Raw genomic sequence first — 127,356 nt, forward strand, 5'->3', positions numbered from 1 at the left:
ACACAATGGGGGTCCTTGGAGCCTGCTGGTAGAGCAGCCCCACATGCAGCACACGCAGTGTACACAGCCCTAGCCTTGGCAGCCTTGCGTTTTGCGGATGACATGTTGCTGCCTCCTCAGAGCGATCTGGGAATACAGCCAGGAAGCGACCTCACAGTGCAAGAAATAAGAAAATATATATATATACACACTGAGGCACTAGAGGGGCCAGCTAAAAAGCCGCTTACCGCCCGCTTAAGAGCGGGTGAGTGGTCTTCCAAAGCCCCCTAGTCCAGGTCTCCCAGAGCCTTGCGTCCTTCCTCCAGCCAGACATGCATGTAATGGCTGCCGGCGTCCTGAGAGAGGAGGGGGGGCGGGCCCTGGGCGTTCCTGACTAAGAGCGGGAAGCCTGCTTCCCTCTGTGCCTAGTGAGAGGGCTGGAGCATGTAAATCAGGCTCCAGCCCTCGTCGCTGCCGTGAAACAGCGTCTCTCCCCTACCCTGATTGACAGGGTGGGGGCGGGAACGAATCGGAGCTGCCGGCGTCCTAGGCCGCAAAAGCCGGGGACTAGATTTATAAACGCCACCGCCGTAAAAGCGCGGTCGGCGTGTCCCCGGCGAACTAAAAGTCACAGCAGCGCCGCCGGTCCAGCGGGGGTCGGCGCTGCGTTCCCACACACAGAAAAGTCCCTCAGTTAAACTGTAGGAACACTAGCTCTAGCGTTACGGTCCCCGGCGCACTACAACACCCAGCCAGCCCGGAGTGTGTCTGTGCCTGCCGGGGACACAGAGTACCTGTATGCTGCAGGGCCATGTCCTTGATGGTACTCCTGCTCGGCATCCACCAGGTGCTATGGGTCTGTGGATGGAGCCCGGCGTCAGAGCTTTGAGGCCGGCAGGATCCCACTTCCACAGAGCCCTACAAGGGGATGTGGAAGGAAAACAGCATGTGGGGCTCCAGCCTCTGTACCAGCAATAGGTACCTCAACCTTACAACACCATCCAGGGGTGAGAAGGGAGCATGCTGGGGGCCCTATATGGGCCCACTTTTCTTCCATCCGAAATAGTCAGCAGCTACTGCTGACTAAAATCTGTGGAGCTATGCGTGGATGTCTGACCTCCTTCGCACAAAGCTTGAAAACTGGAGTACCCGTGATACCACGGGGGGGTATAGCCAGAAGGGGAGGGGCCTTGCACTTTTTAGTGTAGTGCTTTGTGTGGCCTCCGGAGGGCAGTAGCTATACCCCAATCGTCTGGGTCTCCCAATAGAGCGCTGAAGAAATAAACCACCGTTGCTTCACCTCAGCGTGTGTACATTTGAATCCATCCACCCTGGAGCGCTCTGGTGTTGTCTGCCCCATCTAGTGGAAACGAAGGTAAGACTCCTCACACTACCCAACTACCTGCCTTCAATCGCCTCTAACTGGGGACAGAACGAGGGATTATAGAGAAAATATGATATAGAGGCACAGAGTCTCTACACAGATAATATTCAGGCTTTTTATTTCTGTAACTGGTGTAAAACCTTACAATGAAATAATAAAAGAAATATCAACCTTTACCAAAGAATAAAAATGTACAAAAAATATCCGGCTATCCGTTATACAGAAGATTATACTGTCCTACAAGGCCCTGCGATACCAGGAAGCCACAGTCACCTCCCACCGGAAAAGCTAGAGATATGAAGGAGTTACATGGAATTACACTATAGGTCCAATATAGGAGAACGTCCACAATACTAATCCATGGGGCACACTGGCCGCAATCATCTGTCTCCAGGAGGAACGTCAGGAGCGGGCCATGTTCTGAGCTTTGTTCACCCAGATTTTGGCTCTTACATCTCCAGGCAGTATGGAGTTACCCTTCTAATCCAGCACCAATCTCTTCTCAAGATAACTGTCGGGACAGTCTCTTTTATGGGCAGTCAGTCTCTTCCACCAGGGAAAGTAACAGAAGAAATCTCCCCTCTGTAACCTGGTGGAGCTCAGAGTTCAGGAGATTTCCATTGCTTTCCCACTAGACACTACTCAGTGACATGGTTTTTGCTCACTACCTCGGGAAATGGCACCGACACTCCCTCTGCGACTGACACAGGTCCTCTCTCTGGGACTGACACAAGCCCTCCTTCTACGACTGACACAGGGTCTCCCTCTGTGAATGACACACGCCCTCCTTCTATGACTGACATATGCCATCCTTCTACAACTGACACAGGCCCTCCCACTGTGACTGACACACGCCCTCCCTCTGTGACTGACACACGCCCTCCCTCTGTGACTGACACACGCCCTCCCTCTGTGACTGACACACGCCCACCCTCTGTGACTGACACACGCCCTCCCTCTGTGACTGACACACGCCCTCCCTCTGTGACTGACACATGCCCTCCCTCTGTGACTGACACACGCCCTCCCTCTGTGACTGACACACGCCCTCCCTCTGTGACTGACACACGCCCTCCCTCTGTGACTGACACACGCCCTCCCTCTGTGACTGACACACGCCCTCCCTCTGTGACTGACACACGCCCTCCCTCTGTGACTGACACACGCTCTCCCTCTGTGACTGACACACGCCCTCCCTCTGTGACTGACACACGCCCTCCCTCTGTGACTGACACATGCCCTCCTTCTACGACTGACACAGGGTCTCCCTCTGTGACTGACAGACGCCCTCCTTCTATGACTGACACACGCCCTCCCTCTGTGACTGACACACGCCCTCCCTCTGTGACTGACACATGCCCTCCTTCTACGACTGACACAGGGTCTCCCTCTGTGACTGACAGACGCCCTCCTTCTACGACTGACACACGCCCTCCCTCTGTGACTGACACATGCCCTCCTTCTACGACTGACACAGGGTCTCCCTCTGTGACTGACAGACGCCCTCCTTCTACGACTGACACACGCCCTCCCTCTGTGACTGACACATGCCCTCCTTCTACGACTGACACACGCCCTCCCCCTGCGACTGACCTAGGCCCTCCCTCTGTGACTGACTTGGCCCTCCCTCTGCGACTGACCTAGGCCCTCCCTCTGTGACTGACTTGGCCCTCCCTCTGTGACTGACTTGGCCCTCCCTCTGCGACTGACCTAGGCCCTCCCTCTGTGACTGACTTGGCCCTCCCTCTGCGACTGACCTAGGCCCTCCCTCTGTGACTGACTTGGCCCTCCCTCTGCGACTGACTTAGGCCCTCCCTCTGCGACTGACACACGCCCTCCCTCTGCGACTGACCTAGGCCCTCCCTCTGTGACTGACTTGGCCCTCCCTCTGCGACTGACCTAGGCCCTCCCTCTGTGACTGACCTAGGCCCTCCCTCTGCGACTGACCTAGGCCCTCCCTCTGTGACTGACTTGGCCCTCCCTCTGCGACTGACCTAGGCCCTCCCTCTGTGACTGACTTGGCCCTCCCTCTGCGACTGACTTAGGCCCTCCTTCTACGACTGACACACGCCCTCCCTCTGCGACTGACCTAGGCCCTCCCTCTGTGACTGACTTGGCCCTCCCTCTGCGACTGACCTAGGCCCTCCCTCTGTGACTGACTTGGCCCTCCCTCTGCGACTGACCTAGGCCCTCCCTCTGTGACTGACTTGGCCCTCCCTCTGCGACTGACCTAGGCCCTCCCTCTGCGACTGACCTAGGCCCTCCCTCTGTGACTGACTTGGCCCTCCCTCTGCGACTGACCTAGGCCCTCCCTCTGTGACTGACTTGGCCCTCCCTCTGCGAATGACCTAGGCCCTCCCTCTGTGACTGACCTAGGCCCTCCCTCTGTGACTGACCTAGGCCCTCCCTCTGTGACTGACCTAGGCCCTCCCTCTGCGACTGACCTAGGCCCTCCCTCTGTGACTGACCTAGGCCCTCCCTCTGTGACTGACCTAGGCCCTCCCTCTGTGACTGACCTAGCCCCTCAGTATCTGACACAGGCCCTCCCTCTGCGACTGACCTAGGCCCTCCCTCTGTGACTGACTTGGCCCTCCCTCTGCGACTGACTTAGGCCCTCCCTCTGCGACTGACCTAGCCCCTCAGTGTCTGACACACGCCCTCCCTCTGCGACTCACACAGGACCTCTGCTACTAATATAGGCCTTCTGTGGCTGACACAGGTTCTTGGCGACTGACACTGGCCCTCTATGTCTGACACTGGCCCTCTATGTCTGACAGAGGCCCTCTGCAAGTGATTCAGAACCCTCTGCCACTGACACAGGCCCTCTATGGCTGACACAGGCCCTCTATGGCTGGCACAGTCCCTCTGCGTCTGACACAGGCCCAGTCTCTCTTAGGCTTAGGGGACAGACACGTACACAGCATATATACAACATTTTGCAGGAAAATGAGCAGATAAGTAAAATACAGACAAGCGCACCGAGCTGTGATTCTGCTCAGCTAAATAAAGTAACAAACCCGCTGACATGACAGGATAGTGACCGGTCGTCTGTCTCTGATACGACGACTGCATTCACTCCACCATGTAGCATCCAGAATTACACAGGATAAAATCATGGCAGCGTCCACCATCACCACTTACACATAGGAAAACAGCGGGGTGGAGAGATGCTGCACACCTCAACACTGTGACATCAAAGAGGAAGAGTGGTGGAAGGACGGAGATCACCGGGCGGGGACGTCACTGATCTGGAAATGGTGGATACATGTAGCTAGATTGTGCTGGTATTTCTGCCGTACGAGGCGCAGACTCCGGACTGAATCCATCCAGAGGTTTTATCATTAGTTTCCATTCTCATCATTTGCAGATCAGTGAGGTCTCATCCGGTGATCTCCGTCCTTCCACCACTTTCCCTTTTTGGTGTTGGATCTCAATGTTGAGGCGTGTCGATGTTCCTTATATCATGTTGAGATCTCATCCTTTAGACTTTGGGTTTCTTTTTCAGTTTCTTCATTCTTCCTTCCATCTTTATTGTTGACTGTTTCGTCCCCCGTTGGTGCAGGTATAAACAAGCCTTTGTGAGATTCCGGAGCTCCTGGAGGGTCTGATGCTCGGCCTGTAATAAGACATGGGGGGTCATCACGGTCTCGGAGGCCACTGTGCTTCTCATACAGTCCCCGTGATGAGGCCGTACACTGAGACACGGTCACCAGCATTACGCCGTACGTCATTAATGAATTACAAGTCTGCTTCACCAGCCCCTTATCGTTATACTTCAAGGAATATCAAGGAAGGTGCAAAAAGGACAAAAACACCTGACAAATGTGACCTCATACTTCTTACACAATTTGAGTAAATAGTCAGTATTCACCATCCCGAATACTGGTCCTGATGTCACTGTACACACATCGATGATCAATAGGATAAAAGGAAGGTAAAAAAATCCAAAAATAATGCAAAAGCTGGGGGCGTGGCCAGTGCTGAGGTGTTGTGTGTGACATCAGTGATGACTAATTGTGATGTCATCATGAGGGAGTGTCTTATTACAAGCAATGAGAAGATCTGGGTTTTGTGGCAGACAAGGGATGTCATAAATCATGGTCCTTAAAGATAGCACCACTCATAGGGCCAAACCCTACAGTAGTGTGTATGTGTACAGTATGTGTATGGTAACAAACAGAAAATGATCGAGAGCTTTTGAAATGACCCACCTGGGGCCTCCATGACCCTGGATGAGACACTCAGGAGGCTGCAGCCTCAACAAGTCACAGACAAAATAACATTTATGAAACCTGACACTGATATCTAGGTACTGATATTTTTTTTACCCAGGGTCTATAATGTGGCCTAAACACTAATATGGCCATGTCTATTCTCAACACCAGGTGAAGTGTATTAGGCACCAGCTCATCACTTTGGCAGCAGATGAGACATTACAAATCTATTTTTTATGACGGATCCTCCCACTGTACTCACACTTCACCCAGAGGATCCTCAGGGGCAGGACCACAGCAAGTAGGATGACGAAGCCAATCACCAGGTGCAGGAGTGTCTGCAGTATCTGCTCCTTCCTCAAGCCACACAGATCAGAGGCTGCAAGAAACACAAAGAGAAACTAGGAGACTCAATCATCATGGACGTAACGGGGAGACAATGTACAATCAGAAACTTCACCGCCGGGAACATGAAGTTGAGACAACATAAAATCTGAGACTCTAGTGCTGGGGGTGTGACATAGAGATAACTTACAATCAGAGGTTGTAACGCTGGGGACGTAATACAATAATAGACTCCGCAGTCGGGGACGTAATATGTAGACAGCGTACAATCAGAGACTCCACCGGGGGGCACATAACATGGACAAGATAAACAATCAGAAACTCCACCACATGGGACGTAGCTTGGAGACATAGTAAAATCAGAGACTCCAACGCCGGGAATGTGAAGTTGAGACAATATACAATCTGAGACTCCACCACTGGGTACGTGACATGGAGACACTGCCCAATCAGAGACTCCACCTCAGGGGGCATAATGTGAACACAACTTTCTATCAGAGAGTCCAACACCGGGGGTATAATGTGGAGATGACATATAGTCAGGGACTCCACCACCGAGGGTGTAATGTGGGGACGACGTACAATCAGAAACTCCACCCCGGGGGGCATAACGTGGGCACAACTTACAATCAGAGCCTCCTCCATCAGGGATGTAACGTGGAGATGCCATACAATCAGAGACTCCACCACGGGGGCCGTAACGTGGGCACAACTTACAATCAGAGCCTCTACCATCAGGGATGTAACATGGAAATGCCATACAATCAGAGACTCCACCACTGGGGAAGTCATTTGGGCCTAAGAACGCAATATTCAGCACTGACTGACCACCAGCAATCGATATAACAGGACCTTGGTATTTGGTGAAGCTTCATATCCCCCAGGCTGTAGAGAGCACTCACCTCCTTCTATATACAGGCGTATATACTGTATATAAATCGCCGGCACAAGTAGTATATCAGCCACAAGTAGAGTGTCTTCCATAGCCATGATGATCAATGCATGCAGATGAAGACCTGTAATATACAGAGGGTAATGATAGAGGAAACACCCAGAGTGTAACACAGCCTGCATCCTATATTATATATGCACACAATATATGCATTTGTGGCTCCATTCCCTGCAGACTGGGAGCCCTGACACCTCATCTACTCTCCCGTTACGATACTGGCGGAGCTCTACTGGAATCCAATGACTGGAAGAGCATGAGTGGGACACAGCATGTAGAAGAGAAAGTTCTTGGAAGACGTACTATCTGGAGAGGAGTGTGAACAGTTCGGGTAAGACAGTTCTCAGGAGCTGGAGACTAGACTGACGGTAGTGAGTGAGCGTTCCATATGGTCTTCAGAAGGCCCAAAACAAAAACAAGATGGCGTCCACAGGTTCAACATCGGCCATCTTAGTAAAGAGCAACTGCAGATACACAACAGCGTCCTCCAGTGGTATGAAGTGGAAATGCAGAACAATTTATCAACGTAAATAATAGCGGCCACTAGTGGTCAGTCCACAGCAGTATGACAGATTCCTGACGTTACTGCCCCCTTACACCAGTGGCCTCTGGACGCTGCTTGACTTGGTCTATCTGGATATCTTTGGTGAAACTCTAAAGGGGGCTTTACACGCTGCGACATCGCTAGCGATTGATAGCGATATCCAGCGCGATAGCACCCGCCCCAACGTTCGTGCGACATTTGGTGCTCGCTGCCGTAGCGAACATTAGCGCTACGGCAGCGTCACACGAACATACCTTTACAGCGATGTCGCTGTGACCGCCGAACAATCCCTCCCTCAAGGGGGAGGTGCGTACGGCATCATAGCGACGTCACTGCGGCGTCACTAAGTAGCCGGCCAATAGAAGCGGAGGGGCGGAGATGAGCGGGACGTAATATCCCGCCCACCTCCTTCCTTCCGCATTGCCGGTGGACGGAGGTAAGGAGATGTTCGTCGTTCCTGCGGTGTCACACACAGCAATGTATGGAGCTGCAGGAACAACAAACAACATCGTACCTGTGGCAGCAGCGATATTAAGGAAAGGAGCGACGTGTCAACGAGCAACGATTTTGAATGATTTTGCGATCATTGATCGTCGCTCCTTGGTGTCACACGCTGCGATGTTGCTACCAGCGCCGGATGTGCGTCACTAACGACGTGACTCCGATAATATATCAGTAGCGATGTCACAGCGTGTAAAGTACCCTTAAGCAGTCGTGGAGCATTGGTATTTTCTACAGGTTCCCGGGAATTATCCTCAGGGCAGTGTCTTTGCCATTTTATTCATTACTACAACCTGTTTCTGAATATTCTGGAGCCCAGGATCTCTTCAGCCATGTAATGTTCTAGTCCATCCACTTCAATAGGACCAGGGGGAGGAAAGTGACGCCCTGGAAGAAGATTTGGGAGAACCTGGTTCAGTAATGAGACATGGAACGCAGGATGTATCTTCATTGTCCTGAGAAGACGAAGATGAAAACCTTCTGAACTAACGTTAGCGTCTAGTCACCTCGAAATGACCTCCAACTCATCGAGCCGAGCATCACGAGCATCAGTAAGGAGTGTTTCCCGGCCACTACTTCATGTGTCAGTAACAGAACGATACCCAGCACTTTCCATCCGTCAGTAGAGACGTGAGCAGGGTGTGCGCTGGATGAAGAATCCACCATACCTGTCACTGAACGGTGGGAAGATGGGCCAGAGCCGCGCCTTGGATATGTCACTGAAGAATCTGCTCAGACGGCTTCACCACCTCATTGTTTACATCTTGTACAATATTCTGTAGATCCTGGGCAGCTTGTCCAAAAATGTGAAGGTCACGGGACGTCTGATATTCACACGCTGTGTATTATGTCTCCAGTTTGGTTACACGAACCTCTAAATTTGTTCCCTGGGCGGATTCCACAGTAAAGCTTGAGTCTCCTGTTACCATACTGGTGGACCATGGCTGAAATCCAACGGCCGGAGAAGCACGAGCGAAAACTGCAAGGAGGTACTACAGTCCTTGGAAGAAATACTTGTAATAAAAGGAAGAATCCGGAGAGGAGTGGGCACAGTCTGGGGTAAGACAGATCTCAGGAGCTTGAGACTGGAGCTAGACGGAAGGTCAGACACAATACTCAAGTAATAAGAAGGCCCAAACAGGAAACAAGATGGCCTCCACAGGTCCAACATCGACCATTTTAGTAAAGAAGAAGAGCCTCCAGTGGTGAAAAGTGGAAATGCAGCAGAATTTATCAACGTGCATAATAGCGGCCACTAGTGGTCAATCTGTGGAAGGATGCCCCATGTACGCAGCCTGACATTATCCTGCACCTCCGCAGTGACAGCTACTTATGGTGGGAACATGGTGATTATTATGTATGAGCCGCTCTCCTCTATGGGGGCAGTTCTGACGGAGGATACAGATATATTAATATTATGTTGTACATAACCGAAATAATCCAGACAGAACAATCCGGATAAACTCACCGCACAGGATATAAACCCATAAAGCTCGGACCATAAGAACAACAAAGAGGACGATGATCTCCCCGATCATAAATGGCTGATAATTGGAAAGATGGGACACTGCAAAAAAAACAAAACAATATGTGACGAAAGTTCACCCCTGTGTATATAAGCCACGCCCATTTACATAGGCCACACCCCTTTATATAAGCCCCACCCCTTTATAAAATCCACATACGCCACACCCCTTTAAATAGGCCACACTCCTTTATATAGGCCACACCCATTTATGTAATCAACACTACCTTTATTTGAACCACACCCATTTGGTAAACCACAGCCTTTTATATAAGCCACACCCCCTGGACCCATCCAGTGGTCATACTGGGGTTGGATTTGGCACCCTCAGTACTGTGCATGTAGCCACCGTATTGTACGGCCATATGGGCACATACTATAGGCAGGTGGTACTATATTTGCAGTGTCCGCAGAGAGACAGCATCTCGGGATAATTTTTGGACATTGTTTGGAACGTACTTACTAAATGCAATGATGGAGAAGGCAATGAGCTCCATGCCGGTGCCACCTATGCACTTGATATAGAGGAGGACGTTCTGTAGACGAGCAGCATTTCCGGGCTCTGTAAGACATGATGGCAGGTCACTGACAGACAGGCGGGAACCCACCGCAGCTCATGTTCTGGTCAGTCTGGGGTTATGCTGGTGCCAGGACATGGTTTGGCTGCAGACCTATAGGGGCTATAGGGGGCTACTGAGGGCAGAAACAGGGTCACCCCTTAGTACAGCCCCCATATAGGATCAACCACCCTCAATAGGGTCCCATAATACACTGCAGGATCACTACCCCCATCATTATGTGCCACAATGCCCCAACACTGCCCCCAAAATACCTTTATCAGAGGATCCCCGGGGTAGACACAATGAACACCCCTCTCAATCACTTCCTAGACAGGGGCTCAATAACTAGAATGGAGGGCTCCACACTCCGTCTTCGGGCTCATTGTGCTGGTACTTACTGATTGTAACCAGTAGACATAGGAGATGAAAGACGTAGATGAAGCCCCCGATACAGCTGATAAAGAAGAACGGGGACCCTCCGCTCATTCCTGAGGAGACAAGTGATGGATGGTCATCTCTATAGAGGAGAGACGGATGTTATACACAGGACGGCACATTATAAGGAGAATACAATGTAGAGGAAGAGGAAATATGGAAGGTTGGAAGCCAAAAACTCAAGCCAGTGACATAATGAGCCTCCGAGACTGAACCTTGTCCTGGAGACTCTGTCGTGGCTAATGACGGCTGAAACCGCTCAGATCTGTGTATTGTGAGGACAGAAGACAGTGAAGGAAAAGTATAAGGCTCAGGGATCGGATAGGACGTTACTCTCGGGGATAAACTCCATCTCCTGCGAGTCCTTCTGGCTGACGAGGTTCTTCACTGTACACGTGTAGATGCCCCAGTATTGGGGGTCCGTGCCATCAACAAACAGGTGGTTATCACTCCCGATCCATGACGTGTTCCACTTTATCTCTTCTCCATTTAGTCGGAAGGTCGTATTGGAGGAGTCGCTAATCCCGGCATCACACAAGAGAGAAAAGCGGCAAGTTACATTGTCCTCATCTTGTCTTCTCAAGACCGGATCTTCCACAGGATCTGAGGAGAGAAGATGAAAAGAAATGATCGCAATCACAGGAGTGGACAAGAAATACAGGAGTATACAGGAGATACAGGAGTACACAGGAGTATACAGGAGACACAGGAGTACACAGGACACACAGGAGTATACTAGAGACACAGGAGTATACAGGAATATACTGGAGACACAGGAGTATACTGGAGACACAAGAGTATACAGGACAACACAGGAGACACAGGAGTATAAAGGAGTCATAGGAGTACACAGGAGACAGGAGTATACAGGATTACATGGGAGATACAGGAGTATACAGGACACAAAGAAGTATACCGGAGACAAAGGATTATGCAGGAGACACAGGAGTATGCAGTATTACATAGGAAACACAGGAGTATACAGGATAGAGAGGAGTATACAGGAGTACACAAGAGTATACAGGAGTATACTGGATACACAGGAGTATACAGGACTACACAGGAGACACAGGAGTACACAGTAGTATACAGGAGTACACAGGAGACACAGGAGTACACAGTAGTATACAGGAGTACACAGAATACACAGGAGTACACGGGAGTATTCTGGAGACACAGGAATATACTAGAGATACAGGAGTATAAGGGAGATACAGTTGAATGCTGGAGACACAAATGTATACAAGGGTTGACACCTTGAAATTGTTAAAAAAATGAATTATTTCTCCTCAAACAATTATTGTAGTTACACGTTTTGTATTTCTCATTTTTTTTTTCCTTTGTGTATGTAATGCTCGGGGTGTGAACTGCAGTGGACCCACTGGGCCGCAGCACATGGTACACCTGAGGGGTGTGACTTTGGTGCACACCGGGTATGCACTAGTCTCTGATGGTGAGGGTGGACTTGGCTGCCGGTAGCCACCAGGTGCCACTCACAGAGACTTGGTGACATGACAGTGGACCCCAGGGGTATGGACACTGACAGTCTCAGATATGATGGATGCAGCAGGCTCGGCCTGTATGGATTGATGCACAGGAGCAGTCAGTACAACAGGCTTGGCCAGTGTGGAACGATGCAACAAGAGAAGCCAGTACAGCAGGTTCAGCTGGTATGGAATAGCAGGATCGGCCGGTACTATGAAACAGACAGGTAAAAGCAACACAGCAGCAGCACATAGGTAACGGACCAAAACAACTAACAACGCGTCTCTAAGCTTACTCATAAGCTGAAAGGCGCTCACAAGATAGAGTTTGCACACCTAAAGGGCCAGCGTGCCCTAAGTGTGCTCCAGGAGGCCTGTACAGTGCGTGCAGGTCCTGGCAGTCAACGGCCATGACCGGGGACAAAGCAGCCACCACTGAGTAGCTGGGAGGGTGAGTGAGCCGACATCCACACCGGAGTTGGGGGGCAGGATAGTGATAGTGCCTTTTCCAGGAATTTCTTAAGGAGAAGAGGGGCATTAATATTCTCCTTGGGCTCCCATGATCTCTCCTCAGGGCCAATACCCTTCCAATCCACCAAGAAGATAGTTTTACCCTTTACCCTTTTATGTCTTTGTGGCAAGGATGTCTTATTCTGGCCTCCCCTGGCTCTGAGGATGTTCATTCAATTGTTTACATTTGTTTAAAAAAAGCAGATCACAGACGGCACAAAACTAAAGTCATTTCAAATAGCAACTTTCTTGCTTTAAGAAACACTAAAAAATCATAAAAACATAATGAGCAGCCAGTAACGGTTACTTTTCAAGACCAAACCGGGGCAAAAATTATGAAATCACTCAATTATGAGGAACAAATTATGGAATCACTCAATTATGAGGAAAAAAATTATGGAATCACCCTGTAAATATTCATTACCAAAACTAACACCTGCATCAAATAAGAACTGCTCGTCAGTCTGCATCTAAAAAGGAGTGATCACACCTTGGAGAGCTGTTGCACCAAGTGGACTGACATGAATCATGGCTCCAACATGAGAGATGTCAATTGAAACAAAGGAGAGGATTATCAAACTCTTAAAAGAGGGTAAATCATCACGCAATGTTGCAAAAGATGTTGGTTGTTCACAGTCAGCTGTGTCTAAAATCTAGGCCAAATACAAACAACATGGGAAGGTTGTAAAAAGGTAAACATACTGGTAGACCAAGGAAGACATCAAAGCGTCAAGACTGGAAACTTAAAGCAATATGTCTCCAAAACAGGAAATGCACAACAAAACAAATGAGGAACGAATGGGAGGAAACTGGAGTCAATGTCTGTGACCGAACTGTAAGAAACCGCCTAAAGGAAACGGGATTTACATACAGAAAAGCTAAACAATAAAAAGATGATTGCCTGAAGAGAACATGTAAATTTCCACAGTCATTGATCATATGGGGCTGCATATCAGGTAAAGGCACGGGGGAGATGGCTGTCATTACATCTTCAATAAATGCCCAAGTTTACATTAAAATTTTGGACACTTTTCTTATCCTATCAATTGAAAGGATGTTTGGGGATGATGAAATAATTCATCAAGATGATAATGCCTCCTGCCATAGAGCAGAAACTGGGAAAACATTCCTTGAAAGAAGACAGATAAGGTCAATGTCATGGCCTGCAAATAGTCCGGATCTCAATCCAATTGAAAATCTTTGGTGGAGGGGGCGTGGCCTGAGCAGCATGTGAGGAAGACCTGTGTAGAGACAGCTCCTGCAAAAAACTCCTGTATAATCCTGTCCAGCTGGGGTTAAAGTTTGTTTTACTGCTTTCCTGGAGTGGTGACCTCTCCTAGACTGAGGGGGCTTCAAAGACCTGAGTGATATGACCAGAACTCGGGCTGATAAGAAGCGCGGGACACAGGCCACACTCATGGACGCTGGAGCTTCATGTGGGGGCAGGGCGTCTGATGCAATAGCTCGCCTCAGCAAGTTTGCACGAGATCAGCCTGAGATACCTGAAGCTGTTAAGCAGTGTGACCTCAGCGTGGAGGAGATCCCAGGACAAGAACTGATGGAGGAGGAAGAGCAGCAGGGAGCTGTGAGTATGTTGGCTGCTGCCAGTAATGTGGAGAAGGGGGACAACCTTAGAGCTGCAGATGAAAACACAGATCCTGGGAGAGCAGAGCCCACCCTCAGTGATGTGCTTGCAGCAGTAAATACCTGCAACAATATGCTAGCCACTTTGAACATACAGATGGGAGGAATTAAAATGGACATTTCATCTATCAGGCACGAGTTGCAGGGGGTCAATGTACGGGTGGGGGCCCTGGAAGACCGGGTCAGTGCCACAGAGGATAAGCTTCCCCCTCTGACTCGGGACCTTGGCAGAGCAATCCACAATATCTCATTGCTTAGGGCTAAGGTGGACGATCTAGAAAACAGATCCCGCAGAAGCAATCTCCGACTGGTCGGGGTCCCAGAAAAGGCAGAAGGCAATAATCCAGTAGCTTTTTTTGAAATGTGGCTCCCCAAGACTTTGGGTATGGATCTGTTTTCTCCTTTCTTCACTATTGAGCGGGCACATAGGGTCCCCACTAGACCCCCACCACCAGGGGCACCCCCTCGTCCTATCCTCCTCAAGCTACTGCACTTCAGGGACAGGGACACTGCGCTCCGCAGAGCCCGGGAGATTAAGGATCTGGCTATTGATGGCCATAAGGTCTCACTGTACCCGGATTTTTCCACTGAAATCCAGCAGAGGAGAGCGCAATTTATTGATGTAAAAAAACGCCTGAGGCAGCTGCAGATCTCTTACTCAATGCTATACCCTACCAGGCTGCGAGTGGTGGCGGATGGTGGGACAAAGTTTTTTGACACTCCAAAGGATGCAGCCGCATGGCTCGATACCAATGAAAAAGGACTGCGCAGAAATCACCGCTGAGGATTATTGCGGATCCCTTGCTGTTGGACTTGCTGAGGTGAACGTGCTATGTTTCCCGGCTGGAACACTTATGGACGGTTGGCAGGAGCCACCCAGATAGGTTACTATGCAGTTGATGACTGTTCAGGAATTTAAACCGTTATGTGCTCTTAGGGTTATGTTTAGCCCCACTTCTCTCTGTTTGAGAGGAATGTCCTGGTTTACTGTGTATGTTTTTATGTTGTTTGACCTTTTTGTTTTATGCACCTGTTTGGTCTATGCTCATCTATGGGAACTGCTGCAGATGGGTCCGGAGGTCCCCGCTTGCTGCCCCCTGCTGTTACATATGTGTACTCACCCTTATGGCGAAGGAGGTTAATATAGTGGCCTGGAATGTGCGAGGATTGGGTGAAGCCACTAAAAGATGTGCAGTTTTTCTGTTTCTACAGCAGCTTAAGCCAGACATAATATTCTTATCAGAAACGCACTTGGTGAAGGAGCGGCTCCACTTGCTCCACAAAAAATGGATAGCCCATGAGTACCACTCTGTATATACCACACATTCCAGGGGGGTGAGTGTCTTAGTACACAGGACAGTGCCGTTTGAGTGTCTTAAAGCTTCTGTGGATCAGGAGGGTAGATTTGTATGTCTTTACTGTGTCCTTCATAATGTGCGCTGTGTTCTAGTTGCAATTTATATTCCGCCGCCATACACAGGGGAACCATTGAAACGTATCCTCAATTTTGTTGCTTCCCTCCCTGAGGTCCCCACCCTATTAGTAGGAGACTATAATAATTACTTGCACCCGTATTGGGATAAGTTACATACAGGGAATATCTCAGTGGGGGCGGCAGCTACATCCCTTGCCAGACTGATGGAGGAGGTGGGATATGTAGATATTTGGCGTATTAGGAACCCGCAGGTCCGGCAGTATTCATGCTATTCTAGTTCTCATCATTCACTGTCCCGGATTGACCTGGCCATTGGAAATGCTCAGCTGCTGCCTTGTGTAGCTTCAGTCACGTACCTGGCCAGGGGGGTGTCTGACCACTCCCCACTACAGGTCCGTCTAAGGCTTGGGGACCCAGACCGGCTGGCGGGGATACCTTGGCGGCTCAACCCTTTTTGGATACAACTGATAGGGGGCACTCTGACTGACACTATACGGGAATATTTTGTGACAAATGACGGTACGGCATCTAAACATATAGTGTGGGACGCAATGAAGGCGTATGTTCGTGGGACATATATTAGGGAAATTTGCACCCGAAAGGCGAAAACAAGAGAGCGCACTAAGTATCTGACGGACACTTTAGGTGATGCAGAACGACTTCTTATATCTAACCCTACAGATGATGCCAAGCGGGACTTAGAGAGGGCACAGAGAGCTCTGAGAGACCATATGACTTCCTTGGCCACTAACAAACGCTTTTTCCTTAAGCAGCGGTACTTTACGGAGGGGGAGAGTGTGGGACATCTCTTGGCTACAATTGCTAGGGCGCAGGAGGGATTGACCTATATCACCAAATTGAAACTTGACACTGGAGAGGAGGTGAGGGACAGCGGGAGGATTGTGGAGGTCATGCAACAGTATTACACCCAATTATACTCCTCTAAATCGCATTATGGGGATGAGGAACTGCGGGGCTTTGTGGAGGAGATCACTCTCCCCAGTCTGTCAGATAGTGAGAGAGAATCCCTGAATAGAGATATAGACCTGGAGGAGCTGGAGGAGGCGCTCGGTCAAATCCAAAATGAAAAGGCCCCAGGTGCGGACGGACTCCCGGGGGAATTCTACAAATTATATACCCATCTGCTGCTGCCAAGACTCTTGGATGTGTTCAGAGATGCTGAGGAGAAGGGATCCCTCCCTGCATCCATGAGGGAGGCTATTATTGTTCTGATTTTAAAACCCGGGAAAGATCCGACCGCGCCTGACTCCTATCGCCCAATCTCGCTGCTTACATTAGATATTAAATTAATCGCTAAAATTCTAGCTAACAGGTTGTCCCGGGTGATCACGTCAGTGATCCACGAGGATCAGACTGGATTCATCCCCAATAAATCTACTTCCATTAATTTGCGACGTTTATTCCTGGGGATACAGCTAAGTTCTGAGGGGAGAAACAAGGAGAGAGCAGTCCTGTCATTAGATGCGGCCAAAGCCTTTGACAGTATTGAATGGAATTTCCTATGGGTAGTTTTGGAGAAATTGGGTCTTGGCTCCAGATTTATTGGCTGGGTCAAATTGTTATATGCCTCTCCGCGGGCCAGGATTCGAGTTAATCGTTGTACCTCCTCGTCTTTTAATTTGGCCAGGGGCACGAGACAGGGCTGTCCTCTCTCTCCATTACTATTTGCAGCGGCAATTGAGCCATTGGCAGCTATGAATCCAAGAGAACACAGTCCTGCACCACCCATACACGCCTATCACACCTGGGATCACTGGAGGGTAAGGAATATAGCACCAGACGTCCTTGTTGGAAGCCGGATCAGCGTGCAGGTCCAAACAGCAAAAGTCAGTTCAGTTCATCAATACAGAAGAAGAATAAGACCGCACCAATGCTGATGTCTTTTTCCGGATAATCTTTATTCCATAAACTCGGTTAAAAGGTGTTGTAAAATCAGCGGGTGGAGGAGACCTGGATGCTGCCCCTCACTATGGACGACGGCCGTTTCGCCTGTGATTAGGCTTCCACGGGTCCACCATTGGCAGCTATGCTTCGTGCATCCGCTGGCGTAAAGGGGTTTGAGATAGGCGGTCTGGAGCATAAGGTTTCCCTCTATGCGGACGATTTGTTGCTGTATCTCAGGGAGGTGGGGACATCGGTGGGCCCAGCAATAAATATTATTATAGAATTTGGTAGGCGCTCGGGACTCCTAATAAACTGGAAGAAATCGGCCCTGCTCCCTATAGATCCACCCCCATCTAATTTTAGTACTCTGGGGCTGCCAATTCCGACGGTGGATAAATTTAAATACCTGGGGATTGTGGTTAGTGCCCGACCGCGTGATTACTACTCTCAAAATCTGGAACCAGTGTTGGCTCAGTTTAGGAACAAGATAGATGCCTGGTGTCGACTCCCACTGTCCCTTATTGGCCGTGCTAATCTACTTAAAATGGTACTGATGCCCAAACTTCTGTATCTTCTCCACAACGCCCCAATATGGATCCACTGGAAATTTTTCCGTAAAATCAACACTTTGTTTCGGGAACTCTTGTGGCAAAAGCAGCAGGCTAGAATCCGCCTTGAGACCCTGCAGAGAGGGAAGGAGGATGGGGGTCTGGCAGTCCCCAACCCGTGGGTTTATTATGTTGCGGCACAGATGCAGCACTTCAGGGGGTGGGGAAAGGATGACGCTGGGGGCAAATTGGTGAGGGGCCTTGCAGAATGGGGACACCCAGTGGCTTTTTTGGATGCAGGATTCTCACCCAGAGGAGGAACATTATATCCAACATTATCATTGATGTACAAGGTGTGGGATAGAGGGAAGCAGTTGCTGGGAATATCAGGAATGACTGAGTACTGGCCCTTATGGCATAATCGTGGACTGGCGGAGCTGCAGAGACTCCCGGGTTGGAGAATGTGGGTGAGCAGGGGGGTGCATCAGGTGTCTCAGATTCTTCAGAATAATATACTTAAAAGATTTGACCAGCTTCAAGCTGAGTTTGGGATACCGCACAGTTCCTTTTACCAATACCTGCAGCTCCGTCATGCCTATGAGACACAGACACGTCGTATGGACATTAGGATAGAGCGGAATCACACTCTTACTGAATTGTTGACATCTGACCGCTCCTATGGTATTATTTCTAGGTTGTATACAGCGATGTTATCTAGACACCTCGACAAATTCCCTTTGCAGGCTAGAGAGAAGTGGGAGAGGGACCTAGGCCCTATGACAGAGGAACAGTGGGGTGAGGTCCTGTCTCAGACTCCAAGCCTTGCTGTATCTGAAGGCCAACGACTGTCACAGCTATTCCTGTTACATAGAGTATATAGGACACCTAGTCTACTGCATAAGATGGGAGTTAGGATGGATGATCTGTGTCCTAGGTGCGGACAGGAGGGTGCGAATCTGATGCATATGATGTGGTCCTGTGGGAACATTGAAGATTACTGGAGGGCAGTACTAGATTTGGTTAGACAAGTTTTCAATATCCGTCTACAGCCAAGACCTATTATATGTATCCTGGGTCTACTGGAGGGGGGGGTGGACTTGAGCTCGCCGGTAATGGTCGGTATTACACGTCTCTTGTACCAGGCTAGGAAACTGTTGGCCTACCACTGGTTAGACCCAGCGCCTCCGGTCATCGGGGATTTTAGGGAAAGAGTAAACGCTATACTTCGACTGGAGAGAGGAATATACCTTAAAAGAAATGCATTGAAAAAGTTCTATAAGATCTGGGGGGCATGGTTGGATACCCCAGGCCTTCCCTCCTCGGCGTTACTGCAGGACAGTGCGAGCGACCAGGTCCTTCTCCTTCTGACCGGTTAACAAATTTCCTCAAATAGGGTGATATGCGTACTGCTGGAAGGTGTGTGCATGTATATGTGTGTGCATGTATATGTGTGTGCATGTATATGTGTGTGCATGTATATGTGTGTGCGTGCGTGCGTGCGTGTATGTATATGTGTATATATATATAATGTCATAATGATGCTGGGTAAGCTATACTATGGAGAATATATTGGGAAATAATATGCACTTTGAGACCCATATTGAAATGAGACGTGGACTGCGGGTGCATTGTTTATTATGTTATTTGTGTGGTTTTTCTTATTGACTAAAGGTTTTTTCCCTTTCTGTGATATTTCTATGGAGGGAATTATTTTATGTGTTGTATAATTTTGATGTTAAATAAAAATGAACCTGATTTAAAAAAAAGAAAATCTTTGGTGGAAGTTGAAGAAAATGGTCCATGACAAGGCTGCAACCTGCAAAGCTGATCCGGTAACAGCAATCAGAGAAAGCTGGAGGCAAATTGATGAAAAGACTGTTTGTCACTCATTAAGTCCATGCCACAGAGACTGCAAGCTGTAATAAAAGCCAGAGGTGGTGCAACAACATACTAGTGATGTATTACAGGAGGGTTCTTTTGTTTGTTTGTTTTTCATGATTCCATAATTTTTTCCTCATAATTGAGTAATTCCATAATTTTCACCCTGTGTGGTCTTGAAAAGTAACCGTTACTGGCTGCACATTATGTTTTCATGATTTTTTTAGTGTTTCTTAAAGGGAAGGTGTCGCGTTTTTTTATTTTTGTATTGAAAATAGTGATTATGAAATCAAGTATTTTTAATACAAAATTAAAATCGCAGCTTATTTAGTTTTTATTTAATTCTAATTTTACTGGAGGCACTGGGGGCTGCCATGCTGGATTTGCTGTGTGTGTAACGACAGTTACTCACTGCTTTATGGCAGCCCTTGTGCATTGCCAGTCGGAATCCGACCTCTAGCCTTATTACAGTAGAGCTCCCTGCTGTGAAATGGACGCGCCCCCTGGGCTGTCCAGATCACAGCAGAGCGAGGAGATCAGAGCCATCTCTCTGCAGCTCACAGTGGTCATGCTGTGTGCTAAACTTTTCCCCCTGTCACCCGTTCGGCCCGTGGGGAGTAGTGTAGCGCCCCTCCCCCCCGCCGCCGATGCTTCCGTCTCTGATAATACCCCCACACTCTTCCCCCATGGTCTGTCACCTGTTGGCCTGTGTTTGAGTAGTGTACGGCCCCCCTCCCTCCCCGGCCGCAGCGAGCGTGCTTATGCTTGTGTGTGTGTGTGTCGCAGAGCATTTTGCGTGTGTGCTGGCAGAGCAATGTGTGTGCGTGCTTGTGTGTGTGTGTCGCAGAGCATTTTGTGTGTGTGCTGGCAGAGCAATATGTGTGCGTGCTTGTGTGTGTGTGTCGCAGAGCATTTTTTTGAGTGTGTGCTGGCAGAGCAATGTGTGTGCGTGCTTGTGTGTGTGTGTCGCAGAGCATTTTGCATGTGTGCTGGCAGAGCAATGTGTGTGCGTGCTTGTGTGTGTGTGCTGGCAGAGCAATGTGTGTGCGTGCTTGTGTGTGTGTGTGTCGCAGAGCATTTTTTTGCGTGTGTGCTGGCAGAGCAATGTGTGTGCGTGCTTGTGTGTGTGTGCTGGCAGAGCAATGTGTGTGCGTGCTTGTGTGTTTGTGTGTGTGTCAGAGCATTTTGTGTGTGTGCTGGCAGAGCAATGTGTGTGCGTGCTTGTGTGTGTGTGTGGCAGAACATTTTTTTGCATGTGTGCTGGCAGAGCAATGTGTGTGCGTGCTGTGATGTGTGTGTGTCAGAGCATTTTGTGTGTGTGCTTGTGTGTGTGTCGCAGAGCATTTTTTTGCGTGTGTGCTGGCAGAGCAATGTGTGTGCGTGCTTGTGTGTCGCAGATCATTTTGTGTGTGTGCTGGCAGAGCAATGTGTGTGCATGCTTGTGTGTGTGTGGCAGAGCATTTTGTGTGTGTGCTGGCAGAGTAATGTGCGTGCGTGCTTGTGTGTGTGGCAGAGCATTTTGTGCGTGCATGTTGCAGAGAATTGTGGGTGAGCGTGCAGCAGAGCATTGCTCTGCTCTACCCAGCCCCCGCTACTGCTGCCGCCCCTCCCCCCCACCGTTAACGTCTCTAATGACACCCCCTCCCTCCCCTCTACCCAGCCCCAGTGTGTGTGTGTGTGTGTGCGCGCACCATTGCATGTGTGTGCCACTGCATGTGAGTACCTGTTTGTGTACTGGTGATACTGTCTGCAGGGTTGTGTATCTAATCCTATTCTGTGTGATACTGTCTGCTGAGCTGTGTATCTAATCATGTCCGGTGTGATACTGTCTGCTGAGCCGTGTATCTAATCCTATCCTGTGTGATACTGTCTGCTGAGCTGTGTATCTAATCCTATCCTGTGTGATATTGTCTACTGAGCAGTGTATCTAATCCTATCCTGTGATACTGTCTACTGAGCCGTGTATCTAATCCTATCCTGTGTGATACTGTCTGCTGAGCTGTGTATCTAATCCTATCCTGTGTGATACTGTCTACTGAGCAGTGTATCTAATCCTATCCTGTGATACTGTCTGCTGAGTCGTGTATCTAATCCTATCCTGTGTGATACTGTGTGCTGAGCCGTGTATCTAATCCTGTCCTGTGTGATACTGTCTGCAGGGCTGTGTATCTAATCCTATCCTGTGTGATACTGTCTGCTGAGCTGTGTATCTAATCCTATCCTGTGTGATACTCCTGATGTCCTTGGTGACACTTTAGACATTTCTGGTCACCAACAAAATGGCTGTGCATTGTGTCCCTACACTTCATTCTCTCTTATCTGTTGTAAACACTCAGATTAGGAGGGGGAGGCGTGCCATCACAAAGAGCAGACTCAGCCCACTTTACTGCAGGCTGTAATGTGAGCTTTTTCTACAGTGGGATTTCTGTAGGATTTCAGAAGCTGCTCCCCCTAGTGTTTAACAGTGGAAAATATCAAACTTTTTACATTTTTTTTAATATTTTGCACAATTAAAAACAAATAATATTTAAACAAAACATTTAAACATCATTACTTTAAATTTTTTCAGTTATTGAATTATTTTTTTTTTTTGACGATACCTTCCCTTTAAAGCCAGAAACTTGCCATTTGAAATGACTTTAGTTTTGTGCTGTCTCTGATCTACTTTTTTTAAACAAAAGTAAACAACTGAATGAACATCCTCAGAGCCAGGTGATTCCATAATTTTTGCCAGGATTTGTAGAAGAGAGCCATACCTTGTATTTAGGCTGGAACAACGGAGGATCCAGGCGTCTCTTATCCACATACCTCTTCATTCAGATGGAGGACTGCTCCAGAGAGGACTTGGCTCCACCCAGATCTTCGAGAAACTCTTGATGAGAGCATCGACTGGAGGGTTGCCAGAGGTCATAACCACAGTAGAAGGGATTTTGGGCTGCTGTCCATACACTATATGGAATGGGGAGTTACAGGAGGACTCACTCACGTGATTATTGTAGGAGACTTTCACCTATAGAAAAAGCTTGACCCAATCGTTGCTGTGTTTGTTGACGAAGTGCAGCAAGACATTCATCAGGATCTTGTTAACTCACTCCAGTTGACTGTTGGACTGTGGATGGTAGGTCAATAAGAAGTCCAAGGTGACATCCAATAGCTCACAGGTGGACTTCCAGAACCGAGATGTGAACTGGACGCCTCTGTAGGACACAATGTGGAAAGGTGGGTCATGCAGGCCAAAGATGTGCTGGATAAAGTGCTCAGCAGACACTGGGCAGAAAGCGGAGTGAAATGGGCCATCTTAGAGAACCTGTCCACTACTACCCAAATGATAAAGCTCCCAAAGGACTTCTGCAGGTCGGCCATAAAGTCCATCGATATGTGCTGCCAAGGAGTGGAGGGCACTGGTAGAGGAAGCAGTCACTAAGCAAGAAGCTTTTTAAGGGTCTTGTTACAGGCAGAGACAAACTCCATTTAGTTTTGATGCAGCGTTGGCCGCCATTACTGCAGAGAGATAAGCAGAGTGGTCTTCTTCTGACTGGCATGAACGAACAACTTAGAGGAATAACCCCACTAAAGAACACACCTTCTGTCTGCTTCCACGATGAATATCTTTCCGGGAGGTACTTGAGACACACTTACCAGAGATACCATTTGCACCATGGAGGGCTCGATAATGCGTTGAGGCTCTATCTCCTGGTCGGCAGACAGAAAGGACGTGGAAAGAGTGTCCTCCTTGACGTTCTTTCCGTCCAAATGAAAATGTTAACTAAAAATCAAAGCGTGCGAAGAAAAGTGACCATCGGACCTCTGAGCTGACTGAAGGTGGGCCAAGTTTTTCTTGTCAGTGTAGATTACCACTGGATGCACTACCCCTTTAGCAGGTATAGCCACTCCTCCAGAGCCCTGATGATTGCCAACAGTTCTCGTTCTCCAATAGAGTAGATGCAGTCAGGAGCAGAGAAGGCCCTGGAAAAGAAGCCGCAGGTTACCATCTTAACGGTAGCAGACTTCTGAGTGAGAAGCACACCGGCTCCAGAGGATGAAGCATCCACTTCCAGGAAAAAATGCTTGTTAATTTTCAAGTCTATGCAGCCCCAGAGCCAAAGTATGGGCGTGATCGAGGAAGTTAAATGTACTTTGGCTTCAAGAGTCCATATCTTGGGATTTGCCCCCTTGCAGGTCAAGGCCAAGATGGGGAGAATCCAGAAAGAATATTGTGGGAGGAATTGGCAGTAGCAATTGGCAAAGCCAAGGTACAACTGAATCACGTTAACTACATCTGGACGAGGTTACTTCAGGACCGCCAACATCTTCTCTGGATCCATCTCCAAGCAGGTGTCAGAGATTAAGGGAAGACTGTTCAAAGAGGCACTTCTCGATTTTTGCGAAAAAGTGATTCTCTCCTAGTCTTTGTAGAACCTGGCGAACATTCCTCCAGTGTGTGGCAGATCGTAAGAAAACACTAAAATGTCAACCAGGTATGCCACCACGCATAAACAGAGAATATTGCGGAATATATAATTGACAAATTCCTGAAAGACCGCTTGTCACAAACCACCGGGGGGGTCACTCAGAAATCCCCCGCGCTGGCTACCAGTACGTCACAATCGGGGGGTAACAAGTGGGGGTCACCCCTCCTTTATACCTCCCGACCGACAGACAGAGCACGTGACGCGCTCTCTAGCGCCCCTCTTATAGTCAGGCCAATTATGGAATTGCCCGACAATAAGCAAGGAGGCCGCTATACTACTTATGCCGATTATTGAAGGGTCCCCAGTGAGAGTAGGGTATATATTCCCCCGACCTCCGCGGGCGGAATATATAAAACCTCCCCGGATCTCACTGGCCTCCCCACAATAATCCTTGGCACAACTCGCTGCCACCAACCGCTTCACGGTAACTATTAGCCGAACACACAGACGTGGGATTCAAGATCGAGATAACAGAACAGCCCAAGATTAATTATATAATTTAATCAGCCTAAAGCCACACTAGAAACTACAATATATACAATAGGGAATCTACAGAATATACATATGTCAGAGTACGGTTACAGATAAAGCATGGTTTACAAACAGGTATGCAATTCAATCAGTTACATTGTGCGTCTGGCCACAGGGGGGCGCTGTAGACCAGGTTTCCAGGAACTCCCACAGATGTTTCCTACACGTGACCCCCAGCGAAAGAACACTGGAAAATGGCCGAAGTAGGGTTATCAACCTGGGCAAATCCAGGTCCCCTCCTACCTTAGTGACCTCAGAGGGAGCACTGCTCCACCCCTGGCTGGAGTTATGGACAAAATCCACAACATGGAATATGGCCATAACTTGGCCTGGGAGCGTCGTAGGCGGACGCCAACGCTCTCATTGTGACAGCTATGAATTTAGCTACAGAATGAGAGGACTCGTGACTTGTCTACTAGTTCCACATTGGCTGATATCACGCCTGGGGTATTTCCCAAGCTCCCGCTCCCCTAAAAAAGGGTGTGCCAGCATCGTCCGCATGCGGAGACACCATTTTTATGGTTGCCATATTTATCGGAAATATGGCTTGCGAGATATGAACCATTTTTTACTGGAGTCGTTCTGTCTGGATACTTCCAAGCTTGCTAATGAGATAGCAGCTCCTACCACAGGGTCACGGCAGGGAGTCATCCTGTGTCCATTGTTCCCACATCACCTAATTTCCATATCATAGGAGATGGCCATGGGATGTGACACCTTCACAGATGCTGGACATTGAGGACAAGAAGGGAGGGGGGCACTGCCAGGGAGTGATGAGCGATTATGACTGGAAGTCATAATTCATCTTCATATCCCGGGATTTGCCTCACACCTCCCCCCTTTTGAGGGCGCTAGGGGGCAGCACACTCCGGTGTTCCCCCGTGCGCCCGTCCGCGACCTCTCCTTGTCGGGACAGCCCGTCTGCGTTACCGTGGTCACGGCCCCTTTTGTGGCGAATGGTGAAGTTGTATTGCTGGAGCGCAAGGCTCCATCGCAACAATCGCCCATTCGTCCCAGAGACGGTGTGCAACCAGCTGAGGGGATTGTGGTCCGTCTCCACGATGAAGTGGCGCCCGTATAGATAGGGTTGCAGACGCTGCAGGGCCCACACTATGGCCAGGCACTCCTTCTCCATCGTGGAATAGGCCACTTCCCTTGGTAACAGCTTCCTGCTCAGGTACAAGACTGGGTGCTCTTGGCTCGCAGAGTCCACCTGGCTGAGTACCGCACCGAGGCCGAAGTCACTGGCGTCGGTCTGTACTACAAACGGCCGCGTGAAGTCGGCTGCCTGTAGCACGGGCGGGCTGGACAGGGCGTCCTTTAGGGCCCGGAAGGCTGTCTCGCAGTCCACTGTCCAATCGACTGCAGAGGGCAGCTTCTTCTTGGTGAGGTCCGTCAAGGGCTTTGCCAGGCTACTATAGCATGGAACAAACCTCCTATAGTACCCAGCGGTCCCCAAGAAGGACATCACCTGCTTCTTGGTCCTGGGGGTGGGCCAGGATGCGATGGCTTCCACTTTCTCAGGCTCGGGCTTCAGTGTTCTCCCGCCTACCCGGTGACCGAGGTACTGGACCTCACTCATGGCCAGCTGACACTTTCCCGGCTTGATGGTCAAACCTGCCTGGTGGAGCCGCCTGAGCACCTGTGCTAGATGCTCTAGGTGGTCCTCCCAGGTGGGACTGAAGACGGCAATGTCATCCAGGTACGCGGCCGCGTACCCTTCAAGTCCCTTGAGCAGGGTGTTGACCATCCGCTGGAAAATGGCAGGGGCATTCCTCATCCCGAATGGCATCACCGTGGAATCGTACAGTCCAAATGGGGTAATAAAGGCAGAGCGTTCCCTGGCCTTGCGAGTCAGGGGGATCTGCCAATATCCCCGGCTCAGATCCATGATGGTCAGGTACTGAGCCCCGGCCAACTGATCGAGCAGGTCATCGATGCGTGGCATTGGGTACGCATCGGCGACCGTGACAGCATTGAGCCCCCTGTAGTCCACGCAGAACCGAGTGGTTCGGTCCTTCTTAGGGACGAGGACTACAGGCGAGGCCCAAGCGCTGTTGGATGCCTGGATCACCCCCAGCTTCAGCATCTCGTCAATCTCCTGGCGCATGTGTTGCTGCACCTCCAGGGAGACCCGATATGCTGAACGCCGGATCGGGGGATGATCCCCAGTGTCCACGTGATGGACAGCCAAGTCAGTCCTTCCGGGCTGGTTGGTAAACAACCCCCGGAAGGGGTGTAGGGTGGCCCACAGCTGGGACCGTTGGTCCTCCAAGAGCTGGTGGCCAACCTCCACATCCTCAATGGATCCGCCTGCCCTAACCTGGGCTAGCATATCCAAGAGGGTTTCCGCTTCTCCCTCCTCGGGCAGGTTGCACACGGGGAGCGCACATGCCTCCCGCTCATGATGTGCCTTCATCATGTTCACATGGAAGGGCTTCCGCCTTCCACGGGCAGGGTCCAGGGTGACCAGGTACGTCACAGGGTTGAGCTGCTGGTACACGAGGTATGGGCCTTCCCAGGCTGCCTGAAGCTTGTCCTGTGGTACGGGGACCAGTACCCACACCTTTTGACCCGCTTGGTAGGTCCTCTCACAAGCGTTCTGGTCGTACCACCGCTTCTGATCGGCCTGGGCTTGAGCCATATTGTCGTGTACCAGTTGCGTCAAGGCCTGCATTTTGTCCCGGAAGCGCATGACATACTCGATAACCGACACTCCAGGGGTGGCCAAATCCCCTTCCCAAGCCTCTTTCACCAGAGCCAGGGGGCCCCGCACACGTCGCCCGTACAGGAGCTCAAACGGTGAGAATCCTGTTGAGGCCTGTGGAACCTCCCGGTAAGCAAATAACAGGTGTGGGAGATACCGCTCCCAGTCACGCCCATGGGAGTCGACCAACATCTTAAGCATCTGCTTTAAGGTGCCATTAAACCGCTCGCACAGGCCATTAGTCTGTGGATGGTACGGGCTGGCCACCAGATGTCGCACCTGGACTTGCTTACAGAGGGCCTCCATCAGCTGGGACATGAATTGGGTCCCCCGGTCAGTGAGCATTTCCTGGGGAAAACCCACTCGGGAGAAAATCTCCAGCAATGCGGTGGCCACCTTGTCAGCCCGAATGGACGACAAGGCCACTGCTTCCGGGTACCGGGTGGCATAGTCCACTACCGTCAGTATGAAGCGTTTCCCGGAGCTGCTGGGGATGGCCAGCGGGCCGACCAGATCCACAGCCACCCTCCTGAAAGGCTCATCGATGATTGGCAGAGATACCAGTGGGGCTTTGGGGTGTGGCCCCGCCTTCCCCACTCTCTGACAGGTTTCACACGAACGGCAGTAGGCAGCCACATCGGCCCCCATTTTTGGCCAGTAGAAATGCTGGTTTAACCTGGCCTTGGTCTTAGCGATCCCTAGGTGTCCGGCCATCGGAATCTCATGTGCGATCCGCAACAACTCCGTCCGGAACGGATAGGGTACCACCAACTGTCGGTCCCTGGGCCACGCCTCCGGTGAACCCTGCTGGACCGTGGCCCGGTACAGCCGTCCTTGGTCCCAGACCACTCGCTCCGGGTCCGAGTCCGAGGGAGGCTGTGCCGCCTGCTCCTTAAGAGCTTTCAGGCTGTCGTCAGCTTCTAACGCTGCCTGAAACCCCTGACTAGATGTGGCCAGAATCGACGAGACTGTCACATCTTCGGTCAGTACCCCGGGACCTGTGTCCTGGCCTCCACCTGACTCGGCTGCCACTTGGTCAGAAGGGGAAGAGCTATCGGACCTCCGGGAGGCCCCTTGGCTTCCAGCACTCCCACTGCGGGTGACAGCGGCCACAGCCGCTGCGACCGTGGGTCGTGCCTGCTCCTCCTCCGTTCCTGACCAAGTCGCCGGTTCAGGCAGACCGACCTGGCTTCCTGACACCCCGGTTGTGGGGGAACCATGCACCGAGATCTTACCTGGGAGCACTTCCGCTCCTGGACCGGCCCCAATCTCACCTGCCTGTTCCCCTCCTGCAGCAACAGAACCCCGCTGTGAAATCTCTGGGGACCCCACATTTGCTGTGGTAGCCCCCACCCCACACACTGGTCCTCCCCCTGCAGCACCCTGCTCTCTGCTTATCCCTGCAGAGGGCAGCAGATCCCAGCTCACAGGCTGATTACTTGTAGAGGCATTGTCACACCTTTCTCTGACCCCCTCCCCTGTCACAGCTGCAGCTGCGTGTGTGTCTATGGTGTCTGTGCAAGCAGAAATATCAGAGTTCACTCCCCCCTCTCTCACATCATTCATAGATAACACATTAACATTGTCAGGAGTCATGTCCGTACTGGCTGAAGGTTCAGCCCTTGGTGGGGGCCCAAACTGGGAGGTTATCTGCCCCAAATCTGTCCCAAGTAGCACGTTTGCGGGGATCCGATCAGTTACCCCCACCTCCCTCACCCCTCGCCCTGCGCCCCAGTCCACATAAATGTCAGCAACAGGCAGCGCCGGGTCAATGCCTCCAATCCCGGAGACAGCGAGGGTTTTTCCAGGGATCAAGTCTTGGGGGGACACCATCTCAGGCCGCACCAGAGTCACCTCCGAGGCGCTGTCTCGCAGTCCCATGGTCACAGACCGGCCGACGGTGACAGGTTGGAAGCTGTCCAGGGACCTACCACCACCCCCACCCACACAATACACCTTGGGCGGCCCTTGGGACGGGGACGGAGCCGGGGCCTTGGGACGCTGAGGGCACATGGCCTTGAAGTGTCCAGGTAGGTTGCACTGGTGGCACCGTCTTGGTTCTGCCACGGGCCTGGAGAGGGGAGTTGAGGGGGACACCCCCTGCAGTCTAGGGGCAGGTGGGGCAGTCGCAGAGTTCATCTTACCCCCTCTCCAGGTGCTGCTGGTGGCTGCTCTCCTGGCCTCAGGAGCCCGGTTGTTGGTGTAGTCATCGGCCAGGGCAGCTGTAGCCGTGGACCCCTTTGGCTTCTGGTCTCGGATGAACTGGCGGAGATCCTCAGGGCAGTTCCACAAGAGTTGCTCCGTGATGAACAAGTCCAGGATCTCCGGTCCGGTGGAAAGCTGCAGGCCTTGGGTCCAGTGGTCGGCAGCTCGGGCAAGTGCCCGCCGGTGGTCAGCCCAGGAGTCCTTTGGTCCCTTTTGCAGGGTCCGGAACTTCTTGCGGTAGGACTCTGGAGTGAGGTTGTACTGTTGGATCAGGGCCCGCTTGATGGTGTCGTAGCCCTGATCTGCCTCAGCAGGCAAGTCCCCAAGGATATCCAGTGCCTTACCCCTTAGACGGGGGGTCAGGTATTTGGCCCACTGATCCTTGTCCAGATGGTGCTGCAAGCAAGTCCGTTCAAAAGCAGTCAGGAAAGAGTCCAAGTCTCCATCCTTCTCCAGCACTGGGAAGTCCTCAACACGGACCTTTGGAAGTTTGGTGTTTTGAAGGTCACATGTGGCTGATGAGGGCCGGAGCTGAGCTAGCTGCAGCTGGTAGTCACGGTCTGCCTGTCGCTCTCGCTCTTCACGCGCTGCCTGCCGCTCCGCAGCCTCACGCGCTGCTTGCCGCTCCGCAGCCTCAGCGTCACGCGCTGCCTGTCGCCCACGCTCGGCCATGAGTATCTCGTAGGTATCCCGGTCTCCAGCCATAAGCCTGGCCAAGGCAGCTTGAAGGAGGGCCTCTGCACCTCTCAGGCCGGAGGGATTGGCAAGTGGTGATCTGCGGCACGCTGCAGAGCCAGGTGATTCACTGTCCATTGCAGAGCGGAGGGCTGGGATCTGGCTTGTTGAGGACCCTTGGGTGAGCTGCTCCTCATCTTGTCCAGCAGTGCCAGGTTGTGCAATGTCCTCTGCAGAGCTGTTTTCTGGCGTCGAGCTCCTGGAGGACTCGTGGGCAACCTCCTCATTACTGTCCACAGCACCGTCCTCCCTCTCTTCGGCTCCTGCTTTAGCATTGGCCAGTTGCCTAGCTCTGCTCCTGGTGCCATCAGCCATTCTTGCAGACTTTTGGTCACTGACACAGAACTGACACCTGATGCCTCCACACACCTTACAGTATCTGCACTCTGACACTCTAGTGTTGAGCTAGTCTGAAGACCCCAGCAGCCACAGCTGCTGCAGGCAGTCTTTAGTGTCTGGGAGTATGGGTCTCACACTCACACACACTATTATCTCGATCCCACCGCTATGCCACCAATATGTCACAAACCACCGGGGGGGTCACTCAGAAATCCCCCGCGCTGGCTACCAGTACGTCACAATCGGGGGGTAACAAGTGGGGGTCACCCCTCCTTTATACCTCCCGACCGACAGACAGAGCACGTGACGCGCTCTCTAGCGCCCCTCTTATAGTCAGGCCAATTATGGAATTGCCCGACAATAAGCAAGGAGGCCGCTATACTACTTATGCCGATTATTGAAGGGTCCCCAGTGAGAGTAGGGTATATATTCCCCCGACCTCCGCGGGCGGAATATATAAAACCTCCCCGGATCTCACTGGCCTCCCCACAATAATCCTTGGCACAACTCGCTGCCACCAACCGCTTCACGGTAACTATTAGCCGAACACACAGACGTGGGATTCAAGATCGAGATAACAGAACAGCCCAAGATTAATTATATAATTTAATCAGCCTAAAGCCACACTAGAAACTACAATATATACAATAGGGAATCTACAGAATATACATATGTCAGAGTACGGTTACAGATAAAGCATGGTTTACAAACAGGTATGCAATTCAATCAGTTACCTTGTGCGTCTGGCCACAGGGGGGCGCTGTAGACCAGGTTTCTAGGAACTCCCACAGATGTTTCCTACACGTGACCCCCAGCGAAAGAACACTGGAAAATGGCCGAAGTAGGGTTATCAACCTGGGCAAATCCAGGTCCCCTCCTACCTTAGTGACCTCAGAGGGAGCACTGCTCCACCCCTGGCTGGAGTTATGGACAAAATCCACAGCATGGAATATGGCCATAACTTGGCCTGGGAGCGTCGTAGGCGGACGCCAACGCTCTCATTGTGACAGCTATGAATTTAGCTACAGAATGAGAGGACTCGTGACTTGTCTACTAGTTCCACATTGGCTGATATCACGCCTGGGGTATTTCCCAAGCTCCCGCTCCCCTAAAAAAGGGTGTGCCAGCATCGTCCGCATGCGGAGACACCATTTTTATGGTTGCCATATTTATCGGAAATATGGCTTGCGAGATACGAACCATTTTTTACTGGAGTCGTTCTGTCTGGATACTTCCAAGCTTGCTAATGAGATAGCAGCTCCTACCACAGGGTCACGGCAGGGAGTCATCCTGTGTCCATTGTTCCCACATCACCTAATTTCCATATCATAGGAGATGGCCATGGGATGTGACACCTTCACAGATGCTGGACATTGAGGACAAGAAGGGAGGGGGGGCACTGCCAGGGAGTGATGAGCGATTATGACTGGAAGTCATAATTCATCTTCATATCCCGGGATTTGCCTCACACCGCTGAGTACTGCTGAGCCCAAATGGCATTACTCAATACTCATAGTGGCCGTCATGGGTATTGAAGGCAGTTTTCCATTCATCACTTGACCGTATATGGATAAAATTCTCCGCACCCCAGAGGTCGAGCTTGGAGAAGATCCTGGAACCTCTGAGATGGTCCATCAATTCAGGTATAAACAGCAGCGGATACTTATTCTTAACCGTGATTTTGTTGAGTCCCCTGTAATCAATATAGGGGTGCAGGAAACCATCCTTTTTCTTTATAAGGAAGAACCTGACTCTAGCTGGTGGGGAGAACTTATGGATGAATCCTCTTACCAGGTTCTCCTTGATGTATTCGGACATGGCTTCCGCCTGTGAAAGATAATTTCAACCTCGGGGAGGTGAGTAACCAGGAATAAGGTGCCATATGGCCTATCTGGTGGTCGGGTGGCAGTGTCTCAGCTTCCTTCTTGTTGAAGACATCTGCATACATCCAGAAGGCAGACAGCAGACCCATAAGATTAGAGGGCCTCACTGGCAGGTGTGCAGATCAAGCTGGAATGAGACATTTTTCGTGTCAGGACTGACCCCATCTCAGCACATCTCTGGATCTCCAGTCCAAGACAGGCTCATGTCTATGAAGCCACGGCAGACCAAGCAATTCTCTCGATGTACAGCATTCTCACCTGAGGCTCAACTTGCTAGGTGATAGCCTTGGCCAAAGGCTTTCCATCCACAGACTACACCACTATGGAAAGTTGTATTTGATGCATGGGTATCCAGTACCAATCCACAAAGGCCTGCTGTATGTAGTTCTCAGTGGAACCAGAGTCCAGAAATGCCGACTTGGTGAACTGGATGTTACCATATGATACGGGCATGGATAAGGATAAGGGTGAGGAAGACTTCCTCTTACCTAGGGTAGCCTCTTCTACAAACCTAGGCTTGGAAGTTTTCCAGCTTTCTTTGACAGAAACGGATCAGGTGAGTAGGGCTTCTGCAGCAGAAGCTCCCTTCTTGGGTATGACAAACCTCTAGGCAAAGCTTTACCGGATGTACCTGATCCACCTTCATGGGCTCAGGAAGAGTCTCGGAGAGCACAGGTCACGGCACCATGGGTCTCTACAATGAAGGAGCCAGGTGTAACGACCTCCTCTCTCGGTTCACCTCTCTGAATCAATCTTGAAACCTGAGGTCGATGCAGATAGCCAGAGATACTAGGTCGTCCTAGGAGGAAAGCACATCATAATCGGCCAGTTCCTCCTTGATCCTACTGTACAGTCCTTCCCAGAATGCAGCCAGCAGTGCCTTATTATTCCAGCCCAGTTCAGAGGACAAGGTGCGCAAATGGACAGAATACTGACCTACTGTGAGACTCTCCTGGCGGATTCTAAAGAGCAAGGATGCTGCTGAGGAAACTCAACCTGGCTCCTCGAATATCCTGTGGAGCGCCTCTAGAAAGGTCTGCATATTCAGGGAAATTGGATCAATCCATTAAGAGAGAGGAGTGATTCTAACAAGAGCATCACATGGTCAAGTGCAAGATCATAAAGGCAACTTTGGATGAGTCTGATATGAACTGATAGGACAAAAGTTGACCCACTGGGCCGCAGCACAGAGTACACCTGAGGGGTGTGAATTAAGCGCATCTTGTATTCACCAGAACCTCTAATGATTAGAATGGACTGGGCTGCCAGTAGCTACAGTTAGGTCCAGAAATATTTGGCCAGTGACACAATTTTGGCGAGTTGGGCTCTGCATGCCACCACATTGGATTTGAAATGAAACCTCTACAACAGAATTCAAGTGCAGATTGTAACGTTTAATTTGAAGGTTTGAACAAAAATATCTGATAGAAATTGTAGGAATTGTCACATTTCTTTACAAACACTCCACATTTTAGGAGGTCAAAAGTAATTGGACAAATAAACCAAACCCAAACAAAATATTTTTATTTTCAATATTTTGTTGCGAATCCTTTGGAGGCAATCACTGCCTTAAGTCTGGAACCCATGGACATCACCAAACGCTGGGTTTCCTCCTTCTTAATGCTTTGCCAGGCCTTTACAGCCGCAGCCTTCAGGTCTTGCTTGTTTGTGGGTCTTTCCGTCTTAAGTCTGGATTTGAGCAAGTGAAATGCATGCTCAATTGGGTTAAGATCTGGTGATTGACTTGGCCATTGCAGAATGTTCCACTTTTTTGCACTCATGAACTCCTGGATAGCTTTGGCTGTATGCTTGGGGTCATTGTCCATCTGTACTATGAAGCGTCGTCCGATCACCTCTGCGGCATTTGGCTGAATCTGGGCTGAAAGTATATCCCGGTACACTTCAGAATTCATCCGGCTACTCTTGTCTGCTGTTATGTCATCAATAAACACAAGTGACCCAGTGCCATTGAAAGCCATGCATGCCCATGCCATCACGTTGCCTCCACCATGTTTTACAGAGGATGTGGTGTGCCTTGGATCATGTGCCGTTCCCTTTCTTCTCCAAACTTTTTTCTTCCCATCATTCTGGTACAGGTTGATCTTGGTCTCATCTGTCCATAGAATACTTTTCCAGAACTGAGCTGGCTTCATGAGGTGTTTTTCAGCAAATGTAACTCTGGCCTGTCTATTTTTGGAATTGATGAATGGTTTGCATCTAGATGTGAACCCTTTGTATTTACTTTCCTGGAGTCTTCTCTTTACTGTTGACTTAGAGACAGATACAGCTACTTCACTGAGAGTGTTCTGGACTTCAGTTGATGTTGTGAACGGGTTCTTCTTCACCAAAGAAAGTATGCGGCGATCATCCACCACTGTTGTCATCCGTGGACGCCCAGGCCTTTTTCAGTTCCCAAGCTCACCAGTCAATTCCTTTTTTCTCAGAATGTACCCGACTGTTGATTTTGCTACTCCAAGCATGTCTGCTATCTCTCTGATGGGTTTTTTCTTTTTTTTCAGCCTCAGGATGTTCTGCTTCACCTCAATTGAGAGTTCCTTAGACCGCATGTTGTCTGGTCACAGCAACAGCTTCCAAATGCAAAACCACACACCTGTAATCAACCCCAGACCTTTTAACTACTTCATTGATTACAGGTTAACGAGGGAGACGCCTTCAGAGTTAATTGCAGCCCTTAGGCGGGCTTTGCACGTTGCAACATCGGTAACAATGTGTTACCGATGCTGCAGCGATAGTCCCGCCCCCGTCGCACGTTCGATATATAGTGAAAGCTGCCGTAGCGATTATTATCGCTACGGCAGCTTTACACGCACATACCTGCCGTGCGACGTCCCTCTGGCCGGCGACCCGCCTCCTTCCTTAGGGGGCGGGTCGTGCGGCGTCACAGTGACGTCACACGGCAGGCGGCCAATTAAAGTGGAGGGGCGGAGATGAGCAGGATGTAAACATCCCGCCCACCTCCGTCCTTCTCATTGCAGCCGGGAGGCAGGTAAGGTGAAGTTCCTCGCTCCTGCGGCTTCACACACAGCGATGTCTGCTGCCGCAGGAGCGAGGAACAACATCGCACCTGTCGCTGAACCGGCATTATGGAAATGTCGGAGGCTGCAGCGATGATACAATGACGACGATTTTGCGCTCGTTCATCGTATCATCTAGGATTTACACACTACGACATCGCAAGTGACGCTGGATGTGCGTCACTTTCGATTTGACCCCACCGACATCGCACTTGCGATGTCGTAGTGTGCAAAGCCCGCCTTAGAGTCCCTTGTCCAATTACTTTTGGTCCCTTGAAAAAGAGGAGGCTATGCATTACAGAGCTATGATTCCTAAACCCTTTCTCCGATTTGGATGTGAAAACTCTCATATTGCAGCTGGGAGTGTGCACTTTCAGCCCATATTATATATAGAATTGTATTTCTGAACATGTTTTTGTAAACAGCTAAAATAACAAAACTTGTGTCACTGTCCAAATATTTCTGGCCCTGACTGTACCAGGTGACAGCAGCCCCCAGGGATTTTAACACTGGCAGTCTCAGATATGATGGATGCAGCAGTATCTCTAGATCATAGAATCATAGAATATTACAGTTGGAATGGACCTCCGGGGTCATCTAGTCCAACCCCGTGCTCAAAGCAGGATTCACTAAATCATCCCAGACAGATGTCCGTCCAATCTCTTTTTAAAGACTTCCATTGAAGGAGACCTCACCACCTCTCGTGGCCGCCTGTTCCACTCATTGATCACCCTCACTGTCAAAAAGGTTTTTCTAATATCTAATCTGTGTCTCCTCCCATCAGTTTCATCCCTTTGCTTCTAGTCTTTCCTTGTGAAAATGAGAATAAAACTGATCCTTCTACAGTGTGACAGCCTGTAAGATATTTGTAGACCGCTATTAGGTCTCCTTTCAGTCTACTCTTATACAAGTTAAACAATCCTAAATCCTGTAACCGTTCCTCATAGGACATGGTTTGCAGACCAGTTACCGTTCTGGTCACTCTTCTCTGAACTTGCTCCAGTTTGTTGATGTCTTTTTTAAAATTTGGTGCCCAGAACTGGACACAATATTCCAGATGAGGTCTGACCAAAGTAGAGTAAAGGGGGATAATGACTTCACGTGATCTAGATTGTATGCTTCTGTTAATACATCCTAGAATGGTGTTTGCCTTTTTTGCTGCTGCGTCACACTGTTGACTCCTGTGCCGCCTGTGATCTATTAGTATACCTAAGTGTTTTTCACATATTAGCTCTATATTAGCTCTATTCCTCTCATGCTGTATATGCTCTTTTCATTATTCTTGCCAAAATGTATGACTTTGCATTTCTCACTGTTAAAAACCATTCTATTAGTTGCTGCCCATTGTTCCCGCTTGTTTAGATCTTGTTGAATCTTCTCTCTCTTCTCTAGTATTAGCTATTCCTCTTAGCTTTGTGTCATCAGTAAATTTAATCAGTTTACCCTTAATTCATTTATCTAAATCATTGATAAAGATGCTGAATAACAGGGGGCCCAGGACAGAGCGCTGTGGTACCCCACTTGAGACAGTCTTCCAACTGGATGTGCAGCAATTTATGACAACTCTTTGACTCAGATCAACAAGCCAGTTATGAATCCATCTAACAGTTGCCTTGTCCATTCCACAATTGGTCATTTTTTCAATAAGGATTGTATGAGATACTTTGTCAAATTCTTTGCTGAAGTCAAGATATTCTATATCTACAGCATTTCCCTGATCCACCCAGTCAGTGATTTTGTCATAGAAGGAAATTAAGTTAGTCTGACATGACTTATTAGTTACAAACCCATGACTCAGGGAGAGAAGCTGCAACAACCCCCAAGATTCTCCATATGTATGCAAGCCGCCTACTTGCACTTAAGACTTGATAAAGATGTATCAAATGTCACCAGCACCGAGTAATAGGGAGTGAAGGTATATAATGAAGATGAAGAGCAGCTGACAGGCTGAACAACACCACAGAGTCCTAAAGGGAAAGGGTAGAAAATGAAGCAGGAAAGATAGAATGTCAAGGAGCAGTTTGTGCAGTCAAACGATGTGACCTTCTATAGGTGGACACCACAGGAGTTTCTGTCAACCGTGACAACATGACCTCAGCCTAGGAGTTATGGCTCCAGCTGGAAGATCAGAGAACTGCTTTAAGATTCATTGTGCAGGATTTCAGCCTGTGATCTACAGTTCTAGCTGGAGGATTAAAGAACTGCTTCACTGCTCAACACTGAGCCCACAAGTCTACTTGGCGAACCCAGGTTGCCTGGTTATATACCTTGCTGTGCTCAGCTATCTCCTCTCAGTGGATGCCACTGTAACGGGGTGCCAGGGGCGCCTCTGGGCTTGTAGTCGTGGCCCCTTCTGTCAGGCTTACCCCTGGCTCCGCCGTCACTATCGGGACGGGAGATGTCTTGGTGGGGCAGAGTGTGGTGGTGCAGATGTCGTCCGACGTATAAACACTCTCCAGGCATGGTTCGATGCAAATAAAAGACATTCTTTATTTCACAACTCTTTCCAAAAACCGGCAGTTACAGATGACTTTACGTTCTTTTCTTAGCTGGGGAAAGCCTGCCCTGACGTCTCCTCCAGTGGGGATGTGCCCAGCTACTCTACTTCACCTGGCTCCCACTTATGGCTACCCACAGCCCGGACCCACACCGGGACTGCTTCGCACTATGAGGTTCCGTCCGCTCCTTTTCTCTCCCGCTTCCCTGTTCTTCCAGCTCCCTTCTTTCTTTCTTTCTTTCTGCCCACTCAGCTCCACACTCTGCCCCTGGCTGTTTCTTCTCTCCCGTCCTGGACACAACTCACTTCAACACACACACACTTCTCTCCCTAAGCTGCCGGCTCCTCCTCTCTCCTGCCCTGTTTCTATGGGGACAGCCGTCCCACCCGGGCTCTAGGGGGAAACCCACTGCACAGTAAAAACATGTTTATTAATAACATCAACAGTAACTACCCCAGAGTGAGGTATCTTCAGGGGGAAACTGCACCTCCTTGTAAGGGGTCTGCCCACCCCTTACATACCTCCCCTCTTTAAGCCTAAGCCTCCCGGCAAGACACAAATCTAAAATCACATTTTAAAACTAAACAAAGTCATTTTAATGAAACTGCGAACATGTTCACCTGAGGGCACCCGCAAGGGCACACCAGTCCAGCGCCCGGAGTTCCTCCTGGAAGCTCCCGGTCTTAGTCGTGCCCGGAGGCCGTCGGCAGGCACTCCCGGTCTTAGTGGAGTTTCTGGCCGGAGGCTTTTGCAGCACTCCCGGTCTTAGACGTTAGCTGGCAGGAACACAACTCGGCAAAAATCTTCTTAACGACGCGGAGGGAGCCCCTGGCTCAGTCCAGCATCAGGCTCTCTTCCGGGCTCAGCAACTTGAACGGTTACAAACAACAGACCTTCTTCCAGCTCAAAACAACGCCGGTGTTGAACAAAAACAGGCCCGCCATCTTCCGGTCTTGAAAAGTCACTCTGGATGATATGCACGTTACCATTCGGCTCGTTGGGCCTGCACGTACTCCGACAGGGACTGTCCGGGCAACCGGCGCAGCCTCCGGAAGGGCTCGTAGTTGGCGGGTTGCTCCAACGTCTCGGGTGGGAGAGTTCAGCTAGCACCGGTCTTTGCTGCGACCGCCGCCGGTATTGGCATTCCTCCCACTCGATTTCCTGTTGCCACTGTGCGGCCTCTTGTGTAGTGGGCCGCTCCGGTCCTCCTGGCACAGCCGGTAGGTTAAGGGTGGGTCCTTCCGCAGCCGCAGTCTGCTTCGGGCATCCTCTGCCCAGGCTAGTCGCTACTAGTGCGGCTACCGCAGCTTGCTGTCTTCCTGGAGTCTCCATCTTGCTCGGAGTCAGCGTTTCTGGTAATGGCGTCGGGGTCAGTGGAGATGCTGGAGGAAGTGGAGGCGGGCTTACTTTTCCCGCTCTTGGGTATACTCCACCCCCAGTCTCACACATCAGGTCGACCCCTACGCGGCGGTTCTTCTTTTTCTCTGGAACACCGCCCACTTCACATATCTTCCTTCGTGCCCTGGGACCGGCACCTCCCCTCTTTGGGCGGAGTACTCCGAACTTCTTTTTCGGCACCGGCCAGCCCCAGGCTCTTCTTTGGGCGCCAATTCTGCGCACGCTTTCTGTGTCTTCACAGACAACGGCCATCTTGCCGCCATCTTGTGCCCGGTCCAACGCCTTAGGCACTTCTTCCTCTTCCCACCATGGGATCGGGACTGTTTTCCAATAATCTAGATCCAGTGTCCTCGGCATCACTTGATCTCCTTCTTCTTGGAGCGGGACCCCTTGCATATGATCCGGATCCTGCCGACTACGCCACATGTAACGGGGTGCCAGGGGCGCCTCTGGGCTTGTAGTCGTGGCCCCTTCTGTCAGGCTTACCCCTGGCTCCGCCGTCACTATCGGGACGGGAGATGTCTTGGTGGGGCAGAGTGTGGTGGTGCAGATGTCGTCCGACGTATAAACACTCTCCAGGCATGGTTCGATGCAAATAAAAGACATTCTTTATTTCACAACTCTTTCCAAAAACCGGCAGTTACAGATGACTTTACGTTCTTTTCTTAGCTGGGGAAAGCCTGCCCTGACGTCTCCTCCAGTGGGGATGTGCCCGGCTACTCTACTTCACCTGGCTCCCACTTATGGCTACCCACAGCCCGGACCCACACCGGGACTGCTTCGCACTATGAGGTTCCGTCCGCTCCTTTTCTCTCCGGCTTCCCTGTTCTTCCAGCTCCCTTCTTTCTTTCTTTCTTTCTGCCCACTCAGCTCCACACTCTGCCCCTGGCTGTTTCTTCTCTCCCGTCCCGGACACAACTCACTTCAACACACACACACTTCTCTCCCTAAGCTGCCGGCTCCTCCTCTCTCCTGCCCTGTTTCTATGGGGACAGCCGTCCCACCCGGGCTCTAGGGGGAAACCCACTGCACAGTAAAAACATGTTTATTAATAACATCAACAGTAACTACCCCAGAGTGAGGTATCTTCAGGGGAAAACTGCACCTCCTTGTAAGGGGTCTGCCCACCCCTTACACCACCAAAAACGAAGTAGTGCTAGCTGGGATAGTTGTCCCTGGAAGCCCTGAAGTCACGAAGACTCTAATCCCTGGCGGGCCAGTGGAAGGGTGAGACTCTTGCTTGTATCATCTTGTATTCTTGCTGAGAATGTACAATGAGTTTTTGTCTATAGGTGACCAATAAAGTCTTTCCGGTTCCCTCACCCTGTGATGTCTGACTAGTGTTCTGCTCACGGGGCAGGAGTGTGAGCGTTCAGTGGGATGAGCCCTGGTCCATGCGGTCTTTCTGAAGACCCTTGTGTCTCCACAACTACAACTGGAAGATCTGTGGAGATTTTACAGTAGTGGCCCTGCTGCTTGGGTTCTAGCTCGAATATACCAAGTAGTGCTGTTTACTTTGTGAATGGGACAGCTGCGCTGAGCAGTCACATTACCGGAGGAGGACGTGGCCAATCTGTAACCAGTTGACTCCCAGGCAGAAAACTGTCGCACATAAAGCACTTGAGGACCCAGCAATGATATTTCTGCCTCCACGTCACACAAAACCAGGGCTGATGAAACATTGTGAAAGCAATGAACAAGGAAGCGGAAGGTTTTCATTATTTGAGACAAATATTCCCAAGAATAACTGATGCCAAGACTAAAGAAGACATTTTTGTTGGCCCACAAATCCGACACATCATGATTGACAAGCACTTTTCAGAGCTGCAGGTGGGGCCTGAGAACATTGCTTGGTGATCATTCAAGGATGCTTCTGAGAAAGTTCTTGGCCTCTGTCGAGCACCAAACCACGTCGAATTGGTTGAGAACCTTCTCGGAGCTTACAAAGCGATGAAGGGCAACAAGTCATTGAGAATTCATTTCTGCATTCACATTTGGAATTCTTCCCTGATAATCTTGGTGCAGTCAGTGATGAACATGGAGAACGGATCAGAGATTATATTTCTCCTTCGCTCAAATAGGTTTATCATTATCATTTCACATTTTCAAGGAAGCAAAACATTCGAAAACATTGGTTGTCCAGCGATCAACAAGCTTCCTCCTCCTCTCAGCTGGAATCTCAGACTCTTCTATATAAACGTCTCCAGGTCTTTCATATTTTAAAACGTCTTCTCTTCTCCCAACAGCAATGTTCAGATCTCTCCACAGGTGTCAATGGGATTTAGATCCGGACTCATTGCGGCCACTTCAGATCTCTCCAGTGCTTTGTTTCCATACATTGCTGGGGCTTTTGATGTGTTTGGGGTCATTGTCCTGCTGGAGACTCCTGACCTAGGACGCACCCCCAGCTTTCTGACACTAGGCTCTACATTGCCATCCAAAATCCATTGGTATCTTCAGATTTCATGATATCTTGCACAAAGTCAAGACCCCCAGTGCCAGAGGCAGCAAAACAACCCCAAAACATCCATACATGACTGTAGGTGCTGTGTTCTTTACTTTGTTGGCCTAATTCTGTTTTCAGTAAACAGTAGAATGATGTCCTTTACAATAAAGCTCTATCTTGGTCTGTCCACAAGACACTTTCTCAGAAGGATTGTGGTTACTCATGTATATTTTGGCTTTTTTCTAGCTCTGTGTCAGCAGTGGGGTCCTATGGGGTCTCCTCCATAGCGTTTTTCTGTCTCTGTGTCTGCAGTGGAGTCCTCCTGGGTCTTTTCCATCGCATTTTTCTGTCTCTGTGTCAGCAGTGGGGTCCTCCAGGGTCTCCTCCATAGCATTTTTCTCTCTTTGTGTCAGTAGTGGGGTCCTCTGGGGTCTCCTCCATAGTGTTTTTCTGTCTTTGTGTCAGCAGTGTGGTCTGCCTGGGTCTCCTCTATACCGTTTTTCTATCTCTGTGTCAGCAGTGGGGTTCTCCGGGGTCTCCCTCCATAGTGTTTTTCTGTCTTTGTGTCAGCAGTAGGGTCCTCCTGGGTCTCCTCTATAGCGTTTTTTTTTTTATCTCTGTGTCAGCTGTGGTTCTGCTAGGTCTCCTGCATAGCATTTTTCCTATCTGTGTGTCAGCAGTGGGGTCCTTCTGGGTCTTCGTAGCGTTTTTCTATTTGTGTCAGCAATGGGGTCCTGCCAGGTCTCCTCCATAGCGTTTTTCTATCTATGTTTCAGCAGTGGGGTCCTCCTGGGTCTCCTTCATAGCGTTTCATGTCATTCAGATGATCCTGAGCTGCAGGACAGCTTGAATACCTTTGGGGCTTATCCACAATGTGTACTATCCTGTGTTGCAACCTTTCATCAGTTTTTCTGGAACAATCTCAAGGGTGCCATTACTTTCGGCCATGACTATATATTATATACAGTAAAAATGAACTAATGAAGCGCTGATGTCCAAGCAGTAAATAATATAAACACAATTGGTATTTATGCTCAGATAGGAAGTAATATAAATGGTGAAACACCATATTAATATTAATAATTAAGCACCATATAGCAATCAATCACATACAGAATGCTGAAAAAAAACAAATGAATGATAAAATAAATTTTTATTAATGAATATTAAAAATAAAAATAGCAGTGATATTCACAGATAGCCAGTAGGTGGCACCACACTACCATGAATACACGTACATAATAGTTAATACTAACATAGCAGTATAATACAAGTAACGCCAACCTCATAATACAGTATATCATGCGGGCTGAACAGAAAGCTGGTTGTCAAAATATGGTATCAAAATTAGGATTATAAAGTGTAGTTCATAGGGAACAGTATTTACCATTATCAGGAGCGTGCCATTTCACCAACGTGCGTTTCACCACTGCGACTTCTTCTGGGGTAGTGGCCACCAACTCTTCATCACATCCTTTTAAATAGAAAATAGCCAACAGAAACGGACAACATATAGATGTGATAGTATGTCAAACACCAGTCATCTGAAGACACCACCTTTGTGAAACATCTTTTAGAATTTGTGCTCACTCACAATTTCCTTACATTTCATGGATCATTCTTCCTACAGCTCCAGGGTACAGCTATGGGGACAGCTTGAATGGTATCTGTACGTGGTCCCTTTCTACTGGCCATTTTTTATTAAAAGGGTTGTTATATTGAGTTGGTGGCCACTCCCCCAGAAGAAGACACAGCGGCGAAACACACGTTGGGAAAGTGGCACCACGCTCCTGATACTGGTAAATGCTGTTCCCTATGAATTACATGTTATAATCCTAATTTTTAATGTATATTTCGGCAACTAGCTTTCTGTTCTGCCAACATTATATACTGTATTATGATGTTAGTTTTACGTATAATATTCAGTATTATATGGGACTGTTAGTATTGACTACTATGTTCTGGTATTCATGGTAGTGCGGTGCTATTTGTGAATATCACTGCTATTTCTATGGGGTAAATGTGTATATACAATATTTGTGACCTTGGCATTTCCAGGGCTGCAGAGATCATTGACGAGTCGTGGCTGGAACATGACGACGTGAAGGTCTGAACAGATGGAGAAGAAACAATCGAAAACTAATCAGATGTCAGCGGTCACTGGGTGGGAATATTTATTCTGTGCTGTATGACTTGTACTATTGCTGTTATTTGTTACACCCCTTAGGCCACATTCTCACATTCGTGGCTATGTCCATGTGTTGCCAGATTATTTTATCAGACGGCACGCGGACCCCTAGAGTTTCATATATCCAATCACATATCTGTGAAAATCACAGCTCCGAGAATGAGATCTGTGAGACTCCGAGCATGTGCTGTTCTGATCCGATTATGAGAATAAGAGACACTTCATGGGTCTATGCGCTGTCCGAGAAAATAATCAGGCAGCACACCGACACTGCACACCGACACTGCACACCGACACTGCACACGGATGCAGGAGCCTCATTATGTATAGCACCGGCCATTAGTATCTAGTGTACTCTCTATGTCAAGCGCCGTCCTTACATAGTTTCTTATTTTATTATGTATAGCGCTGTCCCTTATTAGCATCCTCGCTAGTTATGTATACTGCTGTCCTTTATTATATAGTGTCCTCTCTAGTTATGTATACTGCTGTCCTTTATTATATAGTGTCCTCTCTAGTTATGTATACTGCTGTCCTTTATTATATAGTGTCCTCGCTAGTTATGTATACTGCTGTCCCTTATTATATAGTGTCCCCTCTTGTTATGTATGGTGCTGTCCCTTATTATATAGTGTCCTCTCTTGTTATGTATACTGCTGTCCTTTATTATATAGTGTCCTCTCTAGTTATGTATACTGCTGTCCTTTATTATATAGTGTCCTCGCTAGTTATGTATACTGCTGTCCCTTATTATATAGTGTCCCCTCTTGTTATGTATACTGCTGTCCCTTATTATATAGTGTCCTCTCTTGTTATGTATACTGCTGTCCTTTATTATATAGTGTCCTCGCTAGTTATGTATACTGCTGTCCCTTATTATATAGTGTCCTCTCTAGTTATGTATACTGCTGTCCCTTATTATATAGTGTCCTCTCTTGTTATGTATACTGCTGTCCTTTATTATATAGTGTCCTCTCTTGTAATGTATACTGCTGTCCTTTATTATATAGTGTCCTCTCTAGTTATGTATGGTGCTGTCCTTTATTATATAGTGTCCTCTCTTGTAATGTATACTGCTGTCCCTTATTATATAGTGTCCTCTCTTGTAATGTATACTGCTGTCCTTTATTATATAGTGTCCTCTCTTGTAATGTATACTGCTGTCCTTTATTATATAGTGTCCTCTCTTGTTATGTATGGTGCTGTCCTTTATTATATAGTGTCCTCTCTTGTAATGTATACTGCTGTCCTTTATTATATAGTGTCCTCTCTAGTTATGTATGGTGCTGTCCTTTATTATATAGTGTCCTCTCTTGTAATGTATACTGCTGTCCCTTATTATATAGTGTCCTCTCTTGTAATGTATACTGCTGTCCTTTATTATATAGTGTCCTCTCTAGTTATGTATGGTGCTGTCCTTTATTATATAGTGTCCTCTCTTGTAATGTATACTGCTGTCCCTTATTATATAGTGTCCTCTCTTGTAATGTATACTGCTGTCCTTTATTATATAGTGTCCTCTCTTGTAATGTATACTGCTGTCCTTTATTATATAGTGTCCTCTCTAGTTATGTATGGTGCTGTCCTTTATTATATAGTGTCCTCTCTTGTAATGTATACTGCTGTCCCTTATTATATAGTGTCCTCTCTTGTAATGTATACTGCTGTCCTTTATTATATAGTGTCCTCTCTTGTAATGTATACTGCTGTCCTTTATTATATAGTGTCCTCTCTAGTTATGTATACTGCTGTCCTTTATTATATAGTGTCCTCTCTTGTAATGTATACTGCTGTCCTTTATTATATAGTGTCCTCTCTAGTTATGTATACTGCTGTCCTTTATTATATAGTGTCCTCTCTTGTAATGTATACTGCTGTCCCTTATTATATAGTGTCCTCTCTAGTTATGTATACTGCTGTCCCTTATTATATAGTGTCCTCTCTAGTTATGTATACTGCTGTCCCTCATTAGCATCCTCGCTAGTTATGTATACTGCTGTCCCTCATTAGCATCCTCGCTAGTTATGTATACTGCTGTCCCTCATTAGCATCCTCGCTAGTTATGTATACTGCTGTCCTTTATTATATAGTGTACTCTCTTGTTATGTATGGTGCTGTCCCTTATTATATAGTGTGCTCTCTAGTTATGTATACTGCTGGCCCTTATTATATAGTGTCCTCTCTAGTTAAGTATACTGCTGGCCCTTATTATATAGTGTCCTCTCTAGTTATGTATACTGCTGTCCCTTATTATATAGTGTCCTCTCTTGTAATGTATACTGCTGGCCCTTATTATATAGTGTCCTCTCTAGTTATGTATACTGCTGTCCTTTATTATATAGTGTCCTCTCTTGTAATGTATACTGCTGGCCCTTATTATATAGTGTCTTCTCTAGTTATGTATACTGCTGTCCCTTATTATATAGTGTCCTCTCTTGTAATGTATACTGCTGTCCTTTATTATATAGTGTCCTCTCTTGTAATGTATACTGCTGTCCTTTATTATATAGTGTCCTCTCTTGTAATGTATACTGCTGACCCTTATTATATAGTGTCCTCTCTAGTTATGTATACTGCTGTCCTTCATTATATAGTGTCCTCTCTTGTTATGTATGGCGCTGTCCCTTATTATATAGTGTCCTCTCTAGTTATGTATACTGCTGTCCCTTATTATATAGTGTCTTCTCTAGTTATGTATGGTGCTGTCCTTTATTATATAGTGTCCTCTCTTGTTATGTATACTGCTGTCCTTCATTATATAGTGTCCTCTCTTGTTATGTATGGCGCTGTCCCTTATTATATAGTGTCCTCTCTAGTTATGTATGGCACTGTCCCTTATTATATAGTGTCCTCTCTAGTTATGTATACTGCTGTCCCTTATTATATAGTGTCCTCTCTAGTTATGTATGGCGCTGTCCCTTATTATATAGTGTCCTCTCTTGTTATGTATACTGCTGTCCTTTATTATATAGTGTCCTCTCTTGTAATGTATACTGCTGTCCTTTATTATATAGTGTCCTCTCTTGTTATGTATGGCGCTGTCCCTTATTATATAGTGCCCTCTCTAGTTATGTATGGCGCTGTCCCTTATTATATAGTGTCCTCTCTTGTAATGTATACTGCTGTCCCTTATTATATAGTGTCTTCTCTAGTTATGTATGGCGCTGTCCCTTATTATATAGTGTCCTCTCTTGTTATGTATGGCGCTGTCCCTTATTATATAATGTCCTCTCTAGTTATGTATGGTGCTGTCCCTTATTATATAGTGTCCTCTCTTGTTATGTAACTGTGCCATTGGGTGGGTACAGTGGTACTGAGCTATGAGGTGGGTACTGTGTTATAGGTACTGTGTCGTGCCCACAGCCATCTCTGTTCTTTATATTTGGGTGTCTGTGGAACTGTCTTAGGCACGCGCCCCCCACGGGTGCAGATCTTGGCATCACCATGAATTCCACCAGTTACAATGGGCTGAATGGTTCATATGATGAGAAGTCACATGATGGGAATTTGGGGACTTCCCTGATGACATCAGGTGACAGTAAACCAGGGAGGGCAGGGTGCGGGACTGGAGATCCCCACATACCTCAGTGGAGCTAGTCTCACTTTCTGAGGAGTGGAGCAGATCTTGTCCTGTAATAACCCCACAGGACCAAACTCCTCACCAGTTCCCGCAGCACTGGGACCACTCACCGATCACAGTCAGGATCACGAGGAGCAGCGTTTTCTGATTCAGCTTTTGCTCATAGACGCCATTGTCTTTCTCGGTCAGGTTTGTGAGCAGGAAGGACTTGTTCTCTGAGACGACTTGGCCACGGGTTTCGTAGGCCTTATGTACTATGGGTTCTCCATGGGCCATCATCAACCAGCTGGGGTTGCCACCTACTTTTCTGAGTTCATAGATCATGTTCTCCTTGAACTCGACTTCACTCTTCAGTCCCGGAAGGAGAATAGAGGAGCCGGTGGCGCCATTGATCCTGAGCTTCTCAATCTCAACATCTCCCACTGGAAAACACACATACAAGATTAGAAGAGGACACAACAGTAAGACCCAGACGTCAGCAATGAGCATTCGAGATGTAATTGAAAACACAGATCCCTGGAGAAGTGATATCATGAGTACAGAAGAAGAGGATGGCCAGCAAGGACGAGACTTGGAGGAGTCTGAAGACCATTCTGAAGAAACATGGATGAGCTAACAACATGAAGTCAAAGCTAAAGCATCTCAATAACAATCAGAAGAACTTGTCTCAGCTGCCGCACTGCTTCATCATAGGTTATGCAGATCCTCCAGGTCTGTAATGTCTCCCGCTTTCCCACCTTTAGGCATTGTGCAACATTGAGTATTTGGGTGCAGAAATTTCTGCACCATTTCTGCATCTCTTGGAAGGACAAACGAAAAAGCAAAAATATACAATCTTCACCCGTGTTTTTCTAGTGTTTTTGGACACCATTGAATGCTAAGGAGATAGAAAACAGATATAGATGACAGATAGATACTGTACAGACAGACATATAGACATATAAATGCTCAACCCCTGACATAAAATAAAATTTCACCTTGTGCAGTTTATTGGGCAGATTATTATGATTAAGTAAATAAATGATAAACACGACGTTAGGTCCCTTATTTTTAAAAACCAGCAAAAAGTAAAGCAGGCAGCTGGGGGCTGGAATTATCAGGCTGGGAAGGTCCATGGTTACTTCACATCAAACACCAAAAATATGATCCCAAATACCACCGCACCAGGAAAATCGGGAAGAGCAGGCAATGCATTAGAATTGGATCATCTAATGTCGTGCACCACTTCTGGGGCAGCTGCGGGCTGCTATTTTTAGGCTGAGATGTGCCCAATAACGATGGACCTTCCCAGCCTGATAATATCAGCCCCCAGCTGTCTGCTTTTTCTTTGCTTGTTATCAAAAATAAGGGGGACCTCACACCAATTTTTTCATTTATGTATTTATTTAATCATAAAAATCTGTCCAATAAGCTCCACAGGGGTCAATTGTATTATCTGGTTCTCTGTATATATATTTATATCTATTATGTACCTCTATAGATACAACAGAAATAAAGAGAGTCTTCTCCGGTTAATTGATTAATTTAAAAATCCATCTATTCAAAAATCATTAAAAAAAAAGTAAAAAAAAAAAATAGGGGAATGTGTTGTATGAAGAAAACAGACCCAGGACAAAAAAATAAATAGATTGTTGTCTGAATCAAATCATCACATTGGTTGCATAAATAACATAGATAATGGATGGTTGTGTGATGCAATAACATGTATATATTAAGACAAAAAAAAATAAACAGGGTGGTGTGAATAATGGCTCCAAGGTGTGAAAGTATGGGAGTCTCACAAAGGGAGAACTAAGCCGGTGCAAAGAAATGAGCAGACTGAGGTGCAAAATCAAATGGCAACCACCACATTACCGTTATAATATGTTAATATACCAGTAACCTAAGCAGGAGCATAGTTACTACATGATATGCATAAACAAAGGAAAGACAAGTCCTGCACCACTAGTCCACTGCTGTTACCCAGTGCTGACTTGTGCGTGAGGTATAGCTCCAGCATACGGTACCGTCTGGCTGCAGGGTGCACGTCAAAAATAGAAGAATCAAGTCCAGAATATCCAAGATAGGGAAGACACACTGCACTCAACTGCTGTGCCGAAGAATTTTATTCCAAAAACAGGTGAAGGATAAAACAGGCGAGAGGAGACCTGGATGCGGGTCCCTCACAAAGGACGGCCGTTTCGCCTGCAAATCAGGCTTCCACTGGTCCATGTGGAAGCCTGATTGGCAGGTGAAACGGCCGTCGTTTTCTGTGAGGGACCCGCATTCAGGTCTCCTCTCGCCCGTTTTATCCTGCACCTATTTCTGGAATAAAATTCTTCGGCACAGCAGTTGAGTGCAGTGTGTCTTCCCTATCTTGGATAGTTACTACATGAACATGCCGAAAGAATACCGAAAATGGATGTTCAAAGTAGATATGTTGCATCAAAACCAAGAATTTTTTCTACTTTTGCATAAAATAATATATCTTTATTAATATCAATTTTACATACATACATATAATCAAATACTAAAAAACAGTCAAGGTGCCGAAAGGAGAAGAGGGGCCAAGGCCCTGTTCTCTCCCTACCTAAGCGACGGGGGTCGGCGTCCTAGATGTAATGACGCCCCCGTTCCACGGTGGCTAAGTCCTAGGTTGTCCCTCCCTGGTTCTGGAATAAGTGCACTAACTCATAGGAGTGTATAACCCAAAGCAGTGAGACCACCGAGAGAAGAGAAGTGCACAGTCCAGGGTAACTAATTTGTCTGTATCATCACCCGGGGCTGACAGGGAAAGGGGCGTAGGGTTAGTCGTGTTTTATCAGTCGATGATAGTTAGTGAGAGATAAACAAGAATTTATATTATCCAAGTGTCACAAACCACCGGGGGGGTCACTCAGAAATCCCCCGCGCTGGCTACCAGTACGTCACAATCGGGGGGTAACAAGTGGGGGGTCACCCCTCCTTTATACCTCCCGACCGACAGACAGAGCACGTGACGCGCTCTCTAGCGCCCCTCTTATAGTCAGGCCAATTATGGAATTGCCCGACAATAAGCAAGGAGGCCGCTATACTACTTATGCCGATTATTGAAGGGTCCCCGGTGAGAGTAGGGTATATATTCCCCCGACCTCCGCGGGCGGAATATATAATATCTTCCCGAATCTCACTGGCCTCCCCACAATAATCCTTGGCACAACTCGCTGCCACCAACCGCTTCACGGTAACTATTAGCCGAACACACAGACGTGGGATTCAAGATCGAGATAACAGAACAGCCCAGGATTAATTATATAATTTAATCGCCTAAAGCACACTAGAAACTACAATATATACAATAGGGAATCTACAGAATATACATATGTCAGAGTACAGTTACAGATAAAGCATGGTTTACAAACAGGTATACAATTACATCAGTTACCTTGTGCGTCTGGCCACAGGGGGGCGCTGTAGACCAGGTTTCCAGGAACTCTCTCACAGGTCTTTCCCAACCAGGCCCCCGAGCAGAAGAACACTGGAAAATGGCCGAAGTAGGGTTATCAACCTGGGCAATCCAGGTCCCCTCCTACCTTAGTGACCTCACAGGGAAGCACTGCTCCACCCCTGGCTGGAGTTATGGACAAAATCCACAACATGGAATATGGCCATAACTTGGCCTGGGAGCGTCGTAGGCGGACGCCAATGCTCTCATTGTGACAGTTATGAATTTAGCTACAGAACGAGGGGACTCATGACCTGTCTGCCAGTTCCCCATTGGCTGATATCACGCCTGGGGCATTTCCCAATGTCCTGCTCCCATAAAAAGGGGGTGCCGGCATCGTCCACATGCGGAGACACCATTTTTATGGTTGCCATATTTATCGGAAATATGGCTTGCGAGATATGAACCATTTTTTACTGGAGTCGTTCTGTCTGGCTATTTCCATAGCCTTGCTAACTAGCTAGCAGCCCCCACTACAGGGTCACGGCAGGGAGTCATCCTGTGTCCATTGTCCTCAAGCCACCTAATTTCCATATCACAGGACATGGCCATGGATTTGTTGCTAAACCAGTTGTGTGAAGGGAAGGGGGGGGGTGACACCAGGAGAGGGCTTCCTGACATGACTTGAATGTCATGATTTATCGTCATATCTCCGGATTTACCTCACACCTCCCCCCTTTTGAGGGCGCTAGGGGGCAGCACACTCCGGTGTTCCCCCGTGCGCCCGTCCGCGACCTCTCCTTGTCGGGACAGCCCGTCTGCGTTACCGTGGTCACGGCCCCTTTTGTGGCGAATGGTGAAGTTGTATTGCTGGAGCGCAAGGCTCCATCGCAACAATCGCCCATTCGTCCCAGAGACGGTGTGCAACCAGCTGAGGGGATTGTGGTCCGTCTCCACGATGACGTGGCGCCCGTATAGATAGGGTTGCAGACGCTGCAGGGCCCACACTATGGCCAGGCACTCCTTCTCCATCGTGGAATAGGCAACTTCCCTTGGTAACAGCTTCCTGCTCAGGTACAAGACTGGGTGCTCTTGGCTCGCAGAGTCCACCTGGCTGAGCACCGCACCGAGGCCGAAGTCACTGGCGTCGGTCTGTACTACAAACGGCCGCGTGAAGTCGGCTGCCTGTAGCACGGGCGGGCTGGACAGGGCGTCCTTTAGGGCCCGGAAGGCTGTCTCGCAGTCCATTGTCCAATCGACTGCAGAGGGCAGCTTCTTCTTGGTGAGGTCCGTCAAGGGCTTTGCCAGGCTACTATAGCGTGGAACAAACCTCCTATAGTACCCAGCGGTCCCCAAGAAGGACATCACCTGCTTCTTGGTCCTGGGGGTGGGCCAGGATGCGATGGCTTCCACTTTCTCAGGCTCGGGCTTCAGTGTTCCCCCGCCTACCCGGTGACCGAGGTACTGGACCTCGCTCATGGCCAGCTGACACTTTCCCGGCTTGATGGTCAAACCTGCCCGGTGGATCCGCCTGAGCACCTGTGCTAGATGCTCTAGGTGGTCCTCCCAGGTGGGACTGAAGACGGCAATGTCATCCAGGTACGCGGCCGCGTACCCTTCAAGTCCCTTGAGCAGGGTGTTGACCATCCGCTGGAAAGTGGCAGGGGCATTCCTCATCCCGAATGGCATCACCGTGGACTCGTACAGTCCAAATGGGGTAATAAAGGCAGAGCGTTCCCTGGCCTTGCGAGTCAGGGGGATCTGCCAATATCCCCGGCTCAGATCCATGATGGTCAGGTACTGAGCCCCGGCCAACTGATCGAGCAGGTCATCGATGCGTGGCATTGGGTACGCATCGGCGACCGTGACAGCATTGAGCCCCCTGTAGTCCACGCAGAACCGCGTGGTTCGGTCCTTCTTAGGGACGAGGACTACAGGCGAGGCCCAAGCGCTGTTGGATGCCTGGATCACCCCCAGCTTCAGCATCTCGTCAATCTCCTGGCGCAGGTGTTGCTGCACCTCCAGGGAGACCCGATATGCTGAACGCCGGATCGGGGGATGATCCCCAGTGTCCACGTGATGGACAGCCAAGTCAGTCCTTCCGGGCTGGTTGGTAAACAACCCCCGGAAGGGGTGTAGGGTGGCCCACAGCTGGGACCGTTGGTCCTCCAAGAGCTGGTGGCCAACCTCCACATCCTCAATGGATCCGCCTGCCCTAACCTGGGCTAGCATATCCAAGAGGGTTTCCGCTTCTCCCTCCTCGGGCAGGTTGCACACAGGGAGTGCACATGCCTCCCGCTCATGATGTGCCTTCATCATGTTCACATGGAAGGGCTTCCGCCTTCCACGGGCAGGGTCCAGGGTGACCAGGTACGTCACAGGGTTGAGCTGCTGGTACACGAGGTATGGGCCTTCCCAGGCTGCCTGAAGCTTGTCCTGTGGTACGGGGACCAGTACCCACACCTCTTGACCCACTTGGTAGGTCCTCTCACAAGCGTTCTGGTCGTACCAACGCTTCTGATCGGCCTGGGCTTGAGCCATATTGTCGTGTACCAGTTGCGTCAAGGCCTGCATTTTGTCCCGGAAGCGCATGACATACTCGATAACCGACACTCCAGGGGTGGCCAAATCCCCTTCCCAAGCCTCTTTCACCAGAGCCAGGGGGCCCCGCACACGTCGCCCGTACAGGAGCTCAAACGGTGAGAATCCTGTTGAGGCCTGTGGAACCTCCCGGTAAGCAAATAACAGGTGTGGGAGATACCGCTCCCAGTCACGCCCGTGGGAGTCGACCAACATCTTAAGCATCTGCTTTAAGGTGCCATTGAACCGCTCGCACAGGCCATTAGTCTGTGGATGGTACGGGCTGGCCACCAGATGTCGCACCTGGACCTGCTTACAGAGGGCCTCCATCAGCTGGGACATGAATTGGGTCCCCCGGTCAGTGAGCATTTCCTGGGGAAAACCCACTCGGGAGAAAATCTCCAGCAATGCGGTGGCCACCTTGTCAGCCCGAATGGACGACAAGGCCACTGCTTCTGGGTACCGGGTGGCATAGTCCACTACCGTCAGTATGAAGCGTTTCCCGGAGCTGCTGGGGATGGCCAGCGGGCCGACCAGATCCACAGCCACCCTCCTGAAAGGCTCATCGATGATTGGCAGAGATACTAGTGGGGCTTTGGGGTGTGGCCCCGCCTTCCCCACTCTCTGACAGGTTTCACACGAACGGCAGTAGGCAGCCACATCGGCCCCCATTTTTGGCCAGTAGAAATGCTGGTTTAACCTGGCCTTGGTCTTAGCGATCCCTAGGTGTCCGGCCATCGGAATCTCATGTGCGATCCGCAACAACTCCGTCCGGAACGGATAGGGTACCACCAACTGTCGGTCCCTGGGCCACGCCTCCGGTGAACCCTGCTGGACCGTGGCCCGGTACAGCCGTCCTTGGTCCCAGACCACTCGCTCCGGGTCCGAGTCCGAGGGAGGCTGTGCCGCCTGCTCCTTTAGAGCTTTCAGGCTGTCGTCAGCTTCTAACGCTGCCTGAAACCCCTGACCAGATGTGGCCAGAATCGACGAGACTGTCACATCTTCGGTCAGTACCCCGGGACCTGTGTCCTGGCCCCCACCTGACTCGGCTGCCACTTGGTCAGAAGGGGAAGAGCTATCGGACCTCCGGGAGGCCCCTTGGCTTCCAGCACTCCCACTGCGGGTGACAGCGGCCACAGCCGCTGCGACCGTGGGTCGTGCCTGCTCCTCCTCCGTTCCTGACCAAGTCGCCGGTTCAGGCAGACCTACCTGGCTTCCTGACACCCCGGTTGTGGGGGAACCCTGCACCGAGATCTTACCTGGGAGCACTTCCGCTCCTGGACCGGCCCCAATCTCACCTGCCTGTTCCCCCCCTGCAGCAACAGAACCCCGCTGTGAAATCTCTGGGGACCCCACATTTGCTGTGGTAGCCCCCACCCCACACACTGGTCCTCCCCCTGCAGCACCCTGCTCTCTGCTTATCCCTGCAGAGGGCAACAGATCCCAGCTCACAGGCTGATTACTTGTAGAGGCATTGTCACACCTTTCTCTGACCCCCTCCCCTGTCACAGCTGCAGCTGTGTGTGTGTCTATGGTGTCTGTGCAAGCAGAAATATCAGAGTTCACTCCCTCCTCCCTTACATCATTCATAGATAACACATTAACATTGTCCGGAGGCACGTCAGCACTGGCTGAAGGTTCAGCCTTTGGTTGGGGCCCAAACTGGGAGGTTATCTGCCCCAAATCTGTCCCAAGTAGCACGTTTGCAGGGATCCGATCAGTTACCCCCACCTCCCTCACCCCTCGCCCTGCGCCCCAGTCCACATAAATGTCAGCAACAGGCAGCGCCGGGTCAATGCCTCCAATCCCGGAGACAGCGAGGGTTTTTCCAGGGATCAAGTCTTGGGGGGACACCATCTCAGGCCGCACCAGAGTCACCTCCGAGGCGCTGTCTCGCAGTCCTATGGTCACAGACCGGCCGACGGTGACAGGTTGGAAGCTGTCCAGGGACCTACCACCACCCCCACCCACACAATACACCTTGGGCGGCCCTTGGGACGGGGACGGAGCCGGGGCCTTGGGACGCTGAGGGCACATGGCCTTGAAGTGTCCAGGTAGGTTGCACTGGTGGCACCGTCTTGGTTCCGCCACGGGCCTGGAGAGGGGAGTTGAGGGGGACACCCCCTGCAGTCTAGGGGCAGGTGGGGCAGTCGCAGAATTCATCTTACCCCCTCTCCAGGTGCTGCTGGTGGCTGCTCTCCTGGCTTCAGGAGCCCGATTGTTGGTGTAGTCATCGGCCAGGGCAGCTGTAGCCGTGGACCCCTTTGGCTTCTGGTCTCGGATGAACTGGCGGAGATCCTCAGGGCAGTTCCACAAGAGTTGCTCCGTGATGAACAAGTCCAGGATCTCCGGTCCGGTGGAAAGCTGCAGGCCTTGGGTCCAGTGGTCGGCAGCTCGGGCAAGTGCCCGCCTGTGGTCAGCCCAGGAGTCCTTTGGTCCCTTCTGTAGGCTCCGGAACTTCTTGCGGTAGGACTCTGGAGTGAGGTTGTACTGTTGGATCAGGGCCCGCTTGATGGTGTCGTAGCCCTGATCTGCCTCAGCAGGCAAGTCCCCAAGGACATCCAGGGCCTTACCCCTTAAACGGGGGGTCAGGTATTTGGCCCACTGGTCCTTGTCCAGATGGTGCTGCAAGCAAGTCCGTTCAAAAGCAGTCAAGAAAGAGTCCAAGTCTCCATCCTTCTCCAGCACTGGGAAGTCCTCAACACGGACCTTTGGAAGTTTGGTGTCTTGAAGGTCACGTGCGGCTGATGAGGGCCGGAGCTGAGCTAGCTGCAGCTGGTAGTCACGCTCTGCCTGGCGCTCTTCACGCGCTGCCTGCCGCTCCGCAGCCTCAGCCTCACACGCTGCCCTGCGCTCTGCCAGGAGTGCCTGGTAGCCCTCCCGGTCTCCAGCCTGGAGTAGGGCCATAGCCATTTGAAGAAGGCTATCCGAGCCTCCCAGGCTCGGTGGAATGGCACGTGGTGATCTGCGGCCCGCTGCGGAGCCTGGGGCTTCACTGTCCATTGCAGAGCGGAGGGCTGGCATCTGGCTCGTTGAGGAACCTTGGGCGAGCTCCTCCTCATCTTGTCCATAATTGCCAGCTTGTGCGCTGTCCTCTGCAGAACGGTTTTCAGGCGTCGAGCTCCTGGAGGACTCGTGGGCAACCTCCTCATCGTCTCTGGCCTGAGCATCGGCCATTCCTTTGGCTTTGCTCCTGGTGCTATCAGCCATTGTTGCCGACTTTGGTCACTGACACAGAACTGACACCTGATGCCTCCACACACCTTACAGTATCTGCACTCTGACACTCTAGTGTTGAGCTGGTCTGAAGACCCCAGCAGCCACAGCTGCTGCAGGCAGTCTTTAGTGTCTGGGAGTATGGGTCTCACACTCACACACACTATTATCTCGATCCCACCGCTATGCCACCAATATGTCACAAACCACCGGGGGGGTCACTCAGAAATCCCCCGCGCTGGCTACCAGTACGTCACAATCGGGGGGTAACAAGTGGGGGGTCACCCCTCCTTTATACCTCCCGACCGACAGACAGAGCACGTGACGCGCTCTCTAGCGCCCCTCTTATAGTCAGGCCAATTATGGAATTGCCCGACAATAAGCAAGGAGGCCGCTATACTACTTATGCCGATTATTGAAGGGTCCCCGGTGAGAGTAGGGTATATATTCCCCCGACCTCCGCGGGCGGAATATATAATATCTTCCCGAATCTCACTGGCCTCCCCACAATAATCCTTGGCACAACTCGCTGCCACCAACCGCTTCACGGTAACTATTAGCCGAACACACAGACGTGGGATTCAAGATCGAGATAACAGAACAGCCCAGGATTAATTATATAATTTAATCGCCTAAAGCACACTAGAAACTACAATATATACAATAGGGAATCTACAGAATATACATATGTCAGAGTACAGTTACAGATAAAGCATGGTTTACAAACAGGTATACAATTACATCAGTTACCTTGTGCGTCTGGCCACAGGGGGGCGCTGTAGACCAGGTTTCCAGGAACTCTCTCACAGGTCTTTCCCAACCAGGCCCCCGAGCAGAAGAACACTGGAAAATGGCCGAAGTAGGGTTATCAACCTGGGCAATCCAGGTCCCCTCCTACCTTAGTGACCTCACAGGGAAGCACTGCTCCACCCCTGGCTGGAGTTATGGACAAAATCCACAACATGGAATATGGCCATAACTTGGCCTGGGAGCGTCGTAGGCGGACGCCAATGCTCTCATTGTGACAGTTATGAATTTAGCTACAGAACGAGGGGACTCATGACCTGTCTGCCAGTTCCCCATTGGCTGATATCACGCCTGGGGCATTTCCCAATGTCCTGCTCCCATAAAAAGGGGGTGCCGGCATCGTCCACATGCGGAGACACCATTTTTATGGTTGCCATATTTATCGGAAATATGGCTTGCGAGATATGAACCATTTTTTACTGGAGTCGTTCTGTCTGGCTATTTCCATAGCCTTGCTAACTAGCTAGCAGCCCCCACTACAGGGTCACGGCAGGGAGTCATCCTGTGTCCATTGTCCTCAAGCCACCTAATTTCCATATCACAGGACATGGCCATGGATTTGTTGCTAAACCAGTTGTGTGAAGGGAAGGGGGGGGGTGACACCAGGAGAGGGCTTCCTGACATGACTTGAATGTCATGATTTATCGTCATATCTCCGGATTTACCTCACACCAAGAATCGCCCAACACGTTTCGCCCCGATAATAGTAGTCTCAGGGCTCATCAGGGGCGTCTACACTAGATCCTTCAAAAGTTTATTCATAGGTTCAAATCTGTATAAAAACAACAAAAAGTCATTGTTACCACAGAGACTAGTAATGTCAAAACTACATACATACATTGGACTTATACCTAGTTTTGTTATACCAAGTGTGGAGCCTTTCAGTTCTGGTCAGTATAGTATATGGCGATGACTATGCTCATAGAAATATTGATGTGGGACATCACCAGACTCTGTGGTAACAATGACTTTTTGTTGTTTTTATACAGATTTGAACCTGATATAGACAAATTAGTCTGACTGTTTTATAGTATTTGATTATATGTATGTATGTAAAATTGATATTAATAAAGATATATTATTTTAGGCAAAAGTAGAAAAAAATCTTGGTTTTAATACATGAACATGCCCCAAGGACGCCCCGGAGGCATGTGACACTCATAGTGATGCTGAGGCCTCAGGATAAAAAATACCTATCTCTATAGCACTCACCGTTGTCTAAAAACACATGCAAAAACGCTAAAAACGCTAAAAAATGCTGAAAAAATGTCCTCAATGAATCAGGCAAGTCTGGCTCCAACATGCCCGTCATCAAGAAGACCACTGTGAATAACGTCAATGTGGATGAACTGAGACAAGAAAAGGGTTCGAAAACTCAATAACTGCCAACGTGAGGTCCCCGGAAGCCCAAGTAGAGAAGTTTAGAGGGACAATGCTTCTCAAACCTTCCACATGAACTTAGACAAATCCCACCATGGTACTGGGGGGGGGCGCTCTGTGCATGCAGACATATCGTGTCGCTTAGTGGGAGCGGTGCAGGTTATCACCTCCTCATTTTCAGGGCAGCAAATCCTTAGTACCATGGTGGAGTCTCCGTTACGTCACCCATGTGGTGGAGTCTCCATTACGTCACCCATGCGGTGGAGTCTCCGTTACGTCACCCATGCGGTGGAGTCTCCGTTACCTCACCCATGCGGTGGAGTCTCCGTTACCTCACCCATGTGGTGGAGTCTACGTTACGTCACCCATGTGGTGGAGTCTCCGTTACGTCACCCATGTGGTGGAGTCTCCATTACGTCACCCATGTGGTGAAGTCTCCGTTACGTCACCCATGTGGTGGAATCTCCATTACGTCACCCATGTGGTGGAGTCTCCATTACGTCACCCATGTGGTGGAGTCTCCATTACGTCACCCATGTGGTGGAGTCTCCATTACGTCACCCATGTGGTGAAGTCTCCGTTACGTCACCCATGTGGTGAAGTCTCCGTTACGTCACCCATGTGGTGAAGTCTCCGTTACGTCACCCATGTGGTGAAGTCTCCGTTACGTCACCCATGTGGTGGAGTCTCCATTACGTCACCCATGTGGTGGAGTCTCCATTACGTCACCCATGTGGTGGAGTCTCCATTACGTCACCCATGTGGTGAAGTCTCCATTACGTCAACCATGTGGTGGAGTCTCCATTACGTCAACCATGTGGTGGAGTCTTCGTTACGTCACCCATGTGGTGGAGTCTCCGTTACGTCACCCATGTGGTGAAGTCTCCGTTACGTCACCCATGTGGTGGAGTCTCCGCTACGTAACCCATGTGGTGAAGTCTCCATTATGTCACCCATGTGGTGAAGTCTCCGTTACGTCACTCATGTGGTGGAGTCTCCGTTACGTCACCCATGCGGTGGAGTCTCCATTACGTCACTCATGTGGTGGAGTCTCCATTACGTCACTCATGTGGTGGAGTCTCCATTACGTCACCCATGCGGTGGAGTCTCCATTACGTCACTCATGTGGTGGAGTCTCCATTATATCACCCATGTGGTGGAGTCTCCGTTACGTCACTCATGTGGTGGAGTCTCCGTTACGTCACCCATGCGGTGGAGTCTCCATTACGTCACTCATGTGGTGGAGTCTCCATTACGTCACTCATGTGGTGGAGTCTCCATTACGTCACTCATGTGGTGGAGTCTCCATTACGTCACTCATGTGGTGGAGTCTCCATTACGTCACTCATGTGGTGGAGTCTCCATTACGTCACTCATGTGGTGGAGTCTCCATTACGTCACTCATGTGGTGGAGTCTCCGTTACGTCACCCATGTGGTGGAGTCTCCATTACGTCACTCATGTGGTGGAGTCTCCATTACGTCACCCATGCGGTGGAGTCTCCATTACGTCACTCATGTGATGGAGACTCCACTCCATGTTACATCAGCCATGTGGTCCCCTACACGTCCCTGAAACTCACGTTTTCTTTTTCCCACATAATTTAGTGGTTTGAACAGAAACAAAGACAGAGTTTTACAATTTGTAAAATTAGTTTTTATAAAAGACTTTTGGGGTTCGGAAACTCTGAAATTGTATTCCAGAAGAAATAAATCTACAGAAATGAAACTTTCCACAGCGATAAGTAACCAGAGGCTTGGGCCACCACCAGGTCCTTCTTTTCTGGTGGTACATAGTGGCTGTGTACCAGGCTACCCCTATCTGATCGTCCCTTTCTGGACGATCAGTTAGGATATCGGCCTAGACATTACAATATCCCATAAGTTTGGGTTGTCTCGCAATACTCCCCAATATTTCCTGGACACACCCACCACTGGGTGAATACACTGGTCTCAGGTCCCAATAATTCGAGTACCTTGGTTCTCTTTCGGTCTCTGATGGGGCACCCACTTTATATGCCTTCCTAATAATGAGGTGCAGCTTTCCTTTCTTAAGGAAACTCTTTTCCAAATCTTTTGTTTGTTTCTTAAAAGCTTCGCTAAACAATGATATATTATGATTAAATTAACCTTTCAGGATCCCTCTTGTAGATTAGCGGGTGATGACGTTCCCATCTCAATAGGTTATTCTGCGGGTTTCTGGAGATTCTTGGTTAATAAATGGCTACCAGGTCTTATTTGGCTAAGAACGTTCAGAAAGGGTAATCGGCCCCCCAATATCAGGAGCGATGACCCATCCGATTCACATTCAGATATAAAGTCACTAAAGCTGGGTCCGGGCATAAGATAAAGTGCTGAAGCTCGTCTCCGCCGATGAACGGACGTTCTGCTCACTTAGGCTAGTTTCACACTTGCGTTGAACGGCATCCGTTGCATTGCGTTTTGTGACGGATGCAACAGATGTGTTGCATATAGTGGCACAACGGATGCAACGGATCGTACAAAACAACGGAATCTGCTTTTTTTTTTCTCTCTTTAGTTTTACCGGCGGCAGACTATTGTGAGCGATCAGCTGATCGCTCACAGCAGCCGGCCGCCGGGTGATCAGCTGATCGCTCACAGCAGCCGGTCGCCGGGTGATCAGCTGATCGCTCACAGCAGCCGGCCGCCGGGTGATCAGCTGATCGCTCACAGCAGCCGGTCGCCGGGTGATCAGCTGATCGCTCACAGCAGCCGGTCGCCGGGTGATCAGCTGATCGCTCACAGCAGCCGGTCGCCGGGTGATCAGCTGATCGCTCACAGCAGCCGGTCGCCGGGTGATCAGCTGATCGCTCACAGCAGCCGGTCGCCGGGTGATCAGCTGATCGCTCACAGCAGCCGGCCGCCGGGTGATCAGCTGATCGCTCACAGCAGCCGGTCGCCAGGTGATCAGCTGATCGCTCACAGCAGCCGGCCGCCGGGTGATCAGCTGATCGCTCACAGCAGCTGGCCGCCGGGTGATCAGCTGATCGTTCGGCTGCTGAGACTGTGTGCCGGGGGCGGGGAACGGAGTTCGGGGTGGGTGGAGCCGAGCAGGGCCGTGGCGCTGAGGACGTCAGTGCCGCGGGGACTGCATGGCTGTAGATAGGTGACTGTGTGTGTGTGTGTGTGTGTGTGTGTGTGTGTGTGTGTGTGTGTGTGTGTGTGTGTGTGTGTGTGTGCGTATGTACATGTGGAGTAAAGTGAGGGAGGGGGCGGAGCCGAGCGGGAAAGTGTCGGGCTCCATGCATACGTAGCCAGGGTAAATATCGGGTAACTAAGCAAAGCACTTTGCTTGGTTACCCAATATATACCTTGGTTACCAGCGTACACCGTTTAGTGCTGGCTCCCTGTACACATAACCAGCGTAAATATCGGGTTACTAAGCAAAGCGCTTTGCTTAGTAATCCGATATGTACCCTGGTTACGTGTGCAGGGAGCCAGAGAGAGCATGCGCAGCAAAATTCTAAGGATTCCGCTGCTCAAAAAACGTACATGCTGCGTTCCTTCCACCCGGCGGAAGCAACGCAGCGTCGGAAAGCGGAAGCAATGCAGGTCCATTAGTCGCAATTCGTCGTCCATACAAGTCTATGGGAAGCAGCGAAATCCGTTAACGGATTCCGCTGTTTTCCAAAACGGCGGATTGCGACTAAAGGAAAACAACGCAAGTGTGAAACTAGCCTTATTATATATACTGCCGCCTGTTTACACTGGGAGAATATATCTTACAATGCAGGCTCAGTGATTATCTTTCAGTGTAAATACAGCATTATTTGCAGATATTATAAGAGTAATGTTCTTATCTGTCTTATCTGCAGAGGAAACTATTATTCAGTGTATCTCCCTGGTTTTTTTCTTGGTCAGATCCCAGGCCTCCTTCCTGATCTGAGGAGAAATATGGCTGACCAGAGGTGGGCGGCTGACCAGAGGTGGGCGGCTGACCAGAGGTGGGCGGCTGACCAGAGGTGGGCGGCTGACCAGAGGTGGGCGGCTGACCAGAGGTGGACGGCTGACCAGAGGTGGACGGCTGACCAGAGGTGGACGGCTAACCAGAGGTGGACGGCTGACCAGAGGTGGACGGCTCAACATCTCAGCTCCACAAATCAGTCCTAGGATCAAATACAGTCCTTCCATTTTGCTTTGGAAGGATCGTCCTTCATTCTTTGCTTAGCGCACGCTCATTTTGTGAATCCATAGGAAAGTGATGTGAGCAGAGCGTGCACAGGTGGGGCGGATGGGTGAATAGGGCCGCTCCGGTATTAGGAGGCCTCGCCGGGGTAACATCACTTTTAAATATTTTAGCCTTATTTCAGTATCAGTGTTTAACAAAAATAAAAATATATTCACAGAAAATAAAATGACATATTTGTGGGTAACAAAAACAACAAAAAATCTAAATGTCCCTGGATCTTTGCTGGGTTAACAAAGTCCATTCTTTGTATTGATTGAGGCACTTGGAGAAATAGAAGACTTTGGGCCACCAGAACATGGACTCTTGTTAGTGGACTCGTCAAGAGCCCCATCTTGCTCAGTTCTTCCACATGGGGTTTCTTGACAGTGAGGTCTACGGGAGAATCATGGTCAGCCATCAGACGCTAGCTAAACACAGGGTTTTGGGGTAGTGGCGGAGGGATGTGGACTTTGTCCGGAGGGTGATTTTGGCAAGCTTTGGTTCTTTGTGCCGTTGGGCGGGCTGCACTCTTGAGGTGAGATATTCTTTGAGCTATATGCAGCAGCAAACTGTGGAACCATTCTCTGCATGAGCTCACGAACAACTAGGAGAATATGAGGGTCCTCGATCCGGCTTCAACTCTTCGTCTTGCCTTTCTACTTCTTAGCTTGTTCTTGTTTCAGGAGGTTTTCTTGGCCAGTTTCATTAATAGGTTTATGAAATGCAGCTAAATGCTCCTTAACATTTAAGATATTGATAGAACATATAAAAAAAAGTGACATTACTCAAACCTGGCCTTCTAATAACGGAGCAGCCCCATTCATCCATTGCTCCCCACTTGTGCGCGTTCTGCTCATACCACTTTTCTTCCACCCAGTTAGGAGACCTGGGAGACGCCGTCTACACCGTCCAGATGAACGTCTACGCAGTGGTGACTGGAGGCCTCCAAGAAGGATTCAACCGGGGAAACATGGCCTCTCCCCACCTCCAAATGTGCCATTGGCTCCTTGCCCATTAGCGAGGAATTACATAGCAGAACATCAGCCGCCAGCCATGCTTCATCTGCAGAATTGAGGACAACATTCGATCTTATCCAGGGCAGCTTCTTGGGCAAAAGCGCACTATGAATTACATTTTGTCCGTGTGAGGTACAGGGGTAATGGCGCACTCAGGAACATCAGTGACTGACTATTCTCACACAAAATGCTAATGCTTCTCAAAAAAATGTCCACCACCAAGCGACAGAGGAACTGGGCCTTTCTTCTCCACAGGTCCAAGGCCAGGACCTGTCTGGGGAGTCCGCAGTGGGATCTGCACAATTACAACTCTTTGGTTACGGGTTCACAAGCTGAAAAGGACGGTCCTTCCAAAGCAAAATGGAAGGAAGGTATTGGATGCTAGGACAGATTTGTGGAGCTGAGATGTTATCCGTCCACCTCTGGTCAGCCATATTCCTCCTCAGATCAGGAAGGAGACCCGGGCTCCAAACAACCAAGAGAAAACCAGGGACATACAGACAGTATAACAGTGAGATACTGGAGGAAGCGATGGCCATGGTCATGAACAGCAAAATGAGCGTCTCCAAACTGCAAAGCATGTATAGGATTCCTTATTATTAAGCGCCATCCACAAGTATATAGAGTGATTACAAAACATAGACAGCTGCACTCTAGAATGCTATAAGGGAACTCTGGTATTACTGCTATAGGAACATATGAAAAGAGACATACAGTTAGATCCAGAAATCTTTGGCCAGTGACACAATTTTGGCGAGTTGGGCTCTGCATGCCACCACATTGGATTTGAAATGAAACCTCTACAACAGAATTCAAGTGCAGATTGTAACGTTTAATTTGAAGGTTTGAACAAAAATATCTGATAGAAATTGTAGGAATTGTCACATTTCTTTACAAACACTCCACATTTTAGGAGGTCAAAAGTAACTGGACAAATAAACCAAACCCAAACAAAATATTTTTATTTTCAATATTTTGTTGCGAATCCTTTGGAGGCAATCACTGCCTTAAGTCTGGAACCCATGGACATCACCAAACGCTGGGTTTCCTCCTTCTTAATGCTTTGCCAGGCCTTTACAGCCGCAGCCTTCAGGTCTTGCTTGTTTGTGGGTCTTTCCGTCTTAAGTCTGGATTTGAGCAAGTGAAATGCATGCTCAATTGGGTTAAGATCTGGTGATTGACTTGGCCATTGCAGAATGTTCCACTTTTTTGCACTCATGAACTCCTGGGTAGCTTTGGCTGTATGCTTGGGGTCATTGTCCATCTGTACTATGAAGCGCCGTCCGATCAACTTTGCGGCATTTGGCTGAATCTGGGCTGAAAGTATATCCCGGTACACTTCAGAATTCTTCCGGCTACTCTTGTCTGCTGTTATGTCACCAATAAACACAAGTGGCCCAGTGCCATTGAAAGCCATGCATGCCCATGCCATCACGTTGCCTCCACCATGTTTTACAAAGGATGTGGTGTGCCTTGGATCATGTGCCGTTCCCTTTCTTCTCCAAACTTTTTTCTTCCCATCATTCTGGTACAAGTTGATCTTGGTCTCATCTGTCCATAGAATACTTTTCCAGAACTGAGCTGGCTTCATGAGGTGTTTTTCAGCAAATTTAACTCTGGCCTGTCTATTTTTGGAATTGATGAATGGTTTGCATCTAGATGTGAACCCTTTGTATTTACTTTCATGGAGTCTTCTCTTTACTGTTGACTTAGAGACAGATACACCTACTTCACTGAGAGGGTTCTGGACTTCAGTTGATGTTGTGAACGGGTTCTTCTTCACCAAAGAAAGTATGCGGCGATCATCCACCACTGTTGTCATCCGTGGACGCCCAGGCCTTTTTGAGTTCCCAAGCTCACCAGTCAATTCCTTTTTTCTCAGAATGTACCCGACTGTTGATTTTGCTACTCCAAGCATGTCTGCTATCTCTCTGATGGATTTTTTCTTTTTTTTCAGCCTCAGGATGTTCTGCTTCACCTCAATTGAGAGTTCCTTAGACCGCATGTTGTCTGGTCACAGCAACAGCTTCCAAATGCAAAACCACACACCTGTAATCAACCCCAGACCTTTTAAATACTTCATTGATTACAGGTTAACGAGGGAGACGCCTTCAGAGTTAATTGCAGCCCTTAGAGTCCCTTGTCCAATTACTTTTGGTCCCTTGAAAAAGAGGAGGCTATGCATTACAGAGCTATGATTCCTAAACCCTTTCTCCGATTTGGATGTGAAAACTCTCATATTGCAGCTGGGAGTGTGCACTTTCAGCCCATATTATATATAGAATTGTATTTCTGAACATGTTTTTGTAAACAGCTAAAATAACAAAACTTGTGTCACTGTCCAAATATTTCTGAACCTAACTGTATGTAGCTTCTGTATTGGCCAATGCACGTGAGCCACGGCAAGGTGATCTCTATATACCAGCAACCAACTCTATTGCCGCTATCTGGGTAAAAACCTCCATGTCTGGGCAGCTAGTCTCCTGCGATAAAGGATATGAGCACAGCCTGGTTATAGGGTGTAGAGCTCAATCAGAAAGAGATTCACTGCAATTATACAAAAAGACTGACCCGCACATCCAATAGGTGTGAACAGAGGCCAGCTGACAACACATTACAACTACAAAACATCTACAGCTGCACACTGCTAAAATGCTAATACTCAGGGCGCCCTCCTATATACTGGTGTCAGGGCGCCCTCCTATATACTGGTGTCAGGGCGCCCTCCTATATACTGGTGTCAGGGCGTCCTCCTATATACTGGTGTCAGGGCGTCCTCCTATATACTGGTGTCAGGGCGCCCTCCTATATACTGGTGTCAGGGCGCCCTCCTATATACTGGTGTCAGGGCGCCCTCCTATATACTGGTGTCAGGGCGCCCTCCTATATACTGGTGTCAGGGCGCCCTCCTATATACTGGTGTCAGGGCGCCCTCCTATATACTGGTGTCAGGGCGCCCTCCTATATACTGGTGTCAGGGCGCCCTCCTATATACTGGTGTCAGGGCGCCCTCCTATATACTGGTGTCAGGGCGCCCTCCTATATACTGGTGTCAGGGCGCCCTCCTATATACTGGTGTCAGGGCGTCCTCCTATATACTGGTGTCAGGGCGTCCTCCTATATACTGGTGTCAGGGCGCCCTCCTATATACTGGTGTCAGGGCGCCCTCCTATATACTGGTGTCAGGGCGCCCTCCTATATACTGGTGTCAGGGCGCCCTCCTATATACTGGTGTCAGGGCGCCCTCCTATATACTGGTGTCAGGGCGTCCTCCTATATACTGGTGTCAGGGCGTCCTCCTATATACTGGTGTCAGGGCGTCCTCCTATATACTGGTGTCAGGGCGTCCTCCTATATACTGGCGTCAGGGCGTCCTCCTATATACTGGTGTCAAGTCGTTTCTGATTACACCACATATACAGTATCTGCAGTCATTCCCTGGTGAGCAGAAGTCTCCTGTACTGAGCCCTGCAGCTGCTCTGCACTCAGGCAGTCTCCTGTATAGCACCTGCATATTATCACCCTGTGTACTGATACAACCAGTCTCCTGTACTGAGCCCTGCAGCTGCTCTGCACTCAGGCAGTCCCCTGTATAGCACCTGCATATTATCACCCTGTGTACTGATACAACCAGTCTCCTGTACTGAGCCCTGCAGCTGCTCTGCACTCAGGCAGTCCCCTGTATAGCAGCTCCATACCCCGTGTACTGATACAACCAGTCTCCTGTACTGAGTCCTGCAGCTGCTCCAGGCAGTCCCCTGTATAGCAGCTCCATACCCCGTGCACTGATACAACCAGTCTCCTGTACTGAGCCCTGCAGCTGCTCTGCACTCAGGCAGTCCCCTGTATAGCACCTCCATATTATCACCCTTTGTACTGATACAACCAGTCTCCTGTACTGAGCCCTGCAGCTGCTCTGCACTCAGGCAGTCCCCTGTATAGCACCTGCATATTATCACCCTGTGTACTGATACAACCAGTCTCCTGTACTGAGCCCTGCAGCTGCTCTGTACTCAGGCAGTCCCCTGTATAGCACCTGTGTATTATCACCCTGTGTACTGATACAACCAGTCTCCTGTACTGAGCACTGCAGCTGCTCTACCCTCAGGCAGTCCCCTGTATAGCAGCTCCATACCCCGTGCACTGGCACAAGCAGTCTCCTGTACTGAGCCCTGCAGCTGCTCTGCACTCAGGCAGTCCCCTGTATAGCACCTCCATACTCCGTGCACTGATACAAGCAGTCTCCTGTACTGAGCCCTGCAGCTGCTCTGCACTCAGGCAGTCCCCTGTATAGCACCTCCATACTCCGTGCACTGATACAACCAGTCTCCTGTACTGAGCCCTGCAACTGCTCCAGGCAGTCCCCTGTATAGCACCTCCATACCCCGTGCACTGATACAACCAGTCTCCTGTACTGAGCCCTGCAGCTGCTCCAGGCAGTCCCCTGTATAGCAGCTCCATACCCCGTGTACTGATACAAGCAGTCTCCTGTACTGAGTCCTGCAGCTGATCCAGGCAGTCCCCTGTATAGCAGCTCCATACCCCGTGCACTGATACAAGCAGTCTCCTGTACTGATCCCTGCAGCTGCTCTGCACTCAGGCAGTCCCCTGTATAGCAGCTCCATACTCCGTGCACTGATACAAGCAGTCTCCTGTACTGAGCCCTGCAGCTGCTCTGCACTCAGGCAGTCCCCTGTATAGCACCTCCATACCCCGTGCACTGATACAAGCAGTCTCCTGTACTGATCCCTGCAGCTGCTCTGCACTCAGGCAGTCCCCTGTATAGCAGCTCCATACTCCGTGCACTGATACAAGCAGTCTCCTGTACTGAGCCCTGCAGCTGCTCTGCACTCAGGCAGTCCCCTGTATAGCAGCTCCATACTCCGTGCACTGATACAAGCAGTCTCCTGTACTGAGCCCTGCAGCTGCTCTGCACTCAGGCAGTCCCCTGTATAGCACCTCCATACCCCGTGCACTGATACAAGCAGTCTCCTGTACTGATCCCTGCAGCTGCTCCAGGCAGTCCCCTGTATAGCACCTCCATACCCCGTGCTCTGGCACAACCAGTCTCCTGTACTGAACCCTGCAGCTGCTCCAGGCAGTCCCCTGTATAGCAGCTCCATACCCCGTGCTCTGGCACAACCAGTCTCCTGTACTGAGCCCTGCAGCTGCTCCAGGCAGTCCCCTGTATAGCACCTCCATACCCCGTGCTCTGGCACAACCAGTCTCCTGTACTGAGCCCTGCAGCTGCTCCAGGCAGTCCCCTGTATAGCAGCTCCATACCCCTTGCACTGGCACAACCTGTGGTAAATAGTGAATTAATGAGGCCATTGTTAATTACTCACCGGTGCAGATAATGAGCGGAAGGATGAGGAGAGGTGTGAGCGCGGCCATGGCTGCTGATCTCTGCTCTGTAGACGGTGTCTTCCTTCTGACGTCACGGGAATCTCTGGGGATTTCCACTTCTTGAATCTTCATAGATTCAACTCCAGAAGTTTTCACTTTAGACTTTCACCCCGGGTTTATCTGTACTGCGCAGACTGCAGGTCACATGCTCTGGAGTGCAGGTCACGTGCTCCTCTGGAGTGCAGGTCACGTGCTCCTCTGGAGTGCCTGGCGTCAGGCGGCTGCCTGCAAAGCATGTCTAATAATGTAATGGCACCGATACTCTGCAGGGTTACACCAGCCGACCTGACACTAGGGATAATACTGTATCTGATTGTCATGATTCCCCCTCACACCACTGTCCAATGCAGCACTCAGCTTCTTAGTTGTTGGGATCTGCTCTGCTGTCTGTACTGGGTTGTAGCTGTTGAGATCTGATCTGGGGTCTGTAGTGGTCTGTAGCCGTTGAAGGGATCTAGTCTGGGATCTGTAACTGTTGTTGGGATCTAGTCTCGGATCTGTAGTGGTCTGTAGCCGTTGAAGGGATCTGGTCTGGGATCTGTAACTGTTGTTGGGATCTAGTCTCGGATCTGTAGTGGTCTGTAGCCGTTGAAGGGATCTGGTCTGGGGTCTGTAGCTGTTGGGATCTGGTCTGGCATCTGTTGTAGTCTGTTGCTGTGGTTGGCATCTGCTCTGGTGTCTGTAGCTGTGGATGGGATCTGGTCTAGGGTCTATAGCTATCGAAGGGATCTGGTGTTGGATCTGTAACTGTTGTTGGGATCTGGTCTCGGTTCTGTAGTGGTCTGTAGCGGTCTGTAGCTGTTAAAATGATCTGGTCTGACGTCTGTAGTGGTCTGTAGCTGTTGTAATTATAATATATGGAGGACTGGGGGGTGCATTATACTATATGGAGGACTATGGAGGGTGCATTATACTATATGGAGGACTATGGAGGGTGTATTATACTATATGGAGGACTATGAGGGTGCATTATACTATATGGAGGACTATGAGGGTGCATTATACTATATGGAGGACTATGGAGGGTGCATTATACTATATGGAGGATTATGGAGGGTGTATTATACTATATGGAGGACTATGGAGTGTGCATTATACTATATGGAGGATTATGGAGGGTGTATTATACTATATGGAGGACTATGGAGTGTGCATTATACTATATGGAGGACTATGGAGGGTGCATTATACTATATGGAGGACTATGGAGGGTGTATTATACTATATGGAGGACTATGAGGGTGCATTATACTATATGGAGGACTATGGAGGGTGCATTATACTATATGGAGGACTATGGAGGGTGCATTATACTATATGGAGGATTATGGAGGGTGTATTATACTATATGGAGGACTATGGAGTGTGCATTATACTATATGGAGGACTATGGAGTGTGCATTATACTATATGGAGGACTATGGAGGGTGTATTATACTATATGGAGGACTATGAGGGTGCATTATACTATATGGAGGACTATGGAGTGTGCATTATACTATATGGAGGACTATGGAGGGTGCATTATACTATATGGAGGACTATGGAGGGTGTATTATACTATATGGAGGACTATGAGGGTGCATTATACTATATGGAGGACTATGAGGGTGCATTATACTATATGGAGGACTATGGAGGGTGCATTATACTATATGGAGGATTATGGAGGGTGTATTATACTATATGGAGGACTATGGAGTGTGCATTATACTATATGGAGGATTATGGAGGGTGTATTATACTATATGGAGGACTATGGAGTGTGCATTATACTATATGGAGGACTATGGAGGGTGCATTATACTATATGGAGGACTATGGAGGGTGTATTATACTATATGGAGGACTATGAGGGTGCATTATACTATATGGAGGACTATGGAGGGTGCATTATACTATATGGAGGACTATGGAGGGTGCATTATACTATATGGAGGATTATGGAGGGTGTATTATACTATATGGAGGACTATGGAGTGTGCATTATACTATATGGAGGACTATGGAGTGTGCATTATACTATATGGAGGACTATGGAGGGTGTATTATACTATATGGAGGACTATGAGGGTGCATTATACTATATGGAGGACTATGGAGGGTGCATTATACTATATGGAGGACTATGGAGGGTGCATTATACTATATGGAGGACTATGGAGGGTGTATTATACTATATGGAGGACTATGGAGTGTGCATTATACTATATGGAGGACTATGGAGTGTGTATTATACTATATGGAGGATTATGGAGTGTGCATTATACTATATGGAGGACTATGGAGGGTGCATTATACTATATGGAGGACTATGGAGGGTGCATTATACTATATGGAGGACTATGGAGGGTGCATTATACTATATGGAGGACTATGGAGGGTGCATTATACTATATGGAGGACTATGGAGGGTGCATTATACTATATAGGGACTATGGGGTGCAGTATAATATATGGAGGACTATGGGGTGCAGTATAATATATGGAGGACTATGGGGAGTGCATTATAATGTATGAAGGACTGTGGGGGTGCAATATACTATATGGAGTACTATGGGCGTGCATTACACTATATGGGGGACTATGGAGGGGGCATTATACTATATGGAGGACTATGGAGGGTGCATTATACTATATGGAGGACTATGGAGGGTGAATTATACTATATGGAGGACTATAGAGGGTGCATTATACTATATGGAGGACTATGGAGGGTGCATTATACTATATGGAGGACTATGGAGGGTGCATTATACTATATGGAGGACTATGGAGGGTGCATTGTACTGTATGGAGGACTATGGAGGGTGCATTATACTATATGGAGGACTATGGAGGGTGCATTGTACTGTATGGAGGACTATGGAGTGTGCATTATACTATATGGAGGACATGGAGGGTGTATTATACTATATGGAGGATTATGGAGTGTGCATTATACTATATGGAGGACAATGGAGTGTGCATTATACTATATGGAGGACTACGGGGGGGTGCATTATACTATATAGGGACTATGGGGTGCAGTATAATATATGGAGGACTATGGGGTGCAGTATAATATATGGAGGACTATGGGGAGTGCATTATAATTTATGAAGGACTGTGGGGGTGCAATATACTATATGGAGGACTATGGGGGGGTGCACTATACTATATAGGGACTATGGGGTGCAGTATAATATATGGAGGACTATAGGGAGTACATTATACTATATTAAGGACTGTGGGGGTGCAATATACTATATGGAGGACTATGGGGTGCATTATACTATATGGAGTACTATGGGCGTGCATTACACTATATGGGGGACTATGGAGGGGGCATTATACTATATGGAGGACTATGGAGGGTGCATTATACTATATGGAGGACTATAGAGGGTGCAATATACTATATGGAGGGCTATGGAGGGTGCATTATACTATGTGGAGGACTATGGAGGGTGCATTGTAGTGTATGGAGGACTATGGAGTGTGCATTATACTATATGGAGGATAATGGAGGGTGTATTATACTATATGGAGGATTATGGAGTGTGCATTATACTATATGGAGGATTATGGAGTGTGCATTATACTATATGGAGGACTATGGAGGGTGCATTATACTATATGGAGGATAATGGAGGGTGTATTATACTATATGGAGGACTATGGAGTGTGCATTATACTATATGGAGGACAATGGAGGGTGTATTATACTATATGGAGGACTATGGAGTGTGCATTATACTATATGGAGGATAATGGAGGGTGTATTATACTATATGGAGGACTATGGAGGGTGCATTATACTATATGGAGTACTATGGGCGTGCATTACACTATATGGGGGACTATGGAGGGGGCATTATACTATATGGAGGACTATGGAGGGTGCATTATACTATATGGAGGACTATAGAGGGTGCAATATACTATATGGAGGGCTATGGAGGGTGCATTATACTATGTGGAGGACTATGGAGGGTGCATTGTAGTGTATGGAGGACTATGGAGTGTGCATTATACTATATGGAGGATAATGGAGGGTGTATTATACTATATGGAGGATTATGGAGTGTGCATTATACTATATGGAGGATTATGGAGTGTGCATTATACTATATGGAGGACTATGGAGGGTGCATTATACTATATGGAGGATAATGGAGGGTGTATTATACTATATGGAGGACTATGGAGTGTGCATTATACTATATGGAGGACAATGGAGGGTGTATTATACTATATGGAGGACTATGGAGTGTGCATTATACTATATGGAGGATAATGGAGGGTGTATTATACTATATGGAGGACTATGGAGGGTGCATTATACTATATGGAGGACAATGGAGGGTGCATTATACTATATGGAGGACAATGGAGGGTGTATTATACTATATGGAGGACTATGGAGGGTGCATTATACTATATAGAGGACTATGAGGGGTGCATTATACTATATAGAGACTATGGGGAACATTATAGTATATGGAGGACTATGGGGAGTGCATTATACTGTATGAAGGACTGTGGGGGTGCAATATACTATATGGAGGACTATGGGGGGGTGCATTATACTATATAGGGACTATGGGGTGCAGTATAATATATGGAGGACTATAGGGAGTACATTATACTATATTAAGGACTGTGGGGGTGCAATATACTATATGGAGGACTATGGGGTGCATAATACTATATGGAGTACTATGGGCATGCATTACACTATATGGGGGACTATGGAGGGGGCATTATACTATATGGAGGACTGTGGGGTGCATTATAATATGTGACGGACTATGGGAGTGCATTATATGATATACAGAACTGTGTGGGGGTGAATTATACAATATGGAAGACTATGGGGGTGCATTATATGATATACATGTCACGCTCCCCGGGCCCCGACGCCGTTCCCCACTCACCGCTCCGGCCCCCGGGTCCCCTGCCTCCAGCCACACGTCCTCCTCGGCACCGCTCCCTGCTCTGGCCTCCGGCACCCGGGCATCGCGCATGCGCATTAGGGCGCGCGCGCGGTCACTGACCTCCTCTTAAAGACCCAGCACTCCTAAACAGGATATTGCATCAGTCAGGGTCAGGTATATTAGGAGCTTCCTGCCTCCAGGGCGTCGCCTGTTCTACGAGTTCTGTAGCTAGGAGTTCAGGTCCCCTTTGCTATGCCTCGTTCTCACTTTATGTCTTCCACAGAACCAGTTCTACCAAGCACTACCTGGTCCTGACCATAACCTGTCCGAGTGGTCCTACGGGGACTGTCAGCTGAGACGCCACCATCTTCTGCAGTCTGAACCTGCCTTCTACCCTCGGCTTCGCCTGGTGACCTCAGCCTCCTCTACCGGTTGGACTCTGCTCACGTCTGACGTCTCTACCTGCCACCGGTACCCGGGCACCGTCATCACACCTGGCACCAGGAACTCTTTGTCCCCAGGGACTTCCTCATTCCAGCTTCCGGAAAGGACTCTGACCTTATCCCGCTTAGTGCTCCGGCAACCGTGCACCTAGGCCCTCTGGTGGGGTGACCGGACAGTCCCTGTATAGGAGTTAGCTCTGTGTTGCTTCACTGGGGGAGTCCGGTGCACGGCCCAGAGGATCCACCACCCGGGTGTAACAGATAGAACAGGCCATGGATCCCGCCGAAGCTTTAGCGGCTCAGTTGGCCGGATTGCAGCAGGAGCTGGTCCGTCAACGCGAAACCCAATCCCGTATGCTGGCCTTCATGACGTCAGTAGACACCCGCCTGAACACGCTGCAAGCAACCGCCACGTCCCTATCAACCCCAGCCACGTCCACGACCTCCGCAGGAGCCGCCACCGAGACCTCAAGACTCCGACTGGCTTCTCCGCCCCGGTACGCCGGGGATCCCAAGACCTGCAGGGGGTTCTTGAACCAGTGCTCTCTCCACTTCAAACTGCTGCCGCGCCTCTTCGCTTCTGACCAGGCCAAGGTAGCCTTCATAATGTCCCACCTGGAGGGCGAGGCACTGGCGTGGATGAATCCCTTGTGGGAGAAGGAGGATCTCGTAACCAACAACATCCGTGACTTCCTGCATGCCTTCCGGGCCACCTTTGACGAACCAGGACGCGCCTCCGCGTCGGCTGCCTCGCTACTCAGGCTACGCCAAGGGACTTCGACAGTGGGACAGTATGCCATCCGGTTTTGCACCCTAGCCTCTGAACTAGGGTGGAACAATGAAGCCCTGACTGCAGCCTTCTGGGAGGGGCTTACCGGTCATATTAAGGACGAGCTGGCTGGTCGCGATGTTCCCCCCGCCTTGGATGCTCTGATCACCCTCGCAACCCGGATAGACCTCCGCTTTCAGGAACGCTCCAAAGAGATGTCCCGTGAGAAACGCCCAGTGAGGCATCCTGCTTCTTCTCTGAAGTCTACCGCTTCTTCGCCTGCGCTCCCTGGCTCCTCCACTCATGAGCCCATGCAAGTTGACCGGCTGCGGTCATCCGAGCAACGCCGAGCGGAACGACTCAGCAAGGGCCTCTGCTTCTACTGCGGAGACGGCACACACTTGGTGCGTGTCTGTCCAGAGAAACCGGGAAACCCCAAAGCCTAGGGTTGGTAGGAGAGGCCACCCTAGGTACCGGGAAGCTCTCAGACCCCGTTACATGGACTGTTTAGGTGACAACAGAGGAGACTCGCTTCACGGCAGAGGCATATCTCGATTCCGGGGCAGCAGGCAACTTCATCCACCAGGCCACGGTAGACCAGTACCAGGTACCTGTCACCCCGCTGAAGACACCCCTTGTGATAGCCTCTGTGGATGGGGAACCCCTTTCTGACACCGTCCTATTTGTCACCAAACCTGTGAAACTGCGTATCGGTGCGCTACACACCGAAGACATTGCCTTCTATGTTCTTCCGCGCATGTCTCATCCGCTTTTGCTGGGATTACCCTGGTTACGGATACATGAACCCACGGTCAGCTGGCGTACTGGAGAAATCATCCGCTGGGGCCCATCTTGTCATGAGAACTGCCTCCAGTCAGTCCAGCCCGTCCGTCGTCCTCCGGCCCCGGAATCCCTACCTGGCCTACCGCCCGCCTACTGGTCCTTCGCGGATGTATTCGACAAAAAGGAGTCGGAGGTCTTACCTCCACATCGACCCTACGACTGTGCCATCGACCTCCTGCCAGGAACCACTCCCCCTCGGGGACGGATATACCCTTTGTCCCCTGTGGAGACACGGGCCATGTCTGACTACATCACCGAGAACCTGGCACGGGGATTTATTCGGAGATCCTCCTCCCCGGCTGGAGCGGGCTTCTTCTTCGTCAAGAAAAAGGAAGGCGACTTACGGCCCTGCATCGACTACCGGGGCCTGAACCAGATCACCGTGAAGAACAAATATCCTCTGCCTCTGATACCTGAACTCTTCGATCGACCCAGAGGGGCCCGTATCTTCACCAAATTAGATCTCCGTGGAGCCTACAATCTGGTCCGCATTCGCTCCGGGGACGAGTGGAAGACCGCCTTCAACACCCGGGATGGGCACTATGAGTATTGTGTGATGCCCTTTGGACTTTGCAACGCTCCGGCTGTCTTCCAGGAGCTGGTGAACGATGTGTTCAGGGACCTTCTCTACATCTGTGTAGTCGTATACCTGGACGACATCTTAGTCTATTCACCGGATCTCCAGACCCACAGAGAAAACGTGCAACTTGTGTTACAGAGGCTGAGGGAGAACCGCCTATACGCCAAATACGAGAAGTGTGTGTTCGACCAATCGTCTCTTCCCTTTCTGGGCTACGTGATATCCGACACTGGTCTACAGATGGACCCTAAGAAGGTCTCTGCTATCCTCGACTGGCCTCCTCCTTCTGGACTGAAAGCCATTCAACGCTTCCTCGGCTTTGCTAACTACTACCGGCAGTTCATCCCTCACTTCTCGGCTCTAACAGCGCCTCTCTCCGCCTTGACCAAGAAGGGGGCCAACCCAAAGGTCTGGTCACCGGAGACCGATGCCGCCTTCTGCTCCCTGAAGCAGTCCTTTGCCTCCTCTCCTGTTCTTCATCGACCAGAGTTGAACCGTCAATTCACCCTGGAGGTGGATGCCTCCTCCGCTGGGGCCGGGGCCGTGCTTCTGCAGAAGTCCTCCACCGGGAAGTTGGTCACCTGCGGATTCTTCTCCAAGACCTTCTCGGCGCCTGAATGTAATTACACCATAGGTGATCGAGAGCTCCTGGCCGTCAAAATGGCGTTGGAGGAATGGCGCTATCTCTTAGAGGGAGCAGTTTACCCGGTGATCATTTACACTAATCACAAGAACTTGGAATACCTGCGGTGTGCTCAAAGACTGAACCCACGACAAGCCCGGTGGTCTCTGTTCTTTGCCCGGTTTGACTTTCAGCTCCACTTCCGGTCCGCGGACAAGAATGTGCGGGCGGATGCCCTATCCCGGTCCTTCGTCCCGGTGGAGCAAGAGGAAGAACTTACCCAGCCCATTGTCTGCCCGAGTAAGTTCCTCCCGGTGGCTCCCATCTCTCTGGCCTCTATCCCCCCGGGAAGACCTACGTCATGGAGACAGACAGACTCAAGGTCCTCCAATGGGGACATTCCTCGAAAGTGGCCGGACACGCCGGTCAGAAGAAAACCTGGGACGCTATCGTCCGCCACTATTGGTGGCCATCCCTTTGTAAGGATGTCACCGCCTTTGTTTCTGCCTGTTCCTCCTGTGCCCGGAACAAGACGCCTAAGCACCTGCCCTATGGTCGTCTTCTGCCTCTACCGATCCCTTCAGTTCCGTGGCAACACATTGCCATAGACTTCGTCACGGACTTGCCCTTGTCCTCCGGCCATACGGTCATCTGGGTCGTGGTGGATCGATTTTCAAAAATGGCTCATTTCGTTCCTATGGCCGCATTGCCCTCTGCTCAAGAGTTCGCTGATGCCTACATACAGCACATCTTCCGCTTGCACGGCTTTCCTGCACATATCGTGTCCGACAGAGGAACCCAGTTCACATCACGCTTCTGGAGAGCCCTCTGCGAACATCTGGGGGTGTCTCTGGACTTCTCCTCTGCCTACCACCCTCAGTCAAACGGCCAAGTGGAACGCGTCAACCAGATCATGACCTCCTTCCTACGCCACTATGTCAATGTACATCAGGACAACTGGTCTACGCTTCTTCCTTGGGCTGGGTTCTCACATAACCACCGGGTCAGCGAGTCCACCTCCAGCTCCCCCTTCCATGTTGTCTATGGTCTCCAGCCTTCCGTGCCGTTGCCTGTATCTCCTGCTTCCGATGTACCTTCTGCAGACATCCTAGCCAGAGACTTCTCCACTATATGGTCCTCTGTCAAGACCTCCCTGGGACACGCTGCTGCACGGATGAAAATGCACGCTGACAAAAGACGCCTTGACCCTCCTCGCTTCTCTCCCGGGGACCTGGTCTGGCTTGCCTCCAAGTACGTCCGACTCAAGATACCGTCGTACAAGCTGGGTCCGCGGTACATCGGTCCCTTCAAGGTCATCAGGAAGATTAATGAGGTGTCCTATAAGCTGCAGCTTCCAAACACTATGCGGATACCCAACTCCTTCCACGTTTCCTTGCTGAAACCTGTGGTCCTTGGTCCTTTCTCCGCTGACACCGGTATTCATCCTGCACCCATTGCTGAGGATGACATCTATGCGGTAAGAGATATCGTGGCCATGAAGACCGTCAGGGGTAGGCAGTACTTCCTGGTCGACTGGGCGGGTTACGGTCCCGAAGACAGGTCCTGGGAACCTCGGGAGAACGTGGGTACTCCTCTGATTCGTGCCTTCTTGTCCCGGTTGCGAGGAGAGGGGCGTGGGGGGGGTACTGTCACGCTCCCCGGGCCCCGACGCCGTTCCCCACTCACCGCTCCGGCCCCCGGGTCCCCTGCCTCCAGCCACACGTCCTCCTCGGCACCGCTCCCTGCTCTGGCCTCCGGCACCCGGGCATCGCGCATGCGCATTAGGGCGCGCGCGGTCACTGACCTCCTCTTAAAGACCCAGCACTCCTAAACAGGATATTCCATCAGTCAGGGTCAGGTATATTAGGAGCTTCCTGCCTCTAGGGCGTCGCCTGTTCTACGAGTTCTGTAGCTAGGAGTTTAGGTCCCCTTTGCTGTGCCTCGTTCTCACTTTATGTCTTCCACAGAACCAGTTCTACCAAGCAAACCTGGTCCTGACCATAACCTGTCCGAGTGGTCCTACGGGGACTGTCAGCTGAGACGCCACCATCTTCTGCAGTCTGAACCTGCCTTCTACCCTCGGCTTCACCTGGTGACCTCAGCCTCCTCTACCAGTTGGACTCTGCTCACGTCTGACGTCTCTACCTGCCACCGGTACCCGGGCACCGTCATCACACCTGGCACCAGGAACTCTTTGTCCCCAGGGACTTCCTCATTCCAGCTTCCGGAAAGGACTGTGACCTTATCCCGCTTAGTGCTCCGGCAACCGTGCACCTAGGCCCTCTGGTGGGGTGACCGGACAGTCCCTGTATAGGGGTTAGCTCTGTGTTGCTTCACTGGGGGAGTCCGGTGCACGGCCCAGAGGATCTACCACCCGGGCGTAACAATACAGAACTGTGTGGGGGTGAATTATACAATATGGAAGACTATGGGGGTGCATTATACAATATGGAGGACTATGGGGTGCATTATAATATGTGAAGGACTATGGGAGTGCATTATATGATATACAGAACTGTGTGGGGTGAATTATACTATATGGAGGACCATAGGGGTGCATAATACTATATGGAGGACTATGGGGGTGAATTATACTATATGGAGGGTTATAGGGGAGCATAATACTATATGGAGGACTATGGGGGTGAATTATACTATATGGAGGGTTATAGGGGAGCATAATACTATATGGAGGACTATGGGGGTGAATTATACTATATGGGGGATTATAGGGGAGCATAATACTATATGGAGGACTATGAGGGTGCAATATATCATATACAGAACTGTGGGGGGGTGAATTATACAATATGGAAGACTATGGGGGTGTATTATACAATATGGAGGACTATGGGGGTGCATTATAATATGTCAAGGACTATGGGAGTGCATTATACAATATGGAGGACTATGGGGGTGCAATATAATATGTGAAGGACTATGGGAGTGATTATACAATATGGAGGACTATGGGGGTGCAATATAATATGTGAAGGACTATGGGAGTGCATTATATGATATACAGAACTGTGTGGGGTGAATTATACTATATGGAGGGTTATAGGGGAGCATTATACTATATGGAGGACTATGGGGGTGAATTATACTATATGGAGGATTATAGGGGTGCAGTATAATATCTCCCATTTTTCATAAGCTGAACTCAAAGATCTAAGACTTTTCTATGGACACAAAAGGCCATTTTCTCTCAAATATTATTCATAAATGTGTGTAAATCTGTGTTAGCGATCACTTCTCCTTTGCAGAGATAATCCATCCACCTCACAGGTGTGCTGTATCAGCAGGATTATTGCACAGGTGTGCCTTAGGCTGGCCACAATAAAAGGCCACTTTAAAATGTGTGATTTTCAGTAAACCAGTCAGTATTTGATGTGAGCATTCGCCTCACGCAGTGCAGCATATTTCCTTCACAAAGATTTCATCAGGTTGTTGATTGCCAAGGAAAAAAGGAAGATTCGGCATAACCGTTGGACTATAATTAAAATTTCTCAAAATTAAAAGATGGTAGTCACTATGGTGCACAGTACCTAAGACTTGAGCTACCGCGTTTCTGGAGCATACAGCACCCCTAATCATAGGATATTGCAGCACAGAATGGGTGAACATTAGTTCTTTCCTCAGGTAGAAGGTACCGCTATGGGGTCAAAATTCAGTCCAACTTAAGTAATATTGTATATGGCATTTTGAAAAGAATGATTTATTTTCAATAATAACAATCCCTTCTTTTAATACATCGCATGGTGTGGCCGATATATCGACGATCTGCTCATGATATGGTCGGGCGACATGTTGGCCATTCCTGATTTATTTTGTCCATTTTGAATGAAAATTCTTACAACCTGCGTTTTTATTTTTGTGCATCTGGACACGAGGTTCCGGTTTTGGATGTATTCCTTTCTGGAAATTGCACCACCAATCTATTAATTTATCCCTTTTTAGAAAAGAGACTGCAGGTAACATCCTGGAATTATCAACGAGCAATCACCCACGACACACAATAAACTCCATACCACATGGGGAGTTTTTGGGTGCGAGACGCGTAGGCTCAGATGAAGTATCCTTCAAAAGGGAGAGCGCTCTGATGAAAACTAGATAATGTGCACGCGGTTACAACACTGATTTACTCAATTGCTCATCACAAAAGGTCAGCAATCAACCCAGACACTCAGTCCTGTATAATGAGGCTGAAAAAGCAAAAAAAGAAAAAATCATTTTCCACAGCATACAGCTGCCAATTTAAGAAAGTCTGACAAAGAGTTGTGAAGTATTTACCAGCAGTAAGTCAGGATCTAGTCAGAGTAAAATTATTTCAGGTGGTTGCAGAACAGTTGCCAGAAGGAGACTCATTAAAAAATTCCTTGTTACTTCTGGGTCCCGCTCATTAAGCTCATGAATATTCACTGCACTGACCATGGACCTGGAAGCAAATATGACAGAGGCGACGGAGACAGCAGTGCTGGAGATAGCAGCTCTAGAGACAGTAGTGTCGGGGACAGCAGCTCCAGACACAGCAGCTCCAGAGACAGCAGCTCCAGAGACAGCACTACCGGTGACAGCAGTATTGGGGACAGCAGCTCCAGAGACAGCGACGCTGGAGACAGCAGCTCCAGAGACAGCAGCGCCAGAGATAGCAGCTCCAGAGATAGCAGCTCCAGAGATAGCAGCTCCAGAGACAGCAGCTCCAATGACAGCAGCGCCAGGGACAGCATCTCCAGAGATAGCAGCGCCAGGGACAACAGCACCGGAGACAGCAGCTCCAGAGACAGCAGCTCCAAAGACAGCAGCTCCAAAGACAGCAGCTCCAATGACAGCAGCTCCAATGACAGCAGCTCCAATGACAGCAGCTCCAATGACAGCAGTGCTAGGGACAGCAGCTCCAGAGACAGCAGCGCCAGAGACAGCAGCTCCAAAGACCGCAGCTCCAGACACAGCAGCTCCAGTGACAGCAGCGCCGGGGACAGCAGCGCCGGGGACAGCAGCTCCAGACATAGCAGCTCCAGACACAGCAGCTCCTGAGATAGCAGCACTGGAGGCAGCAGTGCCAGAGACAGCAGCACCAGAGACAGCAGTGCCGAAGACAGCAGCACCAGAGACAGCAGTGCCGAAGACAGCAGCGCCAGAGACAGCAGCTCCAGAGACAGCAGCACCGGAGACAGCAGCTCCAGAGACAGCAGCTCCAGTGACAGCAGCGCCGAGGATAGCAGCTCCAGAGACAGCAGCGCTGGAGACAGCAGCTCCAAAGACAGCAGCTCCAGTGACAGCAGCGCCGGGGACAGCAGCGCCGGGGACAGCAGCGCCGGGGACAGCAGCGCCGGAGACAGCAGCTCCAGAGATAGCAGCACTGGAGGCAGCAGTGCCAGAGACAGCAGCACTGGAGACAGCAGCGCCAGAGAAAGCAGCGCCAGAGACAGCAGCGCCGGAGACAGCAGCTCCAGAGACAGCAGCTCCAGTGACAGCAGCGCCGAGGACAGCAGCTCCAGAGACAGCAGCACCAGAGATAGCAGCGCTGGAGACAGCAGCTCCAAAGACAGCAGCTCCAGACACAGCAGCTCCAGTGACAGCAGCGCCGGAGACAACAGCGCCGGAGACAGCAGCGCCGGAGACAGCAGCTCCTGAGATAGCAGCACTGGAGGCAGCAGTGCCAGAGACAGCAGCACCAGAGACAGCAGTGCCGAAGACAGCAGCGCCAGAGACAGCAGCTCCAGTGACAGCAGCTCCAGTGACAGCAGCACCGAGGACAGCAGCTCCAGAGACAGCAGCGCCGGAGACAGCAGCTCCAGACACAGCAGCTCCAGTGACAGCAGCGCCGGGGACAGCAGCGCCAGAGACAGCAGCTCCAGAGACAGCAGCTCCTGAGATAGCAGCACTGGAGGCAGCAGTGCCAGAGGCAGCAGTGCCAGAGACAGCAGCTCCAAAGACAGCAGCTCCAGACACAGCAGCTCCAGTGACAGCAGCGCCGGGGACAGCAGCTCCAAAGACAGCAGTACCGGAGACAGCACTACCGGGGACAGTAGTGCCAGAGACAGCAGTGCTGGAGACAGCAGCGCCGGAGACAGCAGCACCGGAGACAGCAGTGCCAGAGACAGCAGCACCGGAGACAGCACTACCGGGGACAGCAGTGCTGGAGACAGCAGTGCCGGAGACAGCAGCACCGGAGACAGCAGCAGCGGAGACAGCAGTGCCAGAGACAGCAGCGCCGGGGGCAGCAGCTCCAGACACAGCAGCTCCAGAGACCGTGTTGCGGGCGGGGGCCGCTGCCACTTCTTTCTCTCAGGGGCCTGCTCGGATCCGGGTTCGTTGCTACGGCTCGAGTGGTGACCGGACCCGGGCTCTCACGGCCGCCCGTCCTCACAACCGTCGGAAAGGGGATATTTACAGGGAAGTTGTTGTGTTTGTGACACCACCCGTGGGTTGCGGTGACGGATGGTGGCACCGCCGCTGCCTGGTGATGGGGCGCGCGGGGCTGATGGAGCGGGGCAGCAAGGTGGGATCCCCTCTACGGGTAGGGGAGGTGTAGTCCCGGGGCCTGAGGATGAAACACGGGAGTGATGGCTGCAGGAGGTGGCACTCCGGGCTGGACCGGGGGACAATGGTGTACTTACAGTTCAGTAATTTCACACAAGTCCAGTAGTAATCCAAGTTTCCAGTGGCCAGCTGCCTTAGGAGGGTGGTTTCGGGACCCGCACCCAGGTTGATGAGCAGATAACCCTTCCTCCTGCACTTTATGTTTGTCTTTCTTTCTGGACGACTTCACTTGGAGAAGTCCACTCCCGATTCTGTGTGTGTTGGGAGCTGTGGCCCGCGAAAGCTGACCCTTGGGATCTCAGTGGGTTCTGACGGACACCCTATCCCCCGCGTTGGGCTTCCGTTTTGCTCTATCTGGGCAGTTAATGGGACAAAGTCTGGAACCTTGTCCCCGGCTGGTTAATTGGAGAGAGGCTTGCAACCTTCCTCACACTAGGGTCCAGGCACCCCAACTGTGCACGGCCACTGGAACGGATTCCCGCTGTCGGCACTGGCGGGCTACAACCCTGCCCCGGTCCACTTTAGGTCTCCCGCGACTGGCTCTCCATCGCCTGTGGCCCTGCTCCCTGTTTGCCACCTAGCCGGGTAGTCCAAAGGTTACGACCCCTGACTACACTTCTGTCCGCTCTCCACACTTCAAAGCCTGAACTTGATCTACTGTGTCCCAGACTCAACTCTTGTGTTCCAGCCTCTGACACCTCAGGTCCCCTAGGTGGGCGTTCTCATCCTCCTGATCCCGCCCATTGATGTGTCCTTATTATCATGAGGGGGTGGCTAGGGTTTAGTGGCTGTGTGTTGTGCCTAAGTGTGGGTTTCTGATGGTGACAAGGAGGATGTGAACTGTTTGTGACTACCTGGTTTTGCCAGGGTGTGACAACAGCAGCGCCGGAGACAGCAGCACCAGAGACAGCAGCGCCAGAGACAGCAGCGCCAGAGACAGCAGCGCCGGAGCCAGCAGCACCAGAGCCAGCAGCGCCAGAGCCAGCAGCGCCAGAGCCAGCAGCGCCAGAGCCAGCAGCACCAGAGACAGCAGCGCCAGAGACAGCAGCACCAGAGACAGCAGCGCCGGAGACAGCAGCACCAGAGACAGCAGCGCCAGAGACAGCAGCGCCGGAGACAGCAGCGCCGGAGCCAGCAGCACCAGAGCCAGCAGCGCCAGAGCCAGCAGCGCCAGAGCCAGCAGCGCCAGAGCTAGCAGCACCAGAGACAGCAGCACCAGAGACAGCAGCGCCAGAGACAGCAGCACCGGAGACAGCAGCGCTGGAGACAGCAGGTCCAGAGACAGCAGCACCGGAGACAGCAGCGCCGGAGACAGCAGCACCAGAGACAGCAGCGCCAGAGACAGCAGCACCAGAGACAGCAGCGCCAGAGACAGCAGCGCCAGAGACAGCAGCGCCAGAGACAGCAGCACCAGAGACAGCAGCGCCGGAGACAGCAGCACCAGAGACAACAGCGCCAGAGACAGCAGCGCCAGAGACAGCAGCGCCAGAGACAGCAGCACCAGAGACAGCAGCACCAGAGACAGCAGCACCGGATATAACATATAGGGCAATATATGTTTGTTGCTTGCCTGTTACGTTTTTCATCCTCATTATATATGATACATTTGTGTTTTTCGATCACCTGTGTGTGATTTTTAATGATAAATGATTAGCGGGTCACTTCTTTAAATGTTCACTCATTCTTTATTGCAATATCCTATGATTAAGGGGTGCTTGTAAGAGCCAGAAACGCGTTAGGACACGAGTCGGGGTACATTTCACCGTAGTGATTGCCATCTTTTAACCATGTTGAAATAAAGAAAGAAGAAATTTTAATTGTAATCCATCGGATGTGTGGAATCTTGCATTTTTCTTGGCCATTCCAAGTCTTCCCGGCAGACTTTGCTTCCAGGAATGGAACGTGTGTTGGTCTCTCATCTGCTTCGCAGGTTGTTGGTTGTGGTCTGTGGATCGTTGCTCCACTCCTCTTCAATGGCTGGAAAGTTGCTGGATATTGGCATGAACTTGCCGTATACCCCGATCCAGAGCCCAAATATGCTCAATGGCTGACCTGTCCAATGAGGATGCTGCCATGAAAGAACTGGTATGTTTCCAGTTTCCAGGAATTGTGTACAGATCCACCAACATGGGGCCGCGCATTATCAGCTGCAACATGAGGTGATGGTGGTGGATGAGGGACAACAATGGTCTCAGGATCTCGTGTCTCTGTGCATCAAAATGGCAGCAATAAAATGCATCTGTGTTCGCTGTCCATAATATACGTATGCCCATACCATAATCCCACTGCCATCATGGGCCACTCCATTCACAACGCTGACGTCACCAAACTGCAATACATGCAGTCTGCCATCTGCCCTGAAAACCAGGATTCATCCATGAAAAGAACACCTCTCCAGTGTGTCAGACACTAACGAATGTGAGCTTTTGCCCACTCAAGCTGGTTATGACGACGATCTGCAGTCAGGTGGAGACCCCAATTAGGACGACGAGCTGTAATCAGGTGGAGAACCTGATGAGAACGATGAGCTACAGTCAGGTGGAGACCCCGGTGAGGATGACGAGCTACAGTCAGGTGGAGACCCCGGTGAGGATGGCAAGCTACAGTCAGGTGGAGACCCCAATGAGGACGACGAGCTGTAATCAGGTGGAGAACCTGATGAGAACGATGAGCTACAGTCAGGTGGAGACCCCGGTGAGGATGACGAGCTACAGTCAGGTGGAGACCCCGGTGAGGATGGCAAGCTACAGTCAGGTGGAGACCCCAATGAGGACGACGAGCTGTAATCAGGTGGAGAACCTGATGAGAACGATGAGCTACAGTCAGGTGGAGACCCCGGTGAGGATGACGAGCTACAGTCAGGTGGAGACCCCAATGAGGACGACGAGCTGTAATCAGGTGGAGAACCTGATGAGAATGATGAGCTGCAGTCAGGTGGAGACCCCGGTGAGGATGGCAAGCTACAGTCAGGTGGAGACCCCGGTGAGGATGGCAAGCTACAGTCAGGTGGAGACCCCGGTGAGGATGACAAGCTACAGTCAGGTGGAGACCCCGGTGAGGATGACAAGCTACAGTCAGGTAGAGACCCTGGTGAGGATGGCAAGATGCAGGCAGGTGAAGACCCCGATGAGGACGATGAGCTGCAGTCAGGTGGAGACCCCGATGAAGACGACGAGCTGCAGTCAGGTGGAGACCCCGATGAGGACGACGAGCTGCAGTCAGGTGGAGACCCCGATGAGGACGACGAGCTGCAGTCAGGTGGAGACCCCGATGAGGACGACGAGCTGCAGTCAGGTGGAGACCCCGATGAGGACGACGAGCTGCAGTCAGATGGAGACACCGATCAGGATGACAAGCTGCAGATGAGCTTCCCAGAGATGGTAGTTTGTGCAGAAATTCTTTGGTTTTACACCGATTGTTGCAGTCGCTGTCTGGGTGGCCGGTCTCAGAGTGAAGTTGTTGGATGTGAAGGTCCTGGGCTGCTGTGGTTACATGTAGTCTGTGGTTGTGAGGCCGGTTGGATGTGGAGGTCCTGGGCTGGATGTGGAGGTCCTGGGCTGGATGTGGAGGTCCTGGGCTGCTGTGGTTACACCTGATCTGTGGTTGTGAGGCCGGTTGGATGAGGAGGTCCTGGGCTGGATGTGGAGGTCCTGGGCTGCTGTGGTTACACCTGATCTGTGGTTGTGAGGCCGGTTGGATGTGAAGGTCCTGGGCTGGATGTGGAGGTCCTGGGCTGCTGTGGCTACACGTGGTCTGTGGTTGTGAGGCCGGTTGGATGAGGAGGTCCTGGGCTGGATGTGGAGGTCCTGGGCTGCTGTGGTTACATGTAGTCTGTGGTTTTGACGCCGGTTTGATGTTCTTCCATATTCTCTAAATTACGTTTGGAGTTGATGTATGGTAGGGAAATGAACATTCAATTTACAGCAATAGCTCTGGAGGACATTCCTGCAGTCAGCAGCCACCTGCACTCTCCCTCCAAACCTGCAACATCTGTGGCATTGTGCTGTGTGACAAAACTGCATATTGTAGACTGGCCTTTTATTGTGGCCAGCCTAAGGCACACCTGTGCAATAATCATGCTAGCCAGCCTACATCACACCTGTGCAATAATTATGCTGGCCAGCCTAAGTCAGAACTGGGCAATAATTATCACTAAAATGATCACTAACACAGATTTACACAAATTTGTGATCAATATTGGAGAGAAAATCATCTTTTATACGTAGAAAAATTCTCAGATCTTAGACCTCGCTCACACGGGCGTGTGAATCGTACGAGTGCAATGCGAGAAAATCCCCCCTGCACTCCGACCAATGTTATGCGATGAGTTGGAGCAGATGGTCAGGTTTTTTCTCATCCAGATTCTGGATGAGAGTAAAGTTGCAGCATGCTGTGTATGCTGAAATTGTGCGAGACTCACCAATAAAGTCAATGGGTGCAATAAAAACACGGACCCCACACAGACAACACACGGACCCCACACGGACAACACACGGACCCCACACGGACAACACACGGACCCCACACGGACAACACACGGACCATCCTAGTGACATCCATTTTTCCGGATACATTAATATAATGTAGTATAGAGCACTGAATATGGCCCTGTAAATAAATAATAGTTGCTGAGAAACAAAATAGATTGCACACGGATGACAAGTGAGAAGAAATCATCCTACTCTTGCCAGTGCACAATGGTGGACGCAGACAGGCACAATGGTGGACGTGGACTGGGCACAATGGTAGATGCGGCCTGTGCACAATGGTGGACGTGGACTGGGCACAATGGTAGACGCGGACTGTGCACAATGGTAGACGCGGACTGTGCACAATGGTAGATGCGGACTGGGCACAATGGTAGATGCGGACTGTGCACAATGGTAGATGCGGACTGGGCACAATGGTAGATGCGGACTGGGCACAATGGTAGATGCGGACTGTGCACAATGGTAGATGCGGACTGGGCACAATGGTAGATGCGGACTGGGCACAATGGTAGGTGCGGACTGGGCACAATGGTAGGTGCGGACTGGGCACAATGGTAGATGCGGCCTGTGCACAATGGTAGATGCGGACTGGGCACAATGGTAGGTGCGGACTGGGCACAATGGTAGATGCGGACTGAGCACAATGGTAGATGCGGACTGGGCACAATGGTAGATGCGGACTGGGCACAATGGTAGATGCGGACTGTGCACAATGGTAGATGCGGACTGGGCACAATGGTAGATGCGGACTGTGCACAATGGTAGATGCGGACTGTGCACAATGGTAGATGCGGATTGAGCACAATGGTAGATGCGGACTGGGCACAATGGTAGATGCGGACTGGGCACAATGGTAGATGCGGACTGTGCACAATGGTAGATGCGGACTGTGCACAATGGTAGATGCGGACTGTGCACAATGGTAGATGCGGACTGTGCACAATGGTAGGTGCAGTCTGTGCACAATGGTAGATGCAGACTGGGCACAATGGTAGATGCGGCCTGTGCACAATGGTAGATGCGGACTGTGCACAATGGTAGATGCGGACTGTGCACAATGGTAGATGCGGCCTGTGCACAATGGTAGATGCGGACTGTGCACAATGGTAGATGCGGACTGGGCACAATGGTAGATGCGGCCTGTGCACAATGGTAGATGCGGACTGTGCACAATGGTAGATGCGGACTGTGCACAATGGTAGATGCGGACTGGGCACAATGGTAGATGCGGCCTGTGCACAATGGTAGATGCGGACTGGGCACAATGGTAGATGCGGCCTGTGCACAATGGTAGATGCGGACTGTGCACAATGGTAGATGCGGACTGGGCACAATGGTAGATGCGGACTGGGCACAATGGTAGATGCGGCCTGTGCACAATGGTAGATGCGGACTGTGCACAATGGTAGATGCGGCCTGTGCACAATGGTAGATGCGGACTGGGCACAATGGTAGATGCGGACTGGGCACAATGGTAGATGCGGACTGGGCACAATGGTAGATGCGGACTGTGCACAATGGTAGATGCGGACTGTGCACAATGGTAGATGCGGACTGGGCACAATGGTAGATGCGGACTGTGCACAATGGTAGATGCGGACTGGGCACAATGGTAGATGCGGACTGGGCACAATGGTAGATGCGGACTGTGCACAATGGTAGATGCGGACTGTGCACAATGGTAGATGCGGACTGGGCACAATGGTAGATGCGGACTGTGCACAATGGTAGATGCGGACTGGGCACAATGGTAGATGCGGACTGGGCACAATGGTAGATGCGGACTGGGCACAATGGTAGATGCGGACTGGGCACAATGGTAGATGCGGACTGGGCACAATAGTGGACGCAGACTGGGCATAATGGTGGACATGACTGGGCACAATGGTAGATGCGGCCTGTACACAACGGTAGATGCGGACTGGGCATAATGGTGGACGCGGACTGGGCACAATAGTGGATGTGGACTGGGCACAATGGTAGATGCAGCCTGTGCACAATGGTAGATGCGGACTGGGCACAATGGTGGACGCGGACTGGGCACAATGGTGGACGCGGACTGGGCATAATGGTGGACGCGGACTGGGCATAATGGTGGACGCGGACTGGGCATAATGGTGGACGCGGACTGGGCACAATGGTAGATGCGGCCTGTACACAACAGTAGATGCGGACTGGGCATAATGGTGGATGCAGCCTGGGCACAATGGTATAGTCATGATGTCAGGTAAGAAGAAATGGAATAATCTCCCCAAATCCACAAGAGTCAGGGTGTATAGAGTCTCCACCAGATCCAGGGTCTAAAGTCCTCCACAGACATCACCGACCCTGCCATCTCCTGGAGAAACTACAGTCTATCACCCGAAGACTGCCATCCTTGCAAGGACGCTCCACAGCTAGGTAAACCCAGATGGACCCCAGTAGTAACCCTGTGTGACCCTATAGGGGTCCAGCTGAGGTTAAATAGCTGTGGAGCATCCTTGTAAGGACTGATTTACATGTGACTTTCTTGGTCCATATTGCAGCACGTGATGGTAGTCAGGAAAGGAACATACACGAGGCCTGGAGCCAAGGAAAGTCCCCCTGGAAATGCCCGGCGCTGCCAGGAACTGCTGAGACGTACGGTGGATTCCCCTCCACACCCAGGACTGCAATGTACGGCCGGAGAGGAGAGGACATGTAATGACCCTGTGCCCTTACTTCAGGCACCTGTTACCTGACGCACATGACCTCTCTCCACATTGTGCTGGACACCTCTGGAGAAGACACCGTGTCAGGTCCTCCTACTGCTCACATGTGACAGTGTCTTCTGGACATCTTCTCTCATAGCAGACAGCTGCCTTTTAATTCCCGCAGTCTCCCATTATCTCCTGACTAATTTCAACAATGACAGCCATTTATAACCCTCACCGGATCCACTGGACCACAGGAGGGACCCGGGATCACCCTGACATGGGAGGGCCCCAACTAAGTGCCCACTAGGTATTCACCAGAGCCTCAGATGGTGAGGATGGGCTTGGCTGCTGGTAGACGCCAGGTGCCACTCCCAAGGCAGTGCCGGGACTGTGGCAGATGGGCTGAGCTGGGTGACAGCAGGACAGGGGTATGGTCACAGACAGGACGGACACAGGCAGGATGGGCAAAAGCAGGACAGACAGGACAGGAATGGGTACACAGGAACAGGTACCACACATCAGGTACAAGACACCAGGAAGGACATCGGTCATCAGACTTGAGGTGCAGGGCGTCAGACTTCAGGTGCAGGGCATCAGACTTCAGGTGCAGGGCATCAGACTTCAGGTGCAGGGCGTCAGACTTCAGGTGCAGGGCGTCAGACTTCAGGTGCAGGGCGTCAGACTTCAGGTGCAGGGCGTCAGACTTCAGGTGCAGGGCGTCAGACTTCAGGTGCAGGGCGTTGGGCTTCAGGTGCAGGGCGTCGGGCTTCAGGTGCAGGGCGTCGGGCTTCAGGTGCAGGGCATCAGGCTTCAGGTGCAGGGCGTCGGGCTTCAGGTGCAGGGCGTCGGGCTTCAGGTGCAGGGCGTCGGGCTTCAGGTGCAGGGCATCGGGCTTCAGGTGCAGGGCATCAGACTTCAGGTGCAGGGCGTCAGACTTCAGGTGCAGGGCGTCAGACTTCAGGTGCAGAGCATCAGACTTCAGGTGCAGAGCATCAGACTTCAGGTGCAGGGCATCAGACTTCAGGTGCAGGGCATCAGACTTCAGGTGCAGGGCATCAGACTTCAGGTGCAGGGTGTGGAGACACGGGGCTCAGTGGGTGCTCTCGTCCACTAAAACCCGCCGCCTTTAGAAAGACAGCGTGGCTCAGGGCTCATCCCAACTGAACGCCGGCCTCCTTAACCGTGGGTGTAACACTACTCAGACAACACAGGGTGAGGGAACCACAATAATTAGACTTTATTGGATCCCCAAACAATTAACGGTACATAACACATAACCAGCAAAACACACAAATGTAACAGGCAACAGAGACTCAACCCTTCCGCTTGCTCACCAGGGATTTAGAATGTCCATGCCTCAGAGCTTCCAGGGCCGCTTTCTCCAGTCCAGCAGCACCCCGCTTTTGGCGGGCACCCACCGAGAAAGGAATAATGCCAGATTCAGGAAGCTGTGTGAGGTCTGCAAAATCTGCAACAGGTGACTGAACTGTCCCAACCTGAGTGTCCTCCTTAGGTAGTCCTGGTATGATGATACAATCCTGGCAGCCGGAGTCGAAATCCCTAGGCTGTGGATATGGTCTCCAACCGGAACCGGAGTCCCTAGATTGAAGCCATAAGATATCCTGATCCTCTAGTCAGCTCCAAAGAGCCTAGACTGGATCCATCAGCATCCATCAACCTTCAACAACCCTGGTGGCTTAAAGAAGTCCCTTTTATAGCCATAACCTTCCCTTAGGATACACTGCGTCCTCATCGATTGGTTGGACAAGATTGCTTCTCCCATTGGATGAATTTCAAGCTGCATGGATAATGTTCATTTAAATGATGTGCATAGAAAGACTCAGTATATCTACATGGAGTCGGCAAGTCACCGACTAGACAATGGCTACTAAGGTAATTACATTATCAATACACAACTACAATACAATGATTACTGGAAAAGTCTGGAGAGCAATAGCTAAGCAAACATGACTTAGCACACATAAGAACAATAGTCTGGCTGAATGTTAAGAAACTTTAACCCATGAGAGTCCATGTCGTCACATTCCTCCCCCTTCTTAATATTAGCCAGACAAGACAGGCTTCCGATCATCCTTCTCCTCTTAACGGCATTGTCCTTTTTAATGGTGAGGTCAGCAACAGAGGCTCGCATCTATACACCTCCCCCTGATTACCTCCCCCAAGTTGAGCAGCCATATTGTGGACAAGCACTAAGGTGGGGTCCATGAGTTGGGCTTGCATACATTTCTTACTATCAATCTTCCCCCAGTCAATAGCCACAGTGTGGTTAGGCTTACTCACGGTTCTTGGCTCAGAAGTGGATGACGGAGACCGGGAATGCAAACCATCTCTGGAAAAGATGTTAGAAAGATCCACATCAGGGTCCTGCTTGGCTTGGAGGTGGGTGATGGCTGCTTCAAACTGACTGGATAGTCCTTGTCTTAGGTCATGTCACGCTCCCCGGCTCCCGTCACGCTCTCCGGCTCCCCTGCCACGCTCCCCGGCTCCCCTGCCTCGCTCCCCGGCTCCTCTGCCAGGCGTCCCCCGCTCCACAGCCTCCATGCCCCATCACCTGCGGTCCCCAGGCAGCCCGGTCCCCGCTCCCGGCGCCCGTCGGCAACTCTGCTCCAGCCCGGCTCTCCTGCCTCCTGTTCACCGCTCCCTGCTCTGGCTTCTGGCACCCGGGCCTCGCGCATGCGCATTAGGGCGCGCGCGCGGTCATTGACCCTCTCTTAAAGGGCCAGTGTCCTCCAACAGGATATTGAAGAGATCCTTTCCAAGTGGGCGGGGCCTGTTCTTCGTGTTTTGCTAAGCTAGGAGTCAGGTCTCCTTGTGTCTTGTGGTATACTTCCCTATCTCTCTCCTAGAGCCGCTCCTGCCTCGCCAACCAGTCCTGACGATACCCGAACCTCGAACGGTGACGGTCTGCCATCCCGTCAGTTCATACCATCACCGATCCCTGTGGTGACCAGTCTTCTCGTTCCGTCGGTTCCGGACTCTGCCTGACGTCATCTCGGCCTCCGAACCTGAGCTCCGTCACCCGGACTACCTTCAGTGACTCCGTGGTCCCAGGGACTTATACACTCCACTCCTCTGAACGGACTGTCCTGCTACCCATAGTGCTCCGGCTACCGGGCACCTTGCCTTCGGTGAGGTGTTCAGCCCAGTGGATCCACCTCCTGGGTCTGCCCGTCCACCTGGCCCTAACAGTAAGAACAGGCCATGGATCCCGCCGAAGCACTAGCGACCCAGCTGGGCACCTTGCAGCAGGAACTCGTACGACAGCGCGAGACCCAGTCCCGCATGCTGGCCTTCATGTCCTCGGTGGATACCCGCCTGTACACGCTGCAAGCAACTGCCACGTCCCTGGCATCTCAGGTTACTACTGCACAGTCCACGGCCACGGTTCCCGTGGCGGCTACCTCGGAAGCTTCTAAACTCCGCTTGGCCTCTCCACCCCGATATGCCGGAGATCCCAAGACCTGCAGAGGATTCTTAAACCAGTGCTCCCTCCATTTCAAGCTGCTTCCGCACCTGTTTCCCTCCGACCAAGCCAAGGTGGCGTTTGTGATGTCCCATCTAGAGGGTGAGGCACTGGCCTGGATGAATTCCTTGTGGGAGAAGGAGGACCCTGTGACCACTAACATCCAGGACTTCCTGCAGGCGTTTAGAACCACCTTTGACGAACCCGGACGTGCCGCCGCATCCGCCTCATCACTCCTCAGGCTACGTCAGGGGACCATGACGGTGGGGCAGTATGCCATCCGCTTCCGCACTTTGGCCTCAGAATTGGGGTGGAACAATGAAGCCCTCACCGCCACCTTCTGGGAAGGACTCTCCAGTCGTATTAAGGACGAGCTGGCAGGCCGCGATGTTCCTTCCACCCTGGATGCCCTGATCGCACTAGCCACCCGCGTGGACCTCAGATTCCAGGAACGATCCAAAGAGGTGTCCCGTGAGAGACGTCTGATACAGCATTCCTCTCCTCCGCAGAAGCCCGCCGTACTTCAGTCAGCGTCGTCTGGTGTCTCTGTCCACGAGCCCATGCAGATTGACCGTTTGCGGCAGTCCGAACAACGCCGAGCAGAACGGCTCGCCAAGGGCCTCTGCTTCTACTGCGGAGAGGGCTCACACCTGCTACGTTCCTGTCCAGAGAGGCCGGGAAACTCCAAAGCCTAGGGTTGGTAGGAGAGGCCACCCTAGGTGCTGGGACTCTCTCAGACCCGGTTACGTGGACTGTTCAAGTAACAAAGGGAGAGACGCGGTTCACGGCCGAGGCGTACCTCGATTCCGGGGCAGCAGGCAATTTCATCCAGCAGGCCACGGTGGACAAGTACCAGGTGCCTGTTACTCCACTCGACAAACCCCTCGTGATTGCCTCTGTAGATGGGAGACCCCTCTCTGACACCATCTCGTGGATCACCAAGCCGGTGGAACTACGTATCGGTGCCCTGCACACCGAGAACATCGCTCTCTACGTCCTCCCACACATGTCTCATCAAATCCTGCTGGGACTCCCCTGGTTACGGACACACGAACCGTCAGTCAGCTGGTGTACTGGTGAAATCACCCGATGGGGCTCCTCTTGCCACGAGAACTGTCTGAAGACTATACAGCCCATCCGACGACCTCCGGTTCCGGAGTCCCTACCGGAACTGCCCTCGGCTTATTGGTCCTTCGCGGACGTCTTTGAGAAAAAGGAGTTAGAGGTACTGCCGCCACATCGTCCTTATGACTGTGCCATCGACCTACTCCCGGGAACTACACCACCTCGAGGACGGATATATCCTCTGTCTCCTGCTGAAACAAGGGCCATGTCTGCCTACATCACGGAGAACCTGGCAAGGGGATTCATTCGGAGATCCTCCTCTCCTGCTGGAGCAGGCTTCTTCTTCGTTAAGAAGAAAGAGGGCGACCTACGCCCATGCATTGACTACCGGGGATTGAACCAAATCACCGTGAAAAATAAATACCCCCTGCCGCTCATCCCCGAATTGTTTGATCGGCTTAGAGGAGCTCGTGTGTTTACCAAGTTGGATCTTCGGGGTGCCTACAACCTGGTCCGCATCCGCTCTGGGGACGAATGGAAGACCGCATTCAATACTCGCGATGGGCACTATGAATACTGTGTGATGCCCTTCGGCCTGTGTAACGCACCAGCAGTCTTTCAGGAATTGGTGAACGACATGTTCCGGGACCTTCTCTACGTCTGTGTGGTGGTGTATCTTGATGATATCCTGGTCTTCTCTCCGGACCTCCAGACCCACAGAGAGAACGTGCAGCTGGTACTACAAAGACTGAGAGAGAATCGGCTGTACGCCAAGTACGAGAAGTGTGTCTTCGAGCAGTCTTCTCTTCCCTTCCTGGGTTACGTAATCTCCGATACCGGCCTGCAGATGGACCCGGAGAAGGTCTCTTCCATTCTCAACTGGCCCCCTCCTTCCGGACTGAAGGCAATCCAACGCTTTCTTGGATTCGCAAACTATTACCGTCAGTTCATCCCTCACTTCTCTGCCCTGACTGCACCTCTCTCCGCCTTGACCAATAAGGGGGCTAATCCAAAGGACTGGTCACCTGCGGCCGACGCCGCGTTTGGCTCCCTGAAACAGGCATTTGCTTCCTCCCCTGTGCTCCACCGTCCTGAGTTAAACCGACAGTTCACCTTGGAGGTGGATACCTCCTCCTCGGGAGCCGGAGCAGTGCTCATGCAGAAGTCCTCCTCCGGGAAGATGGTTACTTGCGGTTTCTACTCCAAGGGCTTCTCAGCGCCTGAACGCAACTACACCATCGGTGACCGAGAGCTATTAGCAGTCAAACTGGCTCTGGAGGAATGGCGCTACCTTCTGGAGGGAGCAGTGTACCCCGTGATCATTTACACGGACCACAAGAACCTGGAATACCTGCGGTCCGCTCAGCAACTGAACCCACGGCAAGCCAGGTGGTCCTTGTTCTTTGCCAGGTTCGATTTTCAGCTCCATTTTCGACCCGCGGACAAGAATGTGCGAGCAGATGCCTTGTCCAGGTCATTCATGCCCATGGAACAGGAGGAGGAGACATCCCAGCCCATCATCTGCCCAAGTAAAATCATTCCGGTGGCCCCTGTCACCCTGGCCCAGATACCGCCCGGGAAGACCTATGTCTCAGACTGACAGGCAAAAAGTGTTGCACTGGGGCCATGCCTCGAAAATAGCCGGCCATGCTGGTCAGAAGAAAACATGGAGTACAGTTGTACGTCACTACTGGTGGCCATCCCTTCGCACGGACGTCGCTTCTTTTGTCTCAGCCTGCTCCTCTTGTGCCAGGAACAAGACGCCCAAACACCTGCCATATGGTCGTCTTCTGCCTCTGCCTATACCCTCCGTTCTGTGGCAACACATTGCAATGGACATTATTACAGACTTGCCCCTGTCCTCCGGACACACAGTCATATGGGTCGTGGTGGATCGGTTCTCCAAAATGGCTCATTTCGTCCCTATGGCTGGACTGCCCTCTGCCCAGGAACTCGCTGACACCTACATACAGCACATCTTCCGGTTGCATGGCTTTCCATCGCACATTGTGTCCGACAGAGGAACTCAGTTCACCTCCCGCTTCTGCAGGGCTCTCTGCAGACATCTGGGAGTGACTCTGGACTTTTCTTCAGCCTACCATCCTCAGTCGAATGGCCAAGTGGAACGAGTCAATCAGATCTTGACCTTCTTACGTCACTACGTTAACGCCCATCACGACGACTGGTCCACGCTTCTTCCTTGGGCTGAATTCTCCCATAACCACCACGTCAGTGAGTCCTCCTCCAGCTCTCCCTTCCATGTCATTTACGGACTTCAGCCTTCCGTCCCTTTACCTGTATCCTCTTCCTCGGATGTCCCTGCTGCTGATGCTGTAGTCTGTGACTTTACAACAATTTGGGACTCTGTCAAGACGTCCCTTGGACGCGCTTCCCTGCGGATGAAGAGACACGCAGACAAGAGGCGTCTGGATCCTCCGTGTTTCTCTCCAGGAGATCTGGTCTGGCTTGCTTCCAAGTACGTCCGATTGAAGCTACCATCATACAAGCTGGGTCCTCGCTACATCGGACCGTTTAAAGTCCTCAGCAAAATAAATGAGGTCTCCTACAAGCTGCAGCTCCCGGCCAAGATGAGAATACCCAACTCCTTCCACGTCTCCCTGCTCAAGCCGGTTGTCCTTGGTCCCTTCTCCGCTGCTGCCAGTTCTGCTCCTCCTCCTATTGCTGATGATGACATCTATGCGGTAAGGGATATCGTGGCCATGAAAACCGTACGGGGCCGACAGTTCTTCCTGGTGGACTGGGCAGGGTATGGTCCTGAGGATAGGTCCTGGGAATCCCGGGAGAATGTGGGTACTCCCCTGATACGTGCCTTCCTGTCCCGGTTGCGGGGAGGGGGGCGTGGGGGAGGGGGTACTGTCACGCTCCCCGGCTCCCCTGTCACGCTCTCCGGCTCCCCTGCCACGCTCCCCGGCTCCCCTGCCAGGCGTCCCCCGCTCCACAGCCTCCATGCCCCATCACCTGCGGTCCCCAGGCAGCCCGGTCCCTGCTCCCGGCGCCCGTCGGCAACTCTGCTCCAGCCCGGCTCTGCTGCCTCCTGTTCACCGCTCCCTGCTCTGGCTTCTGGCACCCGGGCCTCGCGCATGCGCATTAGGGCGCGCACGCGGTCATTGACCCTCTCTTAAAGGGCCAGTGTCCTCCAACAGGATATTGAAGTATCAGGTACAGGGTATATAGGGAGATCCTTTCCAAGTGGGCGGGGCCTGTTCTTCGTGTTTTGCTAAGCTAGGAGTCAGGTCTCCTTGTGTCTTGTGGTATACTTACCTATCTCTCTCCTAGAGCCGCTCCTGCCTCGCCAACCGGTCCTGACGATACTCGAACCCCGAACGGTGACGGTCTGCCATCCCGTCAGTTCATACCATCTCCGATCCCTGTGGTGACCCGTCTTCTCGCTCCGTCGGTTCCGGACTCTGCCTGACGTCATCTCGGCCTCCGAACCTGAGCTCCGTCACCCGGACTACCTTCAGTGACTCCGTGGTCCCAGGGACTTCTACACTCCACTCCTCTGAACGGACTGCCCTGCTACCCGTAGTGCTCCGGCTAACGGGCACCTTGCCTTCGGTGAGGTGTTCAGCCCAGTGGATCCACCTCCTGGGTCTGCCCGTCCACCTGGCCCTAACAGGTCATTCTCCAAAATGACTGGTTTGAGCAGGTAATTCACAAGCCCCACTTTCACTCACCTTTGAGTGGTATCCGAAACAACAGGCTTGGTGGGGCCATCTATGAACTCCACTTCAACTTCCTCCTGGCTAGTCCCCGAAACAACAGGTGTGGGGAGGCTGTCCATAAACTCCATATGGACCTCTTCCTGGTCAGACCCCTAAGTAACTGGTATGGGGACGGTGTCCATAAGCTCCACATCAGCCTTGCTCTGATTAGTCTGCACAATGACAGGTGTGGGGAGGCTGTTCACAAGTCTCACATCAATCTCTCCCTGGTCCTTTTCCGAAATAACTGGTGTGGGGACGGTGTCCATAAGCTCCACATCAGCCTTGCTCTGGTCAGTCTCCATAATGACAGGTATGGGGAGGCTGTTCACAATCCCCACATCGATCATTTCCTGGTTGGTCCCCAAAATACCAGGTGCGGGGAGGCTGTCCACAAGCTCCACCTCGACCTCTCCCTGGTCGGTCCTTAGGTCTAACTGCACACATGCCAGAGGGACGTCTGAGCTCTGGCCCTCAGCCAGGGAGATGGATAATTGGGAATCTGGTACAGGGTCTTCTGGGGAAACAATAACTGGACTTACCAGGGTAAGGGAGGAAACAGTGTCTCGTACTCCCTGGCTCTTGACCGGCTGTGCTGGTAGATGGGCTCCAAGCATGCGGCCTCGGTTTTGGAGACAATATCTATCTATATGTCCATGGCTCTCACATGTATCACAGCGCCATAGATTGGGCAAGTCACAGGCCCTGTTTGTAGTCCTTTGTTTTGGCGCAGCTTCTGCTGGGTAGCGGGCCCATCCTTCTCGACCGGCTGGTGCTAGCAGTATGGCAGCTGGAATCCCATAAACATATTCCAGAACCCAAGTCCTCTCTTCTCTTGAGGATCTAGGCCCCAATGCATCCAACAACGCTGTGGCTTGGGCCATTTTGGACAAAGTTGATTTCCGATTGTCACTAGATCCATGATGTGGCACATAGTTTAAATCCTCTGGGTCAATATCGACGGGATCCTCATCGTCCTCTGCATCATTCTGGGCATCCCAACGGACTAATTTCTGGATCAAGTCTGACCGAGTCTCAGCGTTCCAGTAGATAATCTTTCGCCTCTGCCACAGATCCTGTAGCATCCATTTACTGCAGCGGTCGTAACTCCTCTCTTGTCCTTGTCCCATGGCTGAGCTGGTGGGGTTGGACATGGCAGCGTCCAAAACCTGAATGCCTCCCCTATGGCCTGCTGGGTATGCTTATGTGCCTCCCTGGTTGTTGAGCCCTGGACGGTGTCCACGAACACCAGTCCGCTGCAGCTCCCCTCGGTAAACCAGGCTGAGTAGTATCCCACTGCTGCCACCAATTGTGGCGACACGGGGCTCAGTGGGTGCTCTCGTCCACTAAAACCCGCCGCCTTTAGAAAGACCGCATGGCTCAGGGCTCATCCCAACTGAACGCCGGCCTCCTTAACTGTGGGCGTAACACTACTCAGACAACACAGGGTGAGGGAACCACAATAATTAGACTTTATTGGATCCCCAAACAATTAACGGCACATAACCAGCAAAACACACAAATGAAACAGGCAACAGAGTCTCACCCTTCCGCTGGCTCACCAGGGATTTAGAATGTCCATGCCTCAGAGCTTCCAGGGCCACTTACTCCAGTCCAGCAGCACCCCGCTTTTGGCAGGCACCCACCGAGAAATGAATAATGCCAGATTCAGGAAGCTGTGTGAGGTCTGCAAAGTCTGTAACAGGTGACTGAACTGTCCCAACCTGAGTGTCCTCCTTAGGTAGTCCTGGTATGATGTTACAATCCTGGCAGCCGGAGTCGAAATCCCTAGGCTGTGGATATGGTCTCCAACCGGAACCGGAGTCCCTAGATTGAAGCCATAAGATATCCTGATCCTCTAGTCAGCTCCAAAGAGCTTAGACTGGATCCATCAGCATCCATAAACCTTCAACAACCCTGGTGGCTTAAAGAAGTCCCTTTTATAGCCATAATCTTCCCTTAGAATACACTGCGTCCTCATCGATTGGTTGGACAAGATTGCTTCTCCCATTGGATGAATTTCAAGCTGCATGGATAATGTTCATTTAAATGATGTGCATAGAAAGACTCAGTATATCTACATGGAGTCGGCAAGTCACCGACTAGACAATGGCTACTAAGGTAATTACATTATCAATACACAACTACAATACAATGATTACTGGAAAAGTCTGGAGAGCAATAGCTAAGCAAACATGACTTAGCACACATAAGAACAATAGTCTGGCTGAATGTTAAGAAACTTTAACCCATGAGAGTCCATGTCGTCACATTCCTCCCCCTTCTTAATATTAGCCAGACATGATAGGCTTCCGATCATCCTTCTCCTCTTAACGGCATTGTCCTTTTTAATGGTGAGGTCAGCAACAGAGGCTCGCATCTATACACCTCCCCCTGATTACCTCCCCCAAGTTGAGCAGCCATATTGTGGACAAGCACTAAGGTGGGGTCCATGAGTTGGGCTTGCATACATTTCTTACTATCAATCTTCCCCCAGTCAATAGCCACAGTGTGGTTAGGCTTACTCACGGTTCTTGGCTCAGAACTGGATGATGGAGACCGGGAATGCAAACCATCTCTGGAAAAGATGTTAGAAAGATCCACATCAGGGTCCTGCTTGGCTTGGAGGTGGGTGATGGCTGCTTCAAACTGACTGGATAGTCCTTGTCTTAGGTCATTCTCCAAAATGACTGGTTTGAGCAGGTAATTCACAAGCCCCACTTTCACTCCCCTTTGAGTGGTATCCGAAACAACAGGCTTGGTGGGGCCATCTATGAACTCCACTTCAACTTCCTCCTGGCTAGTCCCCGAAACAACAGGTGTGGGGAGGCTGTCCATAAACTCCATATGGACCTCTTCCTGGTCAGACCCCAAAGTAACTGGTGTGGGGACGGTGTCCATAAGCTCCACATCAGCCTTGCTCTGATTAGTCTCCACAATGACAGGTGTGGGGAGGCTGTTCACAAGTCTCACATCAATCTCTCCCTGGTCCTTTTCCGAAATAACTGGTGTGGGGACGGTGTCCATAAGCTCCACATCAGCCTTGCTCTGGTCAGTCTCCATAATGACAGGTATGGGGAGGCTGTTCACAATCCCCACATCGATAACTTCCTGGTTGGTCCCCAAATACCAGGTGCGGGGAGGCTGTCCACAAGCTCCACCTCGACCTCTCCCTGGTCGGTCCTTAGGTCTAACTGCACACATGCCAGAGGAATGTCTGAGCGCTGGCCCTCAGCCGGGGAGATGGATAATTGAGAATCTGGTACAGGGTCTTCTGGGGAAACAATAACTGGACTTACCAGGGTAATGGAGGAAACAGTGTCTCGTACTCCCTGGATCTTGACCGGCTGAGCTGGTAGATGGGCTCCAAGCATGCGGCCTCGGTTTTGGAGACAATCTCTATCTATATGTCCATGGCGCCCACATGTATAACAGCGCCATAGATTGGGCGAGTCACGGGCCCTGTTTGTAGTCCTTTGTTTTGGCGCAGCTTCTGCTGGGTAGCGGGACCATCCTTCTCGACCGGCTGCTGCTAGCAGTACGACAGCTGGAATCCCATAAACATATTCCAGAACCCAAGCCCTCTCTTCTCTTGAGCATCTAGGCCCCAATGCATCCAACAACGCTGTGGCTTGGGCCATTTTGGACAAAGTTAATTTCAGATTGTCACTAGATCCATGATGTGGCACAGTTTAAATCCTCTGGGTCAATATCGACGGGATCCTCATCGTCCTCTGCATCATTCTGGGCATCCCAACGGACTAATTTCTGGATCAAGTCTGACCGAGTCTCAGCGTTCCAGGAGATAATCTTTCGCCTCTGCCACAGATCCTGTAGCATCCATTTACTGCAGCGGTCGTAACTCCTCTCTTGTCCGTGTCCCATGGCTGAGCTGGTGGGGTTGGACATGGCAGCATCCGAAACCTGAATGCCTCCCCTATGGCCTGCTGGGTATGCTTATGTGCCTCCCTGGTTGTTGAGCCCTGGACGGTGTCCACGAACACCAGTCCGCTGCAGCTCCCCTGGGTAAACCAGGCTGAGTAGTATCCCACTGCTGCCACCAATTGTGGAGACACGGGGCTCAGTGGGTGCTCTCGTCCACTAAAACCCGCCGCCTTTAGAAAGACAGCGTGGCTCAGGGTTCATCTCAACTGAACGCCGGCCTCCTTAACCGTGGGCGTAACACTACTCAGACAACACAGGGTGAGGGAACCACAATAATTAGACTTTATTGGATCCCCAAACAATTAACGGCACATAACACATAACCAGCAAAACACAAATGTAACAGGCAACAGAGTCTCACCCTTCCGCTGGCTCACCAGGGATTTAGAATGTCCATGCCTCAGAGCTTCCAGGGCCACTTACTCCAATCCAGCAGCACCCCGCTTTTGGCGGGCACCCACCGAGAAAGGAATAATGCCAGATTCAGGAAGCTGTGTGAGGTCTTAAAAGTCTGTAACAGGTGACTGAACTGTCCCAACCTGAGTGTCCTCCTTAGGTAGTCCTGGTATGATGTTACAATCCTGGCAGCCGGAGTCGAAATCCCTAGGCTGTGGATATGGTCTCCAACCGGAACCGGAGTCCCTAGATTGAAGCCATAAGATATCCTGATCCTCTAGTCAGCTCCAAAGAGCTTAGACTGGATCCATCAGCATCCATCAACCTTCAACAACCCTGGTGGCTTAAAGAAGTCCCTTTTATAGCCATAACCTTCCCTTAGGATACACTGCGTCCTCATCGATTGGTTGGACAAGATTGCTTCTCCCATTGGATGAATTTCAAGCTGCATGGATAATGTTCATTTAAATGATGTGCATAGAAAGACTGAAGATATCTACATTGAGTTTGCAAGTCACCGAGTAGACAATGGCTACTAAGGTAATTACATTATCAATACACAACTACAATACAATGATTACTGGAAAAGTCTGGAGAGCAATAGCTAAGCAAACATGACTTAGCACACATAAGAACAATAGTCTGGCTGAATGTTAAGAAACTTTAACCCATGAGAGTCCATGTCGTCACACAGGGCACCGGGCTTCAGGTGCAGGGCACCGGGCTTCAGGTGCAGGGCACCGGGCTTCAGGTGCAGGGCACCGGGCTTCAGGTGCAGGGCATCAGGCTTCATTAGTGAATTCACTAGTGATGCTGTGCATGGAAACCAGGTTACTTCAGCCCGGCCCAAATGGGTTCTAGGCATCGGTACGAGCATCAAAGTGGGCAAATAGCCAATTTTCACAGATTTGAATAAGCAAATGGTGTTTTTAAGGGGTTAAATGGCTTTGGACCAAGAACCCATTTGGGCCAGGCTGGAGTGACCTGGGTTTGATTTGGGGCACCACTATCTGTGTATTTGAGGTGTGAGGTCAGTGTCCCAAGATCATTTAACATTTTCAAGAACATTCTTTGGTGCCCACTTTGAGAAAAACTTAATTTTTATTTTTATATTTCCCGTCTCCATTACGGGGCATTTAGCTTGTAAAATGTAGATTATAATTTATGTTATAGGTCAACTGGGCGTGACCAGAGATTTGTCTCTGGGGGTGTGTACTTCTTCTACTGAATGAGGCTGACCAATCATAAGCCGGCAGAGTCATGCAGAGGAGAAGAGAGCACGCGTATGGTGACGCATGGCCCAGGCTTGTGTAAAATGGTGACTTTTATGAGTAATGTTATTCACGTGAGGCCTCGCTGTAACGCAATTTACAATGAGGGTTTCATGTACAAACTCCAATCTTACGGTATGTGAGGAGTATTTTGGGGATTTCGGCTGAAGCACCTGCCGTGAAATCACTCAGGCTGACATGATAATGGCTGGAATGTCATCTACAAGACCCAAATAGCTCCGGAGTCACGAAGAAAGGCCGCGCAGGCTGCAAAATACATGTTACCAAGTCCACTCACACTCGGATTTCAGACTAAGCACTCGTACCTTGCCCCTCCCCCCCCATCACATTGTAGATTGTAAGCTCTCACGAGCACGGTTGTCTTTTTTCCCTCTAATTATTGTATCTTCTATAACTGTTACTTGTTTGTATATGATCCTCCTGAATTGTAAAGCGCTACGGAATATGTTAGCGGTATAGAAATAAAGATTATTATTATATATATATATATCTCTAGATATATAGTATAGGTATATATAGATATCTATAGATGTATATAGATATAGTATATATATAATTATGTTATGTTAGGCAACAAAAGATTTAGAATACAAGGCAGCCAAAAGTCGGTGGAATCTCCTCGAGGACGGTGGAGAATCTCACGGCTGCTCTCCAGCTTCTATCTATGTGTAAGATTGCAAAGACTTTCACTTTATAACTATCCAACATTATTTTCTTGTGCAAACAACTCTATCATTTTTCAACATTTTTGCCATAAAATAATAAATGCATTTGTTTTACTCATGGAGATGGAGAAACGAGTGAGAGACACGGATGGAGACGCCAGTGAGAGACACGGATGGAGACGCCAGTGAGAGACACGGATGGAGACGCCAGTGAGAGACACGGATGGAGACGCCAGTGAGAGACACGGATGGAGACGCCAGTGAGAGACACGGATGGAGACGCCAGTGAGAGACACGGATGGAGACGCCAGTGAGAGACACGGATGGAGACGCCAGTGAGAGACACGGATGGAGACGCCAGTGAGAGACACGGATGGAGACGCCAGTGAGAGACACGGATGGAGACGCCAGTGAGAGACACGGATGGAGACGCCAGTGAGAGACACGGATGGAGACGCCAGTGAGAGACACGGATGGAGACGCCAGTGAGAGACACGGATGGAGACGCCAGTGAGAGACACGGATGGAGACGCCAGTGAGAGACACGGATGGAGACGCCAGTGAGAGACACGGATGGAGACGCCAGTGAGAGACACGGATGGAGACGCCAGTGAGAGACACGGATGGAGACACCAGTGGGAGACACGGATGGAGACACCAGTGAGAGACACGGATGGAGACACCAGTGAGAGACACGGATGGAGACACCAGTGAGAGACACGGATGGAGACACCAGTGAGAGACACGGATGGAGACACCAGTGAGAGACACGGATGGAGACACCAGTGAGAGACACGGATGGAGACACCAGTGAGAGACACGGATGGAGACACCAGTGAGAGACACGGATGGAGACACCAGTGAGAGACATGGATGGAGAAACGAGTGAGAGACATGGATGGAGAAACGAGTGAGAGACATGGATGGATAAAAGAGTGAGACCAACGGATGGAGACGCCAGTGAGAGACATGGATGGAGAAACGAGTGAGAGACATGGATGGAGAAACGAGTGAGAGACATGGATGGAGAAACGAGTGAGAGACATGGATGGATAAAAGAGTGAGACCAACGGATGGAGACACCAGTGAGAGACATGGATGGAGACACCAGTGAGAGACACGGATGGAGACACCAGTGAGAGACACGGATGGAGACACCAGTGAGAGACATGGATGGAGAAACGAGTGAGAGACATGGATGGAGAAACGAGTGAGAGACATGGATGGAGAAACGAGTGAGAGACATGGATGGAGACACCAGTGAGAGACATGGATGGAGACACCAGTGAGAGACATGGATGGATAAAAGAGTGAGACCAACGGATGGAGACACCAGTGAGAGACATGGATGGAGACACCAGTGAGAGACATGGATGGAGACGCGAGTGAGAAACATGGATGGAGAAACGAGTGAGACCAACGGATGGAGAAACGAGTGAGACCAACGGATGGAGACGCGAGTGAGAGACACGGATGGAGACGCGAGTGAGAGACATGGATGGAGACGCTAGTGAGAGACATGGATGGAGACGCGAGTGAGAGACACGGATGGAGACGCGAGTGAGAGACATGGATGGAGACGCGAGTGAGAGACATGGATGGAGACGCGAGTGAGAGACATGGATGGAGACGCTAGTGAGAGACATGGATGGAGACGCGAGTGAGAGACATGGATGGAGACGCGAGTGAGAGACACGGATGGAGACGCGAGTGAGAGACATGGATGGAGACGCGAGTGAGAGACATGGATGGAGACGCGAGTGAGAGACACGGATGGAGACGCGAGTGAGAGATATGGATGGAGACGCGAGTGAGAGACATGGATGGAGACGCGAGTGAGAGACATGGATGGAGACGCGAGTGAGAGACATGGATGGAGACGCGAGTGAGAGACATGGATGGAGACGCGAGTGAGAGACACGGATGGAGACGCGAGTGAGAGACACGGATGGAGACGCGATTTTTATGAGTAATGTTATTCACGTGAGGCCTCGCTATAACGCAATTTACAATGGGGGGTCTCATGTACAAACTCCAATCTTACGGTATGTGAGGAGTATTTTGGGGATTTCGGCTGAAGCACCTGCCGTGACATCACTCAGGCTGACATGATAATGGCTGGAATGTCATCTACAAGACCCAAATAGCTCCGGGGTCACGAAGAAAGGCCGCGCAGGCTACATAATACATGTTACCAAGTCCAGTCACACTCGGATTTCAGACTAAGCACTCGTACCTTGCCCCTCCCCCCCCCCATCACATTGTAGATTGTAGATTGTAAGCTCTCACGAGCAGGGTTGTCTTTTTTCCCTCTAATTATTGTATCTTCTATAACTGTTACTTGTTTGTATATGATCCTCCTGAATTGTAAAGCGCTGCGGAATATGTTAGCGGTATAGAAATAAAGATTATTATTATATATATATCTCTAGATATAGATATATAGTATAGGTATATATAGATATCTATAGATGTATATAGATATAGTATATATATAATTATGTTATGTTAGGCAACAAAAGATTTAGAATATAAGGCAGCCAAAAGTCGGTGGAATCTCCTCGAGGACGGTGGAGAATCTCACGGCTGCTCTCCAGCTTCTATCTATGTGTAAAGCCCGCTACACACGCTTCAATATATCTCACAATCCGTCGTTGGGGTCAAGTTGTAAGTGACGCACATCCGGCATCATTTGTGAGGTATCTGCGTGTGACATCTACGTGCGATCAGGATTGAACGCAAAACCGTTGATCGCAAACACATCGTATCATTCTCTAGAATTGAGCGTTTTGTTGCACGAACCTAGTGAATTGTAACGTGTGACATCCCTCATACGATTTTGGTGTCTGCGGCTATGTGCGCAGGTGTGCGCTCTGCACCGCAGCTTATAAAAGGTCTGCTTCAGAGCGCAGCTGAAAAGCTGAAGCGCCTCACAATGTCTGTCATTCACTAATCTCTGTCAGTCGGTCACTATCTCTGTCCCTCTCTCTCTGTCCATGTTAGTCTATCCCCCTCTCTCATATACTCACCGATCCCCGGCGCTGCACGGCGTTCACACTGCTCCGGCGGCTTTTACGGTTTTGAAAAAGCCGGCCGCCCATTAAACAATCTCGTATTCCCTGCTTTCCCCGCCCACCGGCGCCTATGATTGGTTACAGTGAGACACGCCCCCACGCTGAGTAACAGGTGTCACACTGCACCCAATCACAGCAGCCGCTGGGCGTGTCTATACTGTGTAGTGAAATAAATAATTAAATAATTAAAAAAAACGGCGTGCGGTCCCCCCCCAATTTTAATACCAGCCAGATAAAGCCATACGGCTGAAGGCTGGTATTCTCAGGATGGGGAGCTCCACGTTATGGGGAGCCCCCCAGCCTAACAATATCAGCCAACAGCCGCCCAGAATTGCCGCATACATTATATGCGACAGTTCTGGGACTGTACCCGGCTCTTCCCGATTTGCCCTGGTGCGTTGGCAAATCGGGGTAATAAGGAGTTATTGGCAGCCCATAGCTGCCAATAAGTCCTAGATTAATCATGTCAGGCGTCTATGAGACACCCTCCATGATTAATCTGTAAATTACAGTAAATAAACACACACACCCGAAAAAATCCTTTATTAGAAATAAAAAACACAAACATATACCCTGGTTAACCACTTTAATCAGCCCCAAAAAGCCCTCCATGTCCGGCGTAATCCAGGATGGTCCAGCGTCGCATCCAGCGCTTCTGCATGGAGGTGACCGGAGCTGCAGAAGACACCGCCGCTCCGGTCACCTCCACGCAGGTAATGAAGACAGCCGCGCGATCAGCTGCTGTCACTGAGGTTACCCGCTGTCACTGGATCCAGCGGTGGCCGCGGGTAACCTCAGTGACAGCTCAACTGATCGCGCTACTCACCTCAGTTGCTGCGTGGAGGTGATAGGAGCGGCGGTGAGTAGCGCGATCAGCTGAGCTGTCACTGAGGTTACCCGCGGCCACCGCTGGATCCAGTGACAGTGGGTAACCTCAGTGACAGCAGCTGATCGCGCGGCTGTCTTCATTAGCTGCGTGGAGGTGACCGGAGCAGCTGTGTCTGCTGCAGCTCCGGTCACCTCCATGCAGCAGCGCTGGAAGCGACGCTGGAGCATCCTGGATTACGCCGGACATGGAGGGCTTTTTGGGGCTGATTAAAGTGGTGAACCAGGGTATATGTGTGTGTTTTTTATTTCTAATAAAGGATTTTTTCGGGCGTGTGTGTGTTTACTGTAACTTACAGATTAATCATGGAGGGTGTCTCATAGACGCCTGACATGATTAATCTAGGACTTATTGGCAGCTATGGGCTGTCAATAACTCGTTATTACCCCGATTTGCCAACGCACCAGGGCAAATCGGGAAGAGCCGGGTACAGTCCCAGAACTGTTGCATCTAATGTATGCGGCAATTCTGGGCGGCTGTTGGCTGATATTGTTAGGCTGGGGGGCTCCCCATAACGTGGAGCTCCCCATCCTGAGAATACCAGCCTTCAGCCGTATGGCTTTATCTGGCTGGTTTTAAAATTGGGGGGGACCGCACGCCGTTTTTTTTAATTATTTATTGCACTACACAGTATAGACACGCCCACCGGCTGCTGTGATTGGGTGCAGTGTGACACCTGTCACTCAGCGTGGGGGGCGTGTCTCACTGTAACCAATCATAGGCGCCGGTGGGCGTGGAAAGCAGGGAATACGAGATTGTTTAATGGGCGGCCGGCTTTTTCAAAACAGTAAAAGCCGCCGGAGCAGTGTGAATGCCGTGCAGCGCCGGGGATCGGGGATCGGTGAGTATGAGAGAGGGCTGCTAACTTCAGTAATTTAGGAGATTAGCGGTCACCGGTGAGCCCTTCACTGGTGACCGCTAATCAGGGCGCGACACAGACAGAGCCGCAGCATGACAATGAAGTCGGGTGAAGTTCATCCGAGTTCATTCTGACAGTGCGGCTCTGTCTGTGTCTGCTGTCATCTGCCATTCAGCTCTGCTACATGGCTGTCTGTGTCTGCTGTCATCGGCCATTCAGCTCTGCTACATGGCTGTCTGTGTCTGCTGTCAGCGGCCATGTAGCAGAGCTGAATGGCAGATGACATAGTAAAAACGCATCCCTACACATTACACACGCTTGTCAAGTCAATAAATAAAAAAAAAAAAAGGGTGCCCAATGCATACGTCACAGAACACATGATCTAAAGGATCGCACACAAAACTGATCAATTTAACATAGACTACTAACGCTCGTGTGACAGCAAATGAACGACCAACGTGCAATCTCATAAGATCCCGTATGCAACCTGGGCGTGTCACATCGCAAATGCGATTGTACAACTAATTGCAACGTGTAAAGTGGGCTTAAGATTGCAAAGACTTTCACTTTATAACTATCCAACATTATTTTCTTGTGCAAACAACTATCATTTTTCAACATTTTTGCCATATAAATAAATCCATTTGTTTTACTCATGGAGATGGAGAAACGAGTGAGACCAACGGATGGAGACGCCAGTGAGAGACATGGATGGAGACGCGAGTGAGAGACACGGATGGAGACACCAGTGAGAGACATGGATGGAGACGCGAGTGAGAGACATGGATGGAGACGCGAGTGAGAGACACGGATGGAGACACCAGTGAGAGACATGGATGGAGACACCAGTGAGAGACATGGATGGAGACGCGAGTGAGAGACACGGATGGAGACGCGAGTGAGAGACATGGATGGAGACACCAGTGAGAGACACGGATGGAGACACCAGTGAGAGACACGGATGGAGACACCAGTGAGAGACATGGATGGAGACACCAGTGAGAGACATGGATGGAGAAACGAGTGAGAGACATGGATGGAGACGCGAGTGAGAGACACTGATGGAGACGCGAGTGAGAGACACGGATGGAGACGTGAGTGAGAGACACGGATGGAGACGCAAGTGAGAGACACGGATGGAGACGCGAGAGAGAGGCATGGATGGAGACGCGAGTGAGAGACACGGATGGAGACACCAGTGAGAGACACGGATGGAGACACCAGTGAGAGACATGGATGGAGACACCAGTGAGAGACATGGATGGAGACACCAGTGAGAGACATGGATGGAGAAACGAGTGAGAGACATGGATGGAGACGCGAGTGAGAGACACTGATGGAGACGCGAGTGAGAGACACGGATGGAGACGTGAGTGAGAGACACGGATGGAGACGCAAGTGAGAGACACGGATGGAGACGCGAGAGAGAGGCATGGATGGAGACGCGAGTGAGAGACACGGATGGAGACGCGAGAGAGAGGCATGGATGGAGACGCGAGTGAGAGGAATGAATGGAGGCGTGAGTGAGACATGGATGGAGACACCAGTGAGAGACATGGATGGAGACGTTAGTGAGAGACATGGATGGAGACACCAGTGTGAGACGTGGATGGAGACACCAGTGTGAGACCTGGATGGAGACACCAGTGTGAGACGTGGATGGAGACACCAGTGTGAGACGTGGATGGAGACACCAGTGTGAGACGTGGATGGAGACACCAGTGTGAGATGTGGATGGTAACACCAGTGAGAGACATGGATGGAAAAATGAGTGAGAGACACGGATGGAGACATTTTACATTATTTAAATAAATTAAAAAAAACGGCATGTGATCCCCACAATTTTGATACCCAGCTATGATAAAGCCCAACAGATAGGGGCTGGTAATCTCAGATTGGGGTGGTCCATGCTTATTGGGAGCCCACCAGCCTAAAAATAGCAGCCTGCAGCCACCCAGGATTGTCGCAACTATTAGATGCGACAATCCCAGCGCTTTACCCAACTTTTCCCTATTGCCCTGGTGCAGTGGCAATCGAGGTAATAAGGAGTTAATGACAGCACACAACAGTCATCAAGCTCAAAATTAGTGATGGGTAGGGGTCTATGAACCCCCCACCACTAATCCTATCAGTAAAAAAAAAAAACAGAAAAATCTTTTATTTGAAATAAAATACAGTACTCTTTTTTCCCCTCCTTATTAACCTCAAAAAGACCTGTTGCAAATGACAGCGTCTTTTCAAGGGAAAAAGGAGATGTAGAATTCTCCAAGGAAATCAAATGAAGCAAGTTTGCTCCTTTATCGACTCCTTTACAAGATGCCTCCAAGTTCTGTTATCTATCGGGGGCAATGTCATCTCCTGAATGGCTCACACCTGGGGTCCTTCACCCTTCCAGATGGGGCGGGATGAGCTTTGTCTGCATTCACAATGAACCCGTGCTGAGACACCATCTGGGGAGTGATGTGAGAGGGAGGAGACCATGAGATGGGGCTCTGTGCAGGTGATAGAAAACAGTGAACTGAAGATGAATGACTCAGATTGCATTACAATTGCAATACAAAAATTTCCCGATTCCATCTCGTAAACTGATGGTAATGAAACACCAGACGTAGCAAGTTTGCTCCTTTATCAACTTCTTTTGAAGACTCCTCCCGATTTGTTATCTATCGGGGTCAATGTCATCTCCTGAATGGCTGACACCTGGGGTCCTTCACCCTTGTAGATGGGCCGGGATGAGATTTGTCTGGATTCACAATGAACCCATCTGGGAAGTGATGATGAAAGAGAGAAGACCCTGAGATGGGGCTCTGTGCAGGTGATAGAAAACTGAAGATGAAGGACTTCAGATTGCAGTACAATTGCCATGAACAGAAATTTCCCGATTCCATCTCGTAAATTGATGGTAGAGAGAACATCAGACAGTAATGACGGACCCGATGGAGTTGATGAAAAAGGTTTTGAGATATGCAAGATCCATTACTAAATGCTAGCCTCCTCCTGGCTTGGGAACTACCAAGATTGGAAAAGAGATGTCTGGACCTTCCTGTAAAGCTTCTGTCTGGTGGAATCCATGGAGAAGCTACAGATTTACAGAATTTTTCTCCTGTTTATTAGGATGTGACCTTGGGAAACGTCTCTCAGGTGAAAGCATCTACTGTATGGATGGGAGATTGAACAGGCAGTGGATGTTATCAGCCATTGTCAGGCAAAGACCTTCCATCTGCCCTGGACTGGAGGATTGGGTGAAGTAGTCATAACTCTGACTTTTCCTGCTCAGAGAGCTTCTCGTTGGGTAGAACGTTGCGTTTTTGCTGGGTTTAGTGTTTTTTCTTGGCCGTTATTGGACGTGTGTTAGCGGCTCCTTGTGTCGCTCAAATATTGCCGGTAAATTTCGGGCTGCACCTGTGTTTGCATTGTTTCTGTGACTATGGAGGAAGCTGGTTAATGGTCTCTCTTCTATCTGGCCATGTGTGTGGTGGGGGCAGAGCACACAGGACAAGCTATATACTCTGTTATCAGCCAGTTCAGGCTAGGAAGTCTGACTGCTGTACAATCCCATTTATCAGCCTCAGCTGCGACCGATGTCAGCTGCTGCGCTTATTATAGACCAGGTCCTTAATCCATAGAGGTAACTCATTGGGGGGCAGCGCTCCCACTCCTCAGCCCCGGTCTATAGTCGCCAGGGTCCAGACGTCTTATCTACGTGTCGTATTAGCAGAAGTGATTCTTAACTTTCTACTTTCTTACTGGAAAAGGCCGAGAGCAGAGAATAAGTTCAGGTCCTGGAGCAAAGGAAAGTCCCCCTGGAAATGCCCGGCGCTGCCAGGAAGTGCTGAGACGTACGGTGAATTCCCCTCCGCACTCAGGACTGCGCGTCATCTGCAACCTTCTCATGGCTGGAGGAGAAGATGAAACGTAATGACCTTCAGCCTGGAGAATCCGGCTCCCTTCCATCTACAGTTGAAGCCCTTCGCTCTCTATAAAGACACATCTGCAGGTTTTTCCCTCCACCCTATATAGACACATCTGCACGTTTTTCTTTCCCGTTTTCGGTCAATTACGAACCAAAAATGTTTCTATTTGTCAAATGCCAGAATAATGAGAGAGAGAATGTTTTCAGGCATTTTTCTTCCTTTCTGCACAGTGAAGTTCCCTCCATGTCATTAGTATTTGGTGGCATTGCCCTTACACTGTGTGACTTGGGGGAAACGTTTTGGATCCTTCCAGAAGCTTCTCACAATACTTGGTGGGATTTGGGCCGATTCCTCCTGACAGATCTGGTGTAGCTGAGCCATGTTTGGAGGTCGCCGCTCGCACCGGCTCTTTTAGCTTTGCCTGTACATTTTCACTAGGATTGAGATCAGGGCTTTGTGATGGCCACTCCAAAACATTGACGTTCTTCTTCGGCCACTTTGTAACCAGTTTGGCAGTAGCTTCAGGTCATTGTCCATTTGGAAGACACATTTCCTCCCAAGCTTTACGTTTCTGGCTGATGTCTTGAGATGTTCTTCAGTATGGCCACATAATCTTCTTTCCTCATGATGCCATGTATTTTGTGAAGTCACCAGTCACTCCTGTATATACACAGTGATTGCACCAGCAGAACAGTGAGTGCAGCTCTGGAGTATAATACAGGAGGTAACTCTGAATCAGTGATGATCAGACCTGTGGATCTTTAGGTTCTCTGGCTTAGGCCTGTCCTTAGCTAAAAGTTTGGTTCAGTCCTCGAACTTGACCCTGGCCCCCGAACCGCATACAAGTCATTGGAGACCCAAACGTCTGAGCTGTAAAATGGTTGTAGTAAGGATTAGGGGGCTGCAATAAAAACAAAAAAAAAATGGGGGTAAGAGCAGGACAAATGACCTGCAAACAAAAGTCGATAGAGAAATTACTTAAAGGGGTCCAGTCATCAAAGCAATTATGATTACATAGCAAGTAAAAAACTAAAAATGTTAAGAGTGCCCCCCAGAGATGGATTTCAGGGTTCCCCCAGATCCAAAATAAAAAAGGGCCTTACAGAGCCTGTTTTCACAGGTGACTCGCACAAAGCCAAAATGGTTAGAGAGCCGCTACAGAGCAGGACTTCTATACCAGGAAGGATCCGTGAACAAATTATTAAAACATCATGTCTGGAAGTACCTGGATGAGAATGAAGTTATCCACCAGAGCGAGCATGGGTTTGTAACAAACAAGTCATGTCAGACTGATCTAATGTCCTTCTATGATGGAATCACTGACTAGGAGGATCAGGGCAATGTGGTAAATATAGTATAAACTTTACTTCAGCAAAGCATTTGATAAAGTATCTCATACCATCCTTATTGAAAAAGTGACCCATGTATGGGATTGACAAGGCTGCGGTTATCTGGATTCATAATTGTCACCATTATTGTACTTGAAGAGTGGCAATAAATGGCTGCACATCCAGTTTGAAGAATGTTTCAGGCGGGATACCACAAGGCTTTGTCTAGGGCCTAGTGTTCAAATTTTAATAAATTATCTAGATCAGGGTAAACCAAACAAATTTTCAGAGGATGCACAGCTAGGAGGGATGGCGAACACTAGAGAAGAGAGATCTAGATAAGCTGGAACAATGGGCAGTGACTAATAGAATGGTATTCATCAGGGAAGAATGCAAAACAGTACATCTGGGCAAGAAAAACAAAAAGAACAGCTACAGAATGGGAGGAATAGAAGTAAGCAACAGCGTGTGTGAAAAAGACTTGGGTATACTAATAGATCACAGACTGCACAGGAGTCACCAGTGTGATGCAGCAGAACAGTTCTGGGATGTAGGAGAAGCAAAGAGTCCAGATCACGTGAAGTCATTATCCTCCTCTACTTCTCTGTGGTAAGACCTCATCTGGAATACTGGGTCCAGTTCTGGACCGCTGTGTCTTTATAGGCTCAGTGCTATCTGCCACCAGTAAATGTCACCAGTTCCAGGTTCCCTAGTTGTAGGGGAGATATTAGGCTTCAGGACCAGGGACAGTGGTGGTAGGGTTAACTGTAGAAGCCGGCTCACAGTAAGAGAATATAAGGAGAAGCATCTCCTGTTTTAGGGAGTGTTGTGTAGGGCAAGCCAAGGCAGAAGTAATGTGCAGGAGGAAGCAGAGGTGACCGGAGTCGGATTGTAGCTTAAGCTCCATGGAGGCGTATTGAGGGTCAAGAGAGCACTCCCTCACCATGCAGGCGAGTATGAACAGTGGTGGATCAGTTTGGCACAGGGACTCAAAGTGAAAGAGGCCGCCTGGCTAAAGGTCAATGTTACTCTAGGAGTGACCCCGAAGAAGTAGCGGAGCTGAGCAGATTACTCCTATCCCAGAGATACACATTGACCCGTGTGGTTAGATACCTGGGGACAGAGACGAGCCAACCTTTCCTTTCCTCCTTGGTACCATTGTGAACGTTGCAGCCGTCATGGAAGAGCCGGTCATACCACGATATTAATGCCTTGTGAGAAGCCAAGTGTGAAATCTGTCACAAAAAAAGTGGAGCAGTGTTTGAAACATGTTGCAAGTAAAGCGCAGTTTTTAACCACTATGGAGTCATCCTGCATAACTGAGCGTAGTATCGCACCATGTGCACCAGACGGTGAGAAGCCACCCTGTGACCAATTACCGCCGCCACAAGGTAAAACTTCCACATACACTCACCCCTTTTTGCCCGTAGTGTGCCAGGGTGAGGACTGAGACCCTTGTCCATGATTGCCGCCCCCAGGTTTACAGTGTGCACACTGCTGAAACCGCAGCAGTTGGCACCGGTGTTTCATCATCCTCTGGGCTGTGGTCAGCAGTGTCCACCAGCCCTCCCACAGACTTCTCCTATGAGCTGTAATCTGCAGACCGTGTCCACCAGCCCTCCCACAGACTCCTCCTCTGAGCTGTGATCCGCAGACCGTGTCCACCAGCCCTCCCACAGACTCCTCCTCTGAGCTGTGATCCGCAGACCGTGTCCACCAGCCCTCCCACAGACTCCTCCTCTGAGCTGTGATCCGCAGACCGTGTCCACCAGCCCTCCCACAGACTCCTCCTCTGAGCTGTGATCCGCAGACCGTGTCCACCAGCCCTCCCACAGACTCCTCCTCTGAGCTGTGATCCGCAGACCGTGTCCACCAGCCCTCCCACAGACTCCTCCTCTGAGCTGTGATCCGCAGACCGTGTCCACCAGCCCTCCCACAGACTCCTCCTCTGAGCTGTGATCCGCAGACCGTGTCCACCAGCCCTCCCACAGACTCCTCCTCTGAGCTGTGATCCGCAGACCGTGTCCACCAGCCCTCCCACAGACTCCTCCTCTGAGCTGTGATCCGCAGACAGTGTCCACCAACTTTCCCACAGACTCATCCCCTGAGCTGTGGTCAGCAGTGTCCACCATCCCTCCCACAGACTCCTCCTTTGAGCTGTGGTGCAGTGATTCACAGACAGTGCCCACCAGCCTTCCCACAGACTCAACCACCTGACACGAGTAGTTGGACATCAGTGCCCTCGGTCTCTTCCACCTCTGGGGCACAACGAGGTGGATGGGCCACAAGACCCCAGGCAGCATCAACGCATAAGTGACTGTTGCATGACTTGTAGCTCATACTGCTTGGTAGACTTCCAAGGGGGTGAGGTGGAAGACAGATGACCATGGACTTCAGGTGCCAACTCTGTGCTTTCCACAGGGGACCAGGTAAAAGACCATGCGAAGGAACTGGGGCCAGTCAGCCATCCAGTCTAAAAGCGCCTCTACATGTTCTGGCCCCACCATTCCTCCAGCGGTACTTGGGCCTACGAATTTACAAATGTCCTGTGGCCGGTGCGCACCCGAGGAAGGAGTTTTATTTGGGTACGTAGCAGGCACAGATCAACTACATCACCAACACCAGCAGTACCACCATGGCCCCCATTTGATGCTCTTCTCATGTTTTTACTACCAAAAAAAATAGGAAGTAGAGAAAAGGCTGCCCAGGGGGGACCAGAGCGACACCGGGCCTCGCCCAGGGGGGGGCCAGCGCAACACCGGGCCGCGCACGGGGGGACCAGCGCGACACCGGGCTGCGCACGGGGGGGGACCAGCGCGACACCGGGCCGCGCACGGGGGGGGGACCAGCGCGACACCGGGCCACCCCTGAGGGCACGGATTACAAAAGAAAAAAAACTCTACTGGGCGATGCCTCCAGATCTCTACACACATGGTCACAGTAGATTTTCTTTTCCTGCAGCAGTCGGCTCAGGATGAGCACAGAACAGCAGAGCGTGAAACTGCGGAAGAACATGGTGGAGAAACCGTGCCGGCCTCTTGGCAGAGACTCCGGCAGATCTGCTGCGGGTCCACACTGCGACTCTCGCATGGCTTTCAGCCTAGGACAGTGGGGTTTATATGCAATCTGATACCTCCTGTGATGACCGTCAGGGGCTGGGATCTGTGGAAATTAAGAACATGGACTTTCCTGATACTCTGCAGAAAATTTATTCCAAATAGGAAAAATGAGCAATGAGACCAAACATGAAAAGTCAACCCCCCCCACCCCCCCCCCAACACAGGGCTCAGACCCTTCATAGACAGACATGTACACACATGTACTCTTCTGACTCCGCACATTACTGACCAAACAGAGAAAGTGAAATCAAACAAAGTAACAAAAACTGATACAAAAGTGCAAAAAAGTAACAAACCGGTCCACGGCTCATCTATAGCAGCATGTGGGAGGGTAAACCATTCATAGAACACAGGAGGAGGTGACGGGCTCCAGGGGCCGCAACGCCACCATTACTAAACAGGGTGCAACACAAACCTTACAGCCAGAGAGCATCCCCTGCCCCCCCTCCAAAGGTGTGAACACTGTCAACAGTTAATAGATTTTTTCCTGAGAACTTCAGTACAGGAAACAAGGAAACATTCACTTCAGAAAAAAAATGCAAAAATCCCAAAACAGTAAAATAGTGCAAGTAACTGGGATCAGGTCCAAACATTCGGGGCCCCGACATGCCCCCGGTCAGTAGAGCCTGCGCGGGGACATCGGAGGTCGGGAGTACGGGTGGATCCAGCCCTCCCTCGGCTTCAGCACCCTCCGAGACGTGATCTTCATGTTCCAGGCTTCTTGTGGGTGCTCAGCATGGGGGTGAAAGGATTCAGAAGTCATGAAGGACGCCTGGGATGGGAGCTGGAAGGTCCTGGCAGTAAATGAAGCCTGGGTGAATGCAGGACCTGGAAGTAAAGGACAAGATGATTGATCAGAAGGCCAGACCAGCCGAGGGGTCTAAAGAGAGTGGTGCAAAACATGGAGGAAAGACAGTCCAAGGACTCCTAAAGGAAGACCTAGCGAGGGGTCTGGATTCTCCACCAAGAGGTTCAGAGGCAGCACCCATAGATTGGCCTAATGTATGGGGGGGTGACTGAGGGCTAAGAAGCAACAACAAACTGACCCAGGTGCCCGGGAGGAAAGACCACCCTGGGGGTACAACTGCTTCCTTATGTCTAAGATAGTGGGGGTGCGATCACTAGGAGTAATCATAATAGAGATGACGCTGCTGCATGTACTGATGCACGCGAGTTCTGGACATACTACTGACGCCATCACATGGACCTCATCGTTGAGGCAGATGCCCTTTTATACATTCCTCCAATGATCCCATAGTGTGTGGTCATTACCTGGAGGAGCTCTGAAGTAACTGGGGGTTAGGTTGGCGCTCATCATTGGACTATCGGTCACAAAGGGCGAAACTGCTGAAACAGAGGAAAACCCCATGAACGGAGGAAGAACATTACAGGGAGAAGTAGGAGGCGAAAGAGTACGACGGGGCCGTGCCAGAGGGAGGAAAAAGGCGACCATGACTACGACGGGGCCGTGCCAGAGGGAGGAAAAAGGCGACTACGACGGGGCCGTGCCAGAGGGAGGAAAAAGGCGACCACGACTACGATGGGGCCGTGCCGGAGGGAGGAAAAAGGAGACGACGACTACGATGGGGCCGTGCCGGAGGGAGGAAAAAAGGCGACGACGGGGCCGTTCCGGAGGGAGGAATGTGAAGACAGCGACGAAGGGGCCGTGACGGAGGGAGAAAAAGGCGACGGGGCCGTGCCGGAGGAAGGAAAAAGACGACAACTATGACGGAGCCGTGCCAAAGGGAGGAAAAAAGGCGACGACGACTACGACGGGGCCGTGCCGAAGGGAGGAAAAAGGCGACGACTACTACGACGGGGTCGTGCCGGAGGGAGGAAAAAGGCGACGCCTACTAAGACGGGGCCGTGCCGGAGGGAGGACAAAATGTGAAGGCGGCGACGAAGAGGCCGTGCTGGTGGTAGAAAAAGGCGACGGAGCCATGCTGAAGGTAGGAAAAAAGGCGAAGGTGAAGATGACAGGGCCTTGCCGGAGGGAGGAAAAGGCAAAGGCATCTACGCTGTGCTGGAAGGAGGAAAAGGCAACAACGACTCGGCTATTCTGGAGCGAGGAAAAGGTAAAGGCAATAACGGGGCCATGCTGGAAGGAGTAAAAGGAGAAGCAGACGACAACGGGGCCGTGCCAGAGGAAGGAAAAGGCGAAGACGACGACGAGGCCGTGCCAGAGGAAGGAGAGGAAGAGGAGATGGCGAGATGCAGGGGGGAGAAAACGAGAAGGTGATGGTGACGACAACCAGGTTGTGTACGAGGAGGAGATGGCACGGTGCAGGAGGGGAGGGAGAAGAGGAGGAGCTGAAGACCAGATTCAGCAGGTGACATGATGGAGGAGAGATAGATGAGAGAGGTCTTGTGCTTGGTCCTCACCATTCGAGCTCAGGTATGTCTCCTTATTGTAGTACCGAGGATATAGGACACCTGGCAAGGAGGCAAGGAGAGGGCGCAGGTCACAGTTATATTGAGTAAATTGATGAAGTAGAAAGCAGTGATACTCACCAGACATTGAGTTGATGCCATGCTCGAAGGACGTGTATTCCCGCATGTACGGGGGGCCTGCGAATACATATGACCAGTCTATGATCTGATCCACGTGGTACCCAGAACCACCAGCTTCTGGCCAGTATACGGTGACCCCCATGACTACTCCAATGGACGGCCAGTAATGGAATCTTACCTTGACTGCAGTGTGCCCACTCTTTGATTGAGGGGTGCAGCATCGCATTTTTTCTTACATTTACAAACTGAGTAGACGCATCATGAAGAGGGGAGCCTGAAACAGCAGAATATAACAGGACTGGCAGGTGCAACAAAGCCCAATGTGTCCCTTGTGGGCTGGGGATAGCACTGTGGACTTTGTCCCGGGTAATGTCCAGAATGGAGACCCCAGATTGTGAGCTCCTCAGACCACAAGACACAATGTATGGAGAACAGATATAATGGGGTGTGGGATAAGTGGTATAACGCACCTTCTGGCATCTTGCCCTTCGGTGGCTCCACGCCCCAGGACTGTGCGATGTGGCTCAGCAGAATATGGGTGTACTTCCGATGTGCCACCTGGTTCCAATGTACAGCGTCGCGGCACCGGTGGCGCAGGTCGCAGCGGAAGTGGTAGTGCATGTCCAGCACGTTCAGCTTGTGGAAATCCGCCAAAGTGGCACTGAAGAAGTTCGCCTCCACCGTATTCATCTGCAGATTGTACACCGTGTTCTGGAAACAGATGCACAGCAGCAAAGACATCAAATGGGTTAATATACATGAACCCCCTCCTCAGCGCGACCGCGGACTGCTATATCCACATGGTCTTCACTTTACATGCAGCCTTCGCATTTCATAGCTCAGACACTGGTGCAGTTACCTCAGGGATTTCCGTATTTTTATATCCGACCGGCGTGGCCATGCTCCAGATGATGAGGCACTGGGGGCTCAGAACCTCCTTGAGGCGTATGAAGAAGCGGTCCAGGTTTGTCTTGTAGCCCTCCAGATAATGGTCATTGTACCTGCAGAAAATGAGGACAATGAGGAACCGTCATCAGTATGGTAGCAGCTACCACAGCGGCTGCGGTCACCTATTGACGTCCCAGACACAAGAGTTTGCTATCAGCACGTCCGGTTGGGGGCCGCTCTTGAAATCTGACAGTATGCTCTCCAGGTACGTGGAGTATGCGCGAGTCAGGAAGTAGAAGCGGACGAGGTGGTGGCCGCTCCGGTACTGCCGCACCTCCCGGTACGTCGTCCCGTTGTGCATTTCATCCAGTTGGCCGCCCTCTATCAGCGAATCATTCAAAAAGGAAAATTCACCCTGCAGACAAAAAAAAACAAACAAAGAAAAACACAGCTTAACCACGGACAGGACCATGAGAACAGCAGCACAGAGGATTTCAGGTAGTGAAGCTCCTGCCATGTTGAAGACCTTACCTTCCGTTTCAGCTGACAATCAGACAGAAACTTGTCATCTTGCAGAAACTTCACCAGGTCTTTATAGACAGATCTCTGGACTAGAAAAAAAAAGAAAAAAAAAAAAAAAAGACTGAAATCGGGAGCCATCACCACCAGGAGCAGCCGGCCCCTGACCTGACTACTGGGGAGAACTGCTCAGACACGAGCCCGGAGCCATCACTACCAGGAGCAGCCGGCCCTGACCTGACTACTGGAGAGAACTGCTCAGACACGAGCCCGGAGCCATCACCACCAGGAGCAGCCGGCCCTGACCTGACTACTGGGGAGAACTGCTCAGACACGAGGCCGGAGCCATCACCACCAGGAGCAGCCGGCCCTGACCTGACTACTGGAGAGAACTGCTCAGACACGAGGCCGGAGCCATCACCACCAGGAGCAGCCGGCCCTGACCTGACTACTGGAGAGAACTGCTCAGACACGAGGCCGGAGCCGTCACCACCAGGAGCAGCCGGCCCTGACCTGACTACTGGAGAGAACTGCTCAGACACGAGCCCGGAGCCATCACCACCAGGAGCAGCCGGCCCTGACCTGACTACTGGGAGAACTGCTCAGACACGAGGCCGGAGCCATCACCACCAGGAGCAGCCGGCCCTGACCTGACTACTGGAGAGAACTGCTCAGACACGAGGCCGGAGCCATCACCACCAGGAGCAGCCGGCCCTGACCTGACTACTGGAGAGAACTGCTCAGACACGAGGCCGGAGCCATCACCACCAGGAGCAGCCGGCCCTGACCCTGACTACTGGGGAGAACTTGCTCAGACACGAGGCCGGAGCCATCACCACCAGGAGCAGCCGGCCCTGACCTGACTACTGGGGAGAACTGCTCAGACACGAGGCCGGAGCCATCACCACCAGGAGCAGCCGGCCCTGACCTGACTACTGGAGAGAACTGCTCAGACACGAGGCCGGAGCCATCACAACCAGGAGCAGCCGGCCCTGACCTGACTACTGGAGAGAACTGCTCAGACACGAGGCCGGAGCCATCACCACCAGGGAAGCAGCCGGCCCTGACCTGACTACTGGGGAGAACTGCTCAGACACGAGGCCGGAGCCATCACCACCAGGAGCAGCCGGCCCTGACCTGACCTACTGGGAGAGAACTGCTCAGACACGAGCCGGAGCCATCACCACCAGGAGCAGCCGGCTCTAACCTGACTACTAGGGATAACTGCTCAGACACGAGCCTGGAGCCATCACCCACCAGGAGCAGCCACCTGACTACTGGAGAGAACTGCTCAGACACGAGCCCGGAGCCATCACCACCAGGAGCAGCCGGCTCTAACCTGACTACTAGGGATAACTGCTCAGACACGAGCCTGGAGCCATCACCACCAGGAGCAGCCGGCCCTGACCTGACTACTGGAGAGAACTGCTCAGACACGAGGCCGGAGCCATCACCACCAGGAGCAGCCGGCCCTGACCTGACTACTGGAGAGAACTGCTCAGACACGAGGCCGGAGCCATCACAACCAGGAGCAGCCGGCCCTGACCTGACTACTGGAGAGAACTGCTCAGACACGAGGCCGGAGCCATCACCACCAGGAGCAGCCGTCACTGACCTGACTACTGGGGAGAACTGCTCAGACACGAGGCCGGAGCCATCACCACCAGGAGCAGCCGGCCCTGACCTGACTACTGGGGAGAACTGCTCAGACACGAGACCGGAGCCATCACCACCAGGAGCAGCCGGCCCTGACCTGACTACTGGAGAGAACTGCTCAGACACGAGCCCGGAGCCATCACCACCGGGAGCAGCCGGCCCTGACCTGACTACTGGAGAGAACTGCTCAGACACGAGGCCGGAGCCATCACCACCAGGAGCAGCCGGCCCTGACCTGACTACTGGAGAGAACTGCTCAGACACGAGGCCGGAGCCATCACCACCAGGAGCAGCCGGCCCTGACCTGACTACTGGGGAGCACTGCTCAGACACGAGGCCGGAGCCGTCACCACCAGGAGCAGCCGGCCCTGACCTGACTACTGGGGAGAACTGCTCAGACACGAGCCCGGAGCCATCACCACCAGGAGCAGCCGGCCCTGACCTGACTACTGGGGAGAACTGCTCAGACACGAGGCCGGAGCCATCACCACCAGGAGCAGCCGACCCTGACCTGACTACTGGGGAGAACTGCTCAGACACGAGGCCGGAGCCATCACCACCAGGAGCAGCCGGCCCTGACCTGACTACTGGAGAGAACTGCTCAGATACGAGCCCGGAGCCATCACCACCAGGAGCAGCCGGCCCTGACCTGACTACCAGGGAGAACTGCTCATACACGAGCCCGGAGCCATCACCACCAGGAGCAGCCAGCCCTGACCTGACTACTGGAGAGAACTGCTCATACACGAGGCCGGAGCCATCACCACCAGGAGCAGCCGGCCCTGACCTGACTACTGGGGAGAACTGCTCAGACACGAGCCCGGAGCCATCACCACCAGGAGCAGCCGGCCCTGACCTGACTACTGGAGAGAACTGCTCAGACACGAGGCCGGAGCCATCACCACCGGGAGCAGCCGGCCCTGACCTGACTACTGGGGAGAACTGCTCAGACACGAGGCCGGAGCCATTACCACCAGGAGCAGCCGGCCCTGACCTGACTACTGGAGATAACTGCTCAGACACGAGCCCGGAGCCATCACCACCAGGAGCAGCCGGCCCTGACCTGACTACTGGGGAGAACTGCTCAGACACGAGCCCGGAGCCATCACCACCGGGAGCAGCCGGCCCTGACCTGACTACTGGAGATAACTGCTCAGACACGAGGCCGGAGCCATCACCACCAGGAGCAGCCGGCCCTGACCTGACTACTGGGGAGAACTGCTCAGACACGAGGCCGGAGCCATCACCACCAGGAGCAGCCGGCCCTGACCTGACTACTGGAGAGAACTGCTCAGACACGAGGCCGGAGCCATCACCACCAGGAGCAGCCGGCTCTGACCTGACTACTGAGGAGCACTGCTCAGACACGAGGCCGGAGCCATCACCACCAGGAGCAGCCGGCCCTGACCTGACTACTGGGGAGAACTGCTCAGACACGAGGCCGGAGCCATCACCACTAGGAGCAGCCGGCCCTGACCTGACTACTGGAGAGAACTGCTCAGACACGAGGCCGGAGCCATCACCACCAGGAGCAGCCGGCCCTGACCTGACTACTGGGGAGAACTGCTCAGACACGAGGCCGGAGCCATCACCACCAGGAGCAGCCGGCCCTGACCTGACTACTGGAGAGAACTGCTCAGACACGAGGCCAGAGCCATCACCACCAGGAGCAGCCGGCCCTGACCTGACTACTGGGGAGAACTGCTCAGACACGAGGCCGGAGCCATCACCACTAGGAGCAGCCGGCCCTGACCTGACTACTGGAGAGAACTGCTCAGACACGAGGCCGGAGCCATCACCACCAGGAGCAGCCGGCCCTGACCTGACTACTGGGGAGAACTGCTCAGACACGAGGCCGGAGCAATCACCACCAGGAGCAGCCGGCCCTGACCTGACTACTGGGGAGAACTGCTCAGACACGAGGCCGGAGCCATCACCACCAGGAGCAGCCGGCCCTGACCTGACTACTGGGGGGAACTGCTCAGACACGAGGCCGGAGCCATCACCACCAGGAGCAGCCGGCTCTGACCTGACTACTGGGGAGAACTGCTCAGACACGAGCCCGGAGCCATCACCACCAGGAGCAGCCGGCCCTGACCTGACTACTGGGGAGAACTGCTCAGACACGAGCCCGGAGCCATCACCACCAGGAGCAGCCGGCTCTAACCTGACTACTGGGGAGAACTGCTCAGACACAAGGCCAGAGCCATCACCACCAGGAGCAGCCGGCCCTGACCTGCCTACTGGAGAGAACTGCTCAGACACGAGGCCGGAGCCATCACCACCAGGAG

The 127,356-nt window shown here is 50.9% G+C and overlaps 3 protein-coding genes across 7 annotated transcripts in view; 1 reads left to right on the forward strand and 2 right to left on the reverse strand.

The window, feature by feature from the left end:
* Nucleotides 1-3,517: 3,517 nt before the first annotated feature.
* Nucleotides 3,518-69,949, reverse strand: LOC142269949 (uncharacterized). Its single transcript, XM_075332421.1, has 9 exons — nt 69,792-69,949; nt 47,968-48,279; nt 10,770-11,039; nt 10,400-10,489; nt 9,905-10,003; nt 9,385-9,483; nt 6,825-6,938; nt 5,840-5,956; nt 3,518-4,979 (listed from the first exon to the last, which is right to left on the reverse strand). The coding sequence occupies exons 1-9, from the start codon at nt 69,922-69,924 to the stop codon at nt 4,825-4,827; spliced, it is 1,389 nt and encodes a 462-aa protein (XP_075188536.1). The 5' UTR covers nt 69,925-69,949; the 3' UTR covers nt 3,518-4,824.
* Nucleotides 69,950-119,649: 49,700 nt separating this feature from the next.
* LOC142270115 (PC-esterase domain-containing protein 1A-like) lies at nt 119,650-123,495 on the reverse strand. Of its 5 annotated transcripts, none has more exons than XM_075332427.1 (9): nt 123,422-123,495; nt 123,073-123,305; nt 122,862-123,003; nt 122,473-122,713; nt 122,181-122,276; nt 122,003-122,059; nt 121,874-121,924; nt 120,764-120,835; nt 119,650-120,319 (listed from the first exon to the last, which is right to left on the reverse strand). In XM_075332427.1, the coding sequence occupies exons 2-9, from the start codon at nt 123,249-123,251 to the stop codon at nt 120,108-120,110; spliced, it is 1,050 nt and encodes a 349-aa protein (XP_075188542.1). In that variant the 5' UTR covers nt 123,252-123,305; nt 123,422-123,495; the 3' UTR covers nt 119,650-120,107. The 5 variants fall into 5 exon arrangements, with proteins under 5 accessions (XP_075188542.1, XP_075188537.1, XP_075188546.1 ...); XM_075332422.1 differs by having other exon boundaries at nt 120,764-120,838; XM_075332431.1 differs by lacking the exon at nt 122,003-122,059 and having other exon boundaries at nt 120,764-120,838.
* Nucleotides 123,361-127,356, forward strand: part of LOC142262052 (dynactin subunit 1-like) — a 15,933-nt gene continuing 11,937 nt past the window's right edge. The window contains 1 exon segment of the mRNA XM_075332332.1: nt 123,361-123,426. Coding sequence (XP_075188447.1) covers nt 123,361-123,426 — 66 coding nt within the window.

Source organism: Anomaloglossus baeobatrachus, chromosome 1 (assembly GCF_048569485.1).
Source record: "Anomaloglossus baeobatrachus isolate aAnoBae1 chromosome 1, aAnoBae1.hap1, whole genome shotgun sequence".
NCBI lineage: Eukaryota > Metazoa > Chordata > Amphibia > Anura > Aromobatidae > Anomaloglossus > Anomaloglossus baeobatrachus.

Excerpts from the sequence above, each read along its gene's own strand:
- LOC142269949 (XM_075332421.1), bottom strand. The coding sequence starts at position 69,924 with ATGAAGATTCAAGAAGTGGAAATCCCCAGAGATTCCCGTGACGTCAGA. Across the intron at positions 48,280-69,791 it reads TCCGCTCATTATCTGCACCG|TGGGAGATGTTGAGATTGAG; the intron begins GTGAGTAATTAA and ends TGTGTTTTCCAG. Across the intron at positions 11,040-47,967 it reads CGTGATCCTGACTGTGATCG|ATCCTGTGGAAGATCCGGTC; the intron begins GTGAGTGGTCCC and ends TTCTCTCCTCAG.
- LOC142270115 (XM_075332422.1), bottom strand. The coding sequence starts at position 123,251 with ATGCACAACGGGACGACGTACCGGGAGGTGCGGCAGTACCGGAGCGGC. Across the intron at positions 122,277-122,472 it reads GAAGGGCAAGATGCCAGAAG|GCTCCCCTCTTCATGATGCG; the intron begins GTGCGTTATACC and ends CTGCTGTTTCAG. Across the intron at positions 121,925-122,002 it reads TGGCATCAACTCAATGTCTG|GTGTCCTATATCCTCGGTAC; the intron begins GTGAGTATCACT and ends CCTCCTTGCCAG.